The sequence below is a fragment of the Micromys minutus genome (genome assembly GCF_963924665.1).
Source record: "Micromys minutus genome assembly, chromosome: 3".
Classification (NCBI taxonomy): Eukaryota; Metazoa; Chordata; class Mammalia; order Rodentia; family Muridae; genus Micromys; species Micromys minutus.
In genome coordinates, this window is record NC_137972.1 from 762,690 (window position 1) to 906,868 (window position 144,179).

General features: G+C 42.1%; 1 protein-coding gene and 1 pseudogene across 4 annotated transcripts; one reads left to right on the forward strand and one right to left on the reverse strand.

Moving 5' to 3' along the window:
• The first annotated feature begins 3,521 nt into the window (after positions 1–3,521).
• On the forward strand, positions 3,522–69,265 carry IPO8 (importin 8). Of its 3 annotated transcripts, none has more exons than XM_080914839.1 (25): positions 3,522–3,676; positions 12,169–12,250; positions 15,261–15,417; positions 19,865–20,023; positions 21,039–21,195; positions 25,230–25,319; positions 26,650–26,744; positions 27,447–27,531; positions 30,887–31,021; positions 33,172–33,271; positions 36,407–36,483; positions 36,755–36,871; positions 38,091–38,180; positions 38,648–38,813; positions 39,731–39,891; positions 41,810–41,935; positions 45,810–45,876; positions 47,182–47,307; positions 47,867–47,964; positions 49,634–49,729; positions 51,659–51,879; positions 53,525–53,730; positions 59,442–59,642; positions 62,178–62,294; positions 69,218–69,265. In XM_080914839.1, the coding sequence occupies exons 1-25, from the start codon at positions 3,593–3,595 to the stop codon at positions 69,229–69,231; spliced, it is 3,027 nt and encodes a 1,008-aa protein (XP_080770965.1). In that variant the 5' UTR covers positions 3,522–3,592; the 3' UTR covers positions 69,232–69,265. The 3 variants fall into 3 exon arrangements, with proteins under 3 accessions (XP_080770965.1, XP_080770963.1, XP_080770964.1); XM_080914837.1 differs by lacking the exon at positions 69,218–69,265 and adding an exon at positions 64,448–66,537; XM_080914838.1 differs by lacking the exon at positions 69,218–69,265 and adding an exon at positions 64,451–66,537.
• Positions 69,266–119,615: 50,350 nt separating this feature from the next.
• On the reverse strand, positions 119,616–120,170 carry LOC308419231 (large ribosomal subunit protein uL22-like; annotated as a pseudogene). The gene has a single exon. The product of its transcript is annotated as a large ribosomal subunit protein uL22-like (transcript).
• Positions 120,171–144,179: the final 24,009 nt, after the last annotated feature.

A 144,179-nucleotide genomic window follows, 5' to 3' on the forward strand; every position in this document is an offset into this window, starting at 1 on the left:
GGCTCACAGTATCTATCCATCTATAACTCCAGTTCCAGTGGAACTGACTAACATTTTCTTCTGGCCTCCTTGGCCACTGTGTGCATGGACATACATGCAGGCAAAATACTCATATGTGAAATAAGAAAAATTAATAAACAGAATAAAGTGCAGAGGCACCCAGTGAGAGACAGCTTTATGAACTGAAAGAAAAAAAGCCTCCTCTATTTGTTCTCTAAAGGGAACAGTGCTGATTTTTACCTGTTAGTTTCAGTAGAAACAAGGCCAGACACATGGTGCCGTCTGCTTGAATCATGGATGGAAAGAAAAGAGAAATAGTGAAGAGCATTCTTTGCAACAGATGCTAGGAATTAGCATTTGTGGTGGTTTGACTATGGCTTAGGGAGTGGCACTATTAGGAGGTATGGCCTTGTTGGAGTAAGTGTATCACTGTGGGTTTGGGCAATGAGACCCTTCTAACCATGTGGGAGCCAGTCTTCTCCTAATGGTCTTTAGATAAAGGTGTAGAACTCCCAGCTCCACCTGCCCTATGCCTGCCTGGATGCTGTCCTGTCATGTTCCCACTTTGATAATAATACAGAGCCAGTAAGCCAGACCCAATTAAATTCTGTCCCTGTAAGAGTTGCCTAGGTGATGGTATCTGTTCACATCCGTAAAACCCTAACTAAGATACCATTAGTTAAGGTTTTAAAGTTTTTATTTTTTAAGTTTTCAAGTTGGTGCCTATCTAGGTTGGTGACTCTTTCACCCCAGCCTCCTATGCAGCTGGAAGGACTGTTATAATTTGAAGTCGAGTTAGTGGGAGAGAAAGAGGTTGGACATCTAAAAAAAAATATCTTAAAAAATTGTCAGCAAAGAACATGTAATATCTCTGAATTATTTTGTTAATTTTTAAAAAGGATTTACTTTACATGTATGAGTGTTTTGCTTGATTATATAGTTATGCATGCTTAGTGCCTGACAACGTCAGAAGAGGGCATTAGATTCTCTGGAACTACTGTTATGAATGGTTTTGAGCCAACTTGTGGGTACTGAGAATCAATCCTAGGTTCTTGGTAAGTGCTCATAATTGCTGAGTCACCTCTCCATCCCACCAAATTTATTTTAATGAAAAATATTAAAAACAGAGGTGGAGTTTATGGAGCCAGACTCTGGAGAAGATGGGAGAGATTCCATTCAGGATGCAGAGGATGAGGTGCAGAGGTGCACAGGAGAATCTGAGGATGAGTGAATGGAGCTGCCAGGCTTTGCTCAGTTTTGTAGGGCTTTTTGAGATGGAGTGGGGAACCTTGAGAACATTCCTGAAGGATTCAGAACAGCAAAGACAAGGAATAGGATTGATCAATGAGTGAAGAAAAAGCAGCATTACAAACAGGTGTTCTTTCCCTTAGACACACAGATAGTGGTGTCAGTGAGCACAACAGGCCAAAGGTTGTCTTTAGTAGCCAATTGGCAGAGAAAATGCAGGAAATATGTAGTCAGGAATGAATAGTTCAAGAATAGAGGAATGAGTGAGTTGGAGAACACGTGTAAAAATTTAAAGACAAAGAATAAGCCTTAAGTTAGGTAGGAAAGAGGACATTGAAGTGAGGCTCATGGCTGGAATATCAGCACTTGGCTGAAGCAGCAGGATTGCCACGTATTTGAGACCAGCCTGAGCTATGAAGAGAGATCTTGTATCAGAAACACAATGAAAAGGGTCTTTAATCAAAAATTATTTTTTGCAACCTACTTTAATAAGGGTTCAACCTCTCCTTTAGCCCACCACCCAGCAGAGATAGTGGAAGAGGAAAGTTAGGATGTGGGGGAAGTGGACCTGTTCAGCAATATTTCTTTGGGGGCAAGCTCCATCTTCTTTATCAGCCATTCAGTCCTATAGCAAACACCAAATAAGACTCAGCAGCTTCAGACCAGTTCTCTAGGCAGGCAGGAACCAGAAGCTGTAGTTCAATCCTGAAGAAATTGCCAGGCTCACCAACCCATCCTGAAGCAAGGCATTGGAAGCTGCAAACTGCTGCAGGAACCTCATGAGCAGTTCTTGGGTGAGTTTCACTCAATGGTGGTGTTACCACAAGTTGAGCCCAATATCTATGAAAGGCACATACATGTTGCTAGTGAGGCAGAGCAAACCAATGCTCAGTGCTTGTTTCCTACTGTCTGTGAGGTCATATTTATATTCCTTCTTCAAGAGTCCTTTCATGTGTCTGCTACATCAGGACATCCTTTCACCTGTGCTTCTTCCCTTCTTCAGCACAACACCCTTTTCACCTGTGTGCCCCAGCAAACCATCATTTGACATTCATTTCCAAAGAGACGAGACGTTTCCACTTCAAAGGCCTATTAGAGTTAAGATACGGTAAGGAAAGGAAGTTGGGGGCAGGGTTAGGGCAGGTAGCAAAGGCACTGTTTGAAATTGAAAGTGCAGTTTTCATTTGGATGGCTGGGTGCATAATGGACTGAAATGGGCACCGCTGGAAGCAGTCAGTCGTATAGCACACGTTCTGTCTCATTTTCTACACTGTTCTTAAAACCCAGTTAATTGAACCAATATATTTTAATTATATGCTCCTGGGAGGATCATGCCTCAGCAGCATTTGCCCACAGTCATCTTAACTGTGTTTTTAGAAACTTCTAAGTTCCCAAGAAGAAAAATTTGCTGATATTTGTATGCTTTGCAGTTGTAGATGGAAACAGTGTAACCCCTTCTTGCCTTTCCCAGTGAAACTCTGGACATTTTTTGGCACTCTTGGTCATATAGTTTTCTATTTGTGTTTTTACACTCTAAAGAGAAACACACATGGCTTGTCTTTCTTTTAGATTTTGAGTTTGCATTGAATTTCATCTTGTTATAACATGGTGTCTAAAAATTGTAGTATTCTGTTTGAAAACATTTTAAACAAATGTTTTCAGAATGGATGGCAGGATAAAGGGGTGGCTGCTGTCTGGCATTGAAGGAAACCTCTTCTGTAGGTGACATGATTTCAGGGTCCCAGCAAATCTGTCTTGAAACAGCTCAGTTGCGATGTGAAGAGCGGGTTTTTTTTTTTTTTTTTTTTTCTTGAACAAAAAGTGCCACTCCGTTTAGATATGCCCAATTTGAAGCAACTGTAAGTAGATGCCAGGCCAATTAACTTACTTTGCTTACGCCGGTGGGGTAGACAAGCTAGGATTTCCGTAAAGCATCATGGCGGCCGTCTGCGGGAGTCTGGTGTGGAAACAAACCAGAGCGACTTCCTGTAGAAGCACAGCTGTACAATGCCGCTCCGGAGACAAGCATCATGGCGCCCTTCGCGGGTGCCGGTCGATGCGGCGCGCCAGGGGAGGAGGCAGCCGTAAAGGAGTCACCGCTTCCTCTTCCACCTCCCACCGGCTGTCGTAAAAGGTGAATGGAGAGAGAGTTGTGGGGGGGAAGGAGGGAGGACAGGGGGCGCGGAGTCAGAGTGGCGCAGCAAGTAGCTGCAGGCGGCGGTGGCAGCGGCAGGGGGTGGGGGTGAGGTGGTCCCCTGTGGCGGAGGGGGCCGAGAGGGGCCAGGAGACATCCCGGCTGCAGCCCGGCCTGCTGGCTCTGGGACCGGAGCTCCCGCCCGCAGACATGGACCTCAATCGGATCATCCAGGCACTGAAGGGCACTATCGACCCAAAGCTGAGGATTGCAGCTGAGACGGAGCTTAATCAGGTGAGCAAGGGGCTGCTCCTCTTCCTCTTCTACTCTTTTCCCTTCCCTCCTTTCCTCCAACCCCAGCCTGAGACCTGGACCCCTGCGGAGCAACTGGAGCACCTGTTGGGCTCTCTGTCCTTTCTTGGTGCACTTGCTCAGACCTCACAAAGGAGCTATGAAACCTTTGCTGGGGGGTGGTGGTGTCTTTGGGTGTGTTTTCTTTTCCTTTAATGCGTTTACGTGGAGACGCGGTGGGAAAATTCACCGAAGCTGAGCTAGCTTGTCTCCGGACCCGCCCTTTCCAGGTGCTGTTGTTGGAAACCCTGCCCTTCGCCTGCTGGCGGTGGCCGTGTGGATCATGGCAGAGTATTCTTGGAGCGCTGGGCAGTACTGCCTGAGAGAGTTCTAGGAAGAGCACGCGGTTTCCATGTACCACGTACCATGTACCTTTTCAAAGACTGGCCCAGCCAGTAAAACAATATTTGAGACATTTCTATCGAATGCTGAAACGTGTGACTTTCCTCTAGCCACTTTTCATTCTTCTAAGCACTCTAGACATTGATTGTTCCAGTGTTACCCCCAAATATTCTTGTCTTTTTTGTCCTTACTCCGCTCTTCCTTCCTCCTCCCTGCCCCCCCCCCCCCCCCCAGGGTCTCACTGTGTAGTTCTGGTTAACCTGGAATCCTGTGTAAATAGGCTGGCTTGGAACTCATAGCTCTGCCTGTTGCTTCTGCCTCTGCCTCTAGTCTGCTGGGATTCAAGGTGTGTGTTACCACATCTGTCCCAATCTTTCAAAACTGTAATAATAATCACAAGCTCTGGTTCTGCGCATGTAAGAGGGACCATGATCCTCTTAAATGTACAAAATAAAGTCTCCTGACATGGCTTGACAATTATTTGAGCTTGCTACAAGTATAAAGAGAATTCCTTAATTAGTGGATCTTGAGGGGCTTGCTAAGACCAGTGGCTTCTCTGAGAACTGTTGGGTGTGCAAATTATGGGCTTCATACCTGATGTAAAGAATCTGAAAACCTGGGAGTAGAAACAAGTTTGTATTTTAAATGGCTCCCGAGGCAATTCTGTGCCTCCTAAAGTTTAAGGATACGTCTTGGCCAGTGAGTCTGCTCTAGTTGAGGTTTTTTTCTTTTGAAAAAAAAAAAAAGATGGTATGAATCTTTGAAAGAGACATTAATGGACAATCTGTGGAGTTTGAGGTACACGTGAATCCAGGATCCTTAAGGGGTAAGAAGGAAAGTCGAGATCCTGTTAATATCCATCTGGCTCTGCTCTGGAATGTTCAACCAAGAATTCTAGAGGCTGGCTATTTGATTTCCAGCTCAGTGCGGTCCTGTAACCCTAAAACGCACAAGGTTAGGTTGAATCATATGGCCAACACGGATGCTTTGATGTCTTGAAAAGCACTGTCACCCCAGAATAAGGGACACTTAGTGTTGGTCCCTGTCCCAGACTTTGTGGAATACTGTCTGCAGTAACAGCCATCAGGGTTTAGTTTAATAGGAATGCTGTAAGGGCTGGACTTGTAACCTGCTTCTGCTGCTGCACCAGGAGACTGCTTGTTGTTGGACACTGTTTTCACACAGAACCAGATGTCCCTTTGATGGTGATAACAGGGCACCTAACTTTGATGCCATGCTATACTTTCTGCCATAGCCTAACCCTGCTTATTTTCTGATTAGTCAGCACATGAGGGCGCAATTGGTATTATGGAAGCAGAAAAGATTTGAAGCCTGCAGAACCGGGAGAGGTTCAATCCCTCGTTCTCTTCATACTATTTGAATCCAAGATCTGTCTCATCAGAAGACCATTTTCTTTGTTACTTGTAGTTCATTTTACAGTGTGAGGCCCTAAGCTCATCCCCAGCACCACAAAAAAAAAAAAAAAAAAAAAAAAAAAAAAGATAACATTGCTGTGTTATTCATTTGGCATCTATATCTGGTACCGTGTCTTGGATTGTAATAGGCTTTCAGTAATTTTTGTACTTGAAGTAGAAGACCTTTACCATTAGTAATATGTGATTTTGGTGTTGGGTTTTGCATGCTTGTCCCTTAGCACCCCTTGTCTTAGTCAGGGTTTTTATTCCTGCACAAAATATCATGACCAAGAAGCAAGTTGGGGAGGAAAGGGTTTATTCAGCTTACACTTCCACATTGCTGTTCATCACCAAAGGAAGTCAGGACTGGAACTCAAGCAGGTCAGGAAGCAGGAGCTGATGCAGAGGCCATGGAGGGATGTCACTTACTGGCTTGCTTCCCATGGCTTGCTCAGCCTGCTTTCTTATAGAACCCAGGTCTACCAGCCCAGGGATGGCACCACCCAGAATGGTCACTAGTTGAGAAAATGCCTTACAGCTGGATTTCATGTAGGCATTTCCCCAACTGAGGCTCCTTTCTCTGTGATAACTCCAGTGTGTGTCAAGTTGACACAAAACCAGCCAGTACAATTGACCCCTTGTCAACTTGATACACAAACAAATCAATATTAAGCTTTAACCCATACTTTCTTGTTCATCCCCAAGATCTAGATAACCTTTAAGAGTCCCACAGTCTTTACCAACTCTTACATTTTAAAATTGCAATACCTTTAAAATATTCAGACTTTTAAAAATCAAAGTCTTTTTATAATTCAAAATCTCTAAACTGTGGACTCCTCTTCCTTCAAGAGGGAAAGATATCAGAATACAGTCACAGTAAAGGCAAAATCAATCTCTAGCCATCCAGTGTCTGGGAAACCACTTATGAACTTCTGGGCTCCTCCAAGGGCTTGGGTCACTTCTCCAGCTCTGCCCTTTGTAGCACACACTTTGTCTTCTAGGCTCCAGCTGCCTGCTCTCCACTGCCATGGCTGTTCTTGGTGGTAATCTCATGATACTGGTATCTCCAAAACACCACTGTCAGTCCCGGGGCACTAATTGCCACTGAGGATGCACCTTCATCAATGGCCTTCCATGGCCTCTCACAGTGCTGAGCCTCAGCTGCTCTCCATGACCCTTTCATTCCTTCAAAACCAGTACCACTTGGGTGACTCTTAAACATTACCAAGTCCAGCCACAGCACGAGGTACAATCTTGGCTATCTCTGGAACACATCTTTTTTGTGCTCTCAGAAAACAGTTCCCAGAAGATTTCACCTCAATGATTCTGGTCTCTTCTCAATCACCACTAATTTCTTAGCTCCAGTTGACCAGCATCAATAGTCCCAGAAATGCAAAAGGTTTTGCTTTAGTAGTTCTGGTATCTTGTTAATCACAGCTGATTCTCAGTCCCAGCTAACCAAAACCACAGAATCTTCACAACCAAAGCAGCAATAGTCCTGATCAAAGAGTCTTTAATCTTCCCTCTGAAATTTCACAAGCCAGGCCTCCATCTTCTGCACTGTTCTCAACATTATCTTCCAACTACAAAACATCCCACAGAACTCTTAATATGCCAGTGGCTTTTCTAGCTCAAAGTTCCAAAGTCCTTCCACAGCCCTCCCCAAAACATGGTCAGGTTGTCACAGAAATACCCCACTATGCTGGTATCAATTTGTCTTAGGGTTTCTATTCCTGCACAAAATATGACCAAGAAGCAAGTTGGGGGGGAAAGGGTTTATTCAGCTTACACTTCCACATTGCTGTTCATCACCAAAGGAAGTCAGGACTGGAACTCAAGCAGGTCAGGAAGCAGGAGCTGATGCAGAGGCCATGGAGGGATGTTACTTACTGGCTTGCTTCCCATGGCTTGCTCAGCCTGCTTTCTTATAGAACCCAGGTCTACCAGCCCAGGGATGGCACCACCCACAATGGGCTGGGCCCTTCTCCCTTCATCACTAGTTCAGAAAATGCCTCACAGCTGGATTTCATGTAGGCATTTCCCCAACTGAGGCTCCTTTCTCTGTGATAACTCCAGTGTGTGTCAAGTTGACACAAAACCAGCCAGTATACTCCCCCACCCCCACTCACTCCCCATGTCATCCTGCCTTGCTTGCATGAATGAATGTATCTATGGTATGAGATTAGAGCTTAGCTCTTTTGTATCTTTCTCCCCCAAGGGGTCTCAAATAGTCCAGGATGCTTCTGTCTCCTGTCTTCACTCTGTGAAGTTTGTGTTGTCAAGTATAGAACCTGGGGCTTTGGGCGTGGTAGACAAGCACTCTGCAAACTGAACTATATCCCTTCCCATCTTTTTTTTTCTTGCATATTTACTCTTCTCCCTCCCCCACCTCTTTGAGATAGTGTCTTTTGTCATGTAACATAATGGGTGCTGGGGTTGTAGGTCTGCACTGGCCTTTTTATTTCTTTTGGTGGTACAAGGGACTGAACCCAGAGTCTTGCCCATGCTTGGTCAACAGTTTACCTCTGAACTATTATTTTCAGCCTTAAGGCATTTACTTTCATTATCGAGTTCTGGAATCTCTAGTTTCTATACAAGATGTGCATGGATTTTTTTTTTTAAAAATCTTTTTGTAGTTACTCTTATTGGGCCCAAGACATATATGAGGCATGCATCAAGCTGCATCCTTAGCCATCATTTTCTTTGCCTTTTAAGGAACTTTGCTTTTAGAAATAACAGCTTTTATTTGCTGAGTTGTATTCTATGTGTTGGTGTGTGAGACTCTGCTCAGGGAGTTCATGAGCTATTTGGAGAAGACAGGTTATGAGTTCTGTAGAGGGCAGTCTCTAAGTGTGTTGGGATAAAGAGGTGGACAGTCATTTTCTAAGGATGACATTACTGGAGACCTGGTTGTTGAAACAAGAGAGGCAGGCCAAGCACAGGGCAGGAGCCAAGGAGACAAGTTGGGAAAAGCTTCATCCAGCCCACCAGCTGGTGACTAGAGGGATTAGTCGATCCGAGACCAGGAGCCTCAAGTCTTGGCAATGTATGAGTTCTCATAAAACATAGAAGTCAAGTAAACAACACAACAGTTTATGTTTAGAAAACTTTACTTATACAAAGCAAGTATACCTATGAAGTCATTGAGACATGAGTTTTCTTATTTGTTAGAAACTTGAAGCTTGGGGTTGGAGAGAAGGCTCAGTTCACTTCCTGGTCTATCCTGTCATACCCTTGTACTCTGTGGATGTCTGGAGGCCAGCAGGGAAGTTGTGCATTTGAATGATGTTTCAGTTTAAAGAGTAGAGTAGGGGTTGGAGAGATGGCTCAGCAGTTAAGAGCACTGACTACTCTTCCAGAGGTTCTGAGTTCAGTTCCTAGCAATCACATGGTGGCTCATAACCATCTGATACCTTCTTCTGGTGTGTCTCAAGAGAGCGACAGTGTACCTACAAACATAAAATAAATAAATCTTAAAAAGAAAAGAAACTTGAAGCTCAAACAGGATCAGTTATAGGGCATTATTTGTGAGCAAAGTTGCATCTTAATACATCTGTATTTGCCCTGAATGTTTTAGCTTGCCAAATTAACATAGGCCAAATCAGCAAAGAAGTCAAAATTTCAGAAGTTCTTTAAAAACAGCCAACACTTGCAAAATAGGAGTTCTGAAATGTGTTCAATGGCCACAGTTTTAATAAGCAGCAGTAGTTTAAGTATACAGGTTATTTTAAAGAGCTTAAGTCAGTTTTTATGATTATAGTAAAGTATAGCTATTTATTGTTGATTTACTATAAGGTCTTTGACTATCCACAAATTTATAAACCTAAATTATTTTAATAATACATATATTAAATTTTCCTCATTAAAAACTGCTGTTAAAAAAAAAAAAAACACATCTTTTATCCGGGTGATCCCAGTACTCTGGAGGCTGAGGTGACGGCTCTCTGTAAGTTTGAGGTCAGCCTGGGCTACAAAGTGAGTTCCAAGACAGCCAGGACTACACAGAGAAACCCTGTCTCCAAAAACCAAAAATCAAACTAAACCAACACAACACTTTTTCCCTCCTCCAAGATAAGGCTTTTCTGTATAGCCCTGTATGTCCTGGAATTTCACTCTGTAGATTAGGCTGATTTCTAATGCAGAAATTCATCTCTCTCTGCCTCCCAGGTGTGTGCTAACACCACCTGGCTTTAAAAAAAACTTTTAATTTTAATGCTTATTTATTTATTTATATAGGAGTGCTCTGTCTGCAAGTATACCTCTGTGCCAGAAGAGGGCATTATATTCCTTTATAGATGGTTGTGAGCCACCATGTGGTTGCTGGGGCTTGAACTCAGGACCTCTGGAAGAGCAGCCATTGCTCTTTACTGTTGAACCATCTCACCAGCCCACAACACATCGTCATCATCATCATCTTCTTCTTCTTTTTTAATGAGACCAGGTCTTACTGTGTAGCTGGTCTGGAACGTGCTATGTAGACCAGGCTGGCGTTAATTTCACTCTGTAGACAGGGTGATTTTTGAATTCAGAGGTATACCTGCCTTTGCCCTCAAGTGCTGGGATTAAAGGCATATGCCACTATAGCCTGCAAAAAGATTTATTCATATATATATATATATATATATATATATATATATATATATATATATATATATACACACACAAATACACACACATATATACATATATATAATTAAGCATACATATACATAAATGATGTGTGTGGGTATGCACATGTGAATGCAGGTGGCTGTGGAGGCCAGAGTCATTTGGACTTTGAGAGTCAGACCTTTTGGAGCTGGAGTTGCAGGCATTTGTGAGCCACCTAATGTGGGTGTTGGGAACTGAACTCAGGTGCTCAGTGAGAGCAGCAAACAGTCTTATATTTTTGGTTGTGAGCCTAGCCTTTATTGGCTGCTGAACCATCTCTCCAACCAGCAGCAGGCACCCTTAATGGCTTAGCCGTCTTTTCCCAAATTTCAGTCAGGATCTCATGTAGCCCAGGCTTAAAAAATTTGCTTTTGTTTCATTTAAACTTTACTTTTAAAAATTGTGTGTATGTATATTGGTATGTGCATGTGTGTGCAGGTGCCTGTGTCATCACAACCCATGTTGCTGGAGTTACAACCCCTGTGAGTGGCTTGACATAGGTCCTGAGAAAGGAGCCTAGGTCCTCTGGGAGAATGGTAGATGCTCATAACTTCTGAGTTCTCTCTCCGAAGCCCCAGATTTTAAAAATATTTATTTTTATCATGTATGTGTATGGGGGTGCCTACAGAGAACAGAAGAGGGCTTAGATCCCTCTGGAGTTGGAGTTAAGGGGTGTCTGAGCCACCTGATGTGGGTATTGGCAACTGAGCTTGGGTGCTTTAGAAGAGCAGCAGGTGCTGTGACTACTGCCATCCTCTTGAGTTCCCCACACCTGTTTTAAAAAAACTAAAATTTCTGTGGTTTCAATGATAGATAAAAAGGAATTTACCTTTTTTCCTTCTTTTTTTTTTTTTTTTTTTGAGATAGAGTAGACTTCCCTTGTGGTAAATATTATCTGGAGTTTCTATCCCACCTCAGAAGCATTTAGTTCCCAAATAAAAGACACTAAACTTTTATATTTATAATAAGCCTTAAAGCACTGGAACTGAGCACATCTATCAACCCTCTAAGCTATTTTGTCTTCTTCCCTGTCAATAACCCAGAGATATCATTTGCCATGTTCCCTCTGGGAAGCTCTTACTCCAACCGGCCAGCCCTCGTGGCCATGAGCTCATCATCCACCTATATCCCAAAGTGACTTCTTTCTTCTCTCTCTTCCCCTCATGATTTCTGCCTCAGATCCCAAGCCTGGGAATCAAAGCCCTATCTTCCTTTCTTCTGCCCAGCTACAGGCTGTGGGCATCTTTATTAACCAATCATGCATAGCTTGTATGTGGGGGTGAGTGGGTTGGTTATATAACAAAAGCTGGTTATATACATGAGGCTCTGCTTGTCTTGAAGTTAATTCTAGATCTTGTCAAGGTAACAATTAATATTGACTTACTTAACCACAGAGGTCAAATAAAAGGTTGAGGTTTGTAAACCTGTTAATATCTCCTAGAGTTGATTAATAAAAAAAAAAAAAAGAAAGAATAAAATTTTCCCTTTCAAAGGATAAAGTGTGTAAGAAATTTACAGAAGTAAATGGTCAGCAGAAAGGCCTTCGAGTAACGGACATACCATTTAAAATAGTAATAAGGCTTTAAGGCTTCACAGGTTCTCATGGGAGATGCTGTTTAGAGTAACCTAGAAAACTTTCAGGAGAGCACTTTGGGACTATATGTGAAGCATTGTAAAACTACTCACATTTTTATTCATTAGTTTGTTATAAGAATTTTTTTATCACTTAAAATTATTTTCACAATCTTCATTATACTTCAGAATTTATCTCCTGTTAAAAGGTTTTCTTTCTGCTGGGCAGTGGAGGTTCTTGGGAGGCAGAGGCAGGCAGATTTCTGAGTTTCAGGCCAGCCTGATCTATAGAAGGACTTCCAGGACTACACTGAGAAACCTTAACTTGAAAAACAACCAAAAAATAATAACAAAAAAAAAGTTTTTCTTTCGTTTAGACAGTAATATATTCTGTAGTGGTGCTAGTAGCTATTCAGAATGCCCTGTTTTTTACAAAGCATTTCTTTGTAATTTCAGTCCTACAAGATTATTAATTTTGCCCCCAGCTTGCTTCGGATCATAGTCTCTGACCATGTGGAGTTCCCTGTGCGTCAGGCAGGTAAGTTGCATTTTGGAGTCAACGAGAGTTCTACTTTAAATGTCAGTAGTTACAATGTGCTGTATGAGACCTGTACACAAATGGGACAGTTAAAATTCCATCACTGATTCAGGAACTTGCTGCTGGCAGTTGATGGCTGCTAAAGGAGAGAGAGAGAGACACTCTCCTTCGGTGATGTGGTTGCTGGTAAGTTGCTCATGCTTCAGTGGATTGCCACACACTCAGGTTCCTAGGGCATCACTAATTTGACTCAGGGCTATTAATAGTAACAATAAGAACTAAACAGGAGTGAAGTTGGGAGGGATATACTATAGAAGTCAGTAGATAGTGAAGGGAGGTAGTGGCAGTTTGATATGATCAATATACATTATCTAAATGTAACATTTAAGGAATAAAAAATATAATTTAAAAATACATACTTGAAAGTCTCTTGAAAAATTAGGATGAACACATGAAATACTTCAAGACATAATTGAAGGTTTATGTTAAGGTGATACATAATTGGAGAGTAGAGAGTTAGGCGGGAAAAGGTCTAAGAAAGTGGAAGAGGAGGGAGAGATTGACGGAGGCAAGATGGAAGCCCATATGTATGTTTCTCTTGGCGCTTCTCTAGCTTGACGAGGTTGTTATGATTATTTCTAAGGGTTTCTATGGGTCTAATTTATCTTTTTTGATGGGCAGTTTATATCTTTGCTGGTTGTAAGCTTATTGTGTAGAGGTTTTGTAGATTGAGAATTAACATATAAACCTGTTTGATGTTAATGGATGTGGAGTCATGTTTGTACCGGGCGGTGGAGGAAAGTGAGTGAAACCAAACATGCTGGGGAGGTCGTATTCAAATGGGACAGAAACAACAGGGGTGGTGAAGTGAACTGCACCTGAGTTCTTAAAGGCGGCATAAAGCCACCTAGTCCCCTCAGTGCCAGATGGCCCCACGGGAGCAGTCAGTAGTGCAGGATGAAAGGTTTTCACTTTTTAATATTTAACAAAACACATAAGAATACTTTTTTCCCCTTCTTGGAAAGTTAGTAGTAGATACTGGGTTCTCACCGCTACCCTAGTATTTTCTTTTTTTTTTTAGTTAGTCTTTTTGCTCTCATTCACTCGTCAGTTCCTTGCCTCCCTAACATCACTGTTTTCCATTTTGCTTTTCCACTTTCAATAATTTATCTCCCTAATTTGTTATGATCTCAGGAACATTACCACAACTCACCTAGATTAAGACTGCAGATTTATAGATCTGAATTCTAGTGACATTTGTGTCAAGTCACAGGTGAAGTGTATTGTTTGCACTTCCCCCGAGACAGGGTTTCCCTGTGTCATATACCCTTGGCTGTCCTGGAATTCAATCTATAGACCAACACACACACACACACACACACACACACACATACACACACACACACAGAGAGAGAGAGAGAGAGAGAGAGAGAGAGAGAGAGAGAGAGAGAGAGAGAGAGAGATGCATGCTTACCATACCATAATTTTTTTTTTTACTCAAACACATTGAAATCCTAGGTGCATCAAAGTATATGAAACAGAGCTTATAGGATATCAACTTCATAATTTAGTTACATTCTGTCACATTTTAACCAATACAGAATATGTTGCATTTTTCAATGGTGAAATGCTTTTATCTTAGTTTTCTTTTTTAAAGATTTATTTATGTATGTATGTGAGTACACTGTCGCTGTCTTCCCACACACCAGAAGAGGGCATCAGATCTCATTACAGATGGTTGTGAGCCACCAAGTGGTTGCTGGGATTTGAACTCAGGACCTCTGGAAGAGCAATCAGAGCTGTTAATCACTGAGCCGTCTCTCCATCTCTGGTGAAATGCTTTTATCAACCATGCTTAATTTACAGTAAAATTGAAGTAGAAGAAACTTTGCTGGGGGCAGAAAGGAGAGAGAAAGCTGAGGAGAAAGCTGAGGCGCTCTTCAGAAATATGTGTGTACACTAAGGGTTCAGCTGGGATGGTGAAAAAGCTTCCCATTCCTTCTCTTCTTTTTTCTCTCTTTGAGACAAGGTCTCACACTTCAACCCAGGCTAGCCTTGAGTTGATGATAGAGCTCAGGTTGACTTTAGACTTGAAGCAGTCATTCTTTCTCAACTTACCCATGTGCTGGGTTAGACGTGTGCATCACTATGTCTAGCCACATGTCTAGCTCAGTGGACAAGTGTGAGGATCCATGTTCTGACACCCAGAACATACATGACAACCAGCCACACGTGTGGCCTCCTCCATTGAACGGCAATGATAGGTTCTTACAGCAAGATGATCAGCCCAGAATTGGTGACCTCCACATCCAGTTCAACCCCCACCTTAGTAAATAAGTTGGATAGTGATCAAGGAAGAAACTCTGGGCCTCTACATGCATGCGTGTGCATACAGAATCCCTTCTTTCACATGCACCCATACACATGTGAATATGTATATATACACATACCACAAACACACACCAAACAAAATAAAGCAGTCTTATAGCAGTAATTTAGCTAATTTTTTCCGAATGCCTTTCTGTCGAATGTTGAAAAGAGTAGAAACAGAGTAATGGATTTATATATTCTCATAGAGATACAGATTTCTTGAGATTTGATGTCTATTTCTTTATGAATTATAAATATCTCAAAGGATTAAATGAAATCACCAGTGGTGGAAGAGCACAGATAACTCCTGAATGTGCAGGATGATGGACAGGATCAGCAGCAGACAGCAGCTTACTGTGAGGTTTGAGAAAAGGGAAATTTCCTGATGTCACTGTGTTTGTGCTCAGTCTGAAAACATGGACATGACTCCAAGGTCATTTCTATGTCACTCAAGGATGTCCTCCAGCTTGGTGGGATGTTCCTGATTGACTCCCATATAAAACTCTTGAATTCTTCTCATCTTCCCTTCCCACGTTGGCTTTTTGCACTTGTAAGGTTTTCCATCTTGGGTGGGTGTTGCATTGTACATGGCTGAGTTGTAAGGCTGAGTCCAACACATCTGATTTTCTCTTAAACTCAGCTGCCATCTACCTGAAGAATATGGTGACACAATACTGGCCAGACAGGGAGCCTCCACCAGGAGAAGTGATATTTCCATTCAATATTCATGAGAATGACCGGCAGCAGATACGTGACAACATTGTGGAAGGGATAATTCGGTCTCCAGATCTGGTGAGGTAAGCCACACCCTGTCTGTGTGATCTGAGAAGCATTTGGCCTTGGCTTCAGCTTTGTGTGTGTTTTTTTTTTTTTTTTACATTAAAAAAATGACATCATCTTATTTTCGCTATCCAGCGTGGACTGCATGTGTGGTAAGTGTGGTGGGCTCAGTGCAGGTGTGGGTGGGGGAGGGGTGATGACTTGGTGGCTGGAAGGGAATGGAGAAGGTTAGACATGCTTCTGGAAAGTCCGGAGGAAGGACTCATGGCATGCTATAGCTAAGCCGCCGATAAGGTTGAGAAACTCTTGAAAATCTATCACTGTTGAGGTCCAGCTTCTTCTTCATGTGGTCAAGGACACCGGGGTCCTTCTGGTTCTTTGTGAAGGCGGCCAGCTCCGTGTTCATGAAGGAAAGGAACTCAGTTTTGGAGAGTTGACAGCTGTTTCCATCCTTCCCACTGTACTTTTGGAAAACAGCAATCAGGGACTCAATGCATCTCTCAGTCTCTGCAGGCATTTTTGCAAGTTGAGGAGCGAGGCCCAGCTGCGACTGCGGCTGACGGTGGCTGGGACGGGAGTCTTGTGTGTATTTTTTTTTTCATATATCTCAGGCTAGTCTCAAGTGTGACACGTGACCAGAGATGGCCTTGAAGTTCTACTCCTGTCTCCATTCTCAATAGCTGGGGTTACAGCTCTATACTACTATGACTGATTAATATAGAGTTGGAACTTAAACTGAGGACCTCCTGCATTTTGGGAAAGTTTTTACCAACTGAGCTATGGTTCCAGCCCAGGAAATCCATTTTTTGTTCTATGTATTAGACAGCATAGCCACGTGGAGTTAACAAATTTTGCAATCTTAGAATAGAAACAAATTTATATGAGCCAGTAATGAAATTCCCTTTGCAAATGGAGGGGGAGGGGCAATGGATGAAACATTGTTGGGGACGAGATTGTTTAGTATTGGTTATTAAGTGTAGCTGTGATGAAAACAGGAAAAGAAAGGAAAATTGAGGGGGACAGTAACAGGAAAAGCAAGCATTGATTATTGTGCAGTTGTTTTTGTGCTAGGAGAACACAGGTGTACTCACTGAAGAAGAGCATCCTTGTTCTCATTGGTTCCCATACGCCAGCTGTGTCCCAGGAACCTCTCAGAATCAGTCTGTTCTTCTGTGAAGATCTCCCATTGGTCCTAAAGCAGCACACAGGGGTCGTTCCCCCTGCCAATCTGCGCATATCAAGATGAAAGCCTAAAAAGTGAAATGTTTTAGCTATACTTTATGCCAGTGTTGTTTAAAGGAACAAACAGTTGCTGCTAGTAGAGAGAAATCCCCCCCCCCCTTTTTTTTTAAATGAGACAGTCCTCTGTGGCTTTGCTCCTTTGTGCCCTAAGGACCCTTGAAGATATTGCTTCTCCTTGTCTAATTTTGTTTAAAAGTATTGCAGAGAAAATTAATTTGGTATCATAAGGAAGATATAATATGCAGTTTAATTTTTTTTTCCAGCTTTAGATCTAAGTTGTTGAATATTCATCTGAACACTAGTTTATTATTTTCTACAATTTGGAATCCTGGGACTGAGGATGTAGCTCAGTTGGTAGACTTTTCCCTGCATGCAAGAGACCTTGGATTCAGTTCCTTGCACTGCATACAGTGTGTTGTGTAGTGGTGTGTAGAGGCACACATGTGAATCCCAGTACTTGGGACATAAAAATAAGAGCATCAGAAGTTTAAGGTCATCTCCAGCTGCATATTGTGTTGGAAATCACGTCTGGGCTGTGTATGTAAAACTTCCTCACAAATAGCTCAGCAAGAATTACAGCTTGGAATTCTAATTTTGCCAGGTAAGTTCTCTAATCAAATGACCTCATGAGGACATACTTGGCAGCAACAATGGTAGTTTGTAGACTGGACATTTTTGCTTCCCTTTATTTTCTTTTCAATCTTAATTACTCATGAAATCCCACTGAAGAAGTGATGCGTGCACTAAGTGCTGTAGGGTAGCATCTTTCACACTCCTGTTTTTCTGTGAGTTTTTGTTGTTGTTGTTGTTGTTGTTGTCTTCTCCTCCCCGACCCCACTTATTTCTTTGACAATGGTTTTTTGATTTCCCATTTCCAGAAATTGCCTAGCAAATCCTTATTTGTTGTATTCCAAGTACAAGAATTAGTGTGTATTTTCACTGGTACAGGGTACCGTACTAGCTCCTTCTTAACTGATGAGAACTAGGTTTATCCACTTGACTGATGTGTGTATATATGTACACACATCTTATTCTCAGAGAGGTGCTCTACCAGTGAATCACACACTATCCTTAGGCTTGTCCATTTGGTAGGTACATGTGTGTCTGTCCACCTGTATATCTATATTTGTATGGATGTATACATATCTATCATCTACCTGTCATCATCTATGTGTTGGCATATCTCTGTATATTTATGTGTGTGTGTATCATCTATCTGCATGTGTGTACATAATCTATATCTGTGTTGTTATCTCTTCTTCCTGTGTGCCTCTGTCTCTGTCTCTCTCTCTCTGTCTTTGACTCTTTTTCTTTCTCTCTCTGTGTGTGCTATAGATCAAACCCAGAACCCTATATATGCTGCTCCTTCTGGATATGAAGACTCAAATATAAAATAAAATAAGTAAGAATTTTTGCAGAGTTGAGGTAGATTTGCTGTATACTTTGGAAATTTTTGACAGTCTTTTAAATTTTATTTAACTTTTTATTGATTCTTTGTGATCTACACACCATGTAGCCTCCCATCATATCTGCCATCTGCCCTTGCATCCTCCCAAAGAAAATAGAAAGCCAAAGATAAACAAAACATAAAAAACATCTCCCTGTGTAAGCTTTCGTGTGTCACAGTGTGCCCGCAGTGTGCCCACAGTGTGCCCTTCTGTTCACATCTCATTACTTGCAAATGTCCGTTGCTATGAGTCATTGGTCTGGTTCAAGGCCTCTGGCTTCTGCTACCTCATCAATACTGGATCCTCACCAGGACTCCTCTTCTTGTGACCCGGGTCATGGAGATCCTGCAGCTTTGGGTCTGTGGGACTGATTCCTTCACACACTGCTGCTGCTCATAGATTGAGGTAGATGTTGGGGTGAGCCAACTCAAAGCCCTGCATCTGGGCCTGGATGGTAAACCGAGTTGGTACCCACACTACCAGGGTGAGTTCTCCAGCACCGCCCCAGCTAGTTTACCCAGTGCCACAGCTGGCAAGGGGCAGGGTCAGCTCTCCAGCCCTCAAGCTCTCGGTGCCCGTGGCTCACCTGTACCCATGTCACAAGAGCCACCTCTATTGTTCTTCCCAGTCAAAGTGTGGGGCCTGTTCTCCCAGTACTATAGCTAGTGGGGCTGGGCCAGCTCCACCATGCTGCCCAGGCGAGGTGCAGAGGGCCTGCTCTCTTAGGTGCTGCAGCTGGTGACAGGCAGGACTGGGTCACCTGCTCTCATGACCCCAGGAGCATTTCTCCTGACTGCTGCAGATGGTGAGGGGTGAGGGTGGGAGGGTATCAGCCTCACACTACCTCATGGCAGAGACAGCTCTCTCTCTTGTGCTCATATCCTCATGGCTAGCTCGCCTGTGCTCCCACCACCAGGGCCAGATCTACTGTGCTACCCAGACAAGGTGCAGAGCCCACTAAAATACCTTTAGGGTAAACTGAGTTTCATTTATGGGTTCCCTCATTCTGTCTATTTTCAGTGAATTGTGCCACGAAGAAGGTTTTTTTAACAGGATCCCTTTTTCTCACACCATAGCCACATGTATATAGTGATTTGCTGCATAAGTTAACAATGCATACAGTGGTGTCCCATATAATTCCATTTCCTTAGATGTAACTAGATGAGCATCTGTCTTAGTCAGGGTTTCTATTTCTGCACAAAACATCATGACCAAGAAGCAAGTTGGGGAGAGAAGGGTTTATTCAGCTTACACTTCCACATTGCTGTTCATCACCAAAGGAAGTCAGGCCTGGAACTCAAGCAGGTCAGGAAGCAGGAGCTGATGCAGAGGCCATGGAGGGATGTTACTGGCTTGCTTCCCCTGGCTTGCTCAGTTTGCTTTCTTATAGAACCCAGGTCTACCAGCCCAGGGATGGCACCACCCACAATGGGCTGGGCCCTCCCACCTTGATCACTAGTTGAGAAAATGCCTCACAGCTGGATCTCATGGAGGCATTTCCTCATCTGAGGCTTCTTTCTCTATGATAACTCCAGTGTGTGTCAAGTTGACACAAAACCAGCCAGTACAGCATCCTAGGTTATAAAGGTACATTCTGGTGTTCACACAAATATGAACTTGCTAGTAACACATTTCTCACATGCTCAGTGGTGCCTGACTGTAGGTGTATCACAAAGGGAAAGGGAGTTGGAGAATATTATATCAATATTGTAGTTCTTTGGGTGGTGGTGCTATTAATTGCTTGAATTTCGGTATTTTCTTTCTCACCTTACAGAGTCCAGTTAACAATGTGCCTCCGAGTCATCATTAGACATGATTTTCCTGGTCATTGGCCTGCCGTCGTCGACAAGATAGACTACTACTTGCAGTCACCAAACAGTGGGAACTGGCTTGGCAGTTTACTGTGCTTATATCAGCTGGTGAAGACCTATGAGTAAGTTCGTTTCTACTAAAGAGAGCCAGTGTCTTGTGGCATCAGGCTCCTAAAGCAGTCTGCCTTGGGGTTTGGCAAAATGGGTTTGTTGTGGAAAACACTGAGTCAAACAGCTAGTATTTTCACGTGCTGTAATTGCTCAGCAGCACCCAGGTTTTCTGGTTTAAGTGGCTGATTTCTGAGTCTTTAGCTGCTGCTGTAGATACACCTCAGATACAGAAATCAGGTACTTTTCTGGTCAGAAAAGGTAGGAAACGTAAAAGTTCTTTGGGACATTTCCATGCAAGTTGCTGGTGAGGAGGTATAGGACTTAATGGCAGTTAATGTTATTTTGGGGGCTTAAAGATGAGTGTTGCTTTTGTATATGCAGTTCTGTAGTTTTCTTTTGTTATGAGACATTGTTACTTGGTAGATCAACAGTCATCCTCCTGCCTCAGCCTCTTGAGTGCTGAGATTATAGCTCAGGTAGTTTTTGTTCTTTAAGATGATAGTTTAGAAAGTTTTGTAGAATTTCTATTTAGGAAATAATTTGAGATTGGCAGCCGTACAAGTGAACTGAGAATACCCAGGCTTGTAAGGTATGTCTACTCTTTAGTGAAAGGTGATATGAGAACATTTTCTCCATGTTATTTACCCTACATATGATGTGTCTAAGCTGGCAGATCAGCTTTCATTTTATAGGATGAATTATGGTTTGATGAGAGTTAAATACTAGAAGAATTCTCATAAAATTACTAAGTAGTCTTGGATTGGCCCTCACTCCCTCTTTCCCTCTCTTCCTCCCTTCCTCCCTCTTGGACTCTTAAACTAGTCCCAACCTTTGAACAAAGATTTTGTGTCCACCTGAAACAAGAATTTATCCTTTCAGAGTTTCTTCCAACTTTATTGCAACAACTATTTAGAAAATTGAAGTCCGTGCTTTATTATTTTCTGTTTTGTATGGTTAACAAGTCTTTTTTCACTCACTGGGAAGGAGAAACCATCACCTTCTTATTCTCTGTCTTTGCTCATGCAGATATAAAAAAGCAGAAGAAAGAGAGCCTCTCCTGGTAGCCATGCAGATATTTCTGCCTAGAATTCAGCAGCAAATCCTGCAGCTGCTTCCGGATGCCTCCCATTACTCTGTGTCGTTGCAGAAACAGATTCTGAAAATCTTCTATGCTCTTGTTCAGGTCAGTTCGACTGCAGAAGATGGACACGGAAGAACCTTGTGTTTGTGTGCGGCCTGTAGAAGCATTGGTCACTATTTAGAATTGTGTTTTTACCTTAGGAGAGTCAGGCTCACAGAAGTTTACTGTTAGCCATGATCACTGAGTATCCAAAGTTCAGTTTGGTTGTCTGTATGCTGTCTTTCTTCATCTAAAGTCCCAAGTTATAAAGAACCCCAGGTGTTGCTTGACCTAAAACTTGAGTTTAGATTCAAGGTGCCCTGTTTGTTGGTTAGTTGTGATTATAGGAGGAGAGGAAAGAAATAGGGTCCTTCTTAATGGGAGATCACATTGATGGCCTTTTCTTCTCTTCAGCAAATGTAAGCCAATACAGATTTAGTGGCTGTCATGCAGGAGGGTCCCTGCAGGCTTTATAGCAGGCAGTGTAAAACCATCAAGGGGAGCTGAGAGTGAAACCCAGATTAGCCTGATTTTGGTGACCAGTGCTGAACTAAGACCCTTTGGAGTCTACCCCGATCATTTTACTTCAGCCATGTTCAAGCACAGCACAATTTTTGGAAAAGGATATTCAGGTAGCAGTTAATTCAGGCCGATGAATATGACAAAGCTTAAGGCATATTTACATTGGGGCTTTTTACAAAGTACACGTTTGGCTTCATCAAGGTAAACATAATACCTGGCCCTAAAGTAGCAAAGGAATCACTTAGGCTGTCCTGCCAATGATGTCTCACAAGAATGAGTTTCATGGTCTGGAAGAAAAGCTCAAGGTTTTAGGGGAAAAATGTCTGGGATAAACAAACAAAATATTCTGGGGTTTAGGAGCAGAGCCTGGCCCAACAGGAAGCAAAAGATCACCAGGCTGTAAACTGCTTTTTCCCCAGCATTCCAGGACAAACAGCCAAATATCTTTTCCCTTTGGAGAGATCAGCTGTGTATTTAACTTTCCCTGGATTCTCCCCTGCTACTCTGTGTGCACATGGCCTTTATGCCGTCCACACGTTTTCTTTGACCTAAGCTATAGGAGCTTCTACAATGATAATTTAAACAATAATTATAAGATAGGGATAGGGATAGGATGTCTTTAAAAATTTGAGAATATTTAACATTGATTACTTAAAAAACTTGAGTAAATGATTTCAGCCTGGGAAGAAGAATTGGGGTCAGCCTAAATGTGAATGGATTAAAACTCTGTTCTGTGCTTTCTTGAAAATTCCTTGTAATATGAGTTTGGTTTATTTGAGCTAGGGAGTCCGGGAGCTGGTATATGCCCTTCATTTTGACTTAGGCATCTTTGGACTGACTGTTTTAGTATCACTACAGTACACAGTTGGAGTTATAGTCTTCTATCATATGTGTGTGTACATATGCACATTATTATTATTATTATTATCTTATTTTTTATTTTTGAGAATGGTCTCTGTTTACTTCTGGCTGTTCTGGAGCTCACTATGTGTGTATATCATCAGGCTGGCCTCTTTCAGAGCTCTGCCTGCCTTTGCCTCCTGAATGCTGGTTTTCAGGTGCAGCCACCTCGCCTGGCTTCATAAGCTTTTAATAGTAGACTATCAGAGAAATATATTCTTCCACATTCTCTAAAGCTTTTGGGAAGGAAGCCACATGGCCTCTCCTGTAGAGTTAGTGTTAAAGATCTCCCTCAGCAGGCCTACTTGACAGTGGGGCATCATAGCAGCAATACTAGCTAGTGTATTTGGGGTTGGACGAGTCTTTCCTACTGAGAAAACAGCCAAACCCTGGTCAGTAACATGAAGGCTGGTGACATGAGTTTTCTGTGGATTCCTTATACACTTGGCTAACTAACAAGGGAAGAGAAGTCTTAAACACATAAAAAACAAAACAAAACAACAACAACAACAACAAAGCCAGAAGATGAACCATTCTAACATTTTTTAACTCTTTTGGTAATCTGTTACATGTTAGTACGGTAATGTGCTTCTTTGTTGATGGGAAATTAAAAACAAAAACAAACAAACAAACTGATTTAAGAATCTAAACTGCCATCGTGTGTCAGGAGAATTAGAACTGGCTGGCTGCAACACAGACAGTCCAGACTAACCACTCTCAGATGTCTAATTCAATGAGATTGACTTCGTCTTAAGTCGAAATTACCTGATTAGAGCCTTTCACACCTACTACAGGGGTCACTATTTTCTGCCTAAGCCCCTGTCTGCTCCTCTGGACTGAGTTCAAGCCAGAATGCCTCGCTCCCATATGGCACTTAGAATAAAGCGTGACCTTTCTGTGACCTTCTTCAGGCCTTCTTGGTATGCCTCAAACTCACGTCAGTCTCCCTACCTGACTCCTGAGTGATGGTTATATGTGCATCATGTCCAGCTCACAGGTGTGAAATAACATACTCCTCCCCCACATACACGTCCTCCCAGCTGGAGTGAGAGCCTTGTGAGACAGCAGTGGAGGCTCTTTTAGGGTGATGACACTAGCATCTAGCTAGGGGAGATAGAAGCCCGAGCAATAGTCATTCCAGGGATTGGGCCACAAAATGGAAGATGGGGATGGAAAAAGAGCTTCATGTGTAATTTAGTGAGATGAAGATTTTTATCAAAGCACTTATAATTAAAAGTTGGTTACACGAAGAGGCAAGATGTAAAATTAGCCCAAAATGTATGGAAAGTAAAAGAGACCTTATTGATGTTAAATCTTTCTTCTTTAAAGGTAGACCAGAGAAACAGCCAGTGACATGTATATTTCAGTTTAAGAGATTTATATGTCAAAAACAGGTCTGGGTTGTAAATGTTTGTAATCCTAGTTTTTAACGGAGTAGAGACGGGAAGATTAAGACATCAAGGCTATATGTTGCTCCTTAGCATGTTTGAAGCCAGCTTGGGCTACAAGAGACTCTGCTTCAGAATTTTAAATGTAACTTTTATTTGCCTATGGTAATTCTTGTCTTCCCTGAGGCTTACTGCCTCAGTCTGCTAACCTAGGCCTGGTCCTGGAAGCTTCTAGCATCTTTACAATCTTATCTAGGCCTAGAATGTTTTCAGCCTCTGAGATTTACTGCTGAATAAGCTCACCCTTTCTAGTTCTTTCTGGTTTACTCAGCTGTTCTGGCTCAACCTCCTCTCCAAGCAGATTGACTCTTGCTTCTCTTAGTTTCTGACTAAATTATTCTGCTTGGCCTCATGGCAGTCTGTTCTGAACTTCTGGTTCCTTCTCATTCTCTGGCTTGTTCTTTCACCACATCCTGTCTCTCTGTTACTCTCCTAGAAAAGCTGCCTCCTCCCTTGTTCTGCTGCTCTCTTAAGTAGCTTCTTTTTCCTCTCTGTTCTCTTGAGAGTTGGGCATATCCTATTCTGTCAAATCTTTCTCTGACTCGTCACTTTGTCTGCCTGTCAATTAGACGTCACTTTCAAACATGGTTGCACTTTTTTTAAATCAACTAACTTTACCTTCATTGTCTAGGATTAAAGGTGTGAACTGAGGGTGTGTGTGTGTGTGTGTGTGTGTGTGTGTGTGTGTATACTCTAGCCAAAAGAATTAAAGGTGTGTGCTAAGAGCTGAGCCACACCACAGCTAGAAACTTTTTCCCAGTAAATAATACAATCTCAAGGTTCACAGTGTAATGAAATATCATGCAATAAAAAATATATCCAACCAACCAACCAAACAAACAAACAAGCAAAAAAAAAGGGCTGGAAAAGTAGCTCAGGTATGAGAGTGCCTTCTCTGATTCATGAAACCCTGGGTTCAATCCCCTGTGCTACATAAAGCTAAGTATGGCAGCATACACCTGTAATTTCAGTGCTCAGGAGCTGGAGGCAGGAAGTTCAGGAGTCCAGGGCCATCCTTTTGGGTGAATTTTAGGCTAACCTGTGATATGTGTGATTTTGTTGCCTCCTACCTGCCAAAAATACATATTTGGTAATGGATCTTTTAAGGTTAAATTTTAGGTTGATCAGAAGTTGCTGTTTTCTTGCTCAAATATTATACCAGAAGGTATAAAATGCTGGTTTTTATGGGTAGGAGGGATCACTGTCTACTGCTGCTCTGTTTTCTAGTATGCACTGCCTCTTCAGCTGGTGAATCACCAGACCATGACAACGTGGATGGAAATCTTTCGGACCATAATTGATAGGACGGTCCCTCCGGTAAGTTGGAACTCTGAGGAAAGACTGCAAATGTATTGAATAGAGTACTTAATGCTAATTCAGTGTCTGGTCTGCAATTAAAAAACAAACAAAAACAAAAACTTACTATCATATTAACTTATAAAATACTGTCATACATAATAATGTTCACTTTTAGAACATCAGATCAGCAAAAGTATTAAAACATTAACTATGTTAAACTTTACTTAAACTAGTTAAAACATTTTAAACCTTGCTACATATCCCCCTAGTCTTTTTTCTGCATGTATGTTTAGAATTTTACTTATAAAATAGTACATTCACATTTGTTTTTCATCAAAAATAAAAAATATTACTAATATTTTCTGGCTACTGTTCTTTAAAATTAATTTTTATTTTACATTTAAAATTTTTGTTAGCATGTATCGTAGGTCAAAGGACACTGTGATTCTTTCAACCTTGGGGATCAAACTCAGGTCATCGGGGTTGTTATAGGCATCTTTACCAACTGAGCCATCTTGCAGGCCCTTAACTCCTTATACTGTCATCTTAATTGACTGTTTCATTGCTGGATATCTGGGTAGTTTTAATTTTCAAGCTGTTAGCTCTAAGAATGTAGTTAGGTGCTTGGCCAGAGTGGAACTCAGTGGCCAAGTGATTGCTTCCTGAAAGCATTGGTCTCCTGGCAGACTTGCAAAGCAGAAACAGAGCTCAGGCATATACTTAATAAATGCTGGCTGAGCTTGCTGCAAGTGTACACGGGCAAGGTTCTAAGCCACCTTTTTCTTCAGGGGAAAGTATCACATTGTGATCTTCAGTGGCAACAGTAGTGATTATTTTTTTGTTTGTTTATTTGTTTGTCAAGTTAACCTTTGTGTTTTAAGAACTTGAGTTGTCCTGAAAAATGTCCTCCATTCTTTTTGTGTCAGTGTCTTTTACTTTCATAATTAAGTGCCAAGGTTGAACCCAGGGTCTCTCACACTTTGTTCCCTTTCTTCATTGTTTATATTTGAAACAAATTATCTCAAGTTTCAGTGTGCCCATATAAGCAATAAACAGCTGAGCTATTTTTGACAATAGTCTTGTTACTGTTGCCCACATCAAAACTCAGAATCCCTTAGGTGTCTTGGTGCTTGTGTTTTGTTTCTGCCTACTTGCTTCTCTTAGAGAGGAGTATGAACACCAACACTGGCCAGTAGGGATAGGCTTAACTTATTTAATTCTTAACTAGCTACTCGTAAGAGTAAGCGGTCTTACTGTGTATAGCTATGACTCAATCTATACTAAAATTTATGCTTTTTTTTTAATGTTCTTAGGCAAAAATCTGACTTGGTTGTTTTTCTTCTCTTAGGAGACTCTTCAAATTGACGAGGATGACCGACCGGAGCTGGTGTGGTGGAAGTGTAAGAAGTGGGCTCTGCATATTGTCGCTCGTCTCTTTGAACGGTATTGCTCCACTTACCATAGTAATGATGCTACGGTTGGTATCTTGGTATTAGGTGTAGTTGAGTGGCCCCTGATGTCACACAGAATATCACATTTTCTTTTGCCTTTAAAACCAAAGAGTGGCTAGGCATAGTGATGCATGCTTCTAAGCCTCAGGGAGGTGGAGGGTCTTTAAAGTTATTCTCAGCTACTTAATGTGTTGGAGGCCAACATGAACTGTAGGAGATGCTGTCTCATACAATCAGAAACCAAAGCACAGAACCCACAGAGAACAAAGTTTTACCAGCTGTTTAAAATAGGCTTGTGCCTTCTGCCCCAGAAATCCTAACAACATTTTACAGCCTTTAGCGCTGTTCTTCCCTGTGCAAAACATGGACAACTTCTTGGGTTTTTGTTGGACAAATCTAGAAATTATACAAGAAGGTGCACCTGGAGACTTCTATTGACAAACATGTCAGGTATAACATTTTTATACCTTCTAGGAGTTACTCGTTTAGAAGTTAGAAGTTTCCTTCCAAAATGTTAACTATGCTCTAGAGTCTTAAGAGTTCCTCCTGATTCATGTTGTATCTTTCGGGAAAAGAGAAAGTGTTAGTTTTATGGCCTAGTAGAATATATCTCTCAATATCTGCGTTGAAAATAGCAAGCATGCTTTGTTTTTAAATGTCACAGTACTTAGATGTTTCCTCTTTGAATTTTAAGGTATGGAAGTCCAGGAAATGTCACAAAGGAGTATTTTGAATTTTCTGAATTTTTTTTGAAGACCTATGCAGTGGGAATTCAGCAGGTAAAAACTCATGCTTTTAAAACAGAAGAATGGTTATCACTGAGTGCTGCTTCTGTCTGTTTTAGAGTAGACTGGCTAACATGGTGATTCCTTGCACACAAAAAAGAAGATGATGAAATGGCATCGGTGGGAGTCTGCCACAGAACAGCTAGCTTGAGAATCTTGTATTCTCCGTCTGCTTCCACGAGAACTGCCTTCCTGACTCCCAGACCTGGAAGGAAGCCTCAGATGATGTAGACCTTGCCAGTGTCAGGCTCTCTGTCTTTTTACGTCTCTTAATTCTTTGAGCTTTGCCATATTTATTAGAAGATTCATACCCTCTGAATAAATCTGTTTCAAGAATAGTCAGCCTAGCATCTACCCCATCTGTGATGGGGTATGTGGAGTACGTGAAGGAACCAGTCTTGTAGATCAAAGCTGCAGGATCTCCATGACACAGGGACATCCAAGAAGAGCCTCAGTGAGGATCCAATATTGTTGTCGTAGTAAAAACCAGAGGCCTTGAACCAGACCAGTGACTCACTGCAATGAATATTTGCAGATTAAGATGTGTAGACAGAAGAATACACTGTGTGGCACACTGTGACACGCTGCAGTTCCATGGAAATTTTTTTTTGTGTATTTTTTTGTTTTGGTGGGAGGATGCAATGGTGGGAGGCAGATATTGAAGAGATGGGGAGAAAGATGGGATTGCGGTACATTGTAAAAGTTAAACCATCCCCCAAACAGTGCATGATGTGAAATTCACAAAGAATCAACAAAACGTTAAAATAGTCCAGCTTAGGTATTAATGAAGATGCTCAGGTAAAAACATACACATGTTCATGGAAGTTGGAGTATTTATTCCACATAAGAAAATGAGGAACTTGTGAGAAGCTGCTGAAGTTAATATTTAAAAACTTTAAAACTTGCAAAGGACAAGTGAACTCTGATAATTGGATCATCAAATATTGCCAACTGAATCAAGATATGTTTGTTTTTTGTTTTTTTTTTTAAGATTTATTTATTTATTTATTGTATATAAGTACACTGTAGCTGTCTTCAGACACCAGAAGAGGGCATTGGATCCTATAAAAGAGGGTTGTGAGCCTCTATGTGGTTGCTGGGATTTGAACTCAGGACCTCTGGAAGAGCAGTCCGTGCTCTTAACTGCTTTTTTTTTTTCTTTTTTTTTTTTTTAAGGAATTAATTAGTAATTAGCTGTGTTAGGACCCTTGTAGAAAAGCCAAGGCTTCAATAATACAGAAGGTGTTTATAGATTTTTCACAAATCTCACAGTAGTGTGAAAATAAGTACTTCAAGGGTGACTTAAGGTGAAATGGTTTCTGAAAAGTACTGTGACATGTTGCCTATGAGATACTTTATTTGGGAAATTAGTAAATAATTAGTCAAATTATCTGTTCAGCTCTTCAGAGTAGACATCAGCCTGATCAGTTGTGTCTCTGCCTCTTTTCTGTTGTTATTAAACTCCAAAAAGTGTCTTGGCATTGTAATCACTTGAACTCTGTTTAGAATTCTCTAGCGTCATTTAAGTATGCATGCATGCATATGCACATGTATGTATATACACATGCATATACTACTTGTATTAAATAATTACCTGAGTGGTGGTGACACATGCCTTTAATCCCAGCATTCAAGAGGGAGAAGCAGTCAGGTCTCTGTGAGTTCAAGGCCAGGCTGGTCTACAGAGGGAGTTCCAGGACAGCCAAGGCTGCACAGAGAAACCCTGTCTCAAACAACAAACAGCCATATCCGTGTGTGCTTGCCTGAAATGTTACCTAAGACATATGCTCTTGATATTTAAAAACAGTTTTCTTGCTAGGAATTGTCCTCTGCTGCTGTCTCGTCTCCTCCATTTTGTTTGGGTCCCAGCAGTGTCAGGACTGTCCTGTTCAGTGTCACCTTTTCTGCCACCATTGCAGCAGTTTCTAGATGGAAGTAGGACTTCAGACAAATTTTCCTAACCTAGATTTTAGGCACCATGTATAATATTAATACTCTGATTTCTAAATTTTGTTCATATTTTGAAAGGTTTAGCAAATCACCTGTAAGCTAAGCTTGACCCCTGGGACCAGGAAGTGAGAGGCAGGAGCCCTGTGTTGTCTCAGCAGACCCTGAGCTGGTCACTGTTGCCTCAAGGTTTTTTCTTATAAACAAGATTGTAACCAGCCCATAAGAAAAGTCAGCTTTGTTTTATGTTACAGACACTGTTGGTAGCCTGAGATTATGGAATATAAATATTCTACATTTTTCTCCTAGAATTTTTTTTTTCTCTTGTTAAACTATTTACCTTTCTGTAATGTATTCTGGTATGAAGGTTAGTTAGGGATCTAATTTGACTAGTAGAATTGCCTAAACTAGTACTATTTTTAGAATAATATTTATATCCTAATTAAGGCCTAAGTGCTATGTGAACATGTGGTACGGTGTGGTTTGTTGTAAAATGTTTAATCAGTCAAATCTGTAATTTTATTGAAAGTTGAAGACGCTAGCTGTCTTAGTTTGGGTTTTATTGCTGTGAAGAAACACTGTGGCCATAGCAACTCTGATAAAGAAAAACATTTAAAATGGGGTCAGCTTGCAATTCAGAGGTTTAGCTTGGCAGTGGTGACACATGTGTTTAATCCCAGCACTCAGGAGGTCAGCTTGGTCCACCGAGTCAGTTCCAGAACAGCTAGGGCTTCACAGAGAAACAATCCCACCCCTCATAAACAAACAGAACAAAGCAAACCCAACAAACAGTTCAGAGGTTTAGTCCATTATCTTTATGGTGGGAAGCATGGGAGCATGCAGGCCAAAAAGTCCTGAAGAGGTATCTGAGAGTTCTACATCTGGATCAGCAGGCAGCAGGAAGAGAGAAAGACATTGGGCTTGGCTTGAGCACTTAAAACCTCAAAGCCCAGCCCCCTCAGTGACACACTTCCTTTAACAAAGCCACACCCACTCCAACAAGGCCATATACCTCCTCATAGTGCTGTTCCATATGAGCCTGTAGGATACCATTCTCTCATTTTCTTTTTCTTTTAAATCTTTTTGAAAAAATGTATTTACATTTCAAATGTTATCACCCTCCCCCACTATCTGGCCATTTAGAAAATAGATTTGTTCTGCATAGCATATATGTTAGAAGAGAAGATGCTTAAAATTAAGTGAGCCATCTCTTAGCTCACTGTAATACACCAACCTATCTAAAAAGTAAAACGTCTGCTTGAATAGTCTTACATTATCTCCCCTGCTTGCATAGCGCTCTGCCTCCATGGTATTTTATGTCATACCATAAACACTCCTTCCCTCTTTAACCTAGTAATTGTCTTGTGTTCCTCCCCCTCAACCCCCACTTATTTTCCTATAGGTACTACTAAAAATTTTAGACCAATACAGACAGAAAGAGTATATAGCCCCTCGTGTTCTTCAGCAAGCATTCAACTATCTAAACCAAGGAGTTGTCCATGCCGTGACTTGGAAGCAGATGAAGCCACATATGCAGGTCAGTGTTGGTGGTGACTCTGTAAACCATGATTGGCTCTTAGTTTTTCTACATAAGGTAGGTATTGTTTAGTCTTATGTTTTATGCTTAATCTTTGTTTCCACTAGCAATAATTTTTAACAAGTCTTACATTATAAAAGGCTTGCAGCGTTTGAGCATTTTGAGTGGATTTGAGGTTTGTGAGTTGGGAGGCTTGGAGTGGGTTCCTTCAGTCATTGATTTAGCCTTAGTTTCTGTTCTCTTAAGGCAGATCATAATGTTTATTTGACTCTTGTGTGAAGGCATTTTGAAAGCTGCCAGTGGGGCTTCACAAAGGGAGTGAGTGATGCAGATTAAGTCTGATAAATGACTCTTCTCTTGTGGATATGTTTCAAAAGGCCAGCCATCCTGTCTTCCTTCTTAACTTCCTTCCTTCCTTTTGTTTTATTAAAAGCAACTTTGCTATTTTTATTTTTTATTAAAAATTTTTATTAAAATGTTTAACACTGTTAATGGCTAACCCTGTTTTTATTAACAACTTTTTTTTTCAAAGATAGAATTTAGCATCATTATTTGTAATAAGAAGCCAGAATGGTAAATGATGAATCAATAAGATATACATTTTCTCCACATATAAATAACTGTGTAATTTTAAGGAATTAAAGTGAATTTTCACTTCCAATAAACTCAGTTCTTGGTGTAAGGTTTTTTTTTTTTTTTTTTTTTTTTTCTTTTTTCTTTTTTTTCTTTTGAGACAAGACTAGGCTGGCTTTGAACTCACAGAGATCCACCTGCCTCTGCTTCTTGAGTGCTGGGATTAATTCATGCACCACCATGCCATGCTTAAAGTTCTTTTTGTCTTTTCGAGACAGTAGCCCAGACTGACATTGAATCCTTTGTAATAGTGGATGACCCTAGACTTCTGATTCTCTTGTCCCTGTCTGCTAAAGGTTGAGATTACAGGCACGTTCCACTACTACCTGCCATGTCTGGTTTATGGGATGAAGGGATTGATATAAGGGTTTTGAGACCCTCGTGAGCTAGACAAGCACTCTACCACCTAAGCTACATCTCAGTCCCTTGTTCTTAAATCATATATGCTGGTAGCTGGCCTTGCACTTGCCATTTTCTTCTACCTTCTGAATGCTAGGATTACGTTGATTACTACTCCCAGCTTTTGTTAGTATTATCTGAATATATGTCTTACATATGTAGCATCTTTTAAATTTGTGAGCTGTGGACTATTCATAACTATTGGCCTACTTACTTTGACCAAATAGTTATAATCTCTTTGCAATTAGGAAAAGATACTGTTTTCATTTTGTTTAGCTTATCCCTGTAAGTCTAAGGATGACATGAAATAGTGTCTTAACCTTTGACCTTATTACATGGCTTTCACATAGAAACTTTCAGGAAGTACTAACCTCTAGATGTCCAGACTGAGTTTCAACCAAGTGATAATTTTTTTTCTTTTAAGATTTACTTATTTTGTGTGTATGGGTGTTTTGATGTACACTTGTCTATGCATCATGTACAAGTCTGTTGCCCAAAGGGACCAGAACAAGTCTTTGAATCCCCAAGAACTTGAGCTATAGATGGTTATGAACCACCATGTGGGTATTGGGAATAGAACCCGAGTCCTCTAGAAGAACACCTAACTCTGTCTAGCCCTAATCCTGATTTTATGTGAGTAGTTACACAGGGCTCTACTTGAATTTAGCTGCTGTTCCTGGGTTATTTAGGGGATGTCCCTGAAACACAGCCTTGGATTAGAGCACTAACATTTTGGAAATGGAAGCAAAAAAGACATAGTGTTGTAGATGTGTTGATGCTTAGGACTGACATGGACACATGGGAGATTTTTACAGGGAATGTCCTAGAAAATGTAAACCTGGTGGCATTTTCCTTCCACTAGAAATCATGGTGTGTTTACTGTTGGTTTGTTATTGAAGGTCTGCTGTTACTGCCCTTAGTTCAAGGAGCATCGTTTAACTGGTCTTTTCTGCTCCTAGCCTCCAGTTTCCAAGTGTTCAGTCTTTCTGAGCTTTATGCTGTTGGGCCCTCTGGATGTGAATGCAGGCTGAGAAGGATTGCTATAACCGGAAAAAGTAATGCCAGGAGTCTTGTTGGAATGGCCTGTACCCAACTGTCTTGTCTGTTTCTTGTCTTAGAATATCTCCGAAGATGTGATTTTCTCTGTGATGTGTTACAAAGACGAGGATGAAGAGCTGTGGCAAGAAGACCCGTATGAGTACATAAGGATGAAATTTGGTAATTGAGAAAGTTCCCCACAGCACTTCCTGCACATGTAAACGCTGCTGAGTCTGTTTCAGTGCAGCTCGGCTCTTCACGATGAGCTATGAGATTCTGAAAAGCCTGATGCCTCTGGGTGAGGGAGGTGGAAGCATCTTGATTCACCTCTTCCATCAGAGTGAAGGTCTTTGCAGGGTGGTTTGCTACCCAGGCTGCATGGCTGAAATAGAGAGGCCACATTCTCTTCTGTGTCACCACATTGCACTCACATTCTTGGAGAATTTTGGTTTCTGCACATTTCAGAAGCACCTCAGCTTGGTTTATCTCCACTGTCCCACACCATTGGATAACATATTCCATCACAGAATAGGATTTTCTCCATTGGCCTCACTGTGTGTGACCCAGTTCCTTTGGGGATCTATTTGGTTTGGATCTTTCTAGAGGCTATTGAACTGAGTAGGTTGCCTGATAAAGACTCCCCTTTGTCTTGGTGAAACCTTATTGCAGATGTTATTATGTGTAAGTCTGTATCCATCCCATATTAGAGATGTAAGCGCAACAATGTTACCATATATATTTGCTTTATTTTCCTTTTTTTTTTTTTTTTCCTGTTCTCATTTCTATAGTCTCCTGGTCTTAATTGGCACCAGTCAGCCTTCAGTAATGTTGAAATAAAGATTGCCAGATTTAAACTGGTATAGATGTGTTGAAGGTACCATGAGAAAATTGTTTACCTTGTTGAGTTAGTTGTCTTAGGTTCCAGCAGTCAGCTTAAACCCCCGACTGGGCCCACATCCCAGGCACCTGAGTTTCAGATCTTAGCATGCTTTGTTTCCAGGAAGAACAAGGAAAGGAGGAACACTGCCCATCTGTTCTCTCTCCACTGTGCCTTTTCCATAGAGAAGTCATTGTTCTTCAGGATTTGTGTCCCTCTCTTCCTTGTGTCCACACCTTTCCTTGTTGGCTTTGACAGAAGGATGAAGATCTTCTTTCTTCTTTTTTTTGTTTTTTGTTTTTTCTTCTTTTTTTAAAATGGGATCTTACTCAGTATCCAGTAGGCTGGTCTCAAATTCTGACTCAGCTTTCTGAGTGCTGCATTTTATAGGTATTTGCCATCCTACCTGCAAAGCTATGCTGGAGGTTGAATTTAAGCCTTTGTGCATGCTAGGTAAGTAGTCTACACTGAGCTAAAGTTAAAAAGTTAACATTTTTTAAAAGGTGTGTTTGTGTGTGTGTGTTTGTGCACACACACATGCATGAATGCACCACGTATCTGTGGGTACCCAGGGAATCCAAAAGTGTTAGATTCCTTAGAGCTGCAGTTATTGGTGATTGTGGGGCGCCTGATATGGGTGCTGGGGAACTGAACTTGGGTCTCCTGGGAGAGCAACATGTGCTCTTAACCCTCTGTCCCCATCTTAACTACTCAGCCACCCCTCTAGTCCTTTTTTTTTCCTTTGACTTTGTGAGTAAGACTCTCTTTGCTTTTTTCAGGCTTGCCTTGAACTTGCAGCAATCTAGCCACAGCCTGCTCACCACACTGGGATTGCATGTGTGTGCCACTGTGCCCAACTTATTACCTAGCACTCGTTTGGTTTTGTAAAATACAAGGAGTGTCCTTAACTTTCATAAACCTAATATTCTTTAATTCATTACTTGTTTTTGGTTAAATGGTATCTCTTTTTAAAATAACAAATAGTGTTGGCATCTTTATACTCTAATACAATAATAAAAAATAAAACCCTTTCATGCTTGCTCTCAGCCTTTCTGCCATAATGGGTATTTACAAATTTCACCACCTGGGGGTTCAGTGGTTAAGATCACTAGCTGCTTCTCCAGAGGATTCAGGTTTGATTCCCAGCACCCACACAGCGGCTTACAACCTTCTGTAGTTCCTTTTTCTGGGGATTTGACACCCTCTTGTGGCCTTTATGGATACCAGACATGAATGGGGTATACAGACACGCATGAAGGCAAAATATCACACACACATAATGATTGTATTTTACAAGTTGGTTAGAAGGGTATTAGCAACTTAAAAAAAAAAGTTACTGGGGAACATTTCTTAGTCATTTTCTCCTGGCATGATTGAGTGGTCCTTCTAGTCATTTGATATGGGCATTGTTTTCAGATGACCACGGGAGAAAGTTACTGCATTTATTACTTCTGTGTAAATATATTAATTAATACTAATACTAATAATTATTATCATACTCTATAATCAGACTTGTACAGTTCCCAAGAACTATGCTTTTAGATTTGGTAAAAGCTGACCTGAGCTCTGGCTTCAGTGTTGTGCTCCAAGCTTGCCTTCATATACATCTGTGACCCAGCCTCTGTGAGATGCAGTGGTTTTAGCTGTGAGCCGAAGATAACAGTATTGTGAAACTGAGTAAGGAAATGGAGTCATAGTGCAAGGTTGTAGTTGTGTGAGTGATCGCACGTGTGCACATACATGAATGTACTGTGTAGCCCTGACTGCTGGCCTCAAATTCAGATATCCAGCTGCCTCTGCTTCTTGAGTCTGCACTGCCATCACCACCACTGGGGAGTTTCCAGATTCTTAATGCAACAGCTTGTTGTGCAATTGTGGAAGTGGTTGTGGTGTTAGGCAGTACATAAGTACTTCAGCACCAGGCACTTCTTAGAACTCATCCTTGCTGTTTCTTCTGCTTGAACTTTTTGTCTTCAGAGTTCCATGGATGGCTTTCTCCCTCACTTACAGGTTGCTTCTCTCTTGTTACTTAACAGAGAATGGGCCAGGTGGGTTTTCTCTGTGTTAGTTACGGTCTCCCAACCCTTTCACATCTCTTCTCTCAGTCTCTGTCTCTGCCACGTAAGCTTCCATATCTGATCTCTACATCCCTAGAGCATAGAGCCTGTCACATAGGACACTCTGGATAAGTTTTTCTTTTTTTTGGATAAGTTTTTCTCGTATTTTAGTAGAAGTGAAGCACGTTTCCTGTGTTCAGGGAAATAGATACCTGAGATACACTTGTTTTCCTTAGTCCTGCCTCTTGAAGAATAGCACATGGCGTTTGCTAAACATGCTAAATCATAAATTATGCACGAAAGTCTGTAAACTACTGGCCAGGTTTAAAATGTGTATAATAAAGAGTTGTGTTTTTACTAAGACGTATTTTGACATTTTAGATATTTTCGAAGACTATGCTTCTCCCACCACAGCGGCCCAGGCCCTCTTATATACAGCTGCAAAGAAAAGGAAAGAGGTACACAGCTGCTCTTTGTAATTTAAAACTGAAATGTAGTTGCTATTGATTTGACACGCTAATATGTCCTCAGTATCTGAAAATGTATATCATTGTTCCTTATAACCTGTCTCTTTAGTTTTTGTTGTTGTTGTTCAAGTAAAAGGTTGAAGTATCTTTGATACTTTCTTCTTGAGCTTATAGGTGATGAGTTCAATGCAGTAATATAGTAACAATTTTAACGACTGATGGAGATTCATTCAGATTGAAATGGATTCTTCTTTTTCTTTAGGTATTGCCAAAAATGATGGCATTCTGTTACCAGATACTAACAGACCCAAACTTTGACCCTAGGAAGAAAGATGGAGCCCTTCATGTGATTGGTTCCCTGGCTGAGATTTTGTTGAAGGTTAAGACTATCAGTTTCTTTTTTTCATGTGGAGGGTATTTGTGATAGTGTGTGTGTGTGTGTGTGTGTGTGTGTGTGTGTGTGTGTGTGTGTGTACATGCATTTGGAGGCAAGAGTCAGGAGTCTTCCTTTGTGGCTCCCCATTTTATTTATCTTTATTATTTTGCTTACTTTATGTGTATGGGTATTTGTTTGCATGTGTGTCTGTATACCGTATGCATACCTGGTACCTCAGGAAGCCAGAAGAAGGTGTCAGATTCCCTGAAGCTGGAGTTACAGAAGTTTATGAGGTGTTATGTGGGTACTGGGATTTGAACCTATGTCCTGTGGAAGAGCAGCTCTGGGCTCTTTAACTGCTGAGCTTTCTCTCTAGCTGCTATTTATTTACTTTTGGACAGGTGTCTCATGGCTTGGAACTTAGCAGTTACTGGGTAACTGGGTAAGATCCCCATTGATGTTTGGGAATCTACGTGATGCTGTAGTCACCAGTACCCACACACTTGGGTTTGGTGTACCATGACTCCTGGCCCATTTGGAAATCTCAGTTCAGGTCCTCACACCGTGTGGCAGATAGTTCATCAACTGAGCCATTTGCCCAGCTCAGATTATCAAAATTTAACTTAATAAAGCTGTGAAGCTCAAGCCAACAAAAGCATGAAAATTAGTGGTGACTAATTGTAGTTGATTACCGTTACTATAAATATCCTTTCCTGTGTAATCTGCTTTTTAGAATATATTTTATTTACTCACTTTGAGTGTGTTCATGTCGCTTTGTGTGTGTCCCACAACACAGGTATGGAGGTCAGAGGACATGTGGGAGTTGAGAATGAGTTCTCTCCTGTCTCCATATGGGTCCTCAGGATAAAATTAGGTGATCAGGGTTGATGGTAGCATCCTCATTTGCTGAGCAATCTCACCAGCTCTGTTACCTACTTTCTTAACACAAAGAAAATTTACCTTTGCAAGTTTGTCATTGTGAAACTATAGCTCCATAAGGAAGATCTGAAATGACTCTAGTATGATTTCTTCTCTATATAAAAATAAGTTAATATAAAATTGATCTAAGATGCAATTTTGACTTAAAGATGCAGAGTATATATCAGACAATTTTACAAAACTGGGTGTTAAATGCAGTCATCATAACCATACTTTCTGGAAAGTAGCTCTTACACATGATACAGTCATTGGCACACTAAAATTGAATTTCTGTTCCCAACAGAAGAGTTTATTCAAGGACCAAATCGAGCTGTTCCTGCAGAATCATGTTTTTCCATTATTATTGTCAAACCTGGGATATCTTAGAGCTAGAGTAAGTTTTCCTTACATCTGTTGTGAATCTTAAGATTTTCACCTGTAGGGTAGATTTTTAAATGAATGTGATGCTTTGGTAAAAGGTCTTTTGTGTGTGACACGGTCACAGAATGCTGTCACACCAGTGGCTGCCCCTTGACACTCACAGAGCTCTGTCATTCTGGTGGCTGCCCCTGCCACAGAGTAATATCATCCAGTGTCTGCCCCTGACTGCCACAGAGTGATGTCATCCAGTGTCTGCCCCTGCCACAGAGTGATATTATCCAGTGTCTGCCCCTGACTGCCACAGAGTGATGTCATCTAGTGTCTGCCCCTGCCACAGAGTGAAGTCATCCAGTGGCTGCCCCTGCCACAGAGTGATGTCATCCAGTGTCTGCCCCTGACTGCCACAGAGCGATGTCATCCAGTGTCTGCCCCTGACTGCCACAGAGTGATGTCATCCCAGTTCCCCTTCTTTCCTTGCAGTCCTGCTGGGTGCTGCATGCATTCAGTTCCTTGAAGTTCCACAATGAGCTCAACCTCAGAAATGCAGTGGAATTAGCGAAGAAGAGCCTGATTGAAGACAAAGAGATGCCCGTCAAGGTGGAAGCTGCCCTTGCACTGCAGTCACTGATCTCCAACCAGACACAAGGTGATGCCACGCCTCTTTTCTTCCTTTTAATAAATGGCCTTAAATAACCTCGCTGCTTTCTTTAAAGAAGCAGATTTTCTAAGCCCAAGGATCCAGAGTTTAGATCCTCCATTTGTGAATTTTATAGGCATTTATTCTGCCTGTTTTAGTTCTGTTGATGGTGGTTTCCAGGAAAGTTTAGTCAGAAACAATAATTGCTGGGTACCAGAGTAAACTGGGCATTAAGGCACCCAGACCAGCTTTGGTGCTCTTTGACTGACCACACGAAACTGGGCAAGGCATCCAGCTTCTCTCTGAAGCTTAAGGCTGGCAAGGTTCGAAACCTGTCAGGCCTTCCTTTCCTCCTGTCTCAGTTTAAGAAGTTAGATTGGACAGCGTCAAGGTTCAACGCTAGGGTTCTGTGGTTCTACCAGTTGAGAAGGTAGCAGGTAATGTTCCCAGTGGGCAGTGACACAGGCAGTTTGTTTATTCACAAAGATGTTCTATTAAGATCTAAATAACCTTTGCAGGTAGGTTCAGCTTTATGAGAACATGAGCTGGGTCCTGTTTTAGCAGGAAGATTAGAGGAGGTGTAAAGGTCTTTTGGGGAGGGTAGGTAAAGATGGGGCAGGACAGTGACAGCTTCCATCGGGGCAGACCATAGTCATGATTGTCCTCTGGATCCACTGTCAGGCTCATGACACAGCATTTGTGTGATTAGAATTTCTCATAGTGCAGGCATAGAGCTGTTGCCCTTCAAGGTGGGACAATTATTCCTTGGGCAGAACACTCAGCCTGATGCTGTATGACCCCAGAAGGTTATTTAATATGACTTTGTAGCTTGCTCACCACAGCACAGAAACATCTAGAGCCTTATCCTGGAGTCATCATGTCTGAGTGAACTCTTGCTGATTTATTTCATTATCTGACTGCATTAGCCAAGGAGCACATGAAACCGTACGTGAGGTTCATCATGCAGGAGCTGCTGCACATCGTCAGAGAGACTGAGAATGACGACGTCACCAATGTCATTCAGAAGCTCATTTGTGAGTACAGTCAGGATGTGGCCTCCATCGCCGTCGACACAACCCAGCACTTGGTAAGCGATGGCTCACTCCTGGAGAGATATGCCTACTACCTACAGGAACCTGCAACATGCAGGGGAATGGCTGACTCGAGGCAGCCGCATTACTGAAAAGCCCATTCTGACATGGGTGACCATGACCGTTGTATCCCTGGAGCTCCCCGCATAACATCAAGACAACTCATGCTCTCCCCCTGTACTTGCTGAACCTTGTGAATCTTATCAAGCTGGCTGAATTCCCTTTAAGAACCTTGTAATTTTTGTTTACTTCCTGAGTCTTATAAGCTTTCTTCTTCCCTTCACTCCCTTCAGGAAGAGATAGCCTCATAGCAGCGGTAAGAATGAGCTAAGTGTATATTAGTTTGGTAAAGAACCCTTATGGGGCCTGGAGATCATGGTTCAGTGGTGAAGAGCACTTCCTACTCTTCCATAGGATCAGGGTTCAATTCCAGCATGCACGTGGCAGCTCACAACTGTCTGTAATTCCAGTTCCAGGGGATCTGGTACCTTCTGACCTTCACAGGCATCAGCCATGTGTGTGTGCACAGACATATATGGAGGCAAAACACATATATACATTAAAAAAAGAAAAGAAAAAAGAAAAGCCTCAAGGAGTCTAAACAACCCTCTCTCTCATAAATTAAACTCCAGAATTTGGAGTTGAATTTAATTTGTAAATAAAATATTAATATGACAGTATTTTTCTTGGTCACTCAGATATTCCTAAGGCTGAATTGATTACCCCATTCAAGATAGCCCCTTTTATCTTTAATATCCTGTCTTAGTCAAGGTTTCTATTCCTGTACAAACATCATGACCAAGAAACAAGTTGGGGAGGAAAGGGTTTATTCAGCTTATACTTCCACATTGCTGTAAATCACCAGAGGAAGTCAGGAACCCAGGCAGGTCAGGAAGCAGGAGCTAATGCAGAGGCCATGGAGGGATGTTACTTACTGGCTTGCTTCCCCTGGCTTTCTCAGCCTGCTTTCTTATAGAACCCAGGTCTACCAGCCCAGGGATGGCACCACCCAGAATGAGCTGGGCCCTCCCCAATTGATCACTAGTTGAGAAAATGCCTTACAGCTGGATCTCATGTAGGCATTTCCCCAACTGAGGCTCCTTTCTCTGTGATAACTTCAGCTTGTGTCAAGTTGACACAAAACCAGCCAGTACATATCCTGAAATGTCATAGTGACAATTTTTTTTTTCATAGTGACACTCTTAATGTGAGTAGTCTGAACTCTTATTTTTGCACTTGGAATTTGAATTTCATTTTCCTTCTATACATTTTGTGTGTGTGTGCGTCTGCACGCATCAGAGGACAGCTCTGTGGGGTTGGTTTTCTTCTTCCAAATTTATGTGTGTTCTGGGGATTGGACTCTGTTGCCAACCTTGTGTGGCAAGTGCCCATACCACAGAGCTGCCTTGCTAGCCCAGAAGAATGGTTTTGTTGCCTCTTTGGTAATTTTCCCACCCTCTTCTATACTTCCTGGTGTGGATATCAGACTGGAACTGAATCCCCCCCTCCCTATACCTTTTCTTCTTTTTTTTGTCTGTGTCTTTTTTTTTTTTTAATAATTTTTTGAGTGATCTTTGCTTTTGTTTTCTAAATATTCTGACACATTTTTCACTTTAGAAACACTCACTTTCAGGGTTTCTAGATTTCAGTTTTATTTGCCTAAAGATAATTAACAGTTAAATAAATATTAGCTATCGGTTACATTAGCTAATATGTGTTTTATGCCAGTGACTACAATGGATACAAAAGGGTAGTTATATTTAAATCATGCTGTGATCTGTCATTGCAAGAAAAAAGGTGATTTAGTTAACAAAGTGCAGAACTTAGTGTCTGAGAAATGCTAGCATTTGGGTGTGCAGTGCTGCTCCTTTTCCATGGTACCAACTGTTGCATATTATAATGTACTTTTTACAGGCTGAGATATTTGGTAAAGTTCTTCAAAGTGATGAGTATGATGAAATTGAAGACAAAACCGTCATGGCCATGGGAATTTTACACACCATCGACACTATCTTAACAGTTGTGGAAGATCATCCAGAGGTGGGTGGGGTACCTTGTATTTATTAGAATGGTTATATTAACAGAAATTTATGTGACCAATGGTTATGAATTCTTGTCTTTTTAGTTTATTATTTGTGTGTGTATATCAAATGTGTTTGCATACACATATGGGTGTCCTTGGAAAAGGACATCAGGTCTCCTGGAACTGGAGTTGTAGACAGTTGTGGGCTGCCTGACATAGGTACTGGGATGTGAACCCAGGTCCTGTGAAAAAGCAGCAAGCACTCTTAACCACTGAACTATTTCTCCAGGACTATGAGCCGTGATCCTACTTGCTGACCCATCTCGCCAGTCCAAAGTCTTGGAATTAAGATTTATATTTAATTCTATTAGTAAGTTTTAAAAATTGTCCTCAATTCAGCATTTATGCAGAAAGTTTACAAGTCTAGGGCCAGCCTGGGCTAGGTAGTGAAAACCCTTTTCCCAAATGCACAAGCAAATAAATTGCTCTCAAATTTTAAAGTAGTGTATAGTTAGAAGCAAAACCAGCTATAATTTGCTCTTCTGGTCACCTGTTCTTAAATTTTTCATGTCTTTTTTGAGATTATCATATAATCACACCATTTCTCTTTTCCTCTTCTTCCTCCAGACCCTTTCACTCCTTCTTGCTCTTTGCCAAATTCATGGCCTCCTTTTTTCATTAGTTGTTACATACATCTATGTATATTTTAGTTATAGGTACATGTCCACATGTGGATGTGTGCACGTGTGTGTGTGTGTCCTTTGAAGGTGCATTGTACCCAGGGACTGGAGTTACTACAGGAAGTTGTGCACTGTCCAGCGACTGTGTTGTTGATATTTTTTAATCCTTATCTGGGGTTTCTACCCCCACCTTTGATCATTCAGTTCCTGGATAAAAGACACATACACAACCTTTATATTTACAATAAGACTTAAATAGCACAAGAGTTAGGCAGATATCTACCCTCTATGCTATTAGAATCTACTTTCCTATGGGTAACCTCCAGTTATCACTTACTGTGTTTCATCTGGGCTGCTCGTAACTCCAGTTGGCCAGCTCTTAGGACCATGCTTTCTTGACTCCTAACCCATGGCATCTTCCTCCTTCACCTTCTTCTCTCCCTTATGCCCCCACTCACCTCCCAAAGCCCAGGAATCCTAAACCCCATCTATGTCTCTTCTGCCCAGCTATTAGCTTTTGGCATCTTTACTTATCAATCAGAAATAACTTGGGGACAAGGTCACACAGCAACACTTGGGTCCACATGTGTGTGAACTCCAGGTCTTGCCCCACCCCAGCCCCCACTTAGCATTACAGTATACAGCAAGATCAAACCTCAGCCCATCTGTCCTGTGAGCTTAACTGGACTCTCATATACTACTGTCTGCTGAGACATCTCTCCTGCTCATTCCTCAACTTTGAACTTCCTTTTAGTAAACGTAAACTCTGGAAGCCATACTTCTTTCAATGAAAAACACACCTATGTAACCATAGGTTACATAGAAAGGGCAGAAATTGGAAATCTAAAATGGTGCCCAACCAGGTTTATTTTTATCTGATGTTTTAAGGATATCAGCAGAGTCCTTAGATTTTGGATCATTTGAGCTTCAAAATAATAGTTTAGCATATAGCAAGTTATCAAACTGTACCCTAAAAATTATTATTTCAATTAAATAAAAAAAAAAAATACCACAAGTGGGCTGGAGAGATGGCTCAGCAGTTAAGAGCACTGACTGCTCTTCCAGAGATCCTGAGTTCAATTCCCAGCAACCACATGGTGGCTCACAACCATCTATGAGAGCTGGTGCCCTCTTCTGTAGGGAAGTATATGCAGGCAGAATAGTGTATACATAATTAAATCTAAAAACAAAACAAAACAGTTAAAAAAGACCAGAAGTAAAATTAAAATTAGAATATGCTCTAAGATAGAATTGTATATTTACACAAAAATGTATCTCACCACTGATTTTTAACTTTAAAATTTTTTTAAAAATTTTATTTATTTAAAATGTATTTGATACAATAACCAGGCATAGTGGCATGTAGATTTAATTTCAGCACTTGGAAGCCAGAGGCATGTGGATCTCTGTGAGTTTAAGGCAAGCCTGGTGTACAGAGTGATTTCCAGGACTAGCCAGAGTTACACACTATCTTAGGGGATAAAAAAGTCTGATACAGTAGCTGGTTATGGTGGTGCATGCTTTTAATCCCAGCCATTTAGGAGACAAGGCAGGAAGGTGTATTTCTATGAATTTGAGGCCAACCTGGGCTACTATAGTATATCTACTATATAGTGAGTTCTAGGTCAGCCAGGGCTATACAGTGACACTGTCTGGGTGATGTATGTGTTGAGTATTTAATCATTGAAAACTCCTGAGTCGATACTTAGTTAACTCTGAACCTCACTCAGTTACTCCAGCCATCAAATCTCCTCAGAAGTCTTTTTTTTTTTTTTTTTTTTTTTTTTTGGAATCTCTCTGAGATTTTTGTCGCCAAGCTAACAAAACGTAAGTGCATGTATTTGTCTTTCTTGAAGATGATAATATATTTTGCTGAAATGCCTTCTCTGGAGGAGTGTGAACAACATCTGCTTTCTTCCATCTAAGGTCCCAGTGACTAATCAGAGTTTGATTCTACCACAATTACCCTGGAGAACCATTGAGTTTATTGAGCTTATTTAGATCGTGGGTGAGCCCAACCAGGTTCACTGGATTCTCATTCAGCCTGTGTGTTGGCTTCCTCATAGATGGAGAGGCCCTCTTCAGTTACCCCTCCCCTACCTCAGCCTATATACTTTAGCCCCTCTCCAAGACACCAAGGCCATGTGTATTTAGGGAAGAATTGAATATATGTGGCTGGAAGAATTCTCAGGTTTGGGTTCCCATCTCCTCCTCCTGTGAGGGGTGTCAGTAGCTGACAGGCCTGCTCCTGATGGACCCTTGCAGGCGTCACAGCAATTACAGTGGAGATGGCAGTTCTGCTCAGAGAGTAGAGCTGCATAACAACATACTATGCAGACATGTTTTACACAGTGCATCATGTGCTTCTTCCATACCAGTCAGTAAGCATGTGGTTTTAATAGAATTCTCATGTATGTGTGTCATGTGGACATGGCCAATCCCTAGTGAGGGAGCCAGTGAACATTTGGTCGTCAGTGTCACATATATTGTTGCACTGAATGGCCTTTCCTTGTCCTGTCACAGGAGTGGAAGTGTTCACTCCTGAGATCAGAGCCCCTGTCTTCTCACCCCACATGCCTGACACAGTGTTAGCTGTCATATGCAGTCTGCAGTGTCACCCTGGGTGAGAGTGGGTGGCCATCTCTTCAGGAGCTGGAGGCTTTTTTGTTTTTCATAGGCTTTACCTGTTTTTCTCTTAGGTTTCATGTAGTGTTCGTGATACCACTCAGCAGTATTCCAGCCTGTTTGTCATTTGTCTTGATGTCCTTGTGTGATTCCTGCTCGTGTCCTTGTGCAGGAATACCTGATGTCTTTTGTAGGTCAGGTGGTTCATTGTCTTCAGTTCTTGTTTTGGTTGTGACTTTTTTTAACCTCCTTATGGTTGTAAAAGTATTCTTTTACTTTTTCTGTTTTTCTTTTTTTAATATTACGTTTTTTTACATAGAAATCTTTGACCCATAAGGAATTTATTTGGTATAGAATGTGAGATAAGAAGGCATCTAATTCTGATTTTCCATGGGTTTTACCTGCATTACTATCATTTGTCAACTTTCAGAATGTCCCTTTATTTTTGCATATTTACTTTACCCATGAAGATTACAAGTTCCACTCTCAAGAAACATCTTGTAGATATTTCATTGGGATGACACTAATTTGTATGTTAACTTCAGAATGATCACAGTGAATTTCAGACTATAAAATTTATCTTTAGATTACACAGCAGTTGGAGAACATCTGCCTACGAATCATTGATGTTGTTTTACAGAAGCATGTCATTGGTAAGTTCAGAGGTTGGAGAAAAGGTAAACTTTTTTTTTTCAATTTGATGAACTGAAAGTGTAATTTTTAGCCCTTTAAGCTTAGTGAGGTAGACGGTTTTGAGAAAGGGGAACTTGCTTTCTTTAAACTTAAAGCTCAGCTTTCTGATAATAGCTAGGTATATTTTAATTTAGTGGTAAACTCTTAATGTGTCCAGCGAAGAATTTCTGGTTTTAGAAAATTTAGAGGCTAGAGGATGCAATATTTACATTTTAAAAGATGAATTGGGGTTATAGGTCAGTTGATAGAGTGCTTGCCTGCTACACAGGAAACCTGGGTTTTTTCCCCCAGCACCAGATATGCTGACATGAGGGGAGAAAGGGGAGAAAGGAGAGAAGGAGAGGAAGATGGGGTAGAGGAACTGGGTGAAACTGCATCAGTCTGGGATTCAGAAAGCTATGCGTTTTACTGAGAGGAATGATGGGGTGTGTGAACATGGAGAGAATTCTGTGGTAAACTGAAGCACACTACTCACACTGCCAGTTCTATGACTTGAAGAAAATGCTAGACATTTTATAGTTGTTGGTAAAACTAAAATTGTGATAGAAATATATATTATCTCTGAATTAATAAGCTAATAGAGGCATGCTAATATAGTTCTCTTATAAATTTATAATGTAATTTCATAGATAGAAGCTATTTTATGTTATAAAATAGACATTTGATTTTTGTTTTATTTATCTATATCTATCTGTCTGTCTATCTATCTATCTATCTATCTATCTATCTATCTATCTATCTATCTATCTATCTATCTATCTATCTATCTTTGAGATGGAATCCCATGTAGCTATGGCTGTCCCGGAACTCATTATATAGATTAGGCTCGCCTCAAACTCACAGAGAGCTACCTGCCTCTGCCTCCCAAGTGCTGAGATAGATTACAGGTGTGAACCACTATGCCTCAGGTGAAATTTGAATTTTCTCCCCAGGATTTCACTGTTACCCTGGCTAACCTGGAACTTGCTATATAGACCAGGCTGGCCTTGAACTTAGGGATCTGCCTGCCTCTGCCTACTGAGTGCTGGAATAAAAGGCATGTGCCACTTTACCTATTCTAAAGTAGAAATTAGTGCACAGATTGTTGCCTTTGTCGAGTAGAGGGTAGGTCTCAGTAGGAGTCAGAGGCAGCCTCTCTGGCTGATGCCACTGAGGAGGGGCACTCGGAAGCATGTGACATGGAAGGGATGTGTTTGAGTCTTCTGTATGGTCCCCTTTAATCCTGCTGTTTCCTCGAATTCTAACAAGAGGTTTTTCTCTTCTAGAATTCTATGAGGAAATCCTTTCCCTGGCCTACAATTTAACCTGCCATGCCGTCTCCCCGCAGATGTGGCAGCTCCTGGGCATCTTATATGAAGTTTTCCAGCAGGATTGCTTCGAATATTTCACAGGCACGCTTTGATCACACAACAGTTTTCCTACTTCCCTTAACAATTCCCTTAACAATTGATGATTCAGTACTAATCTGATGTTTTCATTTTATTGTCAAGGAAAGGGTGGGATGATTATATGTCTAATTTCTTATCTTAGTTTGCGTCTGAGCATGTATCCATGTGTAAGTTGAGTAAATTCTTTAACACTGCTACCCATCAGCATAGCCTTCTGGCAGTAGGTGGCTGCAGCTCTTCTGAAATTTGCATTCTGTCTGGAGGGGAAGTAGCAAGGGTGCCGTAAGGCCAACCAGCGGATCTGTGGCTGTAGTCAGGTTGTGCTGAGTGCCGTGGGAACAGGGAACATCAGAAGTGTTAATTGACAAACAGTGAGCATTTTAACCTCCTAGTCTGCACTCTCTTCAGTCATAAATAGAGCAGGTATATCATGACCTTTTCTAGCGTGTGTGGTTGCTAAGGGAGACAGTGTTTGAGTGCTGTGGTGCTGAGGTTCCAGTGGGAATTGTTGGTTTCTGCACCTGTTGCACAACTCTGAATGGGATTCTGGCTCTTTTCCCAGACATGATGCCTCTCTTACACAATTATGTGACAGTGGACACCAACGCTCTGCTGTCAAATCCAAAGCACTTGGAAGTCTTGTTCACAATGTGCAGGAAGGTAAGTGCATCCTGGCAGTTGTCATGTGATTCTTCACAGCAGTCAGGTGCGTAGTTTACATTGCTTTACCTGAATAGCTTTGTCAATTTCATTTTAGAAACGAGTTTGTGCTTGTTGTAGTTTCGAAGTTTCATAGCATGTGTGGGACTTATGTCACTTTGATATCCCTTAACTGAAGTTTTCTAAGCTAATACAACCATCTCTCGATGTCCATAGAGACCAGTCCAAGGCCGCCATGGAGATCGGGCTACTGAGTCCTCTGGTCCCATAGCTAACAAGTATGGTCTTTGCCCATGGCCCTTGTACATCTTGGCAAGCACTCACTTTCATAACACCTACTATAGTATGATGTTATGTAAATAGCTGTTAAACCATGTGAGTCAGGGAATAACAATGAGAGAAAGGATCTGTGCACATTCAGTGTAGGTCCCAGTCAACAAAACGTTTGGCTTGTGGTTGGCTGAATTCATGGATAGAGAACTTTTCGATATGGAGGGTGTCTTAGTTAGGGTTTTATTGCTGTGAACAGACACCATGACCAAGGCAAGTCTTATAAATAACATTTAATTGAGGTTGCTTACAGGTTCAGAGGTGTAGTCCATTATCATCAAGACAAGAGCATGGTAGCATCCAGGCAGGCATGGTGCAGGAGGAGTTGAGAGTTCTACATCTTCATCCAAAGGAAGTCAGGAACAGACTGAGCATCCTTAGGCAGCTAGGAGGAGTGTCTCCAAGCCCACCCCCAGAGTGACACACTTTCTCCAAAAATGCCACACCTTCTAATAGTGCCACTCCCTGGGCCAAGCATATGCAAACCATCACAGAGGGCCAGCTCTCTATTTTTTCATTTCTTTTTCTTTCCAAAATATAAACTTGTGGGTGCTGGAAAAATAGTTAAGAGCACTTGTTGCTCTTGCAGAGGACCCAAGTTTGGTTCTCAGCACCCACATGGTGGCTTACTATTTGTGACTTCACTTCCCAGAGATTCTTTCTCTTCCTGACTAGTTTCTTGTGTTGTATCCACACAATGCCTGCTTCTAAGAACATTTATATAGCATCTTCTCCTCCTCCAACACAATGAGTTTCTCTAGGATTGTCTACAGGAGCACTGGCTACACCTCTGAAGACAGCATCTCTTGCTTAGCACTGTTCTGAGCTTTTTTGCATATCTCATCGTATTTAACTCTTAAGATATTAGAGAGCCCCACTTTTATCCCTGGACCTGCTGCTTAGTAACTTGTTCTGGGTCTCAGAGCTCCTGTGTTGGAACCATGTTTGAACTCAGGTATGTGGTTCACAGTCTACTTGTAAATTACAAGATATCTCTTGTTTCTTTGCTTTTTCGAAAACAAAGATCTGCCTGCTTCTGTCTTATGGTGTTGGGATTAAAGGTGTGCACCACCATAACCACCAGAAAGTTGCTTTTTTAAAATCAGTGATCCCTGTCCAATGTAATGGTAGGTCTTTAATCCCAGCACTTGAAAGAGGCAGGTAGACGTCTCTGAGCCTAATACCTAGTGGTTCACACACTGACTTTTAGGCCAGCCAGGGCTACGTAGAGATACTGTAACGGCAAAACTGATTTCTATGACTGAATTCACAGGGTTTGCTTCCTGTGGTGCCATGGATTTCCCTGTGGCACTCACGATGAGCTTACTTGTCTATCTAGGTGCTGTGTGGAGAGGCGGGGGAGGATGCCGAGTGCTATGCTGCGAAACTCTTGGAAGTAATCATTCTTCAGTGCAAAGGAAGGGGAATTGACCAGGTGATACATGTCAGAAAAGCGTCCTCCTGGACATTGGTGACACATGTCAGAAAAGCATCCTCCTGAACATTGGTGATACATGTCAGAAAAGCATCCTCCTGGACATTTACATAAAGACATCCCCATGCTTGACTGATATTCTGCTTACATTCTGATGGAAAATTAAAAAGGCAGCCAGCGTTTGTGCTTGCTGGTGGGGTGCAAATCCTATTTGAATAATAGAAAAAAAAAAAAAGAGACTCAGAACCATTCCCAACAATAGTAGTAACAGAACAAACAGGAGCATGTGTAATGGAGATCACCCGGGTCTCTCAAAGTAAAAATCATGCTTTAGAGCCTGCTCTGAGCAGTTCAGCAGAGAACCTTGAGCAGAAAATAGCAAGGTCGAAGGCCAGGGCTTTGGTTGCTGAGTGCGCTACCAATGGACGAGTCTTCTGCAGATGAGCAAGGAAGCTGCTGCTGGTGCAGGTGTGAGGAATGCAGAGATTGTGAAGCAGGAGATTGCGTCAGAAGCGTCAGAAGAGAGAAGGCATTAGAGGAGAGGACTGGGTAAAAGACAAGAGCGAGTGAAGGTTTGCCTGCAGAATCTTCCCTGCGTAGAGAGGCTAAGGGGCAGCAGCTTGTGGAAGCAGTTACGCAGCCCACACTTACTGTCTATGGGTGGTAACACGTTCATAAAACAAAGGTCAAATAGAGGAGAAATGGGCCAGACAAAAATCAACAGATTCCACTGTTCCCACCTGTCTGTAGTGTGTAGGAAGGTGTATTTGTATTGTTTTCCAAGGTAAATATGAATGGTTTTGTTTTCTAAATCCTAGGGCCATATCAATTGTCTTGAAAGTGCTGTTTAGATCAGTCTTGTAGAAAGAAGGAATGTGAAAACTTTGATATGATGACTAGCTCATCATTGACTTAGAGTTGTATGCCGTGGGAAAAGGTGACAACTTCAGTTTGCACAAATGTAGGAAGGAGCTGAATAGTCTCTTCATCTGGACCAGCCCCTGTGTAGTCAGTAAGAATCCACAGCATATTGTGGGTTTGTATTTGACCTGGGCTGCAGAGGGATTGGGAAGCTTGAGACTGTGTTAAAGAGCACCCTCAGGTATTACCTGGAAGTTACGCCTGTTTCCTGTCAGCTGCTGTTGAGTTATAGGCTGGTCAGAATCAGGTTTGACTTTTAGGTGAGAATACTTCAGTCACTGTGAGCTGTTTCTACCAAGAGGGAGATATGTCTTTATCTGTGATGTGAGGGCTATTGGTGGTGATCTTTCATTTACTCATTATTTATTAGATAAAATATTTCTAAGTCATCAGTGTTGTTTTAATGCAACAGAAAGGGATGATTATTATATTAATTTTAAAATTTAAAGGTTCCCTTCGTTCTTGGTGGCTTTACATATTTATTTCATTTCACCACAGCTATGACGTTTAATGTATCAGAATAGTATGTTACGATCTAATCGAAGAACACTTAGTATCTAAGTGAGAAGTCAATGCAAGTTAGCACTGCAGTCAGAGGACTTGAGACCCACAGTTTTTTTTTTTTTTTCAGTGTTTTTTGATCTCTCAGGTGTAGCTGTAGGATTTTGTTTTTCAAGAGACAAAACTGATCACATCATGCTCTCCTTCATTTAATCCCAACTTTGTCATTTACCTTAAACGTGGAAGTGGCTGAGAGTAAACTTAAAAGACAAGCCCATAGGCACTCTTGAACTGGCTCCAGTGTGGACGTAAAAAGGGAAGAGACTTCTTCACCATTACTCTTTGTCTCCTTAGCCACTCTGAGTTTGATGGAAATGTAGTCTATAAAAGTCTCCCACACAGAATTGAAATAAGCAAACACTTGTCACAAAGACTTATTTATTGGTGATACAGGGAGTCTCCTGGCTGCCATGTGTGGGTGACTCTTGCTTCTGTCCCATTCTCCAGTGTATCCCGTTGTTCATTCAACTCGTCTTGGAGAGACTAACCCGTGGGGTCAAGACGAGTGAGCTGCGCACCATGTGCCTTCAGGTGGCCATCGCAGCTCTGTACTACAGCCCTGAACTGCTGTTCCACACACTGGAGCAAGTCCAGCTGCCGCACAACCCAGGACCCGTCACGTCGCAGTTCATAAACCAGTGGATGAACGACACCGATTACTTCCTTGGGTGTGTGCCTTTTACATTGCTTTGCTGTTGCAGGAAATTTCCTTTTTAATACAGAGGTGTGTTGTGAAATAATTTTCATATCTTGGGGACTGTTTTAGTGTATTATTTAAATTTTTGAAAATGAAGAATATTTTAAAAATTATTTATTTGTGTGTGTGTGTGTGTGTGTGTGTGTGTGTGCGCGCGCGCGTGTGCGCGCATGTAGACTTGTATCATGGCATGTGCATATCTGAGGACAGCTTTTGGGAGTCAATTCTATTCTTAAAGCATTCTTAAAGCAGCACCTTTATTTGCTGAGCCATCACTCCAGTCCACATAATTAGGAATCTGGATCAGAAGTATAACCTGATGAAAAGGTATAGAATGTACTGTTTAGTGTAGGTTTTAACTTTATTCTTTTTAAGACTGATCTCATGTGCCCAGGCTGGCCTTGAACACCTGATCCTCCTGCCTCTACCTTCTGAGTACTGAGCTTTTAAGATATATTTTTATCCATGTATTTGTGTGTATCTCAGTGTGGAGGCATGCCATGTGTATGCTATGCATGTTTGGGTATGCTCAAGAGGCCAGAACAGGTGTTGGGTCTCCTGAAGCAGGTGTTGGATGTCCTGGAGCAGGTGTTGGGTCTCCTGTAGCAGGTGTTGGATGTCCTGGAGCAGGTGTTGGGTCTCCTGGAGCAGGTGTTGGATGTCCTGGAGCAGGTGTTGTAGGTGGTTATGTGCCATTTGATGTGGGTGCTGGTAATCAAGTTCAGGTCCTCTAGAAGAATAATTGCTCTTATACTCTGAGCTTTTTTTTCCCCCTAGCTTTTGTCTTTTAATTTTGATATTTAATAAGAAAAGAAACATTTCATAGAAAAATGTGTCTAAATTAACCAATCATTTCTTCTCTGGAATTTTTTTAAATTCTGTCACAGCAAAGGCAGGTAGTATGTGTAGTTAGCCAGGTCAGCATTCTAGATGCTGGCATTTTGAAATAGCTTCTGGCACCCTGGGTTGGTGTAGATGGAGCATATCTGCCAAGAAACCCTGAGGACCAGGCTAAGAGCACAGTATGAGAGGTCTTTACTTTCCCATTGTGTAGAAATCTTTTGCTGTCAAGGAGCCGTTTCTGCTCCTGGAAACCTCTGATATAGCTCTTTCATTAATCATAAGTGGTATTTTTGCAAGGGTCAAATGCTAATGGCAGACTCCTAAAACCAAGTCTTGTTATAGAGCCCAGATTGGTCTTGAAATTGCTCTACAGTTCAGGTTCACCTTGAATTTATAATACCCCCACATCAGCCTCCTCAGTGCTGGGATTATAGGTTTGAGCCACCACACCTGACTCTCCCCACAGGTCTCTGGTGATAACGGTTGGTCTGTTTGGAGAATTTAGTTTACACAGGCTTCAACTGCTTTAGTTTTCTTCTAGAGCTGTGATTCTCAACCTGTGGGCCACGACTAAATATCTCCAAAAATATTTTTACACTATGGTTCATAACAGTAGCAACATTGCAGTTATGGAGTAGCGATGAAAGTAATTTTGTGTTGGTCAGCACAGCACGAGGAAGTGTATGCAGGGCAGCAGCATTAGGAAGAGTGAGAACCGCTGCTCCGGAATTGTTCCTCTGTGACCACATCTGCATGTTTTCCATGTTTTGCAGACACCATGACCGGAAGATGTGTATAATAGGACTGAGCGTGCTCTTGGAGCTGCAGAACCGACCCCCTGCCGTGGATGCTGTGGCTGCGCAGATCCTCCCCTCCATCCTCTTCCTTTTCCTTGGCCTGAAGCAGGTCTGTGCTACACGGCAGATGGCGAACCGTGAGAATCACTCAAAAGCAGAGAAAGCCGACATAGAGGAGAATGGTAACGCCTTCTACTAAGGACTCGTACTGTGATTGAGTTTGCTTTTTTTTTTTTTAAAGATTTATTTATTTTTATTTATATGAGTACACAGTAGCTGTCCTCAGGCACACCAGAAGAGGGCATCAGATCTCATTACAGATGGTTGTGAGCCACCATGTGGTTGCTGGGAATTGAACTCAGGACCTCTGGAAGAGCAGTCAGTGCTCTTAACTGTGGAGCCATCTCTCCAGCCTTGATTTTGCTTTTAAAAATTGATTTATTATTAACTTATTATGTGTATGAGTGTTTGCCACCATGTATATATATGTATATATATATATGCTACACGTATGCTTGAAACCTGTATAGGCCCAAAGAAAGTGTAGAATCTCCTAGAACTGGAATTCAGATTGCTGTGAGCCACCATGTGGTGCTGGGAACCAAACCTGCATCCTCTGCAGAGCAACCACTGCTCTTAACCACTGAGCTATCTCTCCAGCCTCATATTTTGTTTTTAAGAAATTAAAAAATACATACTTGTTTGGGTGTGCGTGTGTCTGGGTGTCAGCGAACTACTTGCAAGAGTTGGTTCTCTGCTTCTACCACGTGAGTCCTGGAGATTGAACTCAGCTTTGAGGCAAGTGCTTTCACCCGTGGAGCCATCTTACCAACCTTTTTGAGACAGGTCTTGCTTCATAGCTTAGACTAGCCTTAAACTTATGATATTCCTGCTTTATTCTCCTGTGTACTGGGACCATTTCTGGCTTGGATTTTGATTTCAGCATGTGTTTTCTTTAAATTTTAGCCTATTTGGAGTCATTAAAACAGATTGCCTTTGACACATTTAAACTGGGGCTTGAGTGACTTACAAATTTTATCATGTAGGATACATTTAGATCTGTGATCCTCTTGACACTTAAAACTCTCACTGACTTCTAAATGGAGTTTAGTAGATGTGGTTTTCTCTTGATAAATCTGTATGTAAATGAATCAGATGGTCTTGACTATGTGTTAGCCACACGACTTACTTTCATGTTTAACGGAAGGTAGCTACCATTAACTGAATGACTCTCTGGATTAAGTGTACAGTTCAAGAGTTCATGGAGACTGATCCTTTTTTCTTTTTTCTTTTTTTTTTCTGATCCTTTTTCTTAATGGCCCTTGGGTAATTCGTCTTCAGAAATTATAATCTTGAGATATTTAAGATTTAAGGAAACTTAGAATAAAATGCACGAATGCAGGTGGTTTAGCGATCAAGAACCACAGGGCTGGCAAGATGTTTCAGTGAGTAAAGGTGCTTGCTGCCAAGCCTTATGAACTGGGTTCAAGCTCCAGAACCCACTTGGCAGAAGGAGAGAACTGACGCCGCCGACCAGTTGTACTCTGACTTGAACACATGTGCAGGTACACAGATTTATAAATGCAATAAAAATGGTCAGGGTAAGGTTGTTACCCTGGGGCTAGCTCAGTAGAAGGGTAAGTGCTAGCTCAGGAGTAGAGCACTTGCCTAGCCTGTACAGCTCCTGGAATTTGACCTCTAGTACTTCAAGAGTCAGCGTCAAGGACGTTTGGTATGATGGTGCCCACCTTTAATCCCAACACTCAGGAGGTAGAGGCAGGTACATTTATGTGAATTCAAAGCCAGGCTGGTCTACACAGGAAGTTGCAGGATAGTCAGGGCTACATGGAGGGACCCTATTGCAAACAAACAAAACAAAGAATATTATGTGGTTATTTATCCAATAAGGAAGTTACATTATCCAGCTCCAAGTGAAGTTGTTTTCTCTTGTTAAAAAGACATTTTAAGCTGGGCTGGTAGTGGCACAAGCCTATAATCCCAGCACTCTGGAGGCAGAGGCAGGCAGTCTCTTGAGTTCGAGGCCAGCCTGGTCTACAGAGTGAGTTTCCATACATCCAGGACCACACAGAGAAATCCTATCTCAAAAAACAAGAACAAACAAACAAACAAACAAAAAAACCCAAAACAACAACCAAACAACCCAAAAACCCAAGAAAACCAGAAACAAAAAACCAAAAACCACCACCACCACCAACAGAAAAACCAAACCAGACACTTTGTTAATTACAAAAAATCAGAATTTCCATAAAATGAACATCTATATTTTACATGCCAAATTCTGTGATTTCTATGATTTTTAGATTTAAGATACTTTTTATTAATAAATAGGAATCATCCTATATTGTTAATATATAAGGAATTTTAAATCACTCATCTCCCACCTTACCATGAATGACTTTTCTGCAAACTTAAGTAGATCTTTTGAAGTAGCTTCCTTTCTTTCTTTCCTATCCCCCTATTTCTTTCTTCCTTTGAATAAACATATGCTAGAAACTATAGAATTGTTTTTCAGTTTATTTTTTTATAATTTCTTGTTTTTTAAACTGTTTCTTGGTTCATAACTAGTATGGTTAAGAGGGAATGCCCCAGACTTGTTGACTTTTTTACTGAAGTGGAATGATGAACCAGCCTAGTGTTTATCCCCTCTTTTTAATTTTATCTGTGCCATCCGCTTGTTTCCAAACCATGTTTTTTTTGTTTTATCCATACACCACCTTGTTGATCTTGTTTTTCCTATTGGGAAGGTCTTGTTGTAGAACTGTGTTGTGTGGGTCACTTGATATTTGACAGTAACTTAGAACAGCAGAAACTTTATCATTGCTCTGAAGGTTGGAAGTCCAAGACAAAGCTGCTGTCAGATTTGGTGTTCAGCTAGACTGGTCCCAAACTCATGACCCTCCTACCCTTTTATCCTCAGCTCTGGGATTACAGCCTAATGCTAAGCCTGGCTCTTATTCATTGTTATCAGCACATTGATTGTTTCATTGAGGTATTTCTATACAAGCATATCCTGGGATGTGGCCAGCATTACCAGTTATTCCCTCCCATTGCCTTCCACACTCTCAGTATTTCCTCTTTACTTTCATGTCCTTACTGTTCTTCCCACCCCTGATGTGTCTTAAGGGAAAAAGTGATTTTTTTTCGTGAGATGGCTTATTTCACTGGCCATGATGGTCTCCAGTGAAATAAGATGTGTTTCCTGCAAGTAATATCCTTCATTCTTTATGGCTGTGTGTACATACCCCTCCACAGGAGCTGCTCCAGTGGGGAGTTGGGGAGCCACACGCCCGGGCTGCTTCTCTTCCACATGGTCCATGAGCCAACTGGACCGGCTGTCTCTCTTTCAGCTGATTTTCACACACTGTCACTTAGGGAGGTTGTGACCACACCTGGCACACAAACATCCCAACTCCGCAGCGGGCTTTGTGTGTCTTGCACTACACCTTCTTTTGAACTCACTTAAGTTACCACATCAAAGAACACAACAAAATACTCATAGCAACCTGTATTTATGTGCAGAGAAGAATATCCACATCTGCCACCATGTTGGCTCCCCAGCTCCCTCTACTTCTGCCTCCACCTCCTCTGTCCCTCTCAATGCTTTTCCTCTTCCTCCTTCCTAGATGTTTCCCAGCCTACCCTTCCTTCTCATCCAGTGATAGGTTGGACCCGCCTTGCTGCATAATGACATCACCCTATCCTTCTCTTCCTTTTCCTCCTCTTTCACAGCCCCCCCCCCCCCCCATGGTCTTGTTAAGTAGCCCTGGCTGACTTCGAACACACAGGAATATTCCTGTTTCAGCCTCACTAGTACTGTGTTTACAGGCATGTGTTTGAGTCTGTTAGTATTTTTTGCCATAGTTTCTTTATCCATTCGTTTGTTGAGGGACACCTGGGCTGATGTCATTATTTGGCTACTGTGAATGCTGATGCCTGCCATGAACTTGGGTGTAGGATATTTCTGTAGTAGGTGGCTTTGAATCTTTAGTTATTTATCCATTAATGATATATCTGAATCTTATGGGATATTGACTGATTGGTTCGTTTAGGTGTTTTTCAAAAGCATATTTTTAAAATTTTAATGTGTGTGTGTCTGCTACCTTTGTGAGGGTCCTAGGAACTCAACTCAGGTTATGAGGCACACTCAGCAAATGCATTTACCAGCCTGATTTGGAGACTTGACTTGCCAATTAGGTATCACTGTCCTAGAGCTCACTATGTAGAAAAGAATTGCTTTGAACTTGTTGTGATCCTCCTGCCTCTGTCTCCTAAGTGTTGGGACTATAGCCCTGAGTCACCACACTTGGCTAGAAGTTTTATTTTTAATTTTTTAGAACAGTTTTTGTTGGATTAGTTTACATTCCCAATAGTGAAGAAGGAGGATTCTCTTTCTCTCCCATCATCATCAGCATTTTTTGTTTTCTTTTTATTTATTTATTTTTTATTTTTAAGATCTATGTATTGTTTATTGTTTTGTCTAAGAGTGGTCAGAAGAGGACTCCCTAGAACTGGAGTTAGGAATGGTTGTGAGCCCCCATGTAGGTGCTGGGAATAGAACCTGGGCCCTGTGGCAGAGCAGTCGGCACTCTAACCACTGAGCCATCACTCCAGCTCCTGTTGTTTGTTTTCTTAATGATAGCCATCCTGACAGGGCTGAGATGGAAACTCGGTGTTGAGTTGCATTTCCCTGATGACTGTGGTTGTTTAATGTTTTCCCATATTTATTGGTCATTTGCACTAATTGATTTAAAACATTTTTTATTGGTTGTTTTGTTTATTTACATTTCAAATGTTGTCCCCTTTCTGGTTTCCTCTCCGAAAACCCCCATCCCATCCTCTCTTCCCCCCTGCCTCCATGAGGGCGCTTTTTCACCCACTCACCCACTCCTAACCCACTGCCCTAGCATTTTCATACGTTGGGCATCAAGCCTTCACAGGACCAAGGGCCTCCCCTCCCTTTGATGAGAGACAAAGCCATCCTCTGCTACATATGTGGCCGAAGCCATGGGTCTCTCTCTGTGTACTCTTTGGTTGGTGGTTTAGTCCCTGGGAGCTCTGGGGGTCTGGTTGGTTGATATTATTGTTCTTCCCATGGGGTTGCAAACCCTTTCAGCTCCTTCAGTCCTTCCTCTTAACTCCTCCATCGGGGTCCCTGTGCTCAGTCTGATGGTTGGCTGTAAGCATCTACATCTGTGTCGGTAAGGATCTGGTGGAGCCTCTCAGGAGTTTTAAAATGTTAGTTCAGATTCATTGCCCATTTACTGTTTGGACGACTTGCTAACTAGTTTGTACATTTTGGTATGACTTCTTTTTCTTTTTCTTTTCTTTTTTCTTTTTCTTTTCTTTTCTTTCTTTTTTTTTTTTCTTTTTTGAGACAGGGTATCCTTGAACTCACTATGTAGCTGACGCTGGCCTTGAACTATTCCCGACCCTCCAGCCTTGGCCTCTCAAGTTCAAGCCTGGCTCAGTATAGCATATTTGTGGGCCTGATTTTCAAGGATTGCTTCTTGGTTGTGTTTGTTCTGGGCTTTCTCACTTCATACTTGTCTCCTTAATGATTAAGAGAGTTGAAGCCATAGCTGCTGAAAGCACATGTGGATGGGGGGGGGGGGGACCATTGCTGCTTTTCTTCCCGTCAGAAGAATATGGGGAATCTGTGACTAAACAGTACTCGGACGTGACGAGGCTGGCCACGGTGCAGCAATAGCAATGTTCAGTCTGAGCCGCTGAGCTTAAGAGGGTGAAGTCAGTCAATCTATTGCAGTAAAGACAAAAGTTTGTAATCACAGACAGATTCTGTGGTGGTTTCTTATTTTCAGAATTTTTTTGTAGTCCTTGTTTTTCACCCTTTTACTTACTTAATGGTCCACAGAGGAGATCTCCAGTGAGGAGGAGGACGAGATACGTGTGAGTGCTCAGGCAATGCAGTCACACGTTGGCCGAGGTGAGGAGGAGGAGGACGACGACTGGGACGATGAAGTGGTAGAGGAGACAGCCCTTGAGGGCTTCAGCACCCCCCTGGACCTCGACAACAGTGTGGATGAGTACCAGTTTTTCACACAAGCTCTGCTGAGTATGTCTTCACGCTCCCCCCATCCCATTTTCCAATCTGAAGATATTCTTTTAAACATCTTTAATTTCTTCCTGTTAGAAGTTGTTTTGGGATCAGCCTCTGTATCGGTATAGACTTTCGTTTTAGAAATAACCAAACATATTTAAATGAGAAAGAAGGGTTAGCATAATAACACACTCAGAAGCTGCCCTAAGTTCCCATTGCTGTATCATCAGCATCAGGGTGAGCCTGTGAGTCATCTTTACAGGAGTCATTTATCATGCTCAGACTCGGGCATGAACGGCCCTTTCCCCATCTCTTTCACAACTGAGACGTCATTGGTCGATGAGCAGAGTACATAGACATTTCAGTTCTTAACATATGTACCCGAGCTCTGAAGAGCCACACACTGTCCACATACCCACATGAAGATCCACACACTGTGTCCACGTATCCACACGAAGAGCCGCGTGCTTTCTCTTTGAACTTACTCCAGTCATGCTCCAGACTCAGACTTTGCAGATTTCCTTAAGGCCTCACACAACCAGTTCCACCAACATACCGTTTTATACCACATACAGAACACACTCAAAATTTCTATCTTACACAGCGTATTTTCACAACAGTTAGGAAAATGGGCTGCTATGACCAGAGGCATCACATGTGACATGCGTCAGAGTTCTGGCAGGGCAAGGAGCAAGGAGTGGTTTTAAATGAGATGAGGTAAGGTTCCCTCACCTTTTAAACAGTTTCTAGAGTTACTAAAAAATTAGGATTTACAAAAAAATGAATCAAAATATTCCTCTGGCTTGTACAAGAAGGGAGGCTGAGACCACGGACAGACATGATGGTTGCTTAGTGTGACTTGGCTTCTTTCTCTCGTACTTCAGAGACCATACTCTGGGTGTGAGAATCTCTGTTTTCTGTAGGCAGATCTGCAGTTTGCTGGTCAGCCCCTTCACTGCCTGCCCTTTGCTCACCTCTCCTTTTGTTCACACTTTCTTGTCTGAGGATTTATCCTCCCCCTTGGGCTCCATCTTTCTCCATCCATTCTAACCTTCCTCCTGGGTGTCCTGGCAGTGTGGTGCAGTGGGAGGTGCCCTGCCCAGCTGCCACTGCACAAACTCACAAATAGCCATTGTTACATGCATGAGTAAACTGGTCCAGGCATGTCACACTTAAGCATTGTAGCTATGAGCCTATTAATTATTCCCAATCCATATGGGAAGAAACAGGAGAAGACCTGATAAAAGTGATACTTTTCTACATTAACTTGTTGATTTGTACAGAAAATAGCACTGTAAGTAAAGTTATAAGACTCCTCAAAGCTATGTGTGTCCAAAGGCCTTGTATAAAAGTGGGAGATGGGAATGGAAAGCAAAGGGCCAATGCCACTGCAGCAGAAGGAAGGAATGACAGATAGACACACAGAAAGAAACTGGGATCAGGCGGGCTGTACTCTCCAATAGAGGCTGCAGTACCCCTGAAGCTCAGGGAGTTTACTACAAACAGTTGCACAGGGCGGCGAGGTTTTAATGTGCAGCTGGACAAGGAGGCGGCTTTAGCTCATCTGCACAGAATAAATTTTTTCCTCTTAAGGAGCAGCTTCAAGTTGTAAGCACTGGGTGGCAGGGGTTGGGAGGAGCTATGGTGAGCATTGTCTGCACACACTGTCAATATTTGCCCATGGACTCAAGGGAGGCTTTGGCATTCTCTGAGCCTCATTCATAGAAAGCGTTGCCCTCCCATGGTGTTTATGGTTAAATCGTGTTTCTGTGGTTCTGTTACTTCTACTATTAGATGCTTAAGATTCTTATGTGTTTGCAGTGTTCTTTCCAGCAGTGCAATGCCAACATAACACACCACCATTATTTAATTTTGTCACAAGTGTAGGAGTGTTCTGAAAGCCAGCTGTAGAGATAGAAATAGGAAAGCATGCATGCCTCAGGATGGCTGTCAGTAGGCATGGCGTGTATCCTGACCACCTCAAGAGCTTTTGGGTCTCATGTGCAACCTGTGGGCTGGGCATGTTTACAGGTGTGAAGGGTTTGTAGTGATTTCTTAAGAGGGAAATGGGGGATCTCGAGCATTTAGAAGGAAAATGTTAAATCTTGCTTCAGTTGTGCTAGATTTGAACTATTTAGCTGGAAAAGTTCAGGAAGAGAAGGGAAGGATTTTGTGCAAGGATACAAACTTGGGCTGGCAGTGCAAGAGACTGCCGGTGTGGAAGGCAGCACAAAGGGCCACAGGAGGATGGTAACAAGGGAGCCCCGATGTTTCCCAGCATCAGAATTTTAGGGAACACTTGGGAAAGCTTCTAGAAGATAGAAAAAGACGGATGGGAGAAAACCACAGGTTTGTGAGAGTTACTCTCCTTGGGGCTCCTCACAGTTGGGTATCGAGTGGACCCTCAGAAATGACTGTTAGGGTCAGACTCGTGGCCTCGCCTCTTCCTGTCTGATGTAATCTCATGGTGCTTACCTTTCCTGAGATGATAATGCTCACTGGCTCTCTTCCCTTTTCTCCTCCATACCCCCGGAAATGGGAAATTTGCAGCTGTGCAGAATCGGGATGCTGCCTGGTACCAGCTGCTGGTTGCACCACTCAGTGAGGATCAGAAAAGGAAGTTGCAGGAGGTGTACACATTGGCAGAGCACCGAAGGACACTGGCAGGTCAGCTGGTTCTTTCTGTATTGGAGTCGTGTGTCTGAGTAGATTACTGTCTACCTTACTAGATTAAAATGGCTGAAGACCAGCCCTTCATGACAGTGAAGAATCCCACTGTCACATAGCTGTGCTTGTTTTGTTTTTAAGACCGGGTTTTGCCAAGTAGCTAGGCTGGCCTGAACTTGTAATCCTCTTTCATCTGTATGTCCTAGAGTTACTGTGCTACTCCTGGGCTGAATGGTTAGTTTTTCTCTCTATTTGAGATGCTGGGGTTTGAACTCAGAGCTTTGTACATGCTGGGCAAATAATCTACCAGTGAGCCACAACACTAATTCCCCCAACCCCCCTTTCCCTGTCTCACCATGTGGCTAGCCTGGAACACTTTTCCCTGTCTCACCATGTGGCTAGCCTGGAACACTTCACTCTGTACTTCAAGCTAACTTCAAACTCAATAATCCTTCCTCTTCAACCCCCCTGAGGGCTCAGATTACAGGTGTGTACCAGGATGCCTGCCTTTTTTTTCTTTTAAGAGGAGATGTAGCAAAGTTAGCTAAGTTAGCTAGTCTAGCCTCAAACTTACCATAACCTTTGGAGTTGTGATTCTCTTGCCTCAACCTTCTGAGTAGCTGGGATTATAGGATGTCCCTGTGCTACTAGGCCCAGTTTGTTGGTTTTGTTTTTTTGTTTTTTAAATCATAATATTATAGCTCTGTCAGCACTATTTCACAGGTTAGGGTTATTAGTGTTTTCCCCATTCACATCCTCCTAATGTTTTGGAAAAGTAAGGGTTGGGACAGGTCTTTTTAGAACCTAACATCTCAACCACAGATGAACCAAAGCACTTGGTTGATCTTACAAGGAGCTTGTATTCTTGAAAATCAAACGCCATATTACTCAGTTTACTGTCGATGCTACCCAGGATGTACCTAAGGAGATCAACTCACGAGGAGAGAGATTTTATTTTGGATCTTGGTTTCAGTCCCTGTCCACTTGGTCCCCTTGCATTTGGGTCTCTGGTGAGGTAGTGCCTTATGGGAGGAATGTGAAGTAGAGAAATGCACTCATTTCAAGGGACCTGGGAAGCAGAGAGGAGATGGGGTTGGGGCCCTGGTATCTATCTCCTTTAAAAGCATACTCCATTGAGCTGGGGAAGGGTGCTCAAAAATTAGAGCCATTGCTATTCTTGCAGAAAATATGGGTTAGGTTCCTGGCACCCACATTAGATGACTCACAACTATCTGTAGCTCCAGTTTCCTTTTGTGATGCCCTTTTCTGCCTTCTTGGACACCTGCACACATGTGGCATAAGCCCCTCTCACACAGGTGTATAGTGTGTATGCATGCACACACATACATACACATACACACATAAATAAAAACCCTCACTTCCTCCAGCGAGGCCTCTCCTCTTAAAGGTTCTACTACCTCCCAATGATTCCATAGGCTGGGAACTGAGCGTTGAGCATGCAGGCTTCAGGGGACATTTCTGGCCTAAACCAGGGCAAGTCCTCATTTATATTTGTTGGGATTCAATGTGTTGATGACTGTTAATTTTCAGTTTTTAAGAAGGAAAAATTGTTTAATGTCAGGATTTTGAGCTCACTCCTGGGAAAGATTCTGTGCTTACAGATGATTTCAGTGGGAGCCGTGGAGAGTTTTTGGTGAGGATACAGGCGTGGGGTAGGGGAGTGGTGCATCTTTTGTTAACCTCTGTGAGGAGTATAGCCTGTAGCTGTTGGCTTGCAGCTTCAAAACTGTTCACGTTTCTCTCATGCTAGCACATGGGTTTTCCACGGTTAACACAGTTGCTTGTCGATGTGGTTTCATTAAAGACTGGCATCCAAAACTAATACCGGGAATCACACTCTTCTCATGTTGAAAATCCATAAAAGGAGGCAGGCCTGGCAGGGGAGGACAGTGTCTGTAATCCCAGCACTTGGAGTGTGGAGGCAGGGCCATCAGGAGTCGCAGGCCACCCTCAGTTGGATAGCAGGTTAGAGGCCAGTCTGAGCTACATGAGACCTTGTCCAGAACAAAACAGTCTACTATCATAAAAGTCTGTTTCTTTCAAGTTACTTTCTACAGTCTCACCTGAAGCAGTCTTTCATGTCTTCCCTCCCCACTGTTTTTTTTTTTTTTTTTTTTTTTTTTTTTAAATAGCAGGTCAGTTTCACATTTGAGGACAAAAGCATCTTCTCTGCGTTCAATTTTGGAGTCACGCCCAGCATCAACTGGAAGGCGCATCCACTGTGCACCGATTGGCGTCACTGCTGCTGCTGCTTAGTACACGGGTTGAGGGCCAAGTGGGAAACAAGGGCTGTGTCATCAGCATCAGGCGGCCATGGACCTGTTCTCCCGTCCCTTGACCCTTCTTACTCTGGAATATATATATTTTTAACAGCTACTGTAATGTACGAAATTAAAAAAAAAAAAAAAAAGCAGAGTCGTTGATTGGAAAGGACAAAGTGTCTGCTCTGAAGGCCGAGCGCTGAGGGGCTAGAGTTATGTATCAGCGCATGTCTCAGGTCTTTGCCATGAAGAACCAGTGAACTTATACAGAAAACAGTGCCTTCTGTTGTACATGAATAATCAGAAAAAAACATTTTTTTCGGAGTGCATTGCAATTTTTTTAAAGCATAAAGCCTATTTCTAGATATCCTGTAAACCTTGGTTACGTCATTTCATTCTGTATTTTACTCTGCGAGTTGGCTGTCAGGTGGTTAGTGCGGGTCTCACTCTGGCTTCAGAAGCATCCCTGCTCCCTTCAACCACCTTGTGCCCAGAGGCTTCCTTCCTTCAAGGGTTGGGACTTAGGCAGTGGCTCTGGTTTTTCATAAGATATCACTGGCTATACTAAGAACTGTTAAATTCTGTTTTCTATCACAGTTTCCCTCTTGAATGGGATGCTATTTCTTTCAGAATCACAAGTGTATTGATAATATTGATAACCTGCTAATTTTGGGCTTTACCCACCTCTTGGCCAGCCAGCAGCAGGGACTTGTTAGTCACTGGACTTAGCAGAAAGACTGAAGGTCTTATGAGTCATGTGCTTAAATAATACTGCAGGGGTTGTGGCCATCCATATATGAAAGCACACTGAAGTTCTAAGCAGAAGGTGATTTCTGGGTGGGGCTTGGTCAGTAGTTACCATTCCAACCGTTGGACAGGGCCCAAAGCATTTTATAATTTTTTTCTTTCTCCTTTCAGCCCTCCCTCTTTCTTTGTGAGATAGAGTCTGTCTCTGTATGCAGCCCAGGTTGGCCTCAAGATGGTTGAATCCTCCTGATTCAGCCTCCTGGCTGCTGTTAACACACCCAGCTGGTGGGTTTTGCTATGTAGTTCTGGCTGGACTGGAGCTCTCTCTGTGGCCTAGGCTGACCTCAGACTTGGGGCAGTCCTCCCTCAGCCTCCCAGGGGGCTGGAGTTACACCCACTACAAATGATAGATATTTTTTTATTTAGTAAAAAGACCCAACAGATCTAATTTAAACAACCTGCTTTTCACAGTCTGAAATCTCTCCAGCCTGATTTAGCTTAGTCTTTATTATTGCTCGGTTGTTTAATAAATTCTTCGAGGATTGGTCTCTTGGCCAGCTGGGTTTATAGGTGAATGATGACATCAGTATTGCAGATGGCTTTTTCCTGAACTGTTCAAAAGCGGAATATGAACCACTGTGCTTTCACTTGGCAAAATGAACATGTTATCAGGACTCAAGCTGGATGTGATACAGATTTTGTTTGTGTGAAATACCTGCAGCTTAAATTTCCATCAGCAACTAGCAGGATTTTCCAGGTGATTCCTGAATTATCAATTCTTACTTGTTTTTTTTTTTTTTTTTTTTTAATTTAGGTTATTTAAATTTTTTTTTTTTTTTTTGCAGAAGTAGCTTTAAAAAAAGCCATATGTTTCAGAGTAAAATTACCCTGTATTTTGCCATCTCTCATTTTTCAGGGCACCAAAGCTGCATGTCCCCCAGCAGCTAGAAAGGTTTAATTGTAACATAGGTAGTATGCCTTCACACTGGATCCTGGGGCATGGGCTTTGGAGATGTTACTTTGTGGAGAATTGTCATCTGCAGTATTAAAGGGAAGACATATTCCTGCACATCACCATACCTTGTTTTTAAAGCCAGAGTCATTGTATGATTTTTATTACCAGAAGTGCTAACCGGAATGTGATCTGGTTATCTTGGAAATGCAGGAACTTTTATGAATGTACTGTAAAATAAAATGTGGGCTAATTCCCAGGAACTGAACTCTGCTATGTGGAATGTTTTCGGGAATGTGGAGGTGATCACTCATTGGCATGCTTTCCTGACTTCTGGGAACCTGGGACAAAGGGGCTGTTGGACTGAGGAAAGTCAGAGCCCAGATGGTTCATCATGGACAGAGAGAACATGACAGTACATCTGCAGGCCACACTAGTGCTTACTGGGAGGCAAATAGTAAAGAGGATGAGACAGGAGGAACACTAGTTTGAGGCCAACCTACACTACACCTTTCGAGCTGGACATGGTTGCACATACCTGTAATCCCAGCACTTGGTAGTAGGCGGAAAGATCATGAGTTCAAGGCCATCTTCATCTACCCAGTGAGCTAAAGGCTAGCCTGGGTGATGTAAGACCATCTCAAAAATAAATGGACAAGTACGAAATTTAAATAATAAAACTGAATCGAATAGCATGCCTGAAGAGGATAATATTCTATGGTCAAATAAATTAACATGCCAACAGGACAAAGTCATTGTTATTTCACTAAACAAAAGTTTTTGATAAAATATAGCATTTTCCAACAATAAAAACCATTAAAAGTCAAGTATAGCAAGAATTTACCTCAACAGAGTTCCATTTGTGTTAAGTTCAAGTAGCACTATTAAATGGGTAAGTTAAAGCCTTTCTTCTGAGACTTGGAATTAAGACAAAGGTGCTAATAACTTTAGATGTTTTAATAGCTCTAGAAGACCTAGCCTGAGAAACTAGGCAAGAGAAAGAAATGGAGTGAATAAGAAATCAGAAGACTTCATCTCTGTTTGCAAATAGCATAGTTTTTAATTTTATTTATTTCTAAATTTTAAACTTTTTTTTATTGACAAAGTGTTTTTTAGACAGTGTGTTCTGGTTATGCTTTTTCCCTTCTCCAATTCCTTCCAGATCCTTCTCACCATATTTTTCTTGTTACATTTATGTGTGTGTGTGTGTGTGTGTGTGTGTGTGTGTGTGTGTGTGTGTGTGTGTGTGTAGCTCTCACAGGCTTGGTGGTAATCACCTTAACCTGGTGAGCTATCTTGGGAGTTCAGCATGATTGTATATGAAGAAAAATCTAAAGATACAACTAAAAATCTGCTAGGACAAAGAAGTTCAGTTAAATTGCAGAATATTAAGATTAACCTATCAAACTCGCATATATACACAAGTAATAAACTAGCTGTAAAATCATTAGTCACAATAAGAGTTACAAAAATAAATATCCCAAAGCCTATAATAAATTTAACTATGAAGGCAAACAAGCTGTGATGAAGATAAACCACTGGTGAAAGAAACCTAAGACACAAAAAGTAGACAGACATTGCATGTTCACGGATCTCACCGATCAGAACAACTTACCATACAAAACAAGCCCAACTCAGACTAAGATAAAATGCTGCATCTGGATGAGTGAATAAGAAAGTCACATTGCAAAGGAGTGTGTTATCATAACCACAAAGGTGGTTATGATTTTTGGGAGCCATTACAGTAAAAATAGACTTCAAAACAAAACAAAACAAAAAAAAAAAAAAAAAAAAAAAAAACTGTATTCTCTTAGCAACTCAAGTCCCTTCTACATCTTTTACATGCAAAATACATGTGCTTCTTCCCAAGATCCCTGAAGTCTCACTAAGTAATGTCATCAGCTTAACGCTACTATTTTGTAATTTGCATTAAGTACAAAATGGTGTGTGCTATTTTTGATGCAGTGATCCGAGAACTAAGGTTTCCAGCACACACACATGGCCCTCCGTGTAACATGAAGTGTGTGTCTACTAATGGGCTCATTAGTGAGTCTGAGGAGAGAAAGGTACTTATTGACTAGTTCTCCTGGAAGAGAAGGTCTCCTTCCAAGATGGCATGGTAGATCTGGCCCTCTGTCTTATCACCCTGTCATTTCCTTTTCGGTTTCCTGGAATGTGCTTAGCGTAGGAGGGACTTAGCCAAACAGGCCTAACCCTAATGCTGGCATATAGACCGTTGGTACTTCCTCTCAGAGCCAACCTAGAGTCTGCCAGCATGGCTAGAGACTGCTGATCACTATGGAGTGATCCAATAAGAAAGAGACCACTACCTCTGGCTACTTGAGAGCCAATGAGATGCTGAGAGGGGGTATAAAGGTTTGCTCAGTTCCTGTAGTAAACAAGTCTGTTTTTGCTGCTTGACTCCTGGGGTCTGTGTCCTTGATTCTGTGCCTCCTTACCTGAAACCCCAAGGATCTTGGTCAGAGTCATGAACACTGCTACACTCAACTGCTATTGAAAATACTTCTATTCAATTTGAAGTTTCTCTGTCTTCTGTGTGTTTCTAATCCCAAAGAAGCTGTTTTGTTTTTTAAGATGCAAAGCACCAAACTTGAACCAAATGATACATCGTAGTTTAGCTACACTGCTTTGGCTCCTGGAGGGTCATATCTGAGCACTCGCCCAGGAGCAGTCTGGATTTGTGAATGAAACACACACACATGCTCAAAGGCTGGGTACTCCTAAACCTTCCCCTGCTAGTAAATGCTCCCCTCTTGTACTCCTGAGACTCCTAATCCTTCCCTGGTACCCCAGGCCCAATCGGGGAAGTTGCCAGTAGCTTCTTACATGGCTGGTTGGCTTTCTCTCCTACAGCTCTTACATTCCATCCTCCCCCCTCCCCACCTCAAGTCATGGTGATTCCCTTTCTTCTCTCCTTCCAGGTCCTAACCCATGAAATCTACAAGTTCTGGCCCCATCTCTCTCTCTCCCCAGCCATTGACCATTGATCGATGAAAAACCAATTGGGGATAAGGACCTTCAGCATTTGGACACACAGATTCCCGATTAATTCAAAGCATTAGAATGAATCCCCAATAAAATGATCTACAGCGTTGTGAAAAAACTTTCATATTTTCAAAATATATAGTGTTTGGAAGAGGGGCAAGGTAGTTTACCATCTTTCAGTCTGGTGGTGTGACTATTATTTCAGTAAACAATTTTCAAGGGGGTTGGAACTAGGATGAAAATTTAAGATTATTTTAGGTGGAGTTGGGAAACCACTTTAAAAGGACAGTAGCATATAGAATATAATTTGTTGGTGATTTTCTTCAGTTAGTTTTAGAGAAAGAACCCACATATAAATATGGATGGATCATGTGTGCTTCTCATCTCTATGCTGATGGACCCCTGAACTTTGAGGGCCAGCCAGTCCAGCCTAACCAGTGAAGTTCAGGCCAAGAGGAGATCCTATCTCAAAGGAGGTAAGTTGTGTCCTTGAAGATGACACCTGAGGTTATTCTCTACAAATGTACATGAAAAGTACACACATGCACTAAATAAAAGATTCACTTTGTGAGACTTTTATTAACCCAACCCTAACAAAAGTCACTTGTCCCGCGCAACCGTCTCGCCTGCAAGAACGACGCGGCACACGAAATAGGATCCTTCTGCGGTAAACTTTAATATCCTCGAGAACCAGCACTTGCTACACGTGACGAAGAAGACCAAGAAGACCAAGAAGACGAACAGGATGAACAAGACGAACGAGATCCACGAGACGAACGAGAGAAACTATCTAGCCCGTCCCCTTATAAAGGGATCAGTCCTTGCCTTGGACGCGGAGCCCCCTGATTGGTTGAAACTCATCAGGCCCTATGACGCCACGGGAGAGGCAGAGCTCAAGGAGTGGAAAGTTACCCAGCACGTGCGCACATGGCTTGTTTACTGCTAACTCCAGCCGGATGTCAGCGCCATCTTGTAATGGAGAATGTGCAGGCGGCGCCCCACAGTCACTAAGCCATGAAAATGTCCCTTTCTTCAAGAAGTCTGTTGCCATTTTGGTAAACTCAGTTTCAGAGAGTCATGAAAGAGTTTCTGAGTTCAAATTTATTTCAGTGTGTCCTGAAAAAGCCAGAAGATGCTGACAGCACTAACATTTTTATTGGAATGAAGACTGCCTTGTTTATGGTTCAGAAGTGCAGGTCTAAATTTATACCTCCATAGGCCTTTCTTTAGCATGTGCCTTTCCTAGTGCATGCACGATGACTTTCTATTTTTCTAGGCACACGAAATTGCTTTTACATGTCTTCATCTTTAATTCCTGGCTCCCAAAGGGGAACAGAAACCAAAGTAGACAATAGTGCTGGCTTTTTAACTCCAATGAGAAGGGTCATCACTGACCAAATGAGAAGGTGTCACAAATGGCTGACCACTGCTGTGCTTGTCTGTTGCAGGGTATTCGATCACACTGTGAACCCTGAGATTGTGCTATTTACTGAAAAAAAAAACAAAAAGAAACCTTTCTAGTTGTGGTGTGGCTCAGCCCTTAGAACACACCTTTAATTCCTCTGGTTGGAATAAAGACACACCCTTAGTACACACATTTAATCCCAGACAATGGTGGTAAAGTTAATTGGTAGAAGGAAGCACCATGTTTGAAAGTGGTGTCTAACCGAGAGACAGACAAAGTGACAATCAGAGGAAGGGTTGAGAGAGTAAGGTGCAACCTACTCTCATGAGAAGAAAGGAAAGAGAAGCTACTTGAGGGACCAATGCAGAGAGGAGGCAGTTTTTGGGGAGAGTTTAAAGAGACAGGTTGACTGTCTCCAGGCCAGCAGTCGTGATCCCTATTAACAGCTGATGGTGAGGGTGGGGTGTTGGGTCTGACTTGGTCTCCAGTACCTTACTTAGCCCTGGATAGCCAAGTGGAGGGGAGTAGACATTCCTAGCTAAAGCACAAGCACCTTAGTAATACCCCCTCCCTCCACCCTTGCCCTGGCCTGTTATCCCATCTCCCCCAGCGAAGATCCCAAAGCACAATCTCCTGATAACTTGGCGAGCATCTGAGCCTGGCCATGATGAGAGCAGGCTGTGCTCCCTGCTGAGGCTTAGTAAGCTCCATGGAACTGAGAGGTCTTGTTGTAGAGACAGCAGAGCCCATTGGTTCCAAGCATCTCAGGAGGTGGCCTTGATTCCCGGGGCTTGGGGTGAGAGAAGTATAAGGCCAGAGGTGCAGGGGAGAAAACTACCCATTAAGAAAGCCAAAGACAGTGTTGTGCCTTACATCAGGAGCCACTCCTGCGCCCCTCCTCTGGCGGTCAGCTGCTTGCCTCCTGAGAGCTGCAAGCCCCAGGAGGAGTGAAAAAGTAACCCACTTAGCAGGAAAGACAAGTAGGGGCAAATCCAGTGGCTACCCTCCCACCCATCCATGCCCTCATGGGGACAGGCCCATGTGGAGTGCCAATGCCCTTCCTACCCAGAGCCAAGCCCCCACCCTTCCCAGGCCCACATGTGAGATTGCACATTAACTACTGTACGGAGAGGAGCGGTGTTGGGAAATGAGAACCTTGAGAGTCAGTGATGCTGAAAAGAATAAACAAGAAGCCTTTATAACAGAAGGGGGGTGAGAGGTTAAAGACCTGTGTAGACATAGGTAAAGACAGAATAAGCCAGAAAATGAGAAGCCAGGAGATTAGAACAGATTGCCAAAGTTAGTATGAAGCTAAGCAGAGCAATTTAGTCAGAAGCTGAGAGAGAAGCAAATTGGAATTGGTCAGCTTGGAGAGGAGTTTGAGCAAGAATAGCTGAGTTGAACCAACAAGCCAGAGTTCAGAAAGAGCTACAAAGGGTGAGCTTATTCAGCAATAAATCTCAGAGGCTGAAAACATTCTATGTCTAGATTAGATTGTATTGATTCTAGAAGCTTCCAGGACTAAAGGTTAGCAGACAGAGGCAGTAAGCCTCCTACATGACAATTACCTCCAGCAAATAAAAGTCACTTTAACGTCTGTACCTCTGTGATTGGAAGCATCCACTAACAATTAGAACACAGATCCCAGTATAGAAGGGCAGGATCCTTATTGCCTGCCTGCTCTCCATAGGCTGCTTGTGAGCTTTGGGCATACATGCATGGTGGCTGCTTCCCTAAGACCCGGGGGATGGGAGATAGGGAGCTTCTACTAAAATCGACCAAAACTAATGCAGTTTACTGTTAAAGTCTTACACTGGCAGTTCTAAACCTTAGATAAGCTCTGCAACTCTCAGTTATATCAGATAAATCCCACTGTTTTACATGTGGTTCAGGTGGGAAGTTGAGTGGTTTCCTAATGCCTTCTGTTGAACTATCTTCTTGAAGTTTTCTGATCAAATTTAGATTGTTTAAATTTCAAGAGCTCATCTGAGCTGGAGAGAAGCTGTACAGTCAGAGGTTATTGTGTAACAGTTTCTCTTGAGATTGAAACACTCCATCCATCAGAAGCCTTTAAGCAGGAAGGTAATGTAATGGCTTCAGGAAGTCCCCGAAACTAATCAGATTTACTAGGCCCCTCCCTGCCAGATAAGCAATAAAAGCTCAGAGTCCTCATACATGACAAACTGCAAAGATTCTTGAGATCAGACTTCTGCCAGGAAGAAACAGAAACCAGCTGTACTGTCTGCTTTTGTGTCAACTTGACACATGCTGGAGTTATCACAGAGAAGGAGCCTCAGTTGGAGAAATGCCTCCATGAGATCCAGCTGTAAGGCATTTTCTCAACTAGCGATCAAATGGCCCAGCCCATTGTTGGTGGTACCATCCCTAGGCTGGTAGACCTGGGTTCTATAAGAAAGCAGGCTGAGCAAGCCAGGGGAAGCAAGCCAGTAAGTAACATTCCTCCATGGCCTCTGCGTCAGCTCCTGCTTCCTGACCTGCTTGAGTTCCAGTCCTGACTTCCTTTGGTGATGAACAGCAATGTGGAAGTGTAAGCTGAATAAACTTTTCTTCCCCAACTTGCTTCTTGTTCATGATGCTTGTGCAAGAATAGAAACCCTGACTTAAGACACCAGCTGAGCTGCCTGGAAGGGATTTAGAACAAGTCACTTGGCAAAGACATTCTAACCTGTTGAACTGCCAGGAGGCTGTGAAGTATTGTATGCTCCAGGTTCTCAGCTATGGTGAGCTGTCACCCATGCTAAGGTGGGCTCTAGTGATCACTTGCTTCTATAAGTAACTCCTTACCCACATTCCTGTAAGTAACCACAATAAAACTCATTGATTAGTTGGACTTTTATGGTATCTATTCTTTGGTCTGTCATGGTTCCCTGTCTGGGTTGAGTAGATATATGTTGTGTTGTCTCCCCAGAAAAACAAACTTTGTCGTACAACAGTTGTGAAACTGATTTAAGACAACAAATCATAAGGGATCCATCAAGCCATTAGTCATTGTGGCCGTGATGTCATCTAGAGGCATAAGTGGAAGAATTTCTTCCCCCATGGGGAGGGAGGGTCAGGTGGATACATGCAGTTCTTACTGGTCTGGCAGCCATGGATATGCCTCATGCTGTTTGATGAAGAGGGGAGGCTGCTGAGTGTGTGTGTGTGTGTGTGTGGTGCACAGTACCAGATGTTGAGTCAGAGTGGAAAGCAATGAATGGAAGATACTGAATTACTAAATGGAGCCAAATGAGCTTCAGCTCTTCTTGGCTTGGAGATTCATGAAATAAAATTTCCTCCTGAAGAAAAGCATGTAAAAACCAAGCTTGCTTACTAATGAGAGATCAGGAAGTAAAAAAAGAAATAAAGAACTTGCATTTGAATTAACATTTGGAGCTGACATTTGAGTAAAACTGAGCAGAAACAGTCCAGCTCAGTGTAGCAGGACTTCAGTTGATTCTGGGTGATCACTGGGGAAAAGAGCTTTCTTTCCTTTATAGCAACAAACTCAAGATACTAAGGAAGTGAAGCAGATTTAATAGGCCATGTTGCAGAAAGTGACAGCAGCATCGAGGATGTTTTTAAAAGTCCCTGATCACAAGAAATCCCTGTCTTCTTTCCCCCATAGGCTGGGAATTTAGAGATTTACAACCCAATATCACTACCTCTTCAAGCTTCCCATACTCGGGGTTTTGGATACAAAGTCTCATTTAATAAATCTGGGGCTTGAGATGGCTTCCTTTCTGATTGTGGGCTCAGTCATGTAGCAGAGTTTTGAGATAAACAGTTACCAGCTGCTGGGAAGGAGAGGAGCCTGGAGCCTCTGCCTTTCTGTAAGTCTTAAGTGCTTCTCATACTGAAAATGGACCAGAACAATGTATTCTTACATCATTAAGAATAATGATGTAAGGGAACCTGGTTAACACAAACAAGGGAGTTTTGATATTCAACAATCCAAATAATGTAGGTCAGGGTGCAAATAGCTGAGTCCATTTTATTTATTTTTATTGTGTTTTTATTAGTGTGTGTATATGAATTTGTGTGTATGTGTGTGTATGTGTGTATCTGAGTGTGTGTACATACTGGGGACTGAAACCAGGGCCTTGTACATGCTAGGTAAACACTCTATCACTATGCTAAGTCCCCAACCCCAATCTAGCTCTAAAGAAATAAAAAAGTTTCCAGGTCAGTTGGATTATGAGAACCTGTCTTTAACCATATGAGGTAGTGAAAAATCACATATAAACATCTAAATAGTTATTTGATGATCTCTGTCATTTCTCATGACTTCCTAAATAATGCAAAAAACAAAACAAAACAAAAACAAAAAAACAAAACAACAACAACAAAAAAAAAACCCTTCACTATCTAAGGTGCCCCGCAGAGCACAGGCTGCTGATTGCTGAATAAAGGCAACTGGAGCATGTGATTCTCCTCAGGGAGTGACAAGGGAATATATCCTGAGAATCTAGGTGATTTCTGTAATCAGATAACATTGCCTGGTAACCTTAGTCTACAAGGAAGCTGTTCGTTACGGAATTAAGAAAAAACTTAAAATTTACATCTCTCTCTCTCTCTCTCTCTCTCTCTCTCTCTCTGTGTGTGTGTGTGTGTGTGTGTGTGTGTACTTATGTTAGAGTAAGTAGAGATCAGAGTATTATTTGCAGGAATCAGTTCTTGCCTTCTACTATGTGGATCCTGGACATTAAACTCTGGTCATCAAGCTTGGCAGAAGGTGCTTTTACCCAATGAGCCATCTCAATAGCCCAGAAAAACATTCTTTGCTTCTCTTTCTCTCTGTGTCTCTCTCTCTCTCCTTCTCTCTCTGTATTGTGGTCAAATATATACAAAGACAGGGGCTCTCTCAGTGATTAAAAGCACTGCCTACTCTTTCAGTGTACCCAGGGTTTGTTTCCCAACTTCCAAATGGTAGGTCACAACCATCTGTAACTCCAGTTCCAGGGGATCTGACACCCTCCTTGTATTAGCCTTCTTTAGAGGAACAGAAACAACAGGGTGAAACATATATATATATATACACACACACACATATATATATACACACACATATATGTACACATTATATATATACACACATATATATACACACACATATATACACACATACACACACACACATATATATGTATATACATATAAAGGGGATTTATTAACATGACTTACATGCTGTGGTCTGGCTAATCAAGCAATGGCTGTCTCCCAACAGAAAGGCCAAGAATCTGATAATTGCTCAGTCCAGAGGCTGGATGCCTCAGCTGGTCTTCAGTGTTTGTCGGAATCCTGAAGAGGTTGGTTCTAATGCCAGCAAAGGAATGCCTTAGCCGCAGGCAGACACAGTAGGAGTGAGGGCAAACAGGCATGATGCAGAAGTTCCTTCCTTGTCCCTTCATGTAAGGAAACTGCCACCAGAAGGTGGTTCAGATTTGAGGTGTGTCTACTTGACCACTTCAAAATGATCAGGATTTAGGGTAAGTCTTCACCCTAAAGTAACCCAACCAAAAATAATACCTCATAGCTGTGCCTGATTCCAGATGTGGTTAAATTGACAACCAAGATCAGTGATCACGTTCTTTTGGCCTTCATAGCCAGTGGTTATGCACGTAGTGGATAGATAAACGTGAAGGTAAACTCTCTCTCTCTCTCTCTCTCTCTCTCTCTCTCTCTCTCTCTCTCTCTCTCTCTCAGAGCCCCTACCCATAAATGGTACAAACCATCCTATTACATTTAAATCTATGTCAAAATCTTTTCATAATAACCTTCATTTGATTTTAAAAATATGATTTACCATTTGTGATGGTTTGAATGAGATGTCTCTCATAATTCTTTGGTAGGAAGGATGGCTCCAAGAAACCCACAGAGATCACTTCTGCTTTTTAACAGTTGACTGAATATGTCACGGCCTGACTCTGAGGCACAGAGCCGAAAAGGTTTATGTTTTCAGCACACAGTTCACTAACAGGAATACTTCTGAATATGGCTTGTGCTATGGCTCAGCAAGTAAAAGTGTTTTCTGTATGGGTCTGATTACCCGAGTTTGACTCCCAGAATCCATAGTGGAAGGAGAACGAACCATTTCTGAAAATTGTCCTCTGACTTCCCTTTGACACACACACACACACACACACACACACACACACACACACACACACACACCACTAGTAATGATGTTAATAACTAATAGAACAAATGGAACAATAAGTCATGTTAGCAAGGATATGGAGAAAATGCCTCTCGTACTTGCTTTCTGGAAATGTGTCATGGACACATTCTTGTCTGGACAAGGCAAACTTTACTGTTGACGAGGAGAGTATACTGAGAAGATACATACAGTATATTTTCCTGACTATGGGATATTTTCACAGCCCTATGCTGGAAGCACACCATATATACACACAGAGGCAGGAGGTACATTTGTTTTTAATTTTAACTCAGGTGGTAACAGTGTCCCCCCGCCCCCCATCCCTGCTGGCTGGGGTCTAACTTCAGTCTTCCTTCATTTGGTTAGTCTGAGAGGTAGGGGACCACTACTCTAGGCAGTCAGATTCCTAGAACAAGGCAGTTGGCTGCTAGGTAAACAAAGTTTCTCTCTCAATCTCTCTGTGCAAATACTTGCATAAAAGTCTTACAAGGTATTTGATGGGGAAAAAAAAAGTCTTGTTTGATGTTTCTTTTAGTCCCATGGAAAGTACAGAGGTTCCTCAAAGAATGACGAGCGAGGATTCTAGACAGTACAACAGTACATAGTAAAGACACTGCTATGCTGAAGTCACCTGCATTCCTGCTGCTCATGGGAATCTTTGGAGTCAAGATACAGAAAACGCCCAGATAAATACTTATAGGTGAACACATAAAAAAAATGTCATATCGGTGAAGGAGCAATTTTAAGTAATAGGTGTTTCCTAAGGATTTACTAACATTTATTTAGGAGACATTATATTACTCAGTAGAATTTAGCAAAGAGAGCACTGTTCCCTAGAACCCCAAAGATAAGGAGTATGCCAGCCAGACCTGTTAGATAAGCAAATTCATTCATGGTGCAGGGACAAGAATGTGACCAGCCATTAGACAGGACTGACCAGCCATTAGACAGATCCCAGAAGAGAAGAGCATGTCTCTCACAGGAAGCTCCAGGGGTTAGCACAGGGTCACAGCCAACATTAAGTCTTAGGGCTGCTGTGAAGCTCCAGTTCTCCTGAGAAAAGCATATTTCTGCCTGACAGGCAAGATGCCACCGGGTAGCAACTATTCCAAAAGAATAACACTGGTGTTATCTTTGATGTGTAAGTGGCCAGACTTGCATTCTCCAGTCTCTGTTTAAATGGTCCAGAGTGTGACCCAGGACCAGACCCTAAAAGAAATTTGAGGATGATGGTGTGGATGAGATGCATAACCCCGAGGTGTAACACAATGCTGCAGGTATCTCTTAACTGTGGAGCTTAAATAGTTGTGAATCTGGAATTAGAGAGCAGCGTGGTGTTTTCCAGGGATGGTCAGCTGAAGGACTGGATCTTTGTTGCAGTAAATGTTAAAAAGGGCTACCAACTCTTGCTATTGCCGGCATTGTCGAGCCATATGGCATGATTGTGGTTTATTCATCTCAGTGGCGGCTGGTTCCAGTGGCGGCCGCCATCTTGGCTAGTTTCTCTCCCAGCTGTCTCTCTGCCAGCCGGAAACTCTGCTCACATTCCCTGCAGCCCAGTAAAATCAAGACTCTAGAAACTTGTAATTTAGCAACGGTTTTTATCTCAGATTTTCTCAGTAAATTTACAATCAACAAAATGTCCACACAAACTCAGATCCAATTGATAAGATATAATATGCCCACCTAGACAAGACAACTGTCCTATAATAGTTCATCCCTTATAAGATATTGCTATATGATGCTAATTAAAGCCACATGAAAATCAATCCTCATCTTCCTCCATCTTGCCTCTCTGTCCTCTGCTGGCTTCTTCTCTCCTTCCCAAACCCTTTGACCACCTATCTTTTTCTTTTTTCTCACGCAATCCCAGGCCTTGCCTTATGTTGTGCCTGCCTTCACCTGCATAAAGTGTCAGAATTTTGAGTACTCGGATGAATAGTTCTGAAGACTCCAGCACCATGGCTCCAGCTAACATATTGCGTTCTTGAAATTAAGGACAGATCTCTAGTATTCTCACCACAAAAACCAGACCAGACCAGAACAGTGGTGGCTTTTGGAGGCAATCAACATGCTAATTAGCTTGGTGAAGGTAGTCACATCACAGTGTGTTAGGACCTCATGCAACACACATTAAATATTTATAGTTTTTGTTTGTCATCTTTGCAAAAGCTGTATTGAGATTCCTCTGGGAAGAGTGGGGAGAATCTGTCTCTCGTCTCTCTCTGTCTCTCTCTCTCTCTGTCTCTGGTTCTCAAATTTATGAAGATTATGAGTAAGGCTTTTGTTTACATTTTCCTCACTGTGGAACATTCCCACAGCCCTATGCTCTATGCTTGGCTGTACACTGAATTCTCTCTTCTTGAAATGGCTAACCTGCATTCCCTACCCCACCCCCACTCCCAACTCTGCTCTGAGCAGGACACAGGTCCCCGAGAGGTCCAGCTGAGTGGCATAACTGTCCCAGTCCTGGGCAGTCACTCTGACACTGTCATCTTTGGCTTATCTGGTAGTTATTGATGTGTACCCCTCCAGAAAGGAGTCAGCTCTAACCACACTGCCTAGGTCAGAGAATGCACAGTGTGCCATAATTAGTCTGGTTTGCAAAATGAATTAACATTTTAAAGTCAGTTGCCAGCATTAACATTTTTACATGGAACTAGCTTTTTGATTCCTTTTGAAAAGCTGAAACATTTGGCATCTGTGATAGTTTTGTATATGTTTGGCCCGGGGAGTGGCACTATTTGGAGGTGTGGCCTTGTTGGAGTAGGTGTGTCACTGTGGGCTTTAAGACCCTACTCCTAGCTGTCTGGAAGCCAGTCTTCTCCTGGCTGCCTTCAGGTGAAGATGTAGAACTCTCAGCTCCTCCAGCACCATGTCTGCCTGAGTGCTGCCATGCTTCCTGCCTTGATAATGGACTGAACCTGTAAGCCAGCCCCAATTAAATGTTGTCCTCTATAAGACTTGCCTTGGTCATGGTGTCTGTTCACAGCAGTAAAACCCTAACTAAGACAGTCTCCCAGGATTCACAACAGTGAGCTAGACTGACCATGTCAAATGAAGCAACAATCTTAAGCTCAGTTAATTAGAAGTCTAGAGGCATTCATGTGTGAAAATGGGGGACTCCACCAAACTTTGTACCCCTTACTTTGAGCTCATTGTTGGATGAACCACACTAATGGCAAAGTAAGTGTATCTTCTTGCTTATGAACTTCTGTGCCTATTCACACTAGCCATGTGCTTCAGGACTTTTACACAGCTTAAAAAGTCACAGGACAACACTCATCTCTTCTACTCCAAACTTGTCTTGCCACTAATGCATCCCTAGCTATGATTCTATAGGTTTCAAGAGTGGCCTATGCTCTTATGCCTTTTAACCATAGTCTCAGAGGTATGCTACTTCTGCTTATTAATTCTGTTAAGTGTTTTTTCTTCTCTCACTTTCTCTCTCTCTCTCTGTTTTTCTCTCTGTCTCTCTGTCTCTTTCTGTCTCTCTCTCTGTTTCTCTCTCTCTCTGTGTCTCTCTCTGTCTCTCTCTCTGTCTGTCTCTCTCTCTCTCTCTCTCTCATTTTTTTTTTTTTCCTTTTTGCACTGGGTTTTCTCTTAGTTATTTTCTCATCACTGGCTTGTGGTTTGAGGAGAGATAGTCTATTGTAATGGAGAAGGTGAAGGGTCAGGGGCCCCATGGCAGCAGCATGAAGCTGAGTCCTCACATATTGTCAGAATAAGTACATAATGAATGTCAGCACTCCCTGGCTCTCTCCTTTTTCTCTTCAATCAGACACCACAGCCTATGGAATAATGCCATTCATGTTAGCTTGGCTTTTCCCTCTGGTAAATTTTTCTGGAAACACCCTCACAGACTCACCCAGAGCTGTGTCTCGTAGGTGATTCCAGATCTAGTCTAGTTGACAGTGATTAACCATGGCAAGATTAAACCCACAGCCTTGCATGCAAAGAGATTTTGAATCCATTTAAGGAAGCTTTTTGGGTAGTTCCGACTTAATAAATAGATACAATAGGTTCTTTCAATTTTGTCTATACTGATTTGCTCTGTGTTTCATACCAACCTGAGGCATGACAGTGTGGCCCAGTGTTAGGCCAACTGGGGCCAGTAAGTCACAAATCCATGTGGCGTGTCAGCTAAGACCACTTGCCTCTACAACCCAGACCAGAGTGAAACCAGACCTCTCGGTGAGGGTTACTTTTGTTATTTCTCAAAAGAGCATTATGCTCTGTAGAAAAAGGATTTGGGCACACTGCCCCATATCTGACCAGTATCTACAGGTCATGTGCTCTGCATAGCAACAATTATTCTATAAGCCTGCAGACCTCACACTGCAGATTTTATAAAGCAAGGATATCTGTCAGATTTTGTTTTTATTTTTACATTATGGCTGTGGGGAGTGAACTAGTAACTTTTAAACTACAGTTGGCCATTCTGCAACTTCCTAGTGTGGCTCTGAAGGTCAAGTCTAAGCCACCGAGGCAGCAATAATCCCCCCAGCAATGCTTTCCTCAGTATCTCTGAGAATTTTTAATTTCTAGATGACAACTTGCTACTGTGGGGCATCCGACCAGAAAAAAATGGAAAGGGAATGAAGGGTAGAAATTAAATTAGCACGTCCTCAGAGATATCACCTTTAGCTCATGAATAAAGATGTGTTAGAAATTCAAAATGTCACCCCACCTGATACCATTGGTATTACCTCCTCAAAGCCTCTGTAAGAGTAGTCTGAAGAGACCTGTGAGCTTAAGAGTGTAGTTCATATCAAACAGAGATCTCTTTCCCTGGGGAATATACTTCCCCCATCCCTCAGAGCTACCCACTTCATAATAAATGAAGCAGATGTGGAGATGCTCATGAGGCTGTGGATGAGGAGGAACAGGCCTTCTGCTTGGCCTTTAGGGCCATGGGAAAGGATCTAGACAACATAACCACAGAGGCCATACAAGCCTACATGGTCCTTTGTAGAAATTGTTCACTGCGAGACTTTGTATACCAGGATAACCTTGCTTTAGGGGGAGAGTTGTTCAGGGATTTTTATTTAGTTTAATTCTTAAATTAGATATGTTCGTTTTATTTTATGTGAGACTGTTTTGCCTGCATGTATGTCTGTGCATCAGATGTATGCCTGGTGCCTAAGGAGGTCAGAAGAGGGAGTTGGGTTCCCTAGAACTGGAACCACAGATGACTGTAAACTACAGTGTGGGTGCTGGGAATTCAGTCTAAGTCATCTGCAAAAGCAACACGTGCTCTTAACTGCTGAGCAATCTCTCTCATCTTGCTTTGGACTTTAAATTTCAGGGTTGAGTTGTTTTGTTTTGTTGAGACAGGGATTGGCTGTCTTGAAACATGCTATGTTGACCAGGCTAGCTTATAACTCACAGAGATATACCTGAATTTGCCTCCTGAGTGCTGGTATTAAAGGCACATGCCGCCATGCCTGTTCAGTCCTAGTGTTCTTGAAGAAAAGCTTTCTATAGTTCCATGAGTTCAATGACTCTTTTCTCTGGTGGTGTGACTTAGTGTCCTCTGATGGAAGGTCCTAAAGGGTTTTCTTTTTTCTTTCATACTGGAATTCCATGAAGAACTTTAAAAATTTTTCACAACCAGGTTACAGCTAATACCACCCATTAATGTCCAAGGCAGGATTCAGGTCTCGAAATGTCCAAAAGTGCCCCCATATTGTCTTTTATTCACAACTAAGCTTGGCAGTCACTCCAAATAGCTGCATAGTTTGTCTTCATAAGGGTGCATGTGTGTGTGTGTGTGTGTGTGTGTGTGTGTGTGTGTGTGTGTGTGTGTGTACAGGTGTGAGCTCATGTATGTAGAGGATAACCAGGAGCCAAGTCTCCTATGGGTCTGGAACTTGTCAAGTAGTCTAGGCTGACTGGCTAGCCAGCCCCAGGGATCTACCTGTTTCTGCTTTCCCAGTGTTGGGTTACACACCAGTGTCTCAGATCCCCCTGCTTGCAAATCAAATACCTTACTCTCTTTCCAGCCCCACAAGAGGCTTTCAACAAGAACTTAAGGAACACTAGTTTTGGTAGGATTTAAGAAGCACTGGTTACAGAATTAAATGGACCCTACAAACCACTTGGTGGCAGTCAGCTCTCTGCATCCACAGCAAAAATCTGAACTGTTGGCTGAGCACCTCAGTTCCCATTCCTTTGTGGCATCTTCCCCAGTTTTATGTTTTGGTCCTCAAGGTTTGTCTCAAATGAAAACAGGTATATCTTTCTTCTTCTTTATTCAGACAGACAGAATTATATAGAATGATTATTAGACATTGTGACCTGCTGTCCAGTCTGAATAAACAATATTCAGAGAGAAGGAATTTGGGTCCCTTACATGCTTGGAATATCACAATAATGTGCAAATATATCAGCTGTTCTATAGAAATATCTTCTGATTAAAAAAATTATCAAGTACTTTCTTCACCTTTTATTTGAAGGATCAGTGATTCACTTAAACACACATTCTTTTATTTAATGTGTGTGCACTTGTCACAGTATACTGTGTAGAGGGAGGTCAGAGGACAACTTAAACAGTTCTCTTCATGCACCACATGGGTGGGTCCTGGGTTGGAACTCAGGTTGTCAGCCTTGACAGCAAGTGACTGTCCCCATTCTTGCTGGTTCCGAAATATAATGTTATACTAATTGTAAGTGACTAGATTAGGTGGCTGGATTACTTTCATTGAAAAGTTTGTGTCTGTTTGCTAAGAATACACTACAGGCTCATTTTGTTCTAAGTGGATTTTTGTTAAAGCCAGCCTTGGTGACAATGACAGTCACCGGTTATTTCTAACACGCAAGTCCAGCCCAGAGTTTGTCATCAACTGGCTATAAAAGCTGGATTAGGCCACACAAGCTCCCTGAGCTGTGATTTCTCATTTGAAAAGGATTAGGTCAGGCAGACATATCATAGGGCTTTTTTTTTCTTTCTTCTGCAGAACTATAAATATAAACTAATAACCTTTCTGAGTACATCCCTGGGAAATAACCTGGATGTATAACATCTAGTGCAGTGGTTTCTTCATAACAGATGTTGTCAGACACCATCTATCAGAGTTTTCTGAAGGTTATATATTCATACTGTGTAGTGGTTCTGAAATCAGAAAGGAAGCCAGTCATTTCTGCTTTGCTTTGAGGGTCAAGCTTCAGCCATTACTTGGGTCCTGTGAGGCAGTCTGTAGACTCATCTTACTACAGAGTATCTCTCTTCTCTGTGGCTGGTGATTCCATGTAAGGAGATGACCTCATACAGAGGCTGGCAGTAATATTTGTCTCAACCCTGTCACCAATTGTTCTGAATTCTCTCAGACTTGTTAACTCTTTGAGGCAGTTGCATGGTGCATGTGTGCGTGGGTGGACAGCCGAGGATGCAAGCCTGGTTTTGTGTTGGTAGTGGTTATACCTGGGGAGGTTAGTCCCAGCATACAGGCAGTTAATTAGTTGGGGAGAGGGAGACATTTCATTCAGTGGTGTAACTGATAAATTTCCTGTGTGTCTTTGAATCTGGCCTATAACCTACAAACCACTCTAATTAAACCCACGGAGTCACATGCACATATATACAAAGACATGGAAGTAGAAGAGGGATTCGTTGAGAAAAGGAATCAGCTGTGTGGCAGAGGGGCAAGGGAGAATAATGGGGTAACCATGATTAAAATGCATTGTGAATGTGTGAAAAGATAACAATTCCATTAAATGACTTCAAAAAAGATTTTCATGAGTATTGATGTCTTGCCTGCATTTGTCTATGTGTACTACACGTGTAACCAGTGTTTGTAGAGGTCAGAAGTGGGTGTTTGATCCCCAGAACTGACGTTACATGATTGTGAGCCACCGTGAATTCTGGGTCCTCTGCAAGAGTATCAAGTAATCTAAATGCTGAGCCATCTCTCTAACTCCATTGTGTATAATTTATATAAGCTTATGCAACATCAATAATGTATGTTAATCTTGATAGTAAAAAAATCTACCTTTGAAGAGAAAGTATTAAAAAATGACACTATACATTGACTGAAAATCTGTGACTAAAATGAGTCTTTTGTGGTTACTAAGCCTCTGACTTCTTCCAAATACACAGGCTGAAACCTCCTGGGGGAGGGACTAGAAGGCCAGACCCCAGGGAATTAGGTTATGAGGAAAGAGCACATGAATGAGATTAACATCCTTATAAAAGAACTTCAGGGGAATTTGTTTGCTTTTTTTTTTACCCCATGAAGACATAGCCAGAAAGAGCCATCTATAAGAAAAAAAAAAAAAAAAAAAAAAGCAGACTTTCACTGGATTCTGCATCTGCCTTGACATTGGTCTTCCCAGCCTTTACATCTATAAGAAATAATGTTTTTATAATTTACTTTTATATTTTGATAGTAATTTGCACTAAGACAATGGTCAAAGACTAACCCTGGGAACTAAGCAAGGATATTTGTTGTTACTTAACACCACATTGGAGGTCCCAGAAAGTGTGTAAGGCAAGAAAAAGAAATTAAAGCAATATATACTAAGAAGCAGAAATAAAGTTGTCCTTATGCATAGATGAATTTAAAATATACAAAGAATTTCAAGTACTGTATAAAAACAAAACTCAACTGCAAATAGTAAACTTAGGTTTCCAAGCAAAAGGCCAGTATTCCATAGTTGTTGATGGGGTGTGAACTTAGATGGTCAGGCTTAGTGGCAAGTGAGTTTACCCACAGAGCCATGTTGCCTGACCAACGCAACCTTTTCAATATGTGGTACTATAATAACTGGACAGCAGTAGTCATAAATTCAACACACAACTCATCCTTCAGGCAAACGTACACTAAAACGGATCATAGAGATAAAATGAGACTTCAAACTGTTTGGAAGAAAACACATGAAAATCTTCCTTTTCTGGGATTAGGTGAAGAATTCTTACACATGACATCAAAAGTTCAGGAAAAGTGAAAGTTATAGAAAGTTTGGTTTCACAGAAATTTAAAAATTTGTGTTTTGAAATATCTCTACCAAGAAAGTGAAAAGATAGCTCACAAATTGTTTGTGTTGGAAGAAAATGATCACAACTCAGGTATCATAAGAGCCTTACTTTCAAAATCCATGAAAAATAATTTCCAGTGCAACAGAGAAAAACAAGCCAGTTAAACAAGGAGCAAGCGACGGAAATGGGAACTTTGTGAGAAGAGAAATATAGACAGTCAAATGCTCAATGGAAGATGTTCACCAGACAAATCCCATGAGAACCATCGTGGTACACTGGCCTGTTAATCCAGCTGTAATGAAATGATGGACATTGAGCAAGGTGTGAGGGGAGCCTAGGAGTCAGAACACCCACAGAGCACTGGAGCCAGCAGGGCACTGGAGCCAGCAGGGCACGAAGACCACAGGGTACTGGAGCCCACAGGCCACTGGAGCCCACAGGGCACTGGAACCCACAGGGCACTGGAGCCCACAGGGCACTGGAACCCACAGGGCACTGGAACCCACAGGCCACTGGAACCTAAGGGCACTGGAACCCACAGGGCACGGGAACCCACAGGGCACTGGAGCCCATAGGCCACTGAAACCTAAGGGTACTGGAGCTCATAGGCCACTGGAACCTAAGGGCACTGGAGCCCACAGGCCACTGGAACCCACAGGGCACTGGAACCCACAGGGCACTGGAGCCCACAGGGCACTGGAACCCACAGGCCACTGGAGCCCACAGGGTACTGGAACCCACAGGGCACTGGAACCCACAGGTCACTGGAACCTAAGGGCACTGGAGCCCATAGGCCACTGGAACCTAAGGGCACTGAAACCCACAGGGCACTGGAACCCACAGGGTACTGGAACCCACAGGGCACTGGAACCCACAGGGCACTGGAACCCACAGGGCACTGGAACCCACAGGGCACTGGAACCCACAGGCCACTTGACCCCACAGGCACGGGAACCCACAGGGCACTGGAGCCCATAGGCCACTGGAACCTAAGGGCACTGGAGCCCATAGGCCACTGGAACCTAACGGCACTGGAACCCACAGGGCACTGGAACCCACAGGCCACTGGAGCCCACAGGGCACTGGAGCCCACAGGGCACTGGAGTCCACAGGGCACGGGAACCCACAGGGCACTGGAGCCCACAGGGCACGGGAACCCACAGGGCACTTTTTTGTAGCTCCTCAGATAGCTTCTCCTGGGAGCTCCATTTCTAGACACTTACATTGGAGAAACAGAAGCACATTTATACCAAAAGCTTTGACATGAAGCACTCACTATCCGTAGTGGCCAAACAGTGGAAACAGTTCAGTGTCCCCTAGTGGATGGATAAAGATTGTAGTATGTCTCTGCAGTGGATCATGATTTGGTCTTGTTGTCATCAATGAAGTACTGATATGTGCAGCAACATGGCTGTACCCAGAAAATGTGCTGAGCAGAAGAAACCAAACACACACTGTACACATCAGTATACAAAATCTTCAGAATAGACCCAACCACAGGGACAAAGATTAGGGTACACCAGAGGCTGAGGAAAGAGCAGAAAGGGGGATAGTGAGGGATGGCTGTAAGAATTCTAGTGAAACTAACTTTATACAACAAATACTGGAAACAGCTTGATGAATGGTATGTTTGCAATACTGAGTGTTTTGGAGTCAGGGCCAGTAGAAGTTAATTTCTTTCTGTAAACGATCCAATATATGTTCCTCATGTAATGCTTGCCATGCTGTTCGGGGAGTGCAGAGTAAAACTGTTCATTAGGGACAGCATTCAACACACAGGAGCGGGGCAGTCAGACATCAGGTGGACATAGACAGACACACAACAGACACAGGCTGAAGACAGGTGGAAGACACGGGGGAGAGGCTGAGAATTCAAACTTAGCTGGCTTTTGGTCAAATTAATCCAAGGGATGTGATGAGTTTTCTATCCCTAATGCCGCATGATGCATTTTGGTGTCTCTCGGGCTTTCTTTAACATTTTTAACCAAAGTGTTTTGGTGTCTCATGTGAGGAATCTCTAATGGAATTAATAGATGCATACCAAGACACCTTAAAGATGTCTTTAAAGATGAAGAGATCCTGCTTTTTGTGACAGTATATGGTTAATCTCCAACATCCATTACTTGATGTTGGAGCCCATTTAAAGCTAAGATGCTTGACCATGTATTAATATGGACCCATTACTTAAAAGCCTGGTGAGAACTACTCAGAAATCAAGGCGCTTCTCTGTTAGGAAAGAGCTCCAGTGTGAGCTGTGTACTTACTTCAGTGACCTGCACACACACATAATTTTCTTCTGAAGGGATTGAGAGACCACATGCTTTTCTGGTCTCCATGGAAACCAAGCCAGAGGCCAGCTTCTTCCTCCATCCTGGTTCATGGATGAACTTTCTGCTGAGCAAAGACTTTACAGAGGAACCATTTGAAACTATGACACTTGACAACACTGAAACATGGTAAGCTACAGGCTGGGATGCAGATTGGTTCAGTACTCGAGCTCATGGTTGAGGCACATAGTCAAGGAGCCTCTGAGAAGCAGGATGAATGTCTCTGTAGACTAAGGGGCACAGAGACTGACCAGGTCTCATGTGAATGCACAGGATGTGATGACCCCAGTTACTAACATGGTTGTTTCTGACAGCTCCCAGCACTCCCTGCTCACACTAAAGACACTATCTCTTGCACTTTTGTGGTCCACATCAGCATTGTTTAGCAAAGCTTTAAAGATGTCTTCTAAAGCTCAGAGTAGCAGTGCACGCCTGTAAGCTCAAGGCTTGGAGTTAGAGAGTAGCCTGGATTATTCAGCAACATTTCATCACAAGCAAACACCCCCACTCCAACTAAACTAAAACAAACAACTAGACAGACCAACTAACCAGTTGCTAGCTGTTCTTGCTAGTTAGTAGGGAGAACTTGCTTCTAAGCACTCACATGTCTTCCCCTGTGAATTGTTCCTTAGAAATGGAGGAGGATGAGGAGGCAGTAAGAAACCTTTCTCACCTCTCTACCTCTCTTCTCCAATCAGGCCATGAAACTAGGAATGGCTCTCTCTGATAGACCCTGAAGACCCTCCCATGCCAGATGTCCTGCCTATACTTGTAGGAAGTAAGTTGTGTGAGAGAAATCTAAGCACAAGACCCTGTTAGGCATTTCTCACTCTTAAGCATTAAATAATTCCATCTTCACCATATTCCTGCAGACCTGTGCCTACAAATAGAGATTTCTTTCTTATGAGTCTTTATTTCCTTATGATGCTCAAATGCACAAAACTCAAAAGTCTGTGAGCTGATGGATTAAGCATGATACATAGAATACTATCTAACCACGAAGAGGATGAGGTGCTATACTGGCTGGTTTTGTGTCAACTTGACACAGCTGGAGTTACCACAGAGAAAGGAGCCTCAGTTGGGGAAATGCCTCCATGAAGTCCAGCTGTAAGGCATTTTCTCAACTAGTGATCAAATGGCCCAGCCCATTGTGGGTGGTGCCATCCCTGGGCTGGTAGACCTGGGTTCTATAAGAAAACAAGCTGAGCAAACTAGGGGAAGCAAGCCAGTAAGTAACATCCCTCCATGGCCTCTGCATCAGCTCCTGCTTCCTGACCTGCTTGAGTTCCAGTCCTGACTTCCTCTGGTGATGAACAGCAATGTGGAAGTGTAAGCTGAATAAACCCTTTTCTCCCCAACTTGCTTCTTGGTCATGATGCTTGTGCAGAAATAGAAACCCCGACTAAGACAGGTACTGAGGCGTGCTATAAGGAGAGGGAATCTTGAAAACATACTAAACAAAAGAAGGCAGCTTTGTGCAATTGTACGTCCTGTATTCTATTTAGATGAATTTCTAATAGGGCAGATCTACAGACAGAAAACAGTTTTGTGATTAGCTTATGCTGTATATAGTTGAAGGTACATAGGGCAACTGCTGAATAGTGTGGGATCCTTTTAGGAGATGATGAGAATGTTCTGGAAGAAGACACAGCAGTAGCTGCAGAATCCTGTGATCACTTGAACAGTCCTTGTTTTCTAGACTTTAAATGGGGGAATTATATAACATGTGAGTGACACTTCAGTAGACCTATAGGGAAAAAAGGGGGAGCCATGAGGATGGACACTGTCATAAAACCTGTGATGATCTAAGACCCTAAAAACAACCAGAAAGTAACACGTGTTGTCAGGGAAGGATACAGAGAAGTTAGAAGCCATGTGCTCTGTTGGTGGAAATGTGAAATGGTCACTAAGGAAGATGACGAGATGGTTCTTAGAAACAGAACCAACACATGACCTAGAAACTGACTTGAAAGGAATCTGAGAAAATGTTTTACAGCTGAGCTCATCATATTGTTATTGGTGATGGCCAAGCAACCCAGGCATCTGAAGCCATCAGAATGGATAAGGAGCATGGGCATGTGCACACACTGGGATAGTATGTAGCTTGTGTGCACACAGTGGGACAGTATGTAGCTTTAAAAAGGAAGGAAATTCTAATGCATATGGTAATGTGGATGAGCTGTGAGGACATGGTGCAAAGTAAAATCGCTGTCACCAAAGGGTGAACAGATACATGCCACACCCTTTACATGTGTGTGCAGTCACTAAAGGGTGAACAGATACATGCTACAGCCTTTACATGTGTGTGCTGTCACTAAAGGGTGAACAGATACATGCCACAGCCTTCACATGTGTGTGCTGTCACCAAAGGGTGAACAAATACACAAAACATCTTTTACATGTGTGTGTGTTTTATTTTACTACACTCAAAACTGTAGACAACTTGCATTTGGAGTTTCTAGTTACATTGGGGAACAAATTTGGGATCTGGGAGTACTGGGGTCTGGGTTTTGCCTTACAGGCTCTGTGGCTGTGAGCAGGTCATACAAGCCCTCTGACACTGTGTCTTTATTAACAGGAACATAGTACTTTTGTATCTCTCAGAGTTGTAATCAGAACACTTGAAATCAATGTCACACTAAGTGTGGTGTCTTCAGAGGTGGATGAAACACAAGTTTCATGAACATGCTGAAAGCAAACCCCACTTATGACAGTGTGATTTACTCAATCTGTTAGAGGGCAATCATTTATTTTTTAAGGCTTTGTGAAAATATTTTTAAAATGGCAACTTCCCAGTAGGATATTTTTTATTTCAAGGGTTTTTTTAAAAAATTATTTTATTTATATGTGAGTGCACTGTCACTGTCTTCAGACACACCAGAAGAGGGCATCAGATCTCATTACAGATGGTTGTGAGCCACCATGTGGTTGCTGGGAACTGAACTCAGAACCTCTGGAAGAGCAGTTGGAGCTCTTAACCACTGAGCCATCTTCCCTGACCCTATTTCAAGAAGTTTTAAGAAGTTGTAATTTGTTTGACCATCAGGCTGTGGCCCAGCTTTGGCCCCTTGAGCTGGCAAACCTCAGTCTGTTCTAGCAGCTTGGACACCATGTTGGGCCCTGGCCTCTTGAACTCTGGTGGTGCTCACACTGCCCTCCTGGATGGTTGAGGCCCATGTCCCATATGCACATGTTCTCTTTTGCTTTCAGCCAGGTGAACCTGTAAGCCTGACCCAATCAGAACACACATTGTCTCCTAGTGCAGTCTATGCTATGTCCTCCTGGCCACCTCTTCATTCTATCATGGGTCCCTTAGAGAACACAGTGACACATGGTACCTTTCTTCCCTGCCCTACCCCAGAGGACACATCTGCCTTTCCCTACTGCAAGTCAGTTCCAAGAACACACACAACTGCTTTAGAAGCACCCTCCAGGATATTCCCCATAACATGATATCATATCACAAAACAATCAAATTTTAGAGGTAGATCATAGAACATGCACCAGAATTCCAGACCAACCCCCCAAAATTCCAAAAAACATGTTTAGATGGGTGTGTCAGTGTTGCACAGTTGTGGTCTGAGAACAAAGAACGCTGAGGCAGGAGGATCGAAAGTTGATGCTAGTCTGGGCAATGTGATGAAATGCTGTGTTAAAAAATCCAGAGAAGGAGAAGAAAGAAAAAAAAGCAAAAGAAAAAGAACAGAGAAGGAAGATGAGAAAGAGGAGGAGGAGGGGGGAGAAGGTTGGAGGAAAAGAAGGGAGAGGAGGAAAAGGAACAGGGGGAGGAGGGGGAAGAAAAAGAGGAAGAGAAGGAAGAGGAAGAAACATGGAGGAGGAGGGACAAGTCAAGTAAAGATGTTAATAATGATTTTATTTAATATCTTTAATTTTGTCATGTAAGGACATTAATGAAAAAAAGCAACTATATCATTTACCTTCATTATCATTTCATAAGAGAGAGGACACTCCAGTAGCACGAAATTGAAATGGACATAATTTCATAATTCAGAGACTGTATAAATTAGCTTTATGAAGAATTCATGATACTGTCTGTTAATCCCCATTTGGACACAGATGAGCAGAGCTCTGTCAAGGACCAACCGTCCACAGCCACCCATGTAGTCCTTCAAACAACATTTGGGGCAGAGAGGCTGTCCTTGTTTTATAGATCAGAGTGTGGCAGTGGGCCAAATACCAATTATTGTCTAAGGTAACCAGGCATGTTGGTGTTCTTTGGACCACACTTGCTAAACTAGGTTTTGGATCACATGAAAACTATCCTGCTCATGTTAACCAAAAGTAGGCCCATTCTTAATTCACTAATTTTTCTTCTTCTTCAGCAATTTCCAAATAGCAGAGGTTGATATGCAAAGAATTGACTCAACATGTCAGGTGTGGCGTTCCTTATGTCCCATCTCAAAAGAGAAACACCAGATCTGCCTCTTTATGGAGCTCCCATTTAAATTGATAATTATCTTTAGACAACAGAGAATTACTTTAAAATTCCCCCATGTTTCCAGTCTTTGCACTTTTTGGAAGCCTGCAGTAGGAATCACTCCTTTTTATAAATTTGTGACTAATTCTAGTTTCTCCTCCTTCCCTAATTTTCATGACAGCTGTCTGTCTGCATCCTGTTAGTCTAAATCCTACCCCAAGTCATGACTCACTCTTTTGTAAATTTGGCTTTCTGTCTGTTCTAACCTACACATGTTCTTATTAGTTTAGAATTTTTTTCCCTCTCTCTTTTTAAAAATGTATTTTATTTTTAATTACGTATATATGTGCATGTCTCTCTCTGTGTGGGAAATGCAGATAAAACGCATGGATCTCTTAGAGCTGGAGTTTCAGGCTATTGTTAGCTGCCCAATTTGAGCCATTTTTCTAGCCCTGATGTTTTTTCTCTTTAAAACTAGAGTGAGTAAATTGTCTTATAACATGTGGGTGTTTAATCAGAATCTATTAGTTATTCTGATGTTAAACAGTTCAGTCATTTGAAATAGCTAAACCATGAGGAAAAGACTATGAAGTCTTATGTCTTCTGAGATTAAAATAAGGCCATCAGTTTATGGCATGAACATTCCATTTGCCTGCCTGTCCAGAACTACCTGCAAGATAGCCTTGTCCCCAGGATGACAGATCAGTCCCTTAAATTTTGCCAATAAAAGTCCTGACCCTGGAACTGTGCAGTGAGATCTTGGGTTATTTTCTACAGTCATAACAAACACAACAGACTAGGTAATATATAAAGAAAGTACCTTTTCATAGTTCCCGAGTTCCGAAGACAGATATCATCTTAATGCCAGCATCTTGATGCCCATCGTGCTGTTCCCTAATATGACAGTAAAGGTCTCTGTGCCTTGTCTGGCAAAGTTATGGATCTCACTATGACCTCATCTAACCCTGATTATCTTGGAAACACCGTACCTCAGAGTTGGACCAACCTGTGAGTTTGGGGCTAAATATTTGAAGCATCGGATCTGGAGCCCCAGCCCATAGAGGTGCCACACACTTTGAGTGGTAGTCTCTGTTCAGTTAAACCTCCATAGGAAACACCCTCACAGACAGGCATCTCCCAAGTCACAGCAGCCACCAGAGGACTGGCTTCCCCGCTGTTCACTCTTCACTACCTCACTGGCTTATTCTTTATCTGATCATGGACTAAAACTTCCCAAACCACAAAAGTAAGGTCCCTCCTGAGCTTCTTAGTCTCATTAATAAAGTAATTTAAGAACACTAGAGGGTAGAGAGATGGTTCAGCAGTCAAGAGCACTTGCTGTTCTTCCAGAACAGAGTTCAGTTCCCAGCACCTACCTTGGTGCCTCTAACTGTCCGTAATTCCAGCTCCAGGGCCTTGGTCTCAGTGGGAACTTATACATAATACACATACATGTTCACAGACCCCCACACACACACACATACATACACATTAATATTTTTAAAAGGGCTCAAACAGAAGTTCAAGGACATTTTTTAAGTCAGAATTTAAAAATTCCCTAACCATAGCCCTGCAAGTTATACATCTTAGCAATTGATTGGAGAAGAGAAGAAAAAAAGCTATATTTTCTAAACTATTTAGACATGTGGCCATTAAGCAGCTGTGTGGCAAGGAGGGAGGCTTAGAGAAACAGTATGGAAGCCCGGAGTATCATAGAAAACATACTTAAGTTCTGGCTAGTACCCGAAGAAACGAGACAGAAATGAAAACCTTTCAGACTCAGCCTTCTTGGTGGCTCGTAGTGAGTGAGGAGGAACATGGGATTCTGGGAAGGAAAGTACAGTATCTCATTTAAAGAAGAATGATTTCTATTTAGCATAGCCAAGGTGAATCTGCCTTCCTTGGGATAGTCTATTGGGCCAGGTGTCTGACCTGGCCCAACTGGACTGTTAGGCCTTTACCCCAACCAGAGGTTCTATTTTCTTGGCTAGAAGGATTTTTTCCTTTGTTTGACTTTTACTGTTACTCTTACAAATTGAAGGATTGGACAGATCAATTGACCTGTGGGCATATCTGCTGGGATTTTCTTAATTGTTAATTAAAATGGAGGGTCCAGCCCTTTGTTGACAGGGCAGGTGATGCTGGGCTATGTAAGAAATCTAGCCAAGTGTAAACCCGTGAACAAGCCAGCAAATACCTTTCCTCCATAGCTTCTGCCCCAGTTCCTGTTCTGGCTTTTCTCAGTGATGGCCCTCAACCTATTTGCTGAAGCAAAGCCTTTGCTTTGTCCCCCACGTTGCTTGTGGTTAAATGTTTCATCACAACAACAGAGATAAAACTAGAACAAGAAGGGTGCTAATACCTTCCTGTGACTAGAATGCTTGAATTTTCCTTTTTGGCTTGTGGGGTTATAGGAAAGCATAGTTTGTAGCTTCAGAAGACTGACCTTTTCTCTCAGCCCTGTTGCTACAGTCTCCAAGGTGATGGAGTGTGATCCACACATGTGGCTAAATAGTTAATAGGAGAGCAGCAGCCTTCCTCAGGCTACAAATTACCACAGATGCATCACAGTTCCCAGACCAGGTGTCCTGGAAGCTCCTTTATCCCTTCTCCATAGCTCAGTTTCCAGAGCTTGGCACACAGCCAAGGAAGTAAGGCAGAATGCAGATTATCAGACAGATGCAAATGTATGACTGGCAGTCCCATAATGCCTTGCAGAGCCGAAACCTTCTAGGAAGCCACATTTCTACCACTGTTAAATGTTGTGTGTTAGGTCTGAACTGCCAGGTGGGCACCAGCCACACTGGTCTCAAATGCACAGATATGGAGATGCTACAATTTTTTTCTGTACTCCCAACATGACAGGACAAGGCCCAGTTAGAGGAAATTGCTGCTTGGGGGTTTCCACCATGCCTGGGGCTCATTGCTTGATTTAGCTCCAAACTTTACTGACAAAGGTAAAATGAGAAAGTAGACCCCTGGGAGTCAAAAATAAACCTGTGCACTCCAGGTTATTTTAGACAATTCCAAATATGCTTTTCTGAGCCCAAACTTCCTTTTCCAGGAGATTGCATTGAAGAATTAAAATCAGGTTACTTATATTTCAAAATACACCCCATTTTCTATCGTTTATTGACTACCACATAGAAAACACTGTGTTTGCATAGCAATCTGAAATCAATAAGGGAAAAACTACACCAAACACAGTAGTTTTCTCACTTGATGAAAGTCTAAATACTTTAAATATCGGTTTCTTGAAGGCAACCAAGTGTTCACTATGGATATACAAACATTATAGAACAATACAATGCTAATTACTGGCTACATGAAAAAAAACAATACATCCAGAAAGTTTCCATTTTAATGATTAAAAGAGATAAAGGCATTTATGTAGCAGCTTCTGGGGAAGCTTTTATGGTGGACTTAATTTCTGTATCTAGCTGGATTTGTGTAAAAACAAAACTCTGTAATCAAAACATGTTGTATCTCTTTGGGCATAGAGCCCCGAGTCTTACTACTGAGACACCTGGAAATAAAAGCATAATAGATTGTTTTATATCTTGTTACATTAACTAATAAAAAAATAGGAAGGGCACCATCCCATGCTAGGACCGGCTACTCTCTGGCCCTAGTGGTTTCATTGTCTCCATGGCCAGCCCCATGTATAGACCACCCATCTCTAGGCTCTCTTGCTGCAGACTCTGCTCACATTCCCAGCCATCCACCTCCTCTGGTTATAGTCACAATTCCCAGTAAGCCAGTAAAATCAAAGCTTGCAATTTATCAATAAGATTTATATCAGTAAATTCTCACTCCATAAAACATCCACACAATAAACTCAGAGCCAATTAATATTGATATAAACTGCCCACCTATTGATATAAACGGATCTGGATTGTCCTTCTCTTTCTCCATCTTCTGTCCTTCTCTCCTTTTCTCTCTGTACTCTCTGTCCTGTCTCTAAAATTCTCAGCCCACCTTTCCTTTTCACTGCCCAACCACAGGCCTTGCCGTATCTTGTGCCTGCCTCACCTGCATATAGATATCAACCTACAACATTTGAAGAAGTTTTAAGAAACTCTATGTAGGGGCTGGAGAGGTAATTAAGCTGGTAAAGTGCTTGCCCAGCATGCAGAAAGTTTAGGGTTCAAATCCCAGTGCTTCCTAAGATTGGTGGGAGGTAGAGGTGTGAGGATCAGAAGTTTAAGGTGATTCTCAGGTACCGAGTGAGTTTGAGGCCAACCTAGACTCCAGAACCTGTGTAAATAAATAAAGCAAGTGACTTTCATAGGTTACCACTTGACAGGACAGTTCACTTATGCCATGGTAAGCATGCATGGGAACAGCTTACCTCCTCACATAACAGGGACTATAACTGATTCTTATCATGTGACAATGGACGAGGAAAAAGAACCACATGTGACATCTAGGCATGGGAGATGTCCCACAAAGAGACTCCATAAATAAGTATCTTTTTCTTTTGAAGATTTTTTTGAGGAATGTGTATATGTATGTATCCGTGTGTCCATATGCACATAAATACAGTTGGCCACAGAGGCCAGAAGAGGGTTTGTTAGAAAGAGGAGCTAGATGGGGATGAAGTGATGGCTAGGTGGTTAACAGAATATTTTTGTTATTGTAGAAGACTCAGGCTCAATTCCCAGCACTTACATGGTAGCTCACAACCACCCATACCTTTAGTTCCAGGGGATTTGATGAGATCCATGGGTACCAGGCATATGTGCAGGCTAAACACTTATACACACAAAGGAAAATAGACAAATCTTTAAAATATACTTTAAAAAATCATTTACTTAAAATAAAAGAAAGGAAGAGGAGCTGGAGTTACAGGAAGTCACAAGCCACTTGATGTGGGTGCTGGGAACCGACCTCAGGTCCTCTGTAAGAGTGGCAAGTGCTTGCAAAGTTTTTGTAAGGCTAAGGACACTGTTAAAAAAATAAAACAACAACCAACAGATTGGGAAAAGATCTTTACCAATCCCACATCTGATAGAGGTCTAATATCCAATATATACAAAGAACTCAAGAAGTTAGACTCCAGAAACTCAAAACAATACTATTAAAAAATGGGGTACAGAGCTAAACAAAGAATTCTCAGTTGAGGAATATCGAATGGCTGAGAAGCATCTAAGGAAGTGCACAATATCCCTAGTCATCAGGGAAATGCAAATCAAAACAACACTGATATTCCACCTTACACCAGTCAGAATGGCTAAGATCAAAAACTCAGATGACAGTAGATGCTGGCGAGGATGTGGAGAAAGAGGAACACTCCTCCACTGCTGGTGGAGTTGTAAGCTGGTACAACCACTCTGGAAATCAGTCTGGCAGTTCCTCAGAAAAGTGGATATAGTTCTACCTGAAGATCCAGTTACTTCACTTCTGGGCATATACCCCAAAGATGCTCCAACATACAATAATGACATATGCTCTACCATGTTCATAGCCGCCCTATTTATAATAGCCAGAAGCTGGAAAGAGCTCAGATGCCCTTCAATAGATGAATGGATACAAAAATTGTGGTATATTTACACAATGGTGTACTACTCAGTTATCACAAACAATGACTTTATGAAATTCCTAGAAAAAAATGGATGTATCTAGAGAATATCATCTTAAGTGAGGTAAACCAGTCACAAAAAAAAAAAAAAAAAAAAAAAAAACCAAACAAACACAATATGCAGTCACTGATAATTGGATACTAGCCTCAGAAAGCTCTGAATACCCCAGAAAACAACTCATAGACTATGGAAAAAAAAAAAAGGGCCAAAAAGTGGAAGCCTCAGTCCTTCTTAGAAAAAAATAATAAGTGTATAGCACCCTCTCAGAGTGGGGTACACCTAGGTCTTAAATCATTAATAACTTAAGAGTTAAGACGATAGCCTTGTGGCAATTTTTGGTAGTTAAAAATCATTATGTTTAATCTGTACATACCAAAAACTTTGACTATTTCCATGTTACGTTTTGTTTTTCATGTACTTTATGATCTTTGTAAATAGTAAGATTTCAATGCATATTATCAAACCTTTAAAAAAATCAAGTACTGTGAAAAATATATTCATATATATTTACACTAAAATGCTTTTTTTATATATATATATTTTTTAGTCAGTACTTGATTTTTTTCAAGGGCTTGACAGTATGCATTGAAAACCTAATAGTTACAATAAGCGTAAAGTACATGCAAAACAAAACGCAACATGGAAATAGTCAAAGTCTTCTTGTTTTGTAAATATATGTATATTTTTTTGTTTTCTTTATTTCTTGGACTTCATACAGTCTGTGAGTTGTTTCTGGGGGAGTGCAAGCCTCTGGGGTTAGCATCCCACTATCAGTGACTGCATATTATGTCTGTTCTTTTGTGACTGGGTTATCTCACTCAGGATGATATTCTCTAGATGCAGCCATTTTCTTAAGAATTTGGTTAAGTCATTGTTTCTGGTGGCTGAGTAGTATTCCTTTGTGTATATGTACCACAATTTTTGTATCCATTCATCTTCTGAAGGACACCTGGGTTCCTTCCAGTTTCTGGCTATTATAAATAGAGCTGCTATGAACATTGTGGTGCATCTATCTTTGCTGTGTATTAAAGTGTCTCTGGGGTATATGCCCAGAAGTGGAATAGCTGGGTCTTCAGGTAGTACTATATCCAATTTTCTGAGGTATCGCCAGACAGATTTCCAGAGTGGTTGTATTAGCTTGCAACCCCACCAACAGTGGAGAAGTGTTCCTCTTTCTCCGCAGCCTCGACAGCATCTGCTGTCATCTGAGTTTTGGATCTTGGCCAATCTGACTGGTGTGAGGTGGTATCTCAGGGTTGTTTTGATTTGCATTTCCCTGATGGCTAAGGATGTCCAGCACTTCCTCAGGTGTTTCTCGGCCATTCGGTGTTCCTCAACTGAAAACGTTTTGTTTAGCTCTGTATCCCATTTTTTAATAGGGTTATTTGATTCTCTGGTGTCTAGCTTTTTGAGTTCCTTGTACACCTTGGATATTAAACCTCTATCTGATGTGGTGTTGGTAAAGATCTTTTCCCATTCCGTTGGTTGCCGTTTTGTTTTCTTGACGATGTCTTTAGCCTTACAGAAACTTTGCAATCTCATTAAGTCCCATTTGTTAATCTTTGACCTTAGAGCTTGAGCCATTGGTGTTTTGTTCAGGAAATTTTCTCCTGTACCTATGTGTTCTAAGGTTTTCCCTACTTTCTCATCTAATAGTTTCAGTGTATCTGGTTTAATGTGGAGATCTTTGATCCACTTACAGTTGAGCTTTGTACAAGGAGATAAGAACGGGTCTATTTTCATTCTTTTGCATGCTGAGTGCCAGTTGGACCAGCACCATTTGTTGAATAGGCTGTCCTTTTTCCATTGAATGTTTACTGCTCCTTTGTCAAAAATCAGGTGACCATATACATGAGGGCTCATTTCTGGATCTTCTATTCTATTACATTGATCCACATGCCTATTTCTGTACCAGTACCATGCAGTTTTCAGCACAATTGCCTTGTAATATAGCTTGAGGTCAGGGATAGTGATTCCCGCAGATGTTTTTTTGTTGTTGAGGATGGATTTCGCTATTCTAGGTCTTTTGTTATTCCATATGAAATTGCACATTGATCTTTCCAATTCCATGAAGAACTGGGTTGGAATTTTGATGGGGATTGCATTGAATCTGTAGATTGCTTTTGGTAGGATGGCCATTTTTAAGATGTTGATTTTTCCAATCCATGAGCATGGGAGATCTTTCCATTTTCTGAGATCCTCCTCAATTTCTTTCTTTAGAGGTTTGAAGTTCTTGTCATACAGGTCCTTCACTTGCTTAGTTAGAGTCACACCAAGGTATTTCATAGTTTTTGTAACGATTGTGAAGGGTACGTTTTCCCTAATTTCTTTCTCCACATGTTTGTCCTTTGAGTACAGGAAGGCTACTGATTTGTTTGAGTTAATTTTGTATCCAGCCACTTTGCTGAACTTGTTTATCAGCTGTAGGAGTTTTCTGGTGGAATTTTTGGGGTCACTCAAGTACACTATCATGTCGTCGGCAAAGAGTGATGTTTTTATCTCCTCCTTTCCGATTTCTATCCCCTTGATCTTCTTTTGCTGTCTAATTGCTCCAGCCAGGACTTCCAGTACTATGTTGAATAGGTAGGGGGAGAGTGGGCAGCCTTGTCGAGTCCCTGATTTTAGTGGGATTGCTTCAAGTTTCTCGCCATTAAGTTTGATGTTGGCTGTTGGTTTGCTGTATATTGCTTTTATTATGTTTAAGTATGGGCCTTGGATTCCTGTTCTTTCCAGGACTTTTAACATGAAGGGGTGTTGGATTTTGTCGAATGCTTTCTCAGCGTCTAGTGATATGACCATGTGATTTTGGTCTTTGAGTTTGTTTATATGGTGGATTACGTTGATGGATTTCCTTATGTTAAACCATCCCTGCATCCCAGGGATGAAGCCTACTTGGTCATGATGAATGATCGTTTTGATGTATTCTTGGATTCGGTTTGCAAGAATTTTGTTGAGTATTTTTGCATCAATGTTCATAAGTGAGATTGGTCTGAAGTTCTCTTTCCTTGTAGGGTCTTTGTGTGGTTTAGGTACGAGGGTTATTGTAGCCTCAAAAAATGAGTTGGGTAATATTCCATCTGATTCTATCTTTTGGAATAGATTGGCGAGTATTGGTGTTATATCCTCAATAAAAGTCTGATAAAATTCTGCACTGAACCCGTCTGGACCTGGGCTTTTTTTGGTTGGGAGGCTTTTGATGACTTCTTCTATTTCTTTAGGTGTTATAGGGTTATTTAGATGGTTTACTTGGTCTTGGTTTAACTTTGGGACCTTGTATCTGTCTAGGAATCCATCCATTTCCTCCAGATTTTCCAATTTTGTGGAGTATAAGTTTTTGTAGTAGGATCTGATGATTTCTTGAATTTCCTCAGTTTCAGTTGTTATGTCCCCACTTTCCTTTCTGATTTTGTTAATTTGGATACTCTCTCTTTGCCCTCTAGTTAGTCTGGCTAGGGGTTTATCAATCTTGTTGATTTTCTCAAAGAACCAACTCTTGGTTTTGTTGATTTTTTTCAATGGTTCTTTTTGTTTCTATTTGGTCTATTTCTGCCCTAATTTTGATTATTTCTTGCTGTCTACTCCTTTTGGGTATATCTGCTTCCTTTTGTTCTAGGGCTTTTAGCTGTGCTGTCAGGTTGCTGATGTGAGCTCTCTCCAGTGTCTTTTTGGAAGCACTTAGGGCTATGAGTTTTCCTCTCAATACTGCTTTCATTGCATCCCATAGGTTTGGGTATGTTGTGTTTTCGTTTTCGTTGAATTCTAGAAAATCCTTAATTTCTTTCTTTATTTCTTCTTTGACCCTGCTATCCTTTAACAGAGCATTGTTTAGTTTCCATGTGTATGTGGGCTTTTTGTTGTCTTTGTTGTTGTTAAAGACCAGCCGTAGACCATGGTGATCTGAGAGGATGCATGGGAGTATTTCAATCTTCTTATATCGATGGAGGCTCGGTCTGTGTCCAATTATGTGGTCAATTTTCGAGAAGGTGCCATGGGGTGGTGAGAAGAAGGTGTATTCTTTTACTTTGGGATAGTATGTTCGGTATATATCTATTAATTCTAGTTGGTTCAAAGTCTCTGCTAGTTTTGCAGTGTCCTTGTTCAGTTTCTGTTTCTCTGATCTGTCCATTGGTGAGAGTGGGGTATTAAAGTCTCCCACTATTATTGTGTGGGGTGAAATGTATTTTTTGAGCTTTAGTAGGGTTTCTTTTATGAATGTGGGTGATTTTTTATTTGGAGCATATATGTTAAGGATTGAGAGTTCCTCCTGACAGATTTCCCTGGTAATGAGTAAAAAGTGTCCTTTCTTATCTTTTTTGATAACTTTTGGTTGGAAATTTACTTTATTCGATATTAGAATAGCCACTCCAGCTTGCTTCTTGGAGCTGTTTGCTTGGAAGTTTTTTCCCCACCCTTTTACTCTGAGATAGTGTCTGTCTTTGTCTCTGAGATGAGTTTCCTGTATGCAGCAAAAGGCTGGATTTTGTTTATGTATCCAGTCTGATAGTCTATGTCTCTTTATTGGGGAGTTGAGACCATTTTTCTTAATAGAGATCAAGGAATAGTTGTTTCTGTTTCCTGCCATTATTGCTTTTTTGGGTTGAGTTGTGTCTGTGTTTTTTTCTTCTTTTAGTTTTCTTGTTTAGGAGTTTTCTTGTTCTTACTAGGCTGTATTTTCCCTCATTGTATTGGGTTTTCCACCTATAATTTGTTGTAGTGCTGGGTTTGTGGTCAGATATTGTGTGAATTTTGATTTGTCTTGAAATATCTTCGTCTCTCCATCGATGGTGATTGATAGTTTTGCTGGGTAGAACAGCTTGGGCTGGCACTTGTGCTCTCTTAAGGAGTGCATGATGTCTGTCCAAACTCTTCTAGCTTTCATAGTCTCTGTTGAGAAATCGGGTGTGAGTCTCATTGGTCTGCCTTTATATGTTACCTGACCTTTTTCCCTTACTGCTTTTAGTATTCTTTCTTTACTTTGGGCGCTTGATGTTTTTACTATTATGTGTCGGGAGGTATTTCTTTTCTGGTCCAACCTATTTGGAGTTCTGAAGGCTTCTTTTATGCTCGTGGTCATCTCATTCTTGAGGGTAGGGAAGTTTTCTTCTATGATTTTGTTGAAGATATTTACTGTGCCCCTTAGTTGATACTCTTCTCCCTCTTCTATTCCTATTATCCTTAGGTTTGGTCTTCTCATTGTGTCTTGTATTTCCTGGACATTTTGGGTTAGGAGCTTTTTGTTTTTTGCATCTTCTCTGGCTGTTTTGTCTATGTTTGCAATGTTGTCTTTTGCCCCCGATATTCTCTCTTCGATCTCTTGTAATCTATTGGAAATGCTTGCTTCTGTGACTCCTGATTTCTTTTTTTTTGTGTTCTGACTCTAGGGTTATCTCTTTTAGTGTTTTCTTTATTGTGTCAATCTCTGTTTTAATTTCCCTCTTCCATTCCTTTATTTCTTTGGTTCTGTTTTCCTCTAGTTCTTTGAGTTCTTTGAGTGTTTTTCTTGTTTCTTCTTTAAAAGCTTCTGAATCTTTTTGCTTTTCCTCCCTTTCTTGTTTAAATAACTCTATCAGCGTCTTGAGGCATGATTTCAGGTCTGTGTCTTCTTTTTCTGGAGTGTTTGGAGTTCCGATGTTTGCTGTTATGGGAGAGCTGGGCTCTGGTGTTGCTATATTGCCTTGGTTCCCTTGGGATATACTCTTTCTCTTTCCTTTTGCCATTTTGTTGTCAGTGATATGTTCTTACCTTTCCCTTGTATCTTGTCTGTGTCCCTGGTTCTCCACTGGTTGAGGTGTCAGATGGGTCGAGCCCTGTTTTATGCCTCAGAGTCGTCGGGTGTGAGCAGAAGTTCCAATGTTCTGTTTCTGTTTGCTGGATCAGGCAGGGCAGGGCAGGGCAAGGCAGGGGGTGCACTTTCCTTGTGTACTCCACAGAGATCTTTCTGCTCCCCTACAGCCCAGATCTCCCACCCACCAGTTGCTCAGCCTCTATGAGCTGCCGTTCAGCCTGGCAGGTAGGCCAGGCTCTGCTCTGCGTCCAGAAGTCGCCTCCGGGTGGAAACAAGTTCTAATTTTCTGTTCCCAATCGCAGTTGCTCAGCCTTTATGAGCCGCCGATCCGGGTGGCAAGTAGGCCAGGCTCCGTTCTGCGTCCAGAAGTCGCCTCCGGGTGGAAACAGAAGTTCTAATTTTCTGTTCCCAATCGCAGTTGCTCAGCCTCTATGAGCCGCCATTCCGCCTGGCAGGTAGGCCAGGCTCCGCTCTCTAAAATGCTTTTAATAATCTGTATATGTATCTCTGTTTTTTTTTTAAATAAAGCTAAAAAAAAAAAAAAAAAAGAGTAGCAAGTGCTCTCAGCCACTAAAGCCATATTACCAGGTACTGTGAAAACGCATCAAAGTATTCAGGGCATAGTAGAGTGGCAATGAAAACTGAATGCATTGTAACTAATTTTCATAAAGAATTCCTTCAAGATGGCGAACACAAATACTCTTGACTAAAAGCAAAGGCAGAGAATAAAACTGAGTTCCTAGCAATACTTGGTTGACATTGAGTTTCCAAAAAGAATGAATGGAAGAAAAAAGAGAGAGAGAGAGAAACAAGGAACTCCTCCTCTCCTTCAAATAAAGTTTGTAGCTTTATTTTTTTATATGATAACTGTATGTAGATGATTAGAGTTCTCTGGGCAAATTACTAGTGTCTAAAGGAATTGTAGCAGACTTGAGTGACTAAAAGCTTTCCAGTGGTCCTGAAGGCTGATTTTCAAAATAGTCCTACAGTTAGGTCATTGTGAATTTATTGTACTGGAGTCTTGATGTTAGGGATTCACTTACACTAACCTGGCTACTTTGGGATGCGTGTCCTTCACAAACACTGCTGGTCAGTGGCATTTGGAGCCAGATGGGCTGTAACGCCAAAATCAAGACTTGAATAAAATGCAGTTGGAAGTACAAATATTTATTAGCAAACAAGCTGAAAGTGAGGCTTACATCATCTGTTCTTGCAAGCTCAGAGAGTCCCAGCTCTGTCTCATGGCTGTCCTCCCTCACCTTTCACAGAAGGCTGTCTGAGAACAAATATGCATCGCTGAGGAGAAATGTTCCTCTTTCAGTCACACTGGGCTCAGGCCAGGTAGGATTGAGTTCAACACAGTGAGGCTGACCTGCCCCAGCCTTCTTCCATCCAAGGGTGATGGTGTTGACTTCTCAGCCTGGCTACTAACAAATTAACTGGTATAAAATTTTCCCCCAGCACTCCTCACCCTAAATAAACTTGCAGCACTGGTATTTTGGCAACAGTTTGAAAATGCTTATGGCAGCTCTCAGAAGCATGGACTCCAGGTAAGCTATGTTTATACCAATCAACCAGCTCTGGTTGTGATTTCAGTTTAACACGCATAGATACAACTCAGTGTTGGCGCTGATGTATTTTAAATTGCCTTGCAGACCACTAGCTTCATTTTGTAGCTTTGTCCTTTTCTATTTACTCTTTGCACCTCATTTTCCCCTTCCAGGATACCTGTCAAATTATTTGGCTTCTATTCTCCAAAGATTCACTGTTGAACTTGAAAACTTTGGAGAGAATCAGAAAACTGAGTTAATATGATGTCGCTTTGGGTTTATGTGTGAGGAAGCTGTTACTTAATATGTGAGGAATAAGCTCTTGCAGGTGAATCACTGTCTTCACACACCTCTGTGTATCTAGTTTACTCCAAGTCTGGATGTATTTACTGAGACAAGCCAAACATGTGCAGTTCTAATCATAGCCTTTGCTGTTGGGACTGGCAAGGGATGTTTCTGCCCTCTGGAAATTGGAATGCAGAAGGAAAAATGGCAGGAATTCATCTCAGGATCTCATCTGACTGTTGCCTAGATGAGTTCTCAGTAACTTTAAAACAAAAACTTCCAGAGAAATCCTTAATTAGGTGTTGTAAAAGACATGATTCTGTGTAGACTTCCCTGCTGCCACCTTCTCTTTCCCTTCTTTTTTAAAGATTTATTTTGTTTTGTGTGCGTGTATGCATGCTTGCTTGTCTATATGTATGCTGTGTGTACAGTACCCACAGAGACCAGAATAAGGCATCCTATCCCCCAGAACTGAGCTGCAGGCAGTTGGGAGCTCCTCTCTGTGGGTGCTGGGAACTGAATGTAGCTCCTATGCAAGAGCAGCAAATGCTCTGATCTGCTGAGCCATCTCTCCAGTTCATACACCATATGGTGTACATTGTATATGTTCCCATTATCCATTATCCAAACACTTTCTTGTTGACTTTTGTCCATGACCACACTTCCCAGAGGGTCTGACGACAGAATACCAGTTTTATGCAAACACTCTGTGTTAATTTTGATTATCAACTCAACTGCATAGAGCAACATGTGAAGTCTCAAGAAATCACACCTCTGACTGAACAGATGCCCCTAGAGAGGATCAGACAGTTGCAGCTCTGACCCGAAGAAATGGTTTAGTCTATTAGAAAGTTTGAATAGAATATTAGAAAGTGGCAGAGTTGTGGAAAGTAGAAACAGGTTGGAGTAAGAAGGTCATGGGGAGGGGGAATGACCTTTAAGGTCATTTCTTCTTGTGGTTCCTGACACCCACTCTGCTTCCTGTCTGCTGCGAGGTGACCAAACTTCTCCATGCTTTCCAACTGGTGTCATGTCTCATCACAGGCTGGAATCAACAGAGGCAACAATGGACCAAACCTTCTGAAACTGCAAGCCAAAGAGAGTCTTGTTCCTTTAACTTGTTTCTGAAATCAGGCATTCTCTGTGCATTGATGTACAGTAATAATAATAATATACTCTCAGTGTGCGATACAAGGCTAGAATATACTTTGAGAAATGCTGGTAAGGAATGATTATAGTCTAAATGAGGTATGAAAGAGACATTTATGGCTGAGGAGATGTTCATTTGGGGAAGTGCTGGCCTTGCAAGCATGGGGTGGGGAATCCCCAGCACCAAGTAAAAAACTAGGGACAATAGTTCCTCCTCCCACCCCAATGTTTTATATTGCTGAGTGAAAGACACACACATACACCCAGCCTTTATATTTTATATGACTTTAATAGCTCAATGGCTGGGCCACTTTTTAACCTCCACGTGGCTAAACTAGCCCCCTCTGATATTTCCGAGTTATTATTTGCTAATCTCTTTTCCGTCTTTGTTGCCTTGACCTGTTGGGCAGCCCTCTTGGGGCCGCTTTTCCCCCAGCTCTTACATGTCATCTGTCTCTTTGTCCTGCACCACTCAGGTGTGGAGTAGAGTCTCTTCTCCTGTCAAAGTGGATCTCTCTCTTCCTCCTTCCTCAGTCCACTGCCCCCAGGAATACTGAAAGTCCAGCCTCTGTCTCCCTGCCCAACCATTGGTCCCCAGCAACTTTATTTACCAATCAAAACCAAATGGAGGCAGGGTTCCCCCAGTGTCTTAAGAGGGGAAGTACGGATTCTGGCACAATTTTGGGGACCAGATTATTATAATACAAGCAGCATTAGATCAAACCCACAACACACATCTATGATCCCAGGGCGGTGGAGGCAGAGACAGGTGGGATTCAGCTCATTGGCTGGACAATCTAGTTGAATCAATGAGCTCCAGGTTCCATGGGATATCCTGGCTCAAGATATAAGAAAAAGAGAGCAAATGAAGAAGACACTAGGTGCCTTACCTTTGCAAATGCTTTCAGCAGTGTCTTCAGAAGTCCTAAGGACTGACTAGTCATGTACACACCTGCTACATTACATATGTTTTGGCAACTTTCCTGTCATGTCCACTTAATACAAGCTAGACTTATCTGAGAAGCGAGAGAGCCATGATCTAGCAGTTAGGTTTGGTAATGTGCAAGATAATCCTGTGTGGTACTAGTTTTGAAGGTTTGAAAGGGTCATGAAAAGTAGCTGAGGCTAGGTAATGGTGAGAGTCCTGGGGAGGCCATTGCTGAAAGCGCAACAGTATGCACCCCAGGATTGCAGGGTCATGGTGGGAGAGGCTGAAGAAAGTCCAGGAGAGGCTACTGGTGAGGGTGCAACCTAGTTATAGTAAACACCCTAGCTTTTTGGAGACTATAGTACCATCGATGACCATCAAGGCTAGCCGCAGTTGTGGTATGGAGCTGATCTAAGCCTACGAGATAACCTATATGTCCTGTTAATAACAGAACCAGAGAAGCACAGTTGCCCAAGCCCTTCGGAGCTCAGAAAATCATGAGTGAGTCCCAGGCATGGAACACCAAGTTATTTACACTTTCTGAGTTTTGTTTTGTTTTGCTTTGCTTTTATTGCGACTGTGCCCTGGTTCCTCCTTCTGGAACAGGACAGTGTGTTATTTCTGATTTAATAGGAGCCTGAAGTTGAGAGAGGCTGGTATTTTAGAGAGTCTTTATATATTTTAGAGAGCTTAAAGATATTTTGAAGAGTGCTCCAACATACAATAAGGGTGCATGTACCACAATGTTCATTGCAGCCCTATTTAAAATAGTCAGAAGCTGGAAAGAACTCAGATGTCCTAGTAGATGAATGGATACAAAAACTGTGGTATATTTACTCAATGGAGTACCACTCAGCTATTAGAAACAATGACTTTATGAAATTCCTAAGAAAATGAATGCATCTAGAGAGTATCATTCTGAGTGAGGTAACCCAGTCACAAAAGAACAGACATAATATGCAGTCACTGATAATTGGATACTAACCCCAGAAAGCTCTGAACACCCCAGAAACAACTCACAGGTCATATGAAGCTCAAGAAAAACAAAGCCCCCACCCAAAAAAAGAAAGAAAGAAAGAAAGAAAGAAAGAAAGAAAGCCTCAGTCCTTCTTAGGAAAAAAAATGTATAGCACCCTCTCAGAGTGTGGTACATCTGGACCTTAAATCACTAATAATCCAAGAGCTAAGAATATAGCCTTGTGGCAAATTTTGGTATTCAAAGATCATTATGCTTAATCTATACTCACCAAGAAAACTGTTTCCATGTTACTTTCTATCCTACATGTACTTTATGCTTATGGTAACTAGTGGGATTTCAATGCATGCTATCAAACCTCTAAAATAATTAAGTTCTAACAAAAATATTCATATAGTGTTATGCCAAAATGCCTTTAAAGATCTGTATATGTATTCCTCTTTTTAAAAAAATAAAGTTGTAAGAGGAAAAAAAAAGATATTTTGAAGAAGGTTTGAACTTGGAAAGACTTTAAATGTTTTAAAGTGTTTGAATTTTTAAAGACGGGGACCACAGCCAGGCTTGAGGGTGCATCCCTATAGTCCTAGAACTTAGGAGGCAGACCTCTGAGTTTGAGGCTAGCCTCGTCTACAGAGCTAGTTCCAGGACAGCTAGAGCTACACAGAGATACCCTGGCTCAACACAAAACAAGGAAACCAAAAAGACTGGGACTTGGAAAGTTGGGATGTTTTATATTGCGGTACTAATGTTATGTTGCCATCTTGGGGACAAATGAGTTGAATAGTTTGTGTGTTGAACTGGCAAGGGGTCCATTGCACTGGCTAGTTTTGTGTCAGGTTCTTACAACCTGAAAAGAAAAAAACCACAATTGAGAAAATACTAGCCTGCAGGCAAGTGTGTGTATACTGTCTTGAGCAATGGTTGACTTTGGAGGGTCCACCCTGAAGTAGATAGCGCTACCCTTGGGCAAGTGGTTCTGAGTTGTGTAAGAAAACAGATTAAGTTATGTAGAATCAGGCAGTAAGTGGTATTCCTCCATGGCTTCTGCTTTCGTTCCTGTCTCCAGGTTGCTGCTCTTGCTTTGACTTCCTTCAGGAATGAACCATGAACTGGAAGTGTAAGATAAAATAAAGCCAAGTTGTTAAAGATCTGCCTTTCCAGGATACTTTCTTCCCTGTGAACTGGTACCAGTTGCTTTTTTTCTTAATTACACACCCATCATTTCCTTAGGGCAGAACTTGAGTCTCTTTAAACAAGCCTTTCATATTCTGGGTAGAAACTGGAAGGTCTGCATGGCTCTAGAGTTATAAACACATTTCTCTCTCTCTCTCTCTCTCTCTCTCTCTCTCTCTCGTCTATTAGCAGTTTTGAAAAACCCAGAAGTACACCAGGACTAAACAGCAAAACTTTCCTTTTTAAAGAACATGCAGCATTTAAGATAAACAGCACTGGTTTGAAAAACCCACTCTACCTTTCTAAATGAAGTAATTAATTTTTGTTACAATGAAATTTTAGTGCAAGTCATAAAAACCCCAAGAGTCATAAAGAGTAAAACAAAGTTTTTGTCAGAGCAAATTTAAGAAAAAGGTGAGAGGAGAAGCTGTTGGTCATCTTTCTGTTTTCCACATGATCACTAACTCTTCCTGAATACCTTTAGTGATTGTTGAAGTGGAGGTGGGGTGGTGGGGTGGGGGTTGGGGTGGGGTGGAGGCTGACACAGACCACCTGGTTATCAAGTACTTTGAAAGTATTTATGAGGTCCAATATAAAATGTTAAATCATTAAGTGCTCTATAAAGTTCTGCTGGATAATTAGGTGAGCATCCATGCTCCAGGTACATTGTGCAGAGCCTTAGGAGAGGGATTTGCACAAGAGGGAGAATAATATCACCAGTGACCTGCCTGTTACCTGTTGATGGAAATAAAAGCTTTTTCAAAAAGACACACTTTCTGCCTTCAGGTAACTGTTGAATACAAAGTTGAATTTCTAGCATTTGTTTTGTTTGGGCCAACCACTGAGGTGTTTGTGAGACCTGTAACAAACCCTAGACTCATTCATACCCATTTCCTGGTTGCTGTTGTTGTTGTTGTTATTTTTTTCCCTTAAATTTATACTCCTTTAAAAATACCCACAATACCTCCCTCTGTGCTTTTATGCTCAGATGACTGCATGCCTGGTTCTCAAGGAAGTCACTGGATTTTCCCATTCTCTGTTTCCCTTGATAAACAGTTGGTGTTGGGCATGGAATCAAGGGCCTCCTGTGAGCTCAACAGTGATGGCTGTTGTGATAGCTAAAAGAGCTGCATTTTATGCTAGGTAGAATCTTGGTGCCCACTAGCTGTTTGTCTCTGACTCCAGTCCCTGGAAGATGAATTCCCAGCAACTCTGACTCAGTGACCCTCACCCAGAAATGTACAGCCGTGACAGTCTGCTTGTGCTGGCTTCTGTAACCTGCTTATGCAGACAATCAAGGGCTATTTTGAGGTGGCCTTGACTTCCTAATCTTGACAGAGCAGAACAGTTCTTGGTTTACTCGTGCAATTGATACCTAAGGTCTTCATTTTCACCTTTACAAATCCTCCCTGCATCCCCCTTCATAAGGCACGTCTCTGATTTGCCTGAGAGACTGTGTGGCCCTGCCAGCTGTTTTAATAAATTTAGGTGATTATAAACAGAATTAAGACTGGTGGTCTTGAACTCCACAATTCTTTCTTGACTGAAGTTTCAGCCTTAACAGGACAGTTTGGTCATTCGATTCTTCTGTCACATGTGTACATACTGTCATCCCAACTTAAGCATCAACATCAAAACTTGAAGCATGTTGTTAGTATTGAAGGGGCTAATTTTCACCATCACATGTATATTTGGATGATATTTGTATCATGAATTTCATAATTTAAAAGGGTAGTGAGCTGGGCTTCCTTCCTTCTTTCTTTCCTAGCATTTGCAAAATGAATTTTTTATGAAGTTGAGTTGTAGCACTTTGAGGATGATGGTGACCATGACAATGACCATGACCAGACTCTACAAACAGTTGGTGTATATTCAGTGCTCCTCCTGACATGCCATGATGACAACTGTGTTGAGAGCATCCCAGGGCATGGTATACTATTCTCTGACCTCACAGCACGGTACAGAAAGGCTTACCTCACACGGCCTGGCCTCCAGCTCAGACCTTGGCTGGTTTCTTTATTCCAAGCCTCTCCTCCTTCCAGCTTCAGGACACTTGGCCTAGATCTTGTGGTGAGGCAAGTCTCCTGTTATGCACACCAGGGATCACCAAAAAAAAAAAAAAAAGAGCTGGTATAAAATTTACACTGTCTGGCACACTGGTAGATGAAGTCTGTTTCCTGCAGAGCTAGAAGGGCTCTTAGCCAGTGATCCAGTTCTTTTACTCTGTAACCAAGAAAACGGGCATCCTCAGAAGCTACACACACACTGCTGGGAAAGGATGCAGGAAAAGAGAAATCAGGGCTACAGAGAATTGACACACAGGAGGGACTCAGGGGACAGGAAGCATGGGAATGAATACCCCGGCTCTCTGTTCCTGGATGGGACGTGATAGCTGCCTCCAGTCCTTGTGTTGACTTCCCTGAAATGATGGGCAGTAACCTAGAATTGTGAGTAGAAATGAACCTTTGCTCCCCTAACATGCTTTTTTGTTGTTGTTGGGTTTTTTTTCCTTTTGGTGCAAATATTTTTAATCATAGCAACAGAAGTGAAACCAGGAAGGTGGCCCAAGCAGAGCCCTGCAGGAAATCAATTGTAAAGTGACACACTGGATTATGATTTGGAGAGGGGACATTTTCTAGAACTAACGGAAAAACCTCCGTGCAGTCCCTGAGCCGAAGAAGACTTCAGCCATGGCTCTGAAGTAATGTGTACGGTATGTGTGTGCCTATAAATCACCACAAAGAAAGACCGAGCGTGGAGGAAAGATGCATCTCCTGGGCGTGAGGAGTTATTGAGTATCGGAGCCAGGGAGCAGGGCTTTGTGGGAAGGCAATTTCCTGGGTCCGTTCACAAGGACAATGAATCATGGCTAAGAACTGCATCACTAGGGCGGGAAGCCAGGAGGTGACAAGTCCAGAAACCCTGAGCTGACTGGCAAGCACTCGTGCAAGAGCTTGTGGACATTTCCTGGAGCCCATGTCAGGGCTCCACTCAGCACCAAGTGAGGGATGGCCCATGCTGCCCCAGCTTGCTCTTAGAAACTCAGACTAATTGCTGCTGCTCTTCCCCCATTCTCATCTAACAATCTGGGTCTTCATTTGGCCCCTGGGGACTTTTCCTACACAGACATCTTCCTAAATCCTACTCACCTGTCACTTAGGAGTAGAAGCCACGGTGGCTGCCCATGTGGGTAAGTAGTGCTAATTAAAAACAAATCAAAGCTTTCTGAGACAGGGTCTTTGTGTGTAGCTTCATGGCCTTGAATTTACAGGGGCTCCCTCCGTCTGTCTGTTTTGGCCTCCCAAGTGCTGAGATCACAGATTACACTGTATCTAGCTGTTAGTGTTAATTTCAGGTCTCTTCTATGAAGGCTCAGTAGCCAGTGACCCAGTGGGGGGACATCTGTAGCAGGGAGTGTATCTGGAGGCCAGGGGAGCTGACACAGAGGTAGGGTAGTTCCTGACCTTTTCTCACCCATTTTCCTCAGTGGATGGTCACTGCCTGGGGTAAGCAGGGAGATGTGGGTGGCCTTCATTCTTGGTGAAATAGAAAGCCAGTTATCAGCTGAGGGTGGTGGGGGAGGGGAGGAGATGAAAGGTGATGGTGTGTATAGCTGTTTGTAGAGTGGAAGGGAAGTTGGGGAGAGAGTGACTGTGGCAGGTTCCCCTGAGAGTTTAAGGAGGGACTACCACTTGGAAGTAGACGCAGAGTCAAAAGCAGTATCTTGGGGAGGAAAGGGTTTATGTGTGCTTACATTTCCAAGTCATAGCGCTGAGATCAAGGCAGGAACCTGAGGCTATTCCATGCTGAATTACCTCTAACCTGAGGACTCACAGTTCAGCAAGTTCAGCAGGAGCCATGGAGGATGCTGCTTGTAGTTTCACCGAAGGCTCATTCTTAGATAACTTTCTTAGATAGTCCTCCTGCCTAAGGAATGTGCTGCCCACAATGGGCGAGGCCCTATTACACCAATTAATAATCAGTATAATTCCCCACAGACATGCCTGCAGACCAACCTTACCTAGGCAATTCTTCAGTTTAAGCTTCTCTCAAAATGGTTCTGGGCTGTGCCAAGTTGATAATTAAGGTTAAGCAGGACTGTCATTATCTTTAAACATGATCGATTTTTAAAGCAAACCTAAATTCTACATATTCCAACCCTGTCAAGTCTGTCAGTAGGCTCATTTCCAAGTTCTTTGACATATACATAGATCTCGAGTTTTAAATAGCCTAAGTACCAACCTTGATCGTAGTTTATTTAACTGGATATGTGACAAAAGCAAGAGGGAGTAATTGCTCCTGGGGGGAGTTGGTAGCAGATGGAAGAGCCAGAGAGGAGAGGTAAGAGGAGACCTAGCTGAGCTGGCTCGGTTCGAGACAGCAGACTCACTGAAGATGTGGCTGAACACAGAGAGGTTATAGTGCCCAGGGAAGAGGTGGCTGAACACAGGCAGACCTTGGTAACACACAACCGGCACATCTTCTCCCATGATAGAACTCCTGATGTAGAACATGCTGTATAGGCAGCAAGTGCCCAGGATGAAAGTTGTTTTCATGGACTGAACTCAGGAAGGGGAGGAGAGCCTGGTGACTGGAGGGAGCGGGCAGTGAGAAGGGAACCAGCATCCAGAAGGAGGCACCAGGGGAGTTGCTTCAGACCCATCTGGTGTTTAACACACTCTATTCTCTGAGTGTAACTGGGCTTTTCAGTCTGTTTATTAAAAGATAGCAACCGTTTTCAGCGTGGCACCACACCATGCTGTCCCCAGGCACTCTCTGACCCTGGCGGTCTCTCCCATGTGACACCGGCAGGCTATGTAGAACTAACATATATCCATCTCCTCATTGGCCACTCTGGTTAGTCTCTCTCCTGGCTGCCTCTCTGCTAGCCTCAAACTATGCCAAACTCCAACCAGCCAGACATGTTCAAAACTCCAGAAGCCATTTATTTTAGCAATTGGCTAGATTGTAATTTAGCAATGGCTTTATCTCATATTTTCTCAGCAAATTTTACACTCCACAAAACGTCCACACCATAAACTCAGAGCTAAATGATATGATATAATTTGCCCATCTAGACAAGACAAATCATCCTGTACAAATCCATCTCTTATAAAATATTCATATCTACCTGTGGCTACTTAAGGCCACACAGGTCTGGGTCCTTCTCCTCATTCTCCATCTTCTCTCCTTCCTTCTCTCTGGCTTCTCCGATGTTTGTTTCTCTGTCTAGAGAGTTGTAGGCCCTTTTCATAAGCAGGTTGATGAAGGATCTAGGATATGAATGGTGTTATATTTTGAGGGCAGGAGGACACATTGTTTGAGACTGTCCTGCTGTATATAGCGAGTCTTCTTAGTACATAAAACAAATGGGCTGGAGAGATGGTTCAGTGATTAAGAGCTCTGACTGCTCTTCCAGAGGTCCTGAGTTCAAATCCCAGTAACCACATGGTGGCTCACAACCATCTGTAATGAGATCTGATGCTCTTTTCTGGTATGTCTGAAGACAGCTACAGTGTACTTATATTTAATAAATAAATAAATCTTAAAAAAGAACAGAAAACAAAAACCAAAGTATGATAACAACATCAAAAAAGCCAGTCTAAGAATGAATGACTCAACTAAAGATGGAGGAGAACGTCCCTGCAGGCAGGAAGAAGCCACACCCTGTCTCAGCCCTGCTCCACACGACCCCAACCTGAGCTGCCACTAATGGTCACTGCCACCAATCAGACAGCAGTTGCCCTCCCTGTACCAGATAATCATCATGCTCTATAGATACCAGAGCTATGGTTTATGGCTCATGTTGGTTATGAGGTGACTGGTGTTGGAGAAGGTCTGTGAGTGGATAGGTGGATGGAAGGGGAAAAGGTCACTTCTGCGGGTGAGTGTAAAAGTCTTCAAGTTACCCTGCCAAGGATGTTCCACTGTTCCTATCCATGCCTAGACATCTCTGATCATCATGTCATTATCAGGCAAGGTAGATTTCTTCTTTTCCCTGGAACTCTATCCCAGGCTCTGCATACACAGGCATGCCTCATCTCAAGACAGCCAGGAGTATGTGATCGAAAGCTGCTTCCAAACACACTGCTCACCAGCAACATTCAGTGACTTGGCTTCCAGTGGTGCAGGGGAGCTGCATTAGAGAACACAAGAGGCAGGGCTATAAAGAATAGGAGCAATGGCATGATTCTCTTAAACAATCAGAGCCAGGCCGGCTATTTTCCTGATTTATGTTACCCTTTATTGCAAAACCGCATGCCTAGTCCAGCTTAAATCTGAAAGAGCCACAAGGGAAACTCAAGTACATCTTCAGCCTGTGCTCCTCCTGGGTATAAACTAACTGCTCACAAGAAAATAGAATAAGCAGCCCTCGCTGCTTAAATACAGTTTATTTCTGCTGTGCATACATTCCAGTGGGGTGATTATCCTAATCACAAGCGTTGAGAGCAAATTAGTTCATCTTGAAATTCATTATTGACAATGGGCTTAGTTCAATACTGAATTTCTAAACACATCTCTACACGCAATAAAATTGAATCTGGCCCTGGTCTATTCAGAGCGTGAGTGGAGGGGGTGAGGGACGGGTGGGTGGTGGAGAGACAAGCCTATACAGGTCTGGAGCAGCCTCCATCTCTTTAAAAAGGTTTTAACTAATTTTGGGGGGGGTGCTTTTTAAGATAGGTTTCTTTCTGTGTAGCCTTGGCTGTCCTAGAACATGCTTTGTAGACCAGGCTGACCTTGAACTCAGAGCTCCACCTGCCTCTGCCTTCCAAGTGCTGAGATTAAAGACTTGAGCCACCATGCCCAGCTTCAATAAAAATTTTAAGGTCTTGCCATGGCATTTTCATGTGTCTCATTACACTTTGTTCTTACCTGAACTCTCCATCGCCTGCCTCCTTCAAGATTTCCTCTTGCTGCTTCCCCTTCCCCTGCTAAACCTTCTTATGCCTTCACATCACCTGCTTCCATTCCCGTCCCTTCCCTCTCCCTCTAGGCCTCTTCCTCCCCTCTCATGGCCTCCTTTCTACTTTTATGTCACACACACAGACAGATACACAGACAGACACATATGCACAGACATGCATAGACATAGGTACATACACACAGACACATGCACACACACAGACACACATAGACACACACAGACAGATACATGGACAGACACATATACACAGACACACATAGAAGATAAATATACAGACACTCATATACACAGACACATACACACAGACATACACATGCACAGAGTCACACATAGACAGACACAGACAGACATATACACAGACAGACATACACACAGACAGACACAGACACATAGACACAGACAGACACATGTGCGCAAACAGATACACAGATAAACATGTACACAGGCAGTTCCTCCCTCCCTCTCCCTCCCTCCCTCCTTCCCCCCTCCCTCCTTCCCTTCCTCCCTCCCTCCCTCCCTCTCTCTCTCTCTCTCTATCTCTCTCTCTCTCCCTCCCTCCCTCCCTCCCTCCCTCCCCCCCTCTCCCTCTCCCTCTCTCTTCCTCTCTCTTTCTCTCTGGCATTATACCCATCCATTGCTCATTCTCCACCAGCTGTGGTGGCCTTCTTGCTGTTCTGGAATGTTCCCCAGAACTCAGGGCCTTAGTATTTACTTTTATTTTTTTAACTTGAAATATGTTCTCCAAATACCCACATGATTCATTTCTTCACTCTCTTTATGCCTCTGTTTAAATGTCTCTTGATTCATGGAGCCTCCCTTTGTTCCATGCAGAATGGGAAGAGAGTCACACGTAGAGTGTCTGTTCAGTGTGCTCAACACTCTGCCTGCCGGATACATAAAAAAAAAAAAAATGGAGAAATATCAGAGGCAGGGAAGAGCAGGCAGTGTGTTTTCATGTAAAACAGAATACACCAGCATCTTAGCTACTTTTTAAGTTGTTGCTGTTACCCCCACACTGCCATAGCGAGCTCACCCAACGGCACGGCTGGCAAGGGCAAGGTCAGGCGGTGGTGATTTCTCCCTCGTCCATGCCATTACTTGACACCCCAACATCTGCTGGAGTGTGAAGGAGCCAACGCTGCAGAATCAAAGCTGTATTGTCTCCATGACATGGGGCAACAACAGGGTATCCAAGAGGACTCAGTGGGGATCCAGCATTGAGGTAGCAGAAGCCAGAGGCCTTGAACTAAACCAATGACTCATAGCAATGAACGTTTGTAAGTAAAGATGTGTGGGTAGAAAGGTATTCTGTGGGACACACCATGACACACTATAGTTTCCATGATGAGATGAGGGTTTTTTTGTTGGTGGTGTTGTTTGTGTTTTGTTTTTGTTTTTGTTTTTGTTTTTTTTTTCTTTTGGGAGAGAGGTCACAAGGGTGGAGGGACAAAGAGATAAGTGGGATTGGGGTGCATGATGATGTATAATTCACAAAGAATTAATAAAAAGGAAGAGTTAGGGTTGTAGGAGCAACAACCAAAGGCTTTAGAACTCACGAAATACGGCCCATTGGTTAGCACAACCGTGATGGGCATGCCTCAGTTAAGGCACAGTCCTGAGGACTCCATGTCCTGAGGATCATGCTCTCATGGAGTTCTGCTCTGCGTGCTTCCCTCACGTCCCTCCTAATCTAGGAGTTGGATGAGACTCTAGGGTCTGCCAGCCCCTCATTGGCCTCGTCTTTTGCAGGCACTGCTGCTGGAGCAGATTAGGATTCATTCTGTCACCACCCTAGATAAGAACTTAGATGCTTAGCTTGTCAGCAATGACCTTAGAAAACATTTGGAAAAATAAACTTGCTAGTGAAACTAGGTTAAGATGCTTTTACTGCTGGTTCTGATGTGGAAAATCTACATTAGGGAGCAATCTGAAGTTCAGAAAGGCCACTCTTATTAGTTCACTAGGGACCCTTTATGGTCAGGGAACATGAACAATGGCAGCACTGGCTGATGTGACTCTCACTGAGGTTGGACTGATAATTGATTTCTTGTATCCATTTTTGCCTCCCCCCCAGCTTCCTGATATGGTTTAATAAGAATTGCTGGTGAGTAGATATGCATTCTGATGATTTAAAATAGATATGACTGATTTTTATACAAAAGTTCAGATTTGTGATTCTTTTAAGATTCTTATGAAATTACTTTAAAGATAAATAATAAAATAATTACTTCTTCTTTCATAACCACAAATTGCTGCCCACCAGTAAGAGAAACTGAGAAAACCACCTTGCTTGCTCATACTTTGTTAATCTATAACAAGTTTGCTTAGTTAAGAATGTATATAGATTCTTGGAAATAATTTTTTTTATCTGTACTATGTAATGTTATTTCTTGTAAAGGTATTGGGGAATGCACTATTTTTCCCCAATAATTTACTAGAAAAAAACTAAAATATAATCACATTGTAATTTTATACTGCTTGAAAGATTTTACTGGGATATATAAATTTTGGGGAAAAAATGAAGTGTAGGGTTGGGACATTGTTCTTTCCATCCATAAACTATGTATATGTATGTATATGTAAAGTTTATGTGAGAGTATGTTGGGACTTTATTCCTTCCACTCTTTTTTTTTTTTTTTTTTATTTTAACTCCATTTATTTTATGCTGAATTTATTCCCGTGCCATGAGCTTTTGCTTCTTCAGTTTCTTCTGGGATATCTTTTTCTTCTGTGCAACCTCCTCTTCTGGCTTTGGAACATTCTGTTCCTTCTCCATGAGGATCATCTCAATGTGACAGGGGGAGCTCATGTATGGGTTAATTCGGCCATGAGCTCCTTAGGTTCACCGGCGCATCTTAGGTGCCTTGTTCACCTGGATGTGTTCAATGACTAGAGAATCTACATCTAAACCCTTAAGTTCAGCATTACTCTCTGCATTCTTAAGCATATGCAGCAAAAACTCAGCACTCTTTTTTGGCCACCGTCCCTGTGTCCAGCCCCACTGTTTGGCCTGGGCGCACCTACCAACGCCACCATTGTAACTCCGGAATGGCACACATTGCTTCTTTAAAGTGACATCCTTCAGATACTTGGTGGCTTTATGGATATGCATACCCTTGATTGCCTGGGCAGTTTCCCAGGTGTTCTTAAAATGAACACGAAGGTTTGAACCTCTGGATTTGCATGATTTTGTGGGGTTTTCTGGGTCAAGGGAGTAGTGAACCATCTTTACAGGTCACCTCTGGCCGCTTCTATTCCTTCCACTCTTAAGTGTGTGTGTATATGTACATATGTGTATGTGTGAAATGCATGGAACATGCTTTTTTGCTCCATCCATTCTGTGTGTGAATATGCATGTGTGTATGTATGCATGTACATACATATGTATTTGTACATATGAAGTTATTAGAGTCTGGTTTTTGCTTCATTTACTCAGTATGTATAGAAATGTATGTTTGTATATGTGAATTTTCTTTCTTTTCTTTCTCACTGGTCACAGGGAGTTAAAAGAGTTCAGACTTTTTTGCTGGCTACAAGTTTAGATCACAAATCTAAACTTTTACATAAAAATCAAGGCCTGACACTATTACTGATACTACGGTGTGCTTACAGACATGACCCTAGCATGACTGCCTTCCAGAGGCCAACAAGTAGCTAAGACAGATGTAGATACTTACACCCAACCAATGGACTGAAGTCAGGAATGCCTGTGATTGAATTAGGGAAAGGCTGGAAAAAGTTGAGGAGGAGGGTGACCCCATAGGAAGATCAGTAGTCTCAACTAACTTGTCCCCTGCCCCTAAGACACTGAGCCACCAACAAGGCAGCATACACTAGCTGGTCTGAGGCCCTGAGACATACACAGCAGAGGACAGACTGGTCTGCCCTCAGTGAGAGAAGACTTGAGGCCCCAGGGAGTGGGGAGGCCTGGTGGGTGAGGTGGAGTGGGGTAGGTTGGGGTTGGAGAGAGATATCCTCTTGAAGATGTGGAGGAGAAATAGGATGAGGAACTATCGGAGGGCAAACCAGGAGGGGGATAATGACTGGCCTGTAAAAAAAAAAAAAAGACTAAAGATAATTAAAAAGAAAAAAAAATCAGTCATATCTACTAAATCCTCAGAATGTGCATCTATTCATCAGCCCCAATAAATTAAGCTTTGTTCCCAGAGAAAAGTCTGTTACATAATTTGTCTAATTGCTGGCTGCCATTGGTGGCAGCCCTTGTCACTATCTGGACCAACCACATCAGTGACTCTAAGCACTGATCCTCCAAATCTGCCCACCTCTGTTTCCTCACACTACGGATGCTGGATGCCAAAGCTGGTAAATGGCACGGGAGGATGCAGTCCGGCACAGCACAGGATCCTGGTGGGAGGGGTTCTCAGCTACAGTAGGAGCATGAGGCTTGTTTACACCTGAGCAGAGCAGGAAGATAAGGGATTAGCTGACATGTCCTTCAAATTCTCATTTCCCATTTTAATTCAGTCCTGAACTTTAACCTAGTCATCTCTTAGTTCAACCAACCTGACCAACTTGACAATCAAAATTAACCAGTATGAATCCATCACATGGCACCCAAACACATCTCATCAAACCATAGCAATTGGGATGAAAATTTCTAGGGAAAAATGTCACAGGTTTTTTTTTTTTGTTTTTTTTTAAAGAAAGCAAAAAATGAAGTCCAGGTCAGGGGTAAGCAAAGAAACCAACTTGTCTTCTCCTTTAAGGAATTCAGATGCTGGGCTACAAACAGGTGACACTTTTGTAATACCTAACCCAAATGGGTTCAAAACATTTTTTTATTTTGAATTTCAAAAGGAGTAATGCTTTTAAATAACTTTTTTTCCTTCAATGTCTTTGCCTATAAGATTGCCATGGCTTTATGATGATATAAAATATGTTTGCAGTATGAAATAGTTCACCATCAACACACACCTTTAATCCCAGTACTCTAGGAGGCAGAGGCAGGCAGATCTCTGAGTTTGAGGCCAGCGTGGTCTACACAGTGAGGTCTTGGACAGCCAAAGCTATAGAGACTCTGTCTTGGAAAATCAAAATCAAAAACCAAAACCAAAACCAAAACCAAAACACCACCAACAAAAAACAAAACAAAACAAAACAAAAAACCCAACAAAACACAAACAAAAAACAACCCCCCAAAAACAAAACCCAAAACCCACTTCACCATCCTTATAGTGAAGAAATGTACAACTTCCAGCACAAAGGCTCTCCATCATGTGCAAACTACTTAAGCTGCTAGAAGGGACACCAGTAGGGTTTTCTGTTTGCAGGCAAGCTTTTCAATCTACAGTGAGATGACCTCAGCCTTTTAGTGAAGCAAGCTGAGTGTACTTAGTTTCTGCTTCTCTCATTCATCCCTTCTTTGCAGCAACTGACACGATCTCACCAGTGTCTGACTGCCCTATACCACACACAGTTAGTCTGCACAGACGCTGGGATCTGTGTTCAGGCCTGTGAGGAGGTCACAGTTGTCCCTTGTACGTCCCTGGTTCTTTGGGTCCTGACGCTGTCAGTCAGTCTATAGCTACTTCTTTCCCTGTAGTCAGAGGAGCCCATTTCCTGGTTGACAATAAAGCTGAACCCCACACTTCTTGTTTGTCAACAACCACAGCCCCTCAGATATCCTTGGCTTGAGCTTGGATTCCTAGGAGATTGTTTGCAGATTTGGAAGATACATCACACATTTTACAGGATAAGAGGTTCCTAAAGGGACTTGGGCAGAATGAGGAGACTCTCCACAAAAGGACTCCCAAAGGAACAGCAGAATAGAACCAAGCAGGATTGAGGACAAAGTCTGCTCCCAGCAACCAGTCTGCAAAAAAAAAAAAAAAAAAAAACTCACAAATCCCAGGGACTGGGAAAGTGCTCAGGAGATATTTCAATAATGGAAAACAAAAATAAATGCTTGGCCTGGGCACCATTTCAGAATGCCCAACAAACCAGAAGAGACCTGGAAACGGCAAACTAACCCAATTACTGGACTATATGGTAGAACAAAGCCCGGGACAGTTTGAAAGACTCCAAACACTCATCCAACAAGGAAACTTTGACAAAGTCAGAGGCAGGCCAAGGGGAAAAAAAATCCAGCTTTCAACTCAGCTCAGAACTGGCCCCAATGCTAGAATTAGCTGTCAGCTTAAAATAAAATCTGCTGAGGAATCTCCACCGCAGGATTCATTTGGGAATAATACACACAAGGTTGAACTTGACTTAGACACAGACCATTGCTGTCTCCTGTCTACAGAATAAAGGAGAGAGAGTTAGGAGCCAAAGAGCTTATAGATGAAGTGGTGCTGGGTGGGTCTTATGTGAGCTGGAGTTCTGACTGGCGAATGATAATTGTTGCTAATCAGGATTTGAAGTTGAGTTCTGATTAGGGCCCTGTATGTAGGTTTGGATTGGAGGTACAAGATAAGTTTTGAAACAGGAGTGAGTACCCTGTGTTCCTCCCACGGCCCTCTGACTGTTTCAGTTGGTTGTGATACTTTGTGTTGTTAGTTTTTGAAGTGAAAGAGAGAAGCTGAAAAGGCCTGTCCCGGCAACATTGTTACCCTAGCTGAATACTGACAACCGGATCTTTATACAGAAGGGCAAATACATAAAATGAGAGTCTCTGGCTAGGGAGATGGCTGAGTAACAAGAGCACTGGCTACTCTTTCATAGTTTGGTTCCCAACACCCCCCTGGCAACCACCTGTAACAAACCCATGGGATTCGATCACATTTTCTGGTTTCCACAGACACTGCATGCATGGAGTGCATAGACATTCATGGAGGCAAAGCATATAAACAGAAATAGATACATCTTTAAGAGTAAATTCCCTAATATAAGGAATGTTGAGCTGTTACAGTAGACGATAAGAGGCAGAATATTAAAAAGTGCATCACCACTGTCACGGTGGCTCATGCCAGTAATTCTAGCACTGGAGAGGCTGATACAGGAGAATTGCCATGACTTTGAGGCTAACCTGGGCTACAAAGTGAGCCTTCTTTCAAAACAGAAAGTCAAACAACAAAACCAAACTATACTATACAATTTCACTTGAAATCCTCAAACTGGTAAAGCTCATGCGAGTAGGAATCTTGTTGCTTTGAGAGTGTGGTATCACAGAAGCAAAGAGCACAAAGCTCTGTGTGGATAGAGGTGCAAGTAACAGGAGTGTCTGCAGTGATAACAATGGGGTGCACTATCCAGCTCGTAGAATAAGAATTCTTGTTAGAATTTCAACAAGCCAATAGGAAAAAAAAATCATGCTTCATGTAGAAGCAGATCCAGTGGCATTGAAAAGCACATGAAATTCTCAGTATCATTAGGATCACAAAACACAAGTACAGCCACAGCCAGAAAGTATTATCTGCCTGCCAGATTGTGATATTTTGAGACTTTATGATACTTTTGACACCTTTTATCACATATCTGTGTAGGATAGTATAGACTCATCACTTTAGGAAATATCACGGCTGACCTGTGCCACTAAATACATCCCCATGAGTGTTTTTGTAAGAAATGTCTTGATTATTAGAGACAGAGATCTTGTTCATAATATCTCTAGAATTTATGTAGACAGATAGTGCAGTTAAGTATGTGTTGGATACAACCATCAGAGGTGGAATTTGATGAAGCTACCTAAGGCATAAGGAAATCTTAGGGTGTCACACTGACTGAAAAGCTGGTTTCTGAAGGGTACCTGGAGAATGAGGTAGCACCTTCCTACCCACCCCATCTATCACTTATCTACCAACATACAAAACAAAACTATACAATGTTTGGAGACACAAAGATGGTAACAGTAAGAAAAAGTGGAAGAGGGCTGGAGAGATGTCTCAGTGGTTAGAGCACTGACTGCTCTTCCAGAGGTCCTGAGTTCAATTCCCAGCAACCACATGGTGGCTCACAACCATCTGTAATGGGATCTGATGCCCTCTTCTGGTGTGTCTGAAGACAGATGCAGCATACTCATATACATTAAATAAATGATATTTAAAAGAAAAAGTGGAAGAAGGAATGGAACTTTAAATCAAGGAACTAGAGAAGAATGCAAAGATGTTTGTTTGTTTATTTCTCCCCTCTTCTCCTGTTTCTCCTCCCCTCCTCCTCCTCTCTGTTTTGATTGGATCTTGACATGTAGCCCAGCAGGTGACCTTCTTGCCTCAGTCTTCCTAATGCTATGTTTCTACCCTTTGAGTTTTATATGTTCTCTGCAGAAATTCTTTCTTGTAAAAGAGTGGAAAAGATAATACAGGAGGGTCAACCAAAGGTTATAAAGTAAAGCGATACAGATATAATTTTTAAAATTACCAGTGACAACTTCTAAACCTGTATGAAACTCAGTTTAGACCCACCAGCTTTTCAAATGTGAAATCTCCTCATTTAGAATGATAGGTTTATGCCCTCTAAAGGTAGAATTGAAAGACATGAACAATGCTGTTAATGAAGTAATATGTGGGGTAAATTTGAGGTATTATGAACGCATTTCTTATTCTCAGATCATAATTAACCATGTGCCTGTGGATGTGAGGTGCTTGAGTATAAAGATTTCTGCTTTTTTTTTTTTCCCTGTAGAGATGCTCATTTGGCCTTTTCTTCACAGCAGCTCATTGCATGAGATGGGATTCATATTCTCCGTAGGACATTTCAAAGTCATCAGAGGGGCATAGGGAGTGCAGGGCAGGGGATGGGGGATTCACAGTACAACACACACACAAAAGGCTTGCTTTGAAAACTCAATATTTAAGTTAAAAATGTTATTCTATCTCTTCAGAAGACTGATGTCTCCCTGGTGCATTTGTGTCCTTGCAAGCTGCAGTGGTTTCTGGAAGAAATGACCCAAATCTGAGGCATACACTGCCTATAAAAGGAGGTAAATTCCATTCTGAATTTGGTCTTTGGCAAGACCAAAGTGGTCATGTGTAGTTAGAGTTAGGAGTCCACAACTGGCTGAGCTCATAAGGTGGAGAAAAACCACACACTGTTCAAGGTCATCTAAAACTGCCACCAAACCCACATGGCACAGGATCTGTGGATGCAGCTTGGTTAATAGGTGGCTTGCTTAGTGTGCACGAAGTCTTAGTTTCAGTCCTCATGCATGACTTGGGCTTGGTGGTACACACCTATGGTCCCCATATTTGGAGGTGAAGGCAGCAGGAATATGAGTTCAAGTCTATCCTTGGCTACATAGAAAGTTCAAGGTCAGCCTGGGATGCATAATTCCTTGTCTTAAGGAATAGAGGAAGGAAAGAAGGAAGGAATGAAAAGTGAACTCCCACCCCAGGAGACATACACAGTTAATAACAGTTTACAGGTAGAGTCCTAGACACTGTGAAGTTGCCTTCCTAGCAACTCTCATTAAAGCAGCCCTAATGAAATGCAAAGGGCCACACAAATCATGAAAGGGGAGCTTGTTAAGCAAAGAAAGGGGTTCAGTGTGAATGGGAGGGGAGCAAGAGGATAATGGTGGGGGATATGAAAGTACTATATATATGAAATTATGAAACAGTAGTAAAAATATGAGAGCTAGGATTATACAAACCAAATAATTTATTGTGGGTGGAAAGTGTGAGGAGAGTGGGTGGGAGGGGTAAGGGGAGTGGGTGGGAGGGGTGAGCGGAGTGGGGGGGAGGGGTGAGGGGAGTGGGTGGGAGGGGTGAGGGGAGTGGGTGGGAGGGGTGAGGGGAGTAGGTGGGAGGGGTAAGGGGAGTGGGTGGGAGGGGTGAGGGGAGTGGGTGGGAGGGGTGAGGGGAGTGGGTGGGAGGGGTGAGGGGAGTGGGTGGGAGGGGTGAGGGGAGTGGGTGGGAGGGGTGAGGGGAGTGGGTGGGAGGGGTGAGGGGAGTAGGTGGGAGGGGTGAGGGGAGTGAGTGGGAGGAGTGAGGGGAGTGGGTGGGAGGGGTGAGGGGAGTGGGTGGGAGGGGTGAGGGCAGTGGGTGGGAGGGGTGAGAGGAGTAGGGGGAGTTGATTTTCTTGTGTCGGTGGTGTCCATCATGGCTCTCTCTCTCTCTCTCTCTCTCTCTCTCTCTCTCTGTCTTATCATTGCTCTCTCAGTGCAGCCTTCTCCATTCAGGCTTCTTTCCTTGGTGTGTTCATGTATAGATACAGCCTGTGAAAATGTCTCCAGTGATCCTAATTTGAATATTTGTTTTTTACTTTTTCCAAATTTTTTTTCTTTGATTTTAACCTATACATTGTACCTGTATTTGTATTTGTATTGGATAAAATTATCTTAGTCTACTTGCTATTACAGAAGTGGGGTGCAAAGAAAAGGAAGAGAGGGAGGGGTAAATCTGCATCAGCGAAATTCACATCTGGACCTAGATTAGTGTCTGCCTAGGGTCTGGATTCATTTATCTTTTCATTAAAAATTTCTATCCAATCATAACTAAAAGGGCTTTCCTGGCTACACAGATGAAGTTACAGAAGGTAAAGAAATGGAAAAGTAATTTCTGTGTGTGTGTGCTTGTGTACGTATACATGTACATATGTATACATATGCCACAGTGTGCATGTGGAAATCAAGGGTCACGGATGAGAATTGGTTTTGTCCTTGTACCATATGGAAGCAAATTTGGTTCTCTGGCTTGGCAACAGGTGCTCTTACTCTGCTGAGCCATCTAACTAGCCCAGGAGGACACACTCGAAACAGTGGCTGCAGATCTTATGAAACGGTGTGGTAGTAACGAGAGATATATTTATTTCATAGGCCTGCTTTTTTTATTGAGTAAACTTAAAGGCACAGTATTGAACCTGGAGGTCATAAAAGCACACACAGAAAGTAGCTTTGGAGTTTTCCCACCAGGCCAAATAATTGCACAGAGCACAGTTTTGACCCTTTATTCAAGAACTGTCCCCCACATGCATACGCTGGCTGATTAACATTTTTATAGGTTAAAAACATATAGTTAAAAGCAGTTGTGTTGTTCAGGAATAATATGGGCAATCTAAATATTTTCTTAATGATCCCTTTTGTAAAGATGTGTTTCTTGTGAGTGGGCCATACAAACCTTTAACGCTTTTTATGTCTGTACCAAACATGGTGATAATTTATAAATAAATTAGGAAATGGATATCAGTTTTAAAAAATTACCATAAGTGGATATTTCTACAAAGAAACTGACCTTGGAGATTTTCCTTAAAGATTTTACTTCCAAGACAGACATGGTCTTTCACATAGATAATCCCAACATTTGGGAGGCTACAGGGAGATTTGAGACCAACCTGGGCTATGTGCTGAGTTGTTGGTCATCTGTGCCTACCAAATGTATCTAAAGAAACACAAAGAAACAAATAATCTTCTCCTTGATACTACACTGATTGGGTAAATGGTCGCTTCTTGAATATCTGAGGCAGTTTGGACTCTGAAACCTTATTGAATGAACCTTTGGTATCTTGCAATATTGAAATATCAACTCTTATTAATTCACAGTTTTGTCACATCATTTTTCATTTGTAAATTATTGATTCACTTAGTTATGCAAATTCCCCAAGTGATAAATTATTTCATTACATAGTATGAAAAATTATGTCCATTAACGATCTACGTTGCTAACTAAGATTATACAGACTAGGAAGCTCTTGGTATGGGTGCAAATTTTCCAAGATTCTAATTTTCATTTGAAAGAACAATTTTTGCCTTTGGCAACAAATACTACTTTTTTTTGGAAGTGAAAACTCTCCTCCATCATTTTCTTGGAAATCTAAACCAGCCTCGTCTACATAGTGAGTTCCAGGCCAGCAGGAGCTACATGGTGAGACCATGACTAAAAACAAAAAAACAAAACAAAACAAAACCCAAACTAGTAGTCCAAAACTAAAACTAAATCATAGCACAGAAACAAAGGTCACTGACACCAGAGTGGTCCTCCTAAGGACCCTTTGTGATGTAATTTTGATGTTCAGCTTGATTGGACTAAGAATGCCTAGGACACAGTAAGTTTTGCTTTTGGCCATTTTTTTTTCCAGAGAGGATTAATGGCATGATGTGGGTAGTACGGGTAATCCCCGTGTAGATTTATGTTGATACATGATTGGACAGTGGAGGTAGGCGAAGAAAAGGAAAACAGAAGAGGTGCTGGTCCACCAAGATGTGCATGAGCAACTCTACCACCACAGGCAGGGCTGCTCCTGCCTCCTGCGCCCTGATGTGGATGTCCCTGAACTCTGAACCAACATCAGCCTTTCACCCCTCAGGGTGCTCTTGTTAGATAGGTGGTCACAGCAATAAGAAAAGTAGCTAACAGACCATTGAAAAGCTCTTGGGGACCCCTGTTCACAGGCTATGAAGGACCAGTCTTTAGAACCGTTAACTGTTTTAGAAGGGAAAGAGATTGTTGGCCACTAATTGAGATTTGCATGGTGGCTGAAGGTTGGTTGCCAGGCAGCCATCCCAGTCAACACTGAGCCAAGTGACCCAAGGACATCAGCAGCCAGGAACTCCACCAACTACTGTCCATAAATTAAAAAGGATTAGCGTCTTACGATGTGATTTATCTAGAAGAGGCTTTTAGTGCTGAGTCCTGAAAGAAGCCAAGAAGCATTTTATTATGGTGATCTATTTTAATATTTAGCTGGGTTCAGCCATCAAAGTCATTTTCAATAAGCTTTCAGAAAACACATGGATGTGTCTTCTCATTAGCCATGTGCTCTGCAGCTGCTTCAGGAGGGAAACAGCCACAGTCTCTGCTAGTATTTGGGAATTAGTTTGTGATGATTTCAACCTCCCCAAAACTTCTCTCAAGCTTTGTACCCTTGACAAGGAATAACACTCTGGGAAAGTCATGCACATTTGTGGATTTGTTTTAATGCAAATTGAGATTCAGACGTGCTGATCAATAAAATCAATTAACATGCACATCCTTAAGGTCAGGGGAACTTTGTAGGATCCAGTCCTGTTTTCCACTGGTTCTTATAAATAAAGGTTAAGAAGGCCAGGAAGGCCACACTGATATGAACTGTCTTTAACAGTTTGCAACAGTCCCTACCATTCCTGTGACCCCTATAACAAAGTAAGAGAATTTGTTCTCCCTGCACAGTGAGATATTCTCATCACCTACTTCCTGCAGTGTCTGAGCACACGCCACGTTTGTCTGTACTCCAGGACACCAGGTGTTGAGAAGCCATCTGCACTCCACTCTGTTGAACAGATATATTTCTGTAAATGGTGCAGAAGTTGTGGGTGAGCTTGGACCCGATGGTATGAATATGAGAGAGTAGGAAGTATCCTTCGATGGTGACTTGTGTTGTGCCAGTGATAACAGTTGGTCTGATGCTGAATATTGCTTGGAAGTGGCTGTTTCTTCAGGTCTCAGCATCATCCCTTCCATGTCTCCAAAGCACCAAGATGCAATTGCTGTAGCCATGGTGAGGTCTATATCAAAGTCCCGTTTTCCTATAAAAAAAGGAAGAATTCTACATACCCTTAAACAAAGAACATGGGAGAAAGGACTAGACGAGTCAGGGTAAAAGAAGAGGAATTTTGCAAAGTTGGAAATAACCACACACACACACATACACACACACACACACACACACACACACACACACACACACACACACGTGGTCTGAGGAAAGCTGAGATCCAGTTCAGTGGTAAAACTCTTGCTTAGTGTTACTGAAGCTTAATCTCTCACCCTGTTTTTAAAAAAGGCAATAAACAATTGGTTGACCCTCTGCCCTTAACTCTTCTCCCCTTTGACATAAATTCACTTTTTAGTTTAATTTTCATCAAGATATTAAAATGGTGGGGTATTGAAACCCCATATGGAAACATGGCTGTAGATTCTTTGATGCATATTGCCATAAATATTAAACAAAACAAAACAAAACTAAACAAAACAGTGTGACTGGTTCCAGCCAGTCAGCACTCCATGCTTGTCCCTGGTACTATCTGACCCGGGTGGTCTGCGAGCCGTTCCAGCATGGCACTTTGCCATGCTGATCCCTGGCATTAGTTCCAGCATTTGCAGCCTCTCTCACATCAGTTCCGGCACCGTCAGGTCATATAGAACTAACGATATATTTATCATATTGGAGGTCACCCTTTGGTTAGCATCTCTCTCCCAGCTGCTTCCCTACGAGCCAGGAGCTCCGCTCACATTCTCCGTTTCCACCCCCTGGTCCTAGCGGTGGTTACCCTCTCAGTTCCCTTGGCGTTGAGTCACCGTAGAAAGGGAAACTCCATACAATAAAATCTGATCCAACTGGTATGATATAATTTGCCCACCTAGAGAGGTCAAATCATCCTGTACACATCCATCCCTTATTAAATATTCATAACAACCCGTATCTATTCAGAGATTCGCAGAGAGGAACGTCTATGTCTGCCTTCATGTTTCTACTTCCTCCTCCTCTCCCTTCTCCCTACCTCTTTCTAAAACTTTATTCCCGCCTACCCTTCCTTCTCCTCCAATGACAGGCCTGTCCTCTTATAATTCCAACCATAGATGTATCTCATGGAGAGATAGTGTCTATCTACTTTCTTGAAAAACTTGTGGCTACTTCACGAGTGCAGTGCAGGTGGTGATGCTGTAACAACTAAGGAGTAAGTGTCCCCTGAATTCATTGGGAACATTTGCTCCTAAGGCCTGAGGCAATGGGGAAGGAGTCTGTGCATCCTACAACACCGTGTTAGGGACACCATTCTACTTCACTGCCCACACATGGCTTCACCCCCACATCCTGGTTCTAGTGATGGCTATGGGAGTGATCCCCACCCACAACCTTAGCACAACCATAGTAGATGGGGTTCAGTCAGACAGAGTCAAGAGGATGCTTCCTCAGGACACCTCAACTGAGTTCCTCACCTCTACCCTAACCCTGAAACCATGAGTATAGCTCAGTGGCTGTTGTCTAACCCCACTGAGTTCTGAGATAGTTGGTTGCCTATAATGGGGTTCTAAGATGGTAGATGGGGTGGGTAGGTGATTTATCAGTTAGTCAAACACAAGCCTGCAAACCTCTAGTATCTGAGGGTTCTGTTGTCTTCCTTACATCTGCTCCAGTCAGTTTGTCAAAGGCTAGCCAAGTGATGCATGTTGCTGTAAATATTAAACAAAACAAAACTAAACAAAACGGTGTGACTGGTTCCATCCTGTCAGCTCTGACCCGGGTGGTCTGCAAGCTGTTCCAGCATGGCACTTTGCCATGCTGATCCCTGGCATTAGTTCTGGCATTTGCGGCCTCTCTTACATCAGTTCTGGCACCGTCGGGTCATATAGAACTAACGATATATTTATATTGTTATAAGATATAAGTGACAGCCCAGGATCAGCTATGCAAAATCAACTTCCTCCCAATACTAACCCATGGCTGGCATCAGTGACTTTGCCACACTCAGGTGCCATAATTGTCTTGAAAACTCAAGAGCTCACCTAGGAATTTTAAGAATGACTAGGTAGATCTTGCATGAGTTTCTCCCCACCCCGCCAAGGTAAGGTCTGTGAAAACGAGACATAAAAATGATCCTTAAAAAGACTGGCTAAGCATCCCACCAGTGAAGGTCACAGTGTTTATATGCCTGCTTCAGTCTCCTGAATTTTAAATACCCCATGGTTTTAATTTAGTATCCAGCATGAAGCTGTTCTCTGCTCTCTAACCCCTCTTAATGTCTTGATTTACTTGACTGTGTAAAGGTAGTTATAAGAAAGACTTTTAAGAGTCACTGAATGGGAGTCCGTGGCTCATCCATATAAGGTAGAAAAATTTGACCAAAAAGATCTTGATTGCTAGGTAGCTTCTCTGAGGGCAGAGCTTTTTTCTGAGGGCTACTCTAGACCCCAGCACCTAGCATGGAGTTTTTTCAAGTCATAAATATGCAAGCAGTGTTTGTTGATTAAATAGAGCTGGCACTCCTGAGTGGGCTGCTGAAGAAAAGAGATGTGCCCACGAATTATTATTAGAGTTAGTTCTTTGAATAAAAAAAAAAAGTTCACTGTAAGCAGGCATGGTAGCCCATATTGGTAATTCCAGCATGGAGAAAGATGAGACAGGAGGATTGTCTATTAGATGGGGGTGAATGTGGGCCATGCAGTAAATTCCTGGGTGGTTTGAACTACAGAGTGACATCTCGTCCCAAGAAAACAATGAAAACATTTCTTTTCTGCATGTTTAGGCCACTATCCAGGGAAGTCAGCCAGAAGGATATGTATATAATATACATGTAAATTGTAACCCCAACGTACTTCTGCAGTCCCCTCAGGGCTGAGGCAGGAGGACCAAAAGCTTTAGGCAGGCCAGCCTGGATTTCACATCAAAACTGTCTAGGGTTTCTTGCTGAATTAACCGAGCTTAAATGTGAGCAGGAAGGCTGTGGGCATGAACTTAGTGCTTTGGTGGGGGTGGGGAGAGTTGTTTATAGCACAGCTCAATACAGTGAAAATACAAAAATTGATTAAACTTTTATTCATATTCTGTATCCCTATATCTAATATTCCCAGTATGTAGAAAGGCCTTTATCATTTAAGAGAAAAACTAAGTTGCCTTCAATCTCTAAAGAAGTAGAATTCAGTTGAAGCCTCTCTCCTTGTTTGGGGATGTGTGTAAACATTCTTGCCCAATATTTTATATTTTATTTGTCTCACTCTCAGTACACGAGGCTTCCGATCACAGGCAGCTCCCATGGTTCAACCACAACATGATTCTTTTTCAACCCTTTTCTAACCCGTAGGGTATCATTTGCCGTTGTTCACAGATCGCTCAGGAAGAGAAGCTTGCTGCTGGCCCTGGTGACACAGAAGACACAGCAATGCTGGCCCCGGGACACAGACATAACAATGCCACTGGCATCAGTTCCCCCCACTGCTCCTAGGTTCTCATGCCTACCAGGTAAGGATGGTACGTCCCTTGCCGTCACCGTTATCCATAAGGGACTTAACTTTGGCCAGCGTTAGGTAGGTGCTGTTGCATCTCTGTGGCCAGGCACCTGGCAGACAACTTAAAGGAGGGAAGATAAATCTTGCTCATCATTGAAGAGATGTCAGCTTGTCATGGTGTAGAGGGCATGGGAGAGAAAAGCAGCTCACATCATGGAGTCAGGAAGCAGGAAGAAGAAATAGGACAGGACAGCTCCTAAGAACACATCCAGAGGAACCTACTTTCTTCAGTATGGTTACACCTCTTACCTCTCACTACTTCCCAACAATTCCATTGTATTATCAGTTAGTTAGGGGATCAATATATTGGTTAGAATACATCTTTCAGAATCCACTATTCTGCATAACTTTTAGTTTGGTCATGTCAACAACTAAATATCATTCAGTTTCAAGCATGTGATGTGGTTAGGGTTCAAACCCCATCCCCCTGACTTCAGATCCAGGGTTCTCACCTTGGACCATATCACCTCTGAGGCACGTTGCTAGCACACCCAGCACGTGCTCTCCAAAAGCATCTTAACAGACCACAGACATAAATTTATACTTGGTTCATTTCTCTGTTTAAAAACAGGCAGCTTGGGGCTAGAGAATTGTCTCAGCAGTTTAGGGCACTTGTTGCTCTTGCCGAAGACCTGGCTACAGTTCCCAGCTGTCTTGGCAGAACATGATGGTTCACTACCATCTGCAACTCCAGTTACAGGAGACCTGACAACCCTCTTCTGTCCTCTTCGGGAACCAGGCATGTAAGTAACGCACCTGCATACATATAGGCAAAGCACTCATACAGTTCAAATACATGGGTTGTCTTTTTTCCTTTTTAAAAGACAGCCTGCATTTCAAATAGAGAAAAGCCTCCTTCCTTGTAAAGTAATTTGGAGGATGCCTGGCCCATTTTAGCAGAGCCATGAGGCTCATTATCCAAGTTACCCAGGGGTTAAAAATCATCTTTCAAACCTGTCATTATCCCACACGTACTAGAAAAGTAACCCATGGAAGGACATCAAGAACCCTGTGGTAAATCTCTCTTTTTTTATGGACACAGAAGTGGTTTCCAAGAAACGTTCTGTACTTGAGAAATAACAAGGAGACCAGCCACACACAAAGTGTGCAAAAGGCCTGCTCACTCTGCTGAGCCCCAGGTGGGGGCAATTGTTTCCAATTCATCTCATGATGCGGCTGAGGGGAAAACTCATGGAATCAGAAATGAGGTAGCGTATCCCAGTCCTGACTTTGCCACTTATAAATAAGCTCAGGGATGTGGAAGGTACTAATGAACCTCACTGACATGGAGTTTCTTCCAGATAAAATAGCCATTAGAGATGATCTACCTCAAAGTAGACCGACAGAGCCTGACAGTATTAGGGTTTGCAAATATAGGTCATTTCACTAAATTTGATTTTCAGATATAGTATTTAAAGAAGAGTGCCTTAAACATATCATGTAGTACAAACTAAAGTTATTGCTTAAGATACAACAAAATCATTTATTATCCAAAGTTAAGTCTAAAGTGTGGCATGTGACATCTCTTTACTGGTGTGGTGGGTGAGAGAGGTAACAGGTGTCAGGTCTAGCCATCCTGTGCACCAGAGGTAAGTGACAGATGTCTTCTTTCCATCTCTTATGGAGGAACTTGTGGTACCAATCATCCTTCCCTGCCTCTCTGCTCTTAGACAGTGATGTTTGTTTTCCTTTTCCACTAAGTTTAACATAAGATATTAACATTGGGTACTTCTGTCAGCTAACATTTAATTTCTCCCTAATCTTTCACCAAATTTATTGAGTGTTTTACATGTAGGTCCAATGTGCCCTGCTCACTCATTCTGTATGTGTTCTTTGAACACCTCTTACTGCTTAGCACAGAGCTAGGAAGTAGGGCACAGAAGTCAGTGGTAAGTGTGGCTGCAGAGATGACTCAGCTATTAGGGGAACACAATGCTCTTGATGAGAACTTGAGTTCAGTTCCTAGCACCTGTCTTACAACCTCACCCTCTTTTTTGACTTCTTCTGGCACCTGCCCTCATACCTGGAACACACACTGGCTCATACTGCACACACACACACACACACACACACACACACACACACACACACATTCACACAGGTTTTTTTATACTTAAAAGACACAGGCAGTTTCTGAAGGAGTCTTGCCCTTGCAGCCACCACCTTCCCTACCATTCAGCTGACATTGCTGTATTTATCTGTGTTACTTTTCTTATTGTTGTGAGCAAGACCCAAAACAAAGCAATGCCTGGGAAGAAGGAAGACTTTGTCATGGTGGGAAGGTGTGGCAGCAGGAATGTGAAGCTGTTTGATCCCATGTTAGCTGACCAGGAAGCTGAGAAAGAACAGGATGTGCATTGGGCTATAAAACCTCAAGGCTGGTATCCCAGTGACACACACTTCCTTCAGTAAGGCTCCATCCCCTAAAGGTCCCACAGCCTTCTGGAACAGCACCACCTACTGGACGCTGCTTACACAGGCAAGCCCTCAGGAACAGTTCGTATAAAAAGTTCAAGCAGCAGGCTACTGATACCGCTTCCCCTTCTCCACTCTTCCGAAACACATAAACATTTTTCTGTTTCTTGCACTTCTCACGTCTTCTTGAGAGTTTATCATCTCTTTAAGTCATTTTCACCAAAAATTCTCTCAGGTCTTCTTTTCTTTCTCTATAGTTGTTAACCCACACACTCTGGTATGCTGGAATTTTTCTTCTCCCTCATCGTATCCATTTATTTATGTATCTATTCATTTATGAACATCTTCATTCTATAAAGAAATGCACCCTTAGGCTTCCATTGTCTCTTCCTTGCCACAACACAGGATCTTTTAACTTCTCATTGGCATCATAACCACCTGCTACCAGCTTTCTTGATTCAAACAGCTTTTAAGTATTTTAATAGTAAAAAATTACACGTATTCACTGTGTATGTCTGTGTGTCTGTGAAGGTCAGAGGACAATTGCTGGAGTCAGTTCTTTCCTTCCACCGTGTGGGTCCCAGGGATTAAACTCAGGTTGCTAGGCTTGTTAGTAAGCATCCTCATGGCATCCTCATGGAGCCATTGATCTTTGATTGAACTTTAAAGAAATATGTCTTTCCAATATATAAAAAACAAAATAAAACTAACAAACTCAAGACTACTTCTCATAAGACTCAGTAGAAACCTTCACTGGATTTTATGGCTGACACCTGACTCCCTCTCCCTGCCTTGAACTGCCCACTGCCCTCAGATCTGGAGCCCTTAGGCAGAGCCCTGCAGGACTGGCTGCCCACACATGGGTGGAGGGCTTGGCTCAGATTTTACCCACTGAAGGAGGCAACCCTAACCTGCCCAGCTGGACCATCCTTTCCGTCACCTTCAATTTTGCATCCAATCATTGTCTTGCTCAACCAGAAAGAAAATCACATCTTCTATCCATGGCTCACCATGATGTCCTTGGTCCTAGAACAGTGCTGGGACAATTGGACATTTGACATCTATCTGCTGAGTAGGAATGGGTGAATGGAAGGATAGGCAGGCAGAGACTGTGAGCAAGACCTGGAAAAGAGAGCGTTTGCTGGGACTGAGCTAAGGATGAGAGTTGAATACCCACAATAGGAACATTTTCTGTGGTTATTGGGATACTAACTTGCCTATAACTGTACACTCAATTTACAAGATGCTGTTGAATTCAGAAATCAAAGAAAGCAAAAAACATTACAAAGGCTTTGAAAACTCCTGTGCCTTAAAATCATTCTCTTCCTCTTCTGTCCTCTGGGCTCCCTCTCATATTCATGTCATAATAAATTCATACCACACACAAAGAACAGGGAGGGAGTAGGTCTCTTTACGCCCCACAAAGCTAAGCACCTGTGCCATGCTCAGCTGAGGCTCTTCCATACAGGAAGCAGGAGCACATTTGTTGTGTTACTGAAACTTCACAGAGCATATATTGAGCATACATTTTGCAGAGCATATATTGAGCATACATTTTGCATAGCCTACATTGAGCATACATTTCGCAGAGCACCCTGTAGCCAGATGAGGGCGTCCAGCAGTGCTTCTAGATTCTAGATTTTTTTTTTCTTGTAAATTTGATCTTAGATGATGTAAAAGTGAAGTGACAGGAGAAATAGCAAGGAAAATAAACTTGGGGCTTCACCTTTCTAGGTATGGAGGGCTTTGCCAGGTGTCGCACTCAGAATGTACACACATACATACACACACATTCACACATACAAACACACACATGCACACACAAGCATGTGCACATGCATATGTGCATGCACACACATGTGCATGCATTCGATCACACACACACACCCTACAAACAGTTTATACCAGCACCTCATTAGGGCACATGGAGTAGAAGGACATGGGGAAACCATTGTTCCTATGGAAAAGGGAAGGATTCTCCTGACTTTCCTTCTCTCTAGTGGAGGTGCATGTGACTACATACATGTTTGTATGTTCGTGGACACAAGTGTGGCAAGTGCACATAGCCTGAGGTTGACATCAGGAATCTTCCTGGATCACACTTCACCTTATTCTTAGAAGCAGGGTTGGTCAATCAAACTCAGAGCTCACTTATTTGACTAGTTTTGCTAGCCAGCTTGCTCTGGGACTCCTGGGGTATAATTTATTTTTATTGTACAATTTATGCATTTTTACTTATTTAGGGAGGCACTGTAATAATTGTGGTGGTTTGAATGAGAACAACCCCCATAGGCTCATATATTTGAATACGTGGTCCCTACATGGTAGGATTGTTTGGAAATGATTAGGAGGTGTGGCCTTGTTGGAGGAAGTGTGTCATGGGGATAGGCTTTAATGTTTCAGAAGACCCTGCCATTCCAGTGTGACTTCGCTTATGGAGCTGTGAGCTGTAGGCTGTTTCTACTGCCATCGTGAACTCTAACCCATTGGAACCAGTAAACGTACTTAAACACCTTGTTTAATGAGTTGCTTTAGTCAAAGTAGGCTTTTTTCTTCCTAGGGTGTCACCGTGTAGCCCTGGCTAACTTGGAATTTGCTATGTAGACCAGGCTGGCCCAGAACTCACTAAAATCTGCCTGCTTCTGCCTCCCAAGTGCTGGAATTAAAGTCAGGAGCCAAGGCACCAGGGAGTCATACAATTATCACATCAATAGAAAAGTAACTAATAGAATGATCATGTTAATTCTAAGTTTGAAAATTAGTCAAATTGTTGCTTTTTATCTGTTCCTTTACGTACATGGGCTAGGAATGGTTAAGGACAAATTCAGAACGATGATTTCTAGGAGAGGGGCTGGAAGAAGCAATTAGAGAAGAGATTCCAAATATATGTAAATTTAAATAAGGTTAACATGTCAAGATTAGTTAAGTTCAGAACTAGTGGCACATACATAATCTTGGCACTTGGGAAGCTGAGGCAGAAGGGCCTGTAGTTTTAGGTCAGTTTGGCCTTATGCATAAGACACATAAAAATTTGATGTGTGTGTGTTAGGAACAGTGGAAATGAACATCATCATTTATTTCTTTATTCTGTTATGTTCTATTAAAGTTATGTTTTCAAAAGTAAAAGAAAAAGAGGGGAGTTGGATAAAGAAGACTCACACTATTCTTGCAGCCTGAGTTTAATGTAGGGTAAGATGCTTCTCCCTTGTGGAAGAGCACCTGGCATTGATTGTACTTTGCTACATCCGGAGTTATAAAGCTAAAGATGTTTGAGATGTTCCAGGGTTCATATTTGCTGCGGAGTAGACAGATGAGTTCAGGGGAAATGGTGTGTGTGTGTGTGTGTGTGTGTGTGTGTGTGTGTGTGTGTGTGTAATGTGTACATTACTTCCACCACATTGCCAGGCGATCTTCTGTGTAAGATATCCCATACCCTATTAGGGTGAAATGCCAAGTATTTCCCTATGTTCCCAGCACAGATTCCAGCAGAGCATATGGCATTCCTTGACTGGAGGCTGTGCCTGTCTACTAAAGGTGGTCTCTACAGATTCTATCTCTTCCTTTGCTGCACATTTTGATCCTGGGACCTCTCACTTCCCTGGTGTCTGGGATTCTCCAGTGGCTACCCCCAGTTCCTCATCCCCCCCACCCCACATACTTTTATTTGATTTCCTGACTCTCTGTACCTCTCTCCCATCCCCTTTGGTACCTGATAATGCCCCCCCATTTTTCTTCCCCCTCCTCTCCCCCTCCCAGGTTTCCCTCCTTCCCTCCTCCTCCTGTGATCATCCTGTTCCCTGTCAATGCAGAACTGAAGCGCCAACACCCTGGTTTTCCACATCTTTAGTTATCAGGGAAATGCAAGTCAAACAACCCTGAGATTCTACCTCACACCAATCAGAATGGTTAAGATAAAAAACACAGGTGACAGCAGATGCTGGTGAGAATGTGAAGACCCAGCTATACCACTCCTGGGCATATACCCAAAAGGTGCTCCAACATGTAACAAGGACACATGCTTCACTATGTTCATAGCAGCCTTATTTATAATAGCCAGAAGTTGGAAACAACCCAGATGTTCCTTTTTTCTCTCTTACAACTTTATTTAAAAAAGAGAGATACATGTACAGATTTTTAAAGACATTTTGGCATAACACTATATGAATATATTTTTGTCAGTACTTAATTCTTTTAGAGGTTTGATAGTATGGATTGAAATCTTACTAGTTACCATAAGCATAAAGTACATGTAGAACAGAACGTAACATGGAAACAGTCAGAGTTTTCTTGGTGTGTATAGATTAAACATAATGATTTTTGAATACCAAAAATTGCCACAAGGCTATATTCCTAGTTCTTGGATTATTGATGATTTAAGGTCTAGGTGTACCACACTCTGAGAGGGTGCTATACACTTATTATTTTCCTAAGCAGGACTAAGGCTCTCACTTTTTGGCCTTTGTTTTTCTTGAGCTTCATATGGCCTGTGAGTTGTTGCTGGGGTATTCAGAGCTTTCTGGGGCTAATATCCAATTGTCAGTGACTGCATATTATGTCTGTTCTTTTGTGACTGGGTTACTTCATGCAGAATGATATTCTCTAGATGCATCCATTTTCCTAGGAATTTCATAAAGTCATTGTTCCTAATAGCTGAGTAGTACTCCATTGTATAAATATGTCACAATTTTTGTATCCATTCATCTACTGAAGGATAACAACCCAGATGTCCCTTAACAGAAGAATGAATACAGAAATTGTGGTACATTTACATAATGGAGTACTACTCAGCTATTAAAAACAATGACTTCATGAAGTTTTTAGGCAAATGGATGGAACTGGAAAATATCACCCGAGTGAGGTAACTCAGACACAAAAGAGCACACATGGTGTGCACTCACTGATAAGTGGGTATTAGTCCAAAAGCTCAGAATGCCCACAATACAACCCACAGACCATAGGGAACTTAGGATGAAGGAAGACCAGGGTGTGGATGCTTTAAAAATATTTTAAATGTTGTATGTGAGTATGTGCACAGGGCATGAGCTCAGGTGCCCCTAGAAGCCAGTAGAGGGTGTCAAACCCCTTGTGACTGGAGTGTTGTGGGCTGCCTAATATGAGAGCCATGAACTGAATTGGGGTCCTCTGAAAGAGCAATAGCTGCTCTGAATTGCTGGCTTGTCTCTCCAGCCCCCTGGGCTGTTTATTCTTGATACCGCAGTTTCTTCTTTTGTGAGATGGAAATAGGTCCAGCCCCCATTTGATTGATCGGTCATAAACTTGTGGCGAGCACTCAGGAATCATGATCTGTCAGTCTCCTTGTCACACATGTCTGACATTATATAACACCATGTGTGAACACTTCCATTAGCAGTGCTGTGGTTGTAACCAGTTACACTGTTGCTACTGGGGTATGTCCACCTCCTCCATCAGACTAAGAGGTCTTTAAAGGCAGGTGTATCCTGTTCTTGGATTTGTCCCTAATGTTTTGCAGAGTGCTAGGCACAGAATACACATCAAAAAGGAATAAATGAATTAACAAATGGATGAATGAATATCCCCATATGTGAAGTTGTAGGGTATAAGAGCAAACTGTTTCAAAAGGCACAGAGGTTGGTCGTGGGAACTATGGGTTTTCTCAGCTACAGGACAGCTGTCTTGTTCCCCTGTGGAACCTCTGCTAGCTTATTAGGACCGTCAGGGAAGGGATATTCAGAGAACAAAAGAGCCAATTATCCTCTTTGAGAAAAAGCATGGCTCAGTAGAGACAGGATGACAAGGAGAAAGGGGAACAGAAGCATCTGCTGGAGGAGTCCCAAGACCAGAGGGAGATGAGACACACACAGCTCTGGCAGCACCATGTGTAGGACATACCTGCAATCACTGCCAGGCAAAGCAGGAAAAAGGTGGAACAGGCTAGAAGCAAGCTAGACACAAGAGGGATTTATAGGCTGTTCTCCAAAGATGAGGCAGGCTCAGTAGTTACTCATATAGGTCAAGAGAACGAGGCTTTCTGTCAGGACTTTGTCTCCCCGAGCTTTCAGGGCACCAACCTAGCCTTTGCCGTAACACCCCCACTTTACTTGAACTTTGTGGGAGTGCCAAGGGATCCTGGCACTGAATCATGGGGAGCTGTCAGAGCCCCAGGCTATGAAGAATGTCCAAGGATCACCTACCAGGCAGGAAGATGATCAGAATATCTTCAGTTGTCCCAGATTGTTGTCACTCAGCAGTACACCTCTCATCTTCATATTAAGAACCACAAAGACGCAGAACATAAGAAACTCTCAGTTTTTTTAAAGGTAAAAAATCTTTTTTGTCTGTCAAGGCAGAGAGTACATTCATCATAGAAAGAATGAGTTTTAAAAATAGACAGGAGCTTATAATTGCTGCCATTAAGAACTTCAGTCTGCTTGTCAAATAGCTGCTATTTATGAGTTTAATAAAGAGGGGGAAAAACTCCTAACACATCTCCATAACTTTTCATGAAGCACCTACAGATATATGTTAAATATACAGAGGATTTTTTTATGAAAATGGGTTGCAAAAATAAAACTATCCTTTAATTTGAAGACCACAAGTGACTAAAAGTTGTGGTTTGTAAAATTCCAACAGACTTAAATCATTAATATTTAGGTCACAGCAAAGGTTGAAGAGGCAAAGAACAGGAGGTTCCCTGATGAGAAGGATCAGCTTAGGCAGTGAGGAAAATATGCTTGGTGCAGAGAAAGCCTGTATCCTCACATCATAACAAAACAATGTATCAGTACGATTATGATAGACACAAGTTTAACTTACCATTGTGATTCCCACAAAGTGTCACTTTTCCTTTCCAGATGAGAAATGTGAACTGAGGTCTGACTGACTGATTGATTGATTGTGGTAGGGTGTGATGGTTGTGCCGCAACATGTATGCAGAAGTCAGGGGATGATTTTTGGGAGTTGGTTTTCTCCTTCTACCTTATTTTCTAGGCAATGTCTCTCTTGGTTTTTGTTTGTTTTTTTGTTTGTTTGTTTTACCATACTGCATGCTCCAGGCTGACCGATGGGCTTCCAAGTGATGTCCTGTTGATGGCCACAAGGCTCCATTTTGAAAACAAATGTGTATCTTTCATTTTATCCTTTTTCCTTTGTGTATACAGTATTTGGATAGAGCCAGAGGCCTTTCACCCTTTTCTACCCTTCCTGGCTTATGTGGCTACAAATGGCTCCTCTCACATTTTGCCTAATAGAGTATTTGCTGGTAGACTCCTTTGCTATTTATTTTTACTTTGTTACCTTGAGTTCCTATCAACCAACAGTAGAGATTGATGTGTGTGTGTGTGTGTGTGTGTGTGTGTGTGTGTGAACAATTGTTTCCAAGCTGCTGTAAGCGTGAATTTCAACTGGAGTTAAAAAAAATCATTTGTCAGGGTTTAATACTGACTTTAAAGTAGAAATGGATTGTACTATAAAATCTGAGTATTCAATAGAAGCATTCTACTGTTTTTCATAAAAGAATTTATACAATGTATGTGTCCTCTTTGTCTTTTAGATCAGCACTTAAATTTGTAACATAATTTAAAATTGAAATGTTTTTAGTTCACTGATATCTTAAAGTAAAACTTAACTACTTCTGCTTTAACTGTACCCAGTGGAATCAAAATCCACCAAGATATGAAATTCCACCGTCTCCATCCTCTCTGTGCCCGTTTATACAGAAACAAATACGCTCGCATGTTTTTCCAAAATATTTATTTCATTCCCATGTATGTATGTGGGTCTGTGCATGTGACTGCAATTATCCAGAAGGCACTGGATCCTCTAGAGCTGTAGTTACCGGCCATTGCAAGCCACATGATGTAGGTCCTGGCAACCAAATTAAAGTCCCCTGCAAAAATAGGTAAGTGTTCTTAACTATTCAGTCATTTCTCCAGCCCTCCCTCTTTTAAAAAAAGTGTATG

What these genes read in the sequence shown, in the direction of transcription:
- IPO8 (XM_080914837.1), top strand. Translation starts at nt 3,593, where the DNA reads ATGGACCTCAATCGGATCATCCAGGCACTGAAGGGCACTATCGACCCA. An exon ending in CGGTCTCCAGATCTGGTGAG is followed by an intron (nt 15,418 to 19,864) that starts GTAAGCCACACC and finishes CTCACCTTACAG; the next exon opens with AGTCCAGTTAACAATGTGCC. An exon ending in GCACCGAAGGACACTGGCAG is followed by an intron (nt 62,295 to 64,447) that starts GTCAGCTGGTTC and finishes TTTTTTAAATAG; the next exon opens with CAGGTCAGTTTCACATTTGA.